At 36.1% G+C, this 144,179-nt stretch overlaps 2 protein-coding genes across 2 annotated transcripts; both read right to left on the reverse strand.

The window, feature by feature from the left end:
• Positions 1-5,678: 5,678 nt before the first annotated feature.
• LOC150109674 (protein Wnt-6-like) lies at positions 5,679-53,019 on the reverse strand. Its single transcript, XM_090402927.1, has 4 exons — positions 52,752-53,019; positions 43,304-43,527; positions 16,610-16,881; positions 5,679-6,140 (listed from the first exon to the last, which is right to left on the reverse strand). The coding sequence occupies exons 1-4, from the start codon at positions 52,847-52,849 to the stop codon at positions 5,679-5,681; spliced, it is 1,056 nt and encodes a 351-aa protein (XP_090259053.1). The 5' UTR covers positions 52,850-53,019.
• A 2,907-nt stretch (positions 53,020-55,926) lies between these two features.
• LOC150109675 (protein Wnt-1-like) lies at positions 55,927-119,339 on the reverse strand. Its single transcript, XM_090402939.1, has 4 exons — positions 119,296-119,339; positions 94,458-94,732; positions 62,543-62,808; positions 55,927-56,574 (listed from the first exon to the last, which is right to left on the reverse strand). The coding sequence occupies exons 1-4, from the start codon at positions 119,337-119,339 to the stop codon at positions 56,083-56,085; spliced, it is 1,077 nt and encodes a 358-aa protein (XP_090259065.1). The 3' UTR covers positions 55,927-56,082.
• Positions 119,340-144,179: the final 24,840 nt, after the last annotated feature.

A 144,179-nucleotide genomic window follows, 5' to 3' on the forward strand; every position in this document is an offset into this window, starting at 1 on the left:
ACCTGAAATTTAGGGGACATATTGCAAAGGTAGTGAAGGTAACACAGGGATTGCTGCAATAATAAGAAGGACACTGACCTGCAGAGATAAAATGGTTATCATTCCGTTGTATAAGACTCTGATCAGACCACACTTAGACTATTGTTCTCAGATCTGGTCCCTAGGATTTGAAGGGATTAATTAACTGTGGAAAGGGTACAAAGACGGATAACAAAGATGGTGTCGGGACTGTACAATGTTAGTTATGAGGATCGGCTGAGGGAGTGTGGACTGCAGAGTTTGGTGGATAGAAGAAGGAGGGGTGATATGATTGAGACTTTTAAACTGTTGAGAGGTGGTTACAGGGTTGATACTGGGGAGTTTTTTTTCGCTTGGTTGAACAGCAGGAAGGAGTCATGACAAGGGGCCATCCCTGGAAGTTACAAAAGGAAACTGTGAGAAAGAGGGTGGGGAGTGGTTTCTTTGCATGGAGGGTGGTTGAACTATGGAATGCATTGCCTGATGGAGTGGTGAGAGTAAGAATGGTCAATGCATTTAAGGAGTGGTATGATAGACTTTGTGTTTTCTAGGAGGGACCTCCCTTGATGAGTCTTGATAGACTTGTGTTTCTTAGAAAGGACCTCCAACGATGAGTCTTTTGACTCCATGGAGGCCTGAATAATAATAATAATAATAATAGTGTTACAGACCTAGAAATTCTATTTCTGGGTATGAAACACTATACTATACACTACTCACATTCATTTCTGGGTCTATAACACTACTGACACTATTTCTCAGATGTTCACAGCTTCCCCTCACCACTACTTGTCTCATAATCTTGTCTAGATTCAAATACTCCCCTTGCAAGCCATCCTGTTCCTTTCTTGTCTGGTCACACATTCACTTCTGCTTCCAGCATCCACCCTTCCCATGCAGTGTCTCCCTATCCACTCACTCCTTTATTTTCCTTTCTGTATTAAATTCCTGTTCTCTCTTTCATTCTCTTCACTCATGTTACTCTTTATTGTTTTACTTCCCCAGATATTTAATTCACTGTAGTCATTATTCTCACTTGCAGCATCAGGCTCTCCATTTGTCTCACACCACAACCATTTAAATGAAGTCCATCACTCTTGTACAGTTCCATCCATCCCTCAAACTCATCCCATATATTTACAAACTGCACTGCTTTCTCCTCGTCCTTGTCATCTAAGCTTATCACTGTCATACCTAGTCAACAAGCTGTCTACTTTTCCTACAATGCCATTATCTTGTACTCTTCTCAACAACCTCCTAACATGTTGTCACCATCTCCTTGTTTCTGACCAAATTAGGTACTCTACCATATCATTTGTCACTGAACATGAGGAGTAAGTGACCAATGGACCAACATGACCAAAAATATAGTGCCTAGATCACTCTGCTCATTCTACCTCTAGGGAAAAAAAAAAAAAAACCTTCTGCACTTTTTCATTCAGAAGACACCTCTAATAATCAAGTCTCTGTAAAGCTACACCACCACTCTCAAATCATCTACAACCTCTTTCACACAGCCATCTTTCATTCCATTCTTCCTCAGTCTTCATGCATACTTACAATTCTCCTCTTTTCACTCCACATACACTTCATCTTAACCAACTCTGCTTTTGAGTCTTGAATTACTTTATCACTCTCATTCATGTTCACTATCTTGCTATAATCACTGCTCCCTTTCTCAATGTCAAGTTCTCTCTTACCATTATTTGCATCCTCCTTCTTGCTGTCTGTCTTGCATGCTGTCTTACCATGAATCACTCACTCACTCTCTCCCTCTCTAATCTGGTTGTTAAGTCTTAGAATCAAGTGGGAGAATTCTAATACTGTGTTTCAAGAAGTAAAATAAACTTGTGCAGAATTTTTTTTTTTTGCTTGGAAATTAGTTTCACTCATTGTTTTCTGGTTTAAAAAATGAACTTATTACTGCTGGAAAAATAGGAAACAAGAACTATTTATTGTGTCTACAGAATTGAGATTTTTGTTTTAATTTTTGAGAAGTATTCTCTTTGCATTTTATTTATTTACTTTTTATTTTATTATTTTATTTATTTATTTAGTTTATTATATATGAGGGCTGTTCAATAAGTAATAAGACTAATTTTACTGTAACGAAACCACTCATCACAATATTAATTTCTGTGGAATAAAGAAATGTTGCTGTCTGTATTAACAAAAGAGGTTGATAGATGGTGTATACAGGCTGATGTCCCAGAGTGTCACGTGACTAAATGCAAGCATGTTTCGGGGCACCTACGAGCCCCGACCAGTCGTCGAAATGGAAGCGTCCTTGGAACAGCGTTATGCGATTAAATTTTGTGTGCGTTTGCAAAAATCGGTATCAGACACTTTTAACATGACACGCGAAACTTTCCAAGATGAAGCAATGTAGAGGGCAAGTGTTTTTCGCTGGCATAAAACTTTTAAGGAAGGAAGGCAAAATGTGGAAGATCTTGAATGTGAAGGAAAACCTTCAACGTTCATCACAGAGACGATCAACACAGCAGTGATTATCATCAAGGAGGATCGCAGAATTACAGTATGCCAGCTGCATGTTGTCCTGAATATTTCTGTGGGAAGTGTTCACTCAATCATGGCTGAACATTTGGGACTGAAACGTGTTTGCACCCGATGGATTCCCAAACTCTTGACACCAGAGCAAATGCAGCATCGAGCGGATGTGTGCATAGAATGGAAAGAAAGACTGGAACAAGAAGGCGACAACTTCTTAAAACGCATCATTACAGCAGATGAAGCTTGGTTGTATCACTATGACCCTACAATGAAACAACAAAGCAGTGAATGGAAGCATCCGTCTTCGCCTACCCCCAAGAAAGCAAACGCTGTAAAATCGGCTAGTAAAGTTATGACCATAATTTTTTTGACTACAAAGGCATTGTTTACCAACACGCTGTAGAACTGGAATACTGTAAACGGCTCATACTATCGGATGTTTTACGGACAATGGTACAGCACGTAAAAAGGAAGCGTCCATTGCTGAAGAATGGCTTCTTATTACACCACGACAATGCAAGGCCACATATTGCTGGTTGTGTAGTGGACGTTTTGCAGAAGAACAACATAGATATCCTACCACATCCTCCATACAGTCCTGATCTTGCACTGTACGATTTCTGGCTGTTTCCTCAGCTCAAGAAACCACTAAGAGGTTGCCATTTCGAAAGCAACAAAGCATGTGTAAAAGCTGTGGAGGCGGTTTTGAAAGAACTCTCAAAAAACGGACTTTCACATGTGTTTAAAAAGTGGATGCAACGTTGGGACAAATGCATCGCGTCTCACAGTAGTTACTTCAAAAAAGACCATGTAAATGATGAATGATTAAATGTAATCTGTTTTCTGTATAAATATACTTTAATAAATATTTTCCAATATTTTCCGATATTTCGGTAATGTCACGTTGCCATCTTCTAAAGGAACTTACAAAAAAAGCACATGCACGTAGGTTGGATACACGCCACAGAATACGGTGGAAGAAAGCTACAGTAATACACCATAGCAAATACAAATTCGAAAGGCTATTTATTGAATCTGCCTCAGCCCTAAGAAATTCTCCAAACCTCAACAAATTTGGTTGTATGCGACTGCCCCAAATTTGGGAGGCTTACATCAGCAGACCTTCAGCCCAACGGCCAAGAGGGCACCATCAGGACTTTTAGGAGAACAATAGCTTCATCTCTTCATTCCCAGTTACTGTGTTTGTAGTGCCTACGTGCACGTGCCTTTTTTTGTAAGTTCCTTTAGAAGATGGCAACGTGACGTTGCCGAAATATCGGAAAATATTTATTAAAGTATAATTTAATTTATATCCTTAACTACGTTGTTCATTTCCTTAATTGTTTTAATAATGTATAAATATAGTCTTATAACTTATTGAACAGCCTACGTGCGTGTGTGTGTGTGTGTGTGTGTGTGTATATATATATACACATCTTTTCTTTTTCTTTTTTTTTTTTTTTTTTGGAGGATTGAAATTCTGCTTTCCTTTAATGAAGAAAAATATTTAAACTGAAAAGAGTTTCAATGACATGTCCAAAAGTATGACACTGCATTATGGCAAGATTTCTAGTGATATGATTATTATTACTACACTCAGTGGACAGAATATTACAGATAAGGGTGATAGGAAGTTAACACTGGCATCTTGGCCCCCATGCAAAGTGAAATGTACCCAAACGAAAAGCAGGCAGTTACTAACAAAAATTGGGTCTTCCCAAGAGTGCATTGCAATCAATGAACATGGGTAAATGTGGCCAATCTTAGTGACTTTGATCATGGACATATTATTGATGAAAGACAGATGGGTCTCTCTCACCCAAGTAATAAGAACCCTAGGGGTTCTCGAGGGCAACCATATCAAGAGTCTATCATGAGTATACCATCAATGGATGTATCAGTGCCCATCAAGCAAGTGGTGGCTGACTGCATGTCATTGATGACTGGGGTCAGTGTAGACTGTTCAGGCTCATACAGACCAATCAGAAGGAAACGGCAGCACAAATCACATCCAGTTTCAGTGTTGGAAATCCAAGCAGCATCAGTGAGTGAACGGTACGACATACCCTGCATACCATTGTCTATGGGAGCCAATACCCTAATTGTGTACCACTGCTGACAGCTCGTCATTGGACATTGCACCTTGCCTGGTGTCAGGACCAACAAAACTGGACCTCTGCAGAGTGGACCAGAGCTGTATGCTCTGATGAAACCTGTTATCAGTTGTACCAAGCTGATTGGAGGGTGCAAGTGTGGTGTCAACAGCATGAGGGCATTTCCCCGTCATGTCAGGTTGACTCTGTTCAAGGAGGCGGTGACTCTGTGATGGTTTGAGGAGCCTTTTCATGTGACACATTAGGTCCCTTAGTGTGTCTGGAGAGGTTCTTAAATGCTGCAAGCTACCAGAATGTGCTGGCTGATCACCTACACACTTTCACTGCCTTCATGCATCCTGCAGCTGATGGTCTGTTTCAGCAGGACATTGCGATGCCCCACCTGGCTGCAACCACCCAAGCATGGCTTGAGGAACACTCATCTGAGTTTGGGATAATCCACTGATCCTCAAGGAACCTGGATTTAAATCTGATCGAATCTCTCTGGGATGCCATGGAACGAGACATCTGATCCATGTATTCAGGACTGACATCTAAGGCTCAGTTGTGGACAATGCTGCAAAAAACATGGCTGGACTTACCTCTGGCATCTGGTGGAGTCAATGCCTCGTAGAGTACAGGTTATTATTCACGCTAGAAGAGGACCGACACACTATTAGTTAGGTATCTCTAATGTTTTGTCCATTGAGTGTACTACTCCAAGCTAAATTCAAAATTTATGATTTTCAAGTTTTTTTCTAAAAAAAAAAAAAGTTTAATTATTCAAAATAAATGAATGAATCTAGAGTAAATGCATGATTACCCTCCCCCCAATATTGCTATAGATATTCAAAGGATTAATAATTTAGTGATGCAATGCTCAAATAAAGCTAAAAGCTACACAAGTGCATAAATTTGATTGAAATGTATATATTTTTGCAATTAATTTATTTTTGATTTTTTTTATTACTAATTCAATAAACTAATAATTTAAGTGTAGTGCTTTTTAGACAAATAATTCAAATGCCAATAAAATGCTATTTCAGACAATGTGTTTCAGACACAGACATTTACTGTTTTGTTTTGAAGGCAGGTTTTACAATTTACATGACAACACCATTCAAAGGTACAATTGCAAGGTATTTCTGATAACCTGCTAATTGTTTTCTGACCCATTCCACAACATAATACTTTACACACTTCACTGTTTTGCATTGATGATTTGCATTCTCGTCCTTTAGTTCCTAAAGAGCCAGTTTTTTTATTGAGTTCACAAAAATTAGGAGAGTTTTCTGTAAACACAATGTCATCTTTGTCGGGCATCTTTTTATATTTTCCTTCAGGAATCACTGTTTTTCCATCATTCATAACACTTAATTTCACAGCCATTTCATATTTCTTTTTAAGCTGGTCCCCAATATCATGGAACTTAGGAAGTTTAAGAGCACAGGACTTGAAAGAGCATGAACCTGACATGCCATGACATTTGCATATCTTTTTTCTAGATTTTTCTACAGCCTGTTAAAAGAAACAAAATATTGTATTTTTTTTAAGTTATTATAGGCCTCCCACCATAAGAACCTAAGTTCAGTGTGAGAAGGAATAAATACCCTAAACTCATTGAAATACCTAATTCTTATGCTCTGCTCAGCTAATTTAATTGTAACACGCCTATCACACTGTGTCTGAGGTCAATGTTCTGTTTGTCAGGCTCCAGAAAACCAGGAGCATCTACAGGAAAGCAACTTCATAACTTTAGCTCAAGACCAACTGGAAAAATAAAATCAAGTGAGCAACTACAGACTAACTATCACAGTGGTCTAACCAACAAACGTATAGGTATTTTTACATGCATACACACTTCACAAACAAACAAGCAATTGACTATTTCAGTAGTGCTAATCACTTATATTAGTAATATTAATAATCCTATCTTCAAACAAATCTATTGACCACTAAAATCTAAAGAAAACATTGATTCAGTGCAAGGACAGAAAAATTAGGATTTTTTTAAAGGAAGAATTAGTTTTCCTTAAAGGAAAAAAGAAGAGGGAAATCACATTTAAAATGTGATCTCTCTCTCTCTCTCCCCTCTCCTTCAAGAGGAGAGGAGAGAGAGACATCTTGAAGAGCACAGATCCTGTGCTCTTCAAGACTGCAAGACTGTTATATTTTGATTTCCATTATTCAAATGAATAATGGAAATCAAAATATAACAGCTGATAATATATTCTCAGGGTAATAGAGGAATAAAAAAATAAGTAATATCTTTATTTACTTAGTTGATGATGTTTCATTGGTTTTATTGATAAAGTCCCATCATCCCATATATATTCAAATTTACAGTATTTCACATGAGAAATAAAAATATATAAGCATCTTGATAGGATCATCATGCCCCCCCCCAGGACAATTTCTACATAGAATGCTTAGAGAAACAAGCACTCATAGATGATGTGTTTGCTATTTGGTCACATGGTCCAGCCACATGACATACATTTATTGTATACTTAAATAGCAACAACCTAAAATTCATTCACAATGAAAAAGAAATCAAATGTCTGCCCTTTCTAGGTACACAGTCACACATGTTCAAAAATGGCTCATTATCCCCCCCCCCCCCCCACCCCCCCCCCCCCCCACCCCCCCCCCCCCCCACCCCCCCCCCCCCCCACCCCCCCCCCCCCCCACCCCCCCCCCCCCCCACCCCCCCCCCCCCCCACCCCCCCCCCCCCCCACCCCCCCCCCCCCCCACCCCCCCCCCCCCCCACCCCCCCCCCCCCCCACCCCCCCCCCCCCCCACCCCCCCCCCCCCCCACCCCCCCCCCCCCCCACCCCCCCCCCCCCCCACCCCCCCCCCCCCCCACCCCCCCCCCCCCCCACCCCCCCCCCCCCCCACCCCCCCCCCCCCCCACCCCCCCCCCCCCCCACCCCCCCCCCCCCCCACCCCCCCCCCCCCCCACCCCCCCCCCCCCCCACCCCCCCCCCCCCCCACCCCCCCCCCCCCCCACCCCCCCCCCCCCCCACCCCCCCCCCCCCCCACCCCCCCCCCCCCCCACCCCCCCCCCCCCCCACCCCCCCCCCCCCCCACCCCCCCCCCCCCCCACCCAAGAGTATAATAAAATTAGTTTAATCCTTTATCCAAGTGCGAGCAAACAAAGTTTGCACCTGAAAGTATCTTCAGGACTGGGGTAAGGTGGTACAGCACCAGGGAAACTCGTTGCAAAGGTGGAGCAAGATACCAACACTCCTATCTTAGTATCTCCTATAATGCAAAACACATCTCCTTGCGGATATGTCTGATGTTATGCATTAAGGGAAGGGCCACTACCCAGACTAGTTTTGACCTTTATTGAGGTCTCTTCAGTGGGAACCAGGCCCAAGTGGAGATACCAGGAAGAAGCATTAGCAGGTCATCTCTACCTATAGGAGTTGCCAAATGGTGTGCCACCCTTTTTTAGTAAATTACTCTGGATTTAGAGAAAGATGTTGAAAGTTTATTTTTACACTTGGTTAGAGTATAATAAAATTAGTTTAATCCTTTATCCAAGTGCGAGTAAACACAGTTTGCGCCTGAAAGTATCTTCAGGACTGGGGTAAAGTGGTACAACACCAGGGCAACTCGTTGCAAAGGTGGAGCAAGATACCAACACTCCTATCTTGGTATCTCCTATAATGCAAAACACATCTCCTTGCAGATATGTCTAATGTTATGCATTAAGGGAAGGGCCTTACCCCAGTCCTGAAGATACTTTCAGGCGCAAACTTTGTTTGCTTGCACTTGGATAAAAAAATCAGGAAAAAAGAAAAAGAGCGATTTGAAAACCGTGACGGATGTTAAAAGGGACGAAAGTGAGGCGAGAGTGGCGGAAAGAAACAAAATTGAGAGAACGAATGAAACTGGAAATGGCGTGATGCAGAAATCGCAAGTGAAAAAAATCGAAAGAATAAATGATAGTGAAAAAAGAATGAATGATGGCGAAAGTTGGATGCATGTTGGACTGAAAGTACTGAAACAAAGAAAGATGAATAAGTAAGTGAGTAAGTAAGATGAATAAATAAGAAAGAGTAAAAGTGAGAAGAATGAGAGGGAAAGTGAGAAGAGGGGGTCGAGAGTCAGAAAGATTTAATGATAGAGAGAATGTGTCGTGAGATTCGGAAAGTGAATTGGATTGGATGAGGCAAGAAATTAAATGGATGTGGAATGAAATTAAGAGAATTCAGGTCAAAACTATTAAAATAAATCATGATGGCATGAAAGAGTTAACGAAAGATGAGCGAGTGGCGTTGTATGGCGACTCCATTATTAAAGGTGTGCTAGAGGATAAAATGCACAAGGTATGTTTTCCAGGCGGTAAAATGAGTAGAGTGATTGAGGCATTGGATATGAGGCGGGAGCGAGCAAAAGGGTTAATAGTATTAATTGGTACAAATGGTTTGAGAGAGAACAAAGAACATGTCAGAATGAATATCAGGAGGCTGCTTGGAAAGATAAAAGAGAATAGTGTGGCAGGAAGGGTAGTCAGTGTGTTGCCTAGGTATGACTGTGGTGAAATAAGGCAGAGAGCAAGGATTATGAATGATATTCTGGCTGAAATGTGTGAGGAGATGGGAGTATAGTTTGTTAATGTGTGGAATGAGTTTGAGGGACAAAGTGAGCTGTATGGGAGCAATGGACTGCATTTGAGTGGTTATGGTGTGAGTCGCTTGGAGAGTGCTGCTGGAAGGTAGAGAAGTGAATAGAGAGATTGAAGAAGTGGATATGAATGGGGAAGTGAGTGGTATGAGTATAGAAAATGAGAGAATGGGTGTGCAAGAGAAGCAGGAAAACGGGGAGTCTCAGGGTGGATGGGGGAACACAGCATGAGAAAGGTGGATGCTCCAAGAGGAGGTGAGAGCATGTGTAGGCAGGAAAGAAATGGGATGATCAGGGATCAAGAGGAAACAGATGGAATTGAAAAGGGTTCTAAAATGAAGAAGCAGAAAGGGAAATGGCCCCAGTCCAGCATAGCGAGATCGCATCGAGTGAGTGGTATCAATGGAACTAGCTGTAGATCCAGAAATGAGCTGTTGTGTTTGTATGCCAATGCTAGAAGTATAAGAAACAAGGCGGATGAAATTATTATTATTATTATTCAGGCCTCCATGGAGTCAAAAGACTCTTGAGGGAAGGTCCCCCCTAAGAAACACAAAGTCTGTCATACCACTCCTAAAACTTATTGACTATTCTCAGAGAACAAAGGCACGGTTAGAACTAGATTTTTTGCTTCAGGAAATTGATAGAATTTTTTGTCAGAGGAAGGCAGCTGTGATTGCATCACTAATGAATGAGTATTGTTAGGTATGATAAAGATTGTGTAAAAAATAGTTAAAATGGACCTCCTGTGATGTGTTTTTGATCCATGAAGACACCTGAGAAAATAAAAAATAATATATGAGTGAATGAATACAGGAATGAGGATACCAGTTCAATGTTGCAAAGTATTAAGTTTAAATATTTGGAAAACAAGATAACATGTAGTGTTTACACTTGATGGGACTATATTGGAGGAGGTGGAGATAATAAGAGATCTTGAGGTGATGGTGGATAAGGATCTAAAAATTTAGTGGACACATTGCCAAAATTGTGAGGACAACACAATGAATTCTGGCAAGGATACAGAGGACTGACTTGTAAAATTATTATTATTATTATTCAGGCCTCTGGAGTCAAAAGACTCGTAGTGGGAGGTCCTTCCTAGGAAACACAATCTATCACGACTCATCAAATGGATGGGTCATTGGAGGTCCCTCCTAGGAAACACAAAGTCTATCATTACCACTCCTTGAACTCATTGACCATTCTCGCTCTCACCACTCCATCAGGCAATGCATTCCACGGTTCAACCACCCTCCACGCAAAGAAACCACTCCTCACCCTCTTGCTCACAGTTTCCTTTCGTAACTTCCAGCGATGGCCTCTTGTCATCACTCCTTCCTGCTGTTCAACCAAGCAAAAGAACTCCCCAGTGTCAACCCTGTAACCACCTCTCAACAGTTTAAAAATCTCAATCATATCACCTCTCCTTCTATCCACTAAACTCTGCAGTCCACATTCCCTCAGCTGATCCTCATAACTATCCTTGTACAGTCCTGAAACCATCTTTGTCATCCGTCTTTGTATCCTTTCCACAGTTAATTTATCCCCTTCAAATCCTGGGGACCAAATCTGAGAACAATAGTCCAAGTGTGGTCTGACCAGAGACTTATACAACGGAATGATAACCCTCTTATCTCTGCAGGTCAGTATCCTTCTCATATTTGCAGCAATCCTCTGTGTTACCTTCACCACCTTTGCAATATGACCCCTAAACTTCAGGTTTCTATCAATCATCAACCGCAGATCTCTTGTCTCCCCTACTTCCTCCAGTATAACTCCTCCCATAGAGTATGTAGCATCCCATTGATGTTTCCCAAACCTCAAGACCTTACATTTTTGCTGCATTAAACTGATACCCCCATTCATTTGCCCATCTATCTAGCTTATTCAAATCCTCTTGCAGTGAAATGGGTGCACTAATTGTGTCTCTTCACCAAAAGATTGTCGGAATAAGTGAGACATGGTTAGATGAGGACGATATCCTGACAGGAATAGAAATGGAAGGGTATGATATGTTTCGTGAGGATAGTAGGGGATAAAAAGGGAGGGGGAGTGCTATTGAAAAGAGAGTTATGTCCATATGGTGTGAGATAGAGGTGAATAGAATCAAATACTTGGTGGAATGTTGTTATAGAACTGGTAATGTGGATGGTGGTGATAGTGAAATGTATAGTCAAATTAGCCAAGCAAATAAGAAAAGGGTGATCATTATGGGTGATTTTAATTATGGCAATATAGACTGGAATGAAGAGATAGCAACTGGAAGTAGAGAAAATGAGTTTTTGAGTGATAACTATCTCAAACAGTATGTAACAGAGGGCACACGAGGATTAAGGGTCTTGGATTTGGTCATCTCATCAAAGAATGTAATTATAAATGAGGTGTCAAATCATCCACCAATTGGTGAAAGTCACCAGGAGGTGATTAGCTGGGTGGTTGTCAGCAGTGCAAGGATCCCTGTGAGAAGAGGGTATATATATGGAACTACAAGGGGGATGATTATGAAGAGCTTAGGAGACAGCTTGCGGGTGTAGCATGGAATGAGGAGTTAGCTGGAAAAGAGATCAATGCAGCTTGGGGGATTTTCAAAAACTATCTAGTAGATGCAATGTCTAAGGGTGAGAAGGTTAAATAAGGTAGGTGTGAGATGGATGAATAAAGAGATTAAGCATGCAATACAGAGAAAAAGGGCATTGTGGAGGCAGCATAAGAGAAGTGGAAGTAACCAATTTCATGAGGTCTACAAAGACCAGGCAAGGAGGGTGACTTGGTTGGTGAGAGCAGTTAAAGAGAGGTATGAACAGCAGTTAGCTAATGAAGCCAAAAAGAATCCTAGGGAGTTCTTTCGATATGTAGCCAGCAAAGGAAAGAATGATTATGGAAGGACAATATTGATTGGAGGAAATGGTATAAAGACAGCTGTTGCAGAATGTGTGGTGGAGATACTTAATGAGCAGTTCATAAAGATCTTTCAATCTTGTGAATATGACTTCATGGAGAGATTGAGAGCAGTTGATGATGGGGAGGAGAGACTGACTGTAAGTGAGCAAGAGGTGTTTGGGGAGGTGAGTAAACTAGATGTAAATAAGGCTGTGGGATGATGATATTATATCACAGCGTATTCTGAAGGAATGTGCCAGAGAGTTGAAACCGGCCCTGACATATTTTTTTAATACGAGTCTTGCACCTGGTCAAGTTCCTAAAGAGTGGAAGGAGGACAAGATTGTGCCACTTCATAAAGGAGGTGATCGAACTAAAGCATCAAACTATAGGCCTATCTTTGTGTCAGGTGTTGTGGTTAAGTTGTTGGAGAAGCTTGTGAGAACTAAGATCCAGAGTTGGGTTGACAACAATGGTATAATCTTTGATGGACAGCATATGGATTTGCTAAAGGGAGGTCATGTTTTAGTAATCTACTTACTTATTACAATAAAGTGACTGCTTCCTTGGACAGAGGAGAAGGATACACAGTAATATACTTAGATTTCACAAAGGCTTTTGATAGAGTACCTCATGATAAGTTGACAGTCAAACTAGAGCAGATGGGGTTGGATATTAGATTAGTGCATTGGATTGGAGACTGGCTATCTGATAGGTATCAACAAGTTGTGTATGGGGGTGCGATATCCCGTCAAAGGAAAGTCACTAGTGGAGTGCCTCGGGGGTCTGTTTTAGGGCCATTACTATTTAACTTGTATATTAATGATATTGGCGAAGATTTGGATGGTTGTTTGCAGATGATGCAAAGTTGGGACGAACCATAAAGAGTAGTGAAGGTATTGTTGCCTTGCAAGAAGACTTGAATAAATTGAGTGATTGGGCAAGCAAATGGGGATGTGATTTCATTGTTGCAAAATTTAAGGTTTTAAAATTTGGAAAACAAAGATGGGATGCAGAATTTATGCTTGGTGAGAATATATTATTGGAGGTAGAGGAAATAAAAGATCTGGGTGATAGTGGATAAGGATCTAAAATTTAGGGGACACATTGCCAAAATTGTGAAGACAACACAAAGACTTCTGGGAATGATGCGGAGGACACTGACGTGTAGAAGTAGGGAGATTCTTGTTCCATTGTATAAGGCTTTGATTAGGCCACACATGGACTATTGTGCCCAGATTTGGTCATCAGGTTTTCAGAAGGATGAAGAGATGCTGGAAAGGGTCCAAAGGCAACTGACTGAGGTAGTTTCTGACCTCTGGAATGTTGAGTATGAGGAAAGATTGAGAAGATGTAATTTGCAGAGTCTGGTGGAGAGAAGGAAGAGGGGGAGATATGATAGAGACCTACAAGTTGGTAAGGGGTCGTTATAAGATCAATGGTGGAGAAGTTCCAGAGAATAGTGGGAGATCAGGGGAGAACCAGAGGTCATCCCTGGAAACTGTATAAAGAGGGTGTGAGTAGGGGAGTGAGAGGCAGGTTTTTTTTGTGCTGAGTTGTGAATGATTGGAATGCCTTTCCTGAGATTGTGGTGTCTGCAAGGAGTTTGAGTGTGTTTAAGACATGGTATGATGAGAGGTGTGTATGATAAAAGGACCTCCCAGATGACTCTTTGACTCCATGAGGTCTTGGGTAATAATAATAATAATAAGCAATGAGATATATTTCTAGATATCCTACCACAACAAACATAATAACATTTAAATGTGCCCAGGCCAAAACATGCTATGTGAGAAGTCAGTGTCAAAAAAACAATCCTAGATTAAATTTACATCATTGTTTAATCAAACAACCAAGATGAAAGGTAGATACAGAACACACCATTAGTTTACCTTGGAACATAAATGGTTGCTGATCCCAAAGCTATTGCAAATACTTTGAGAGAAATCTTTGCCAGCATCTCAGCAACAGTTTCCTATCCTCCTGATTTTTTAATTTTGAAAGAAGAGAAACTGTGGCTAAGCTTTAGTACAAGGGGATTGAACCGTGCAATTGACCATTTGTTAAGGAGGAACTAAAAAGAGCACTTCTCTCTCGTTCTAGTGCAGTTGGCCCTTATGACATCCATTATGAGATGATAAAACACCTCCCATCATCTTCCAAATCTCCTTCTCTTACTATATAATGGAATGTTTATACGGAGGAAAATTTTCTGGACTCTTGGCATAAGTCAGTTGTCATTGCTATCCCAGATCAAGGTAGGGATCTGGCCCAGGCCAACAATTATTGTTCCATTGCCCTGACTAGTTGTCTTTGTAAGGGCTTAGGGGGGAAAAAATGGAAATGCAAGGCTTCTCTGGTACTTAAAAAGCAACAAACTTCTCTCCAACATACAATGCGGCTTTTGTATATCCTCAAATACCACCGATCAACTTTGGACTATTTGGTCCATTTTGAAACATGTATAATAGATGCTTTGCTGAAATGAGAACATGTGGGTTCAGTGTTTTTTGCCATTGAAGAAGCATATGATAGAGCCTGGAGATATGGCATTTTAAAAGACTTATTTAATTTTGGTGTGAGGGTGCACCTTCCTGTTTTTATTAAGAACTTTCTATCCAGTTGTGTCTTCCAAGTCTGAGTGGGAAGCATGCTATCTCAGCCCTATTATCTATAAGAGGGATTACTCCAGGCTCTGTTTTAACCATGTTACTGGTGAGGACGTATATATATGTCCACATTTCCATGGATGCGAAGTGCATATTAAAATTGTAATACCATTGATATTACATTGAAATTTATGATGGATACGAAGGTTTTGAGGATGCGTATTTGATCTTTAATGGCCGATAAGGTGGTTAAGTGTGAACCCTCTTCGCTATTAAAGTGAACTCAATTACTCAACAGCTTCCTCCCACAGTAGCCAATTGCCTTTATTTTGATGACTTTACAATCTGCTGTCACTCCTGCAATATGAGGGTCATTGAAAGACAACTTCCACAAGCAACTGATTGTGTCTATTCATGGGCTCTTTGTCATGGGTTCAGGTTATCTGCAGAAAAAAACTGTTTGTGTACATTTCTGTTGAAACTCACTCTCTACTCTGATCCTGATTTAAGAATGGGACAAACTATTATCCCCATAGTTCCAGAGGCCAAGTTTTTGGGACTCATCTTTGACAAAAAGCTAACTTTCTTTACACACATTCACCATCTTCAGGATAAGTGCATGAAAAAAAAAAAAAAAAAAAAACACTGAATATCCTCTTCACTCTATCCTGTACAGAACAGGATGCTGACTGATGTTCCTTGCTCTGCATTTATCATGTACTTGTATTCTCAAAGCTTAATTATGGGTCTCAGGTTTACTGTTCTACAAGGGAGAGCATGCTCCAGTGGTTGGACCCAATCCATCAGGGTATCTGATTAGCTACCAATGTTTTTCACACATTACCCATTCAAAGTCTTGATGCTGAATGAAATGAATCCCCTCTATCATTCAGATGAAAACATTTATCTCTTAATTATTTCCTAAAAATAAAGTCAGTTCCAGATCATCCTACAAGGACTCTCTTTTCTCTATGTTAGTAGGTCCTGTATCACACGTTAGACTTGCCATCCATCCTTCAGGTATGTGGTTAAAGAGTCTATGGAAGCTATTGATGTGTGTTGAGAACATTACCTGCACCAAATAATACAGCATTCTTCCATAGCAGGTTGCACCCCTCCTTCAAGCTCTCACTTTGTCAACCACAAAAGTCTCACACACCCTCATCTGTGTAGCTTCAATTGTTCAATGCACAGAGAAGCCCACCCCAATTTCATGGCTATATATATTGATGGTTCAATGATACTTCCTGCCAGGAGTATTGCCCCAATGGCAGGGAGCACTGACAAACAAATTGCATTAAGCATTGGCAGTCTAGTCAAGAGAAGAGGAAGTTGTTCTTGCTAGGTTATGCATAGGTCACAGTCTTATTTACTAAGTGATAATGACTCACCTATGTGTGAGAAATGCAACACCCATCTTACCATGAGTCATATTCTGGTGGAATACAAGCACTTCACATGACAAAGAAATGACATTTTTTACTTATCTGGCTGAGCCCTATACACTCAGGCAGATGTTTATCAGACTTGGACAAATTGCATGATGTTTTTAAATTTGAATATATGAAAATTTGAATAAATCAATGTTTTTACAAAACATTGATTTATTCAAAGACATTTGATTATAAATTTGTTTATATGTAGATACTTAACCTTGTACATACATTTTATTTACTCATTTATCTTATTATGACTTTGTACATATATTATTCACTAATTTATCTCCTTATAACTATTTATTTATCTATCAACACCCTGTGTACTGCTGTAACCTGTGTCCAGGCACCCTTGAGGCATTAAACCACAAATCAATCAATATAAAAAATTTAATTCATTTAATAAAATCTCTTTCTACCTACCAGGCGGCCTGCCTTATAGTTGTGTTTGAGAATTTTAGTTTTGATGTCACTGTTTACCTGAAGACTACTTTCCAGAAACTGAGCACACTTTTTTGATCCATAGTCAGTATTGTCCCAACAGCCTCCCCATTTCCAACTTTTGACATTTCCCACAATATTTAAGTCATGTATACAGTGACAGTCAGCAAAATGACCGAGACTGCACTCTTGTATCACTGAATAAGTTATTCCAGCTGCTATTAGACCATTCAGAAAACCAGTTTCCTTGGAATCTAGAGACAAATATTAATTATGTTATAATTAGTATTTATTAAACTGTTTCATATATTATTACTTTCTGAAATGAAAATCACATCTCTAAAATCATTATTTAGGACAAGATAATTTTAGGTACGCTGACCAGAATATTATTCAAACAGAAATTGGAATTATATCATTAATTATTCAAAACCTTTTGTTTTCATGATGCATAAATTTTAGACAAAGAAAGCTAAAACAGGTCAGATCTTACTAAATAGTGGATATTATAGTCATGCAATAGTGATCAAAGAAAGGAAGGAGGTAGCAATAGCATTCAACACCACACATGAAGATAAACTTCAAAATGGGGAAATGGACAAATAGTCCCACAGAAGGTTCTCCTTAGGAGAACCTTCTGTGTGCATGAAATCACAGTGCTGCAGCAAGGACCTGGAAGCTCCTACAACTGAGCAAGCCAAGGTAGTTTGACTAGACGAGCAAGCATCGGCCTTCGATACACAACGCAATGCTCAATTATTGCTGTGCAAGCTTAAGACGTCTTCTGTCTACAAAAATAAAAGCCTAAATGGAATGCTTATAAATGCATGCATTTATTAACAAATAAATATTACTTATTTTTCAATTAATGAGCTTGTGTAGCAAGCATAGAGAATTCACCCCTGGAACCTTTGGAAGCCATGGGAGGAAGACAATTAAGTGGTTTAGCTTAAAAGAAGAGGGTGTGAGGAACCATTTTAGAGAGAGGGTGTTAGAGAGGATTTTGGATGGACTAGAAAGTGTACAAGATTGGTGGAGATATAATTCAAAAGCAATTCTAAGCTGTGCAATTGAGGTGCTTGGTGAAACATCCAGAAAGATTAGAGAGCAGAAGGAGGGTTGGTGGTGGAATAATAATGTACAAGAAACATTGATGGCTAAGAGGAAGACAAAGAAGTGGGACGAGTCAAGAGTGGAAGAGGACAGAGAGAAAAAGCGAGAAGCCAAGAGAGTTATTGCACATCAAGATCTTTATGATCAATTAGAAACAAAGGAAGGATAGAGAAAAATGTATTGATTGGCAAAATGTAGAAATAAGGCATCGAAGGACATCTTACATGTGAGGCAGATCAAAGACTGGAGGATGGGGGATGTGGATATAAGAAACAGATGGAGATTATACTTTGAAGGGCTTTTGAATAAAGAAAACGCAAGGACTCACAGAGAAGACGGGCAGCCTAATGAGGAAATGGTACAGAACATTAGTAGAGTGGAAGTGAAGGAGGCTATAAAGAGGATGAAGAATGGAAAATCGGTGGGCCCTGTCAGGATCCCAGTGGAGGCATAGAAGGCACTGGGGGAAGAAGGAATTGACCTGCTTCGGGACCTGTTAATAAAATTTTGTCAACAGGAAAATATATACCCGAGGAATGGAGGGAAAGTACTCTTGTCCCCCATCTACAAGGGGACAAGAGTACTTTCAAGGGTCAAGGGGATGTACAAGACTAAGATTACAGAGGAATCACTATTCCTCTGTAATTTTAGTCTTGTGTAGGACATCACTATGTCCTACACAATGAAAATCCTGGAAAGGGTTCTTGATGGAACATGAGGAAGGAAGTGAGGATTGCAAAGGAGCAATTTGGCTTCATGCCTGGTCAATCGATGACATGCTATCTTTGGGTTACAGCAGATGATGGAAAAGTTTCAAGAGAAGCAACGATACATCTGGTATTTATTGATCTGGAGAAATCGTAGGATAGAGTGCCAAGGCAAGAAGTCTGAGGGAGAAGAAGGTACCAGAGAAATATGTCAGGTTGGTGCAGGAAATGTACAGAAATGTGAAGGCAAGAGTTCGGACTTGCCTGGGGGAGAGAAAAGGTTTTCAAGTGACAGTTAGCTTGCATCAAGATCAGCATCGAGTCCTTTCCTCTAATATTGTGATGGAGGAGGTGGGAGAAGATGCACCTTGGATTATGTTGTATGCTGATGACATCGTGCTGTGTGCAGAATCAAGAGAAGTGGCAGCTAAACTAGAAAGTTGGAAGAGAGAGGTATGAGACTGAGCTGAAGTAAGACAGTATATGTGTTACAAAGTGGATGGCAGCCAGGAGACAGATCTGAAGCTGGGAGGAAATGTCGTCAGGACAGTCAGTGACTTTAGATACTTAGGTTCAACAGTAAAAGAGGATTGAAAGGCTGAGAAGGAAGTGGGATGGAGGAACTGGAGAGAGAGAGATGGCTGGAGTGCTATGCAATAAGAGGGTGCTGATCAATCTAAAAGGCAAAATCTCGGGACAGTAGTGAGACCAGCTATGATGTATGCTATGGAAACTGGTCCTGAAGAAAAATAACATCAGCAGGATGGAAGTAGCAGAGATGAGAATGCTTAGGTGGATGTGCAGTGTGACCAGAAAGGATTATCTGAGAAATGACTATGTAAAGGGAAAGGTGAAAGTTATGAACTTAGGAGCAAAGATACAGCTGTATGTCCTTTCTAGTTTAGTTTATTTTATATGCTGTTTATTCTTATTACTTCCTTGTTAAACTTATCTCTTATTCCCGTATATAACTTTCAATTTTAAGACATACTATAAATTTCTTTAAATATTTTAAATTTTTAAATATTTCTTTAAATCTCCCCCTTTTTAATAAGCAGTCCTATTGGCCTCTCTATAGTTTAACCACATGTAGGTTACTTAGTGTTTAGGGCTTTGTCCATGTGTGGGACGTGACCATTTACACATCATTCTAAAAGAGTCCACCCGATAAGCATTGACAAAATTTATATTATAACTGCGCCAGCCAATACCGAGGATAGATGGGACTCTTACCCAGGATGGCTCTCTCAGAATGATACACAATAATTAAACTATAATAAATTTTATGATCAGTACTAATTTCTTGCATGCAGTCGTGGCTCACTTTGTTTAATCATACATGTGGGTTCTTCCCACTAAGTTTGTCAATATTTTTATGAGCAGCTGTTTGAATTCATATATTAACAACAGGTCAGGCAGGTACTAAGGAACATGTTTAATAAAATAGAGAAATCATACAAGTAAGCATTATTACTAATTATGCTGAGTTATTCTCAAGTAAGATCCTTGGTTCAATACTAATATACAAAGCATATAAATAAACTTGCATAGACCACCATTATAAGTACCTTAACATTATCTCATTAACATCTAACACTTTTTACACTCACGTGGTCATTGGTTATATCATTCTACACATTTACTATTAATTCCTGCATGGCCTTGTTAGGTAGATAATGCTCAAACAAATGGGCCTGGGCCAAGTTGTAGATAGTTCTTAAAGTTCCATAAAATTAGTCAACTTCACAAACTTTCTTAGGGAAACACACTCTTTCTTATCTGGAAATCACAATACAAAAGTCTACTTTATCTCTGTATTGATACTATGTCTTTCTTCCTGCCTTGTCTGGTCATCAAGGCTTCTTCACTTTGCTCTTCATCTGATCATCTTCGATCAACTATACGGTTAGAATCTCGGTGAGAAAGGGGATATGACTTGGGAGTATAGCCAGAATGGATGCAAGAAATTAGTACTGATCATATGATTATGCATACCTTCCCCCTTTTTTGGTATGCATAAAACAGGACGGTTAAAGGTGACCCTTGAACTCTGGCTCACAGGCTTGGCTACTTTATAATACATGAAATGGGGTTCTTAAATAGAATTAACAGTTTTAATTAATTTCTATATCTGACTCACATGCATTACAGGGTAGGTCTTACATACATTTTTGTACAATTTCTCGCTCTTAATTTTGATTTATATACATAAAGTTATCTTTCTAATCTATTGCCAACATGCCACATTATCTGCCCATGTTTAAATAAAGTTGTGTCCTGAATAATTCGTGTTAAAACATTTAGTTTATTCAGGACACAACAACAGGAGCCAAGGTTAAGATGGTTTGGTCATGTGATGAGGAGGGAGTGTAGGCAGCCAAAGAAGAGATGGAGGGAGATGGTAGAGGAGGACTTGAGGACGAAAAACTTGGATGTGGTTACAGGCCATGACAGGGGGGGGGGGATGTGGGAGACTCACTGCAAACAGCTACCCTACTTAAGTGGGACAAGCTGCAGAAGAAGTTAAAACTACTGGCCTGACTTCTGGTGAAAAAAAAACTACATTAAAACCAGGGCCGCATTTACCATGAGGCACAAGATGGGGGCCTCATTTTAAAACCTTACTCCTCATAAAGAACAATAAAAAAACAGTGTAGTTGCAAAATAAAATACTTATTTTTAAATATTAAATTCATAATATAAAAACTAGAGGCCACTGAAAAATTTGTGAGGCTTCTCGCTTCCATTTGAAATACATTGTTCTTTCCTTAGAATAAAAACTAACAGGAACTCTGTATTCCATAAAATTCATGTATGTAAGCGTACCATTTCTTTGCCTGATGTATATACACGTCCAGCAAACATGGATAACATTCTGTCCACCTGCTGAAAGAACTTGGATAAGAAGTGTAGTTTGACCGTCATGTCCATTAGAAGGTGCGATAATCCTTCACTCTGAAAAGAACACTTAACTACATTACCTGGCATACGTAGTAGCTACGTTCTGTGGCCTACAGCAAGAAACGCAGTTGCCTGACAGTAACTGGAATCTAAGTTATATCAGACTAAATACCTATGAGTTATATTCATTTTGTTGCTTGTTTTTATCGTATAATTATAGTTTTTAATGCCAGCGTAAAATAAGAAATCCTTTCATACTTCTTCACTTCATATTGTATCACTTTGGAAGATTAATGTCTATCAATTTTTTTTGCTAATTATGTTAATCGCCAATACATTTCAAAATTCTCCAAGAACTTGAATGAAGATAATTATTTTTGTCAAATCAATTATTTTATATTTTATAAATTCATGAAAATTCGAATCTAAAAATGAATACAGCCTCCATCTTTTCCAAATTAAGTTTCCTATTTTATTCATAATCTTAGTTTGAAGGTTAGTTATCATACTTAAATCTTGAATCATATCATGTAATGCATAATTTCTATAACGCAATCTGTAGGTTTTTGCATTTCAACTTTCTTGGTTTCTCCCTAATCACTCACTACAAATCAAAATAAACGACAGTTATGAAGTCAACTGTTATGTACATATTTTCGGCTAATTTCGATATTATACAGCAGTTTTGAAGTAGCGATATTTTCCCCTACAGTTTATCTTTTGAAACGTGTAGGTGCATGTTCAAAATGAAATTTTATTTCCAAAATTTTCATAACAGAATTAATTCACCTTTAATGGCTAACTCCCCCTCCCAAAATTATCACCCCACACACACACACAAATACTGCCAGATAACATGTGCGCACTTTCTTTTTGTTTGAATTCGTTATTTTTCCAAAGTAATTGTACTGTTACAGTTTGAAGCAAAAGACAAAGGCGTAGAATCTGATAAAATACCATTGGATATAAATTAAAAACACTCACAATCGGAAACCCCAAGTAATGCAGTTTAACACCATTTGTTGCTCATAAAAAAAAATAATAATTTAAAAAAATCGTTCCTAAAATTCAAATGTGCGACCAATATTACCTTATTTTGCAAGGAAAGGAAGCAAAATGTCATATTTATTTCAATAAATGTTATTTAAAAAATATAAATATTTGACATATTTCCAATGCAAACAAACATTTTGATTATTTTCGCACATGTGAAATTCGTTTTTATTTGGGAAGAGACAATTTGGGTCAATCCAAAAATTATTATTATTATGTAAGGTGCCTCCATGGAATCAAAAGACTAATCGCGGGAGACCCAACATTGACATACTAACTGTTATTCACACAATATGTGTGAATAACACATATTGTGTGAATAACCGCGGTATGACAGCGAAGTGTTTAGAAGGAGGGCCATAATTGCCAATGACTTTATGCGTGGGTTATGCATTGAGAGTGGTGTGGAATTTGTGGATGTGTGGAATGAGTTCGATGGGCGAAAGGACTTATACAGTATAAGATGGATGGGTTACATTTGAATGGAGTTGGTGTACGGAGACTTGAAAGAGTGTTGATGAATGATGTGGAAGTGGATGTACAGACTCAGGGAAACTAGATTTATTAAGAGGGGGGGAGTAGATATGCAGACTTTAGGGGGGGCAGTTAAGTGTATGAATGAGTATATTATGCCCGGGCGAGTACGACGGACAACAAATCAGAATGGGATAATTAGTGTAAGGAATCAAAGTAGGGATGGGACAAATGGGCTTCTGCGATTCATGTACACTAATGCCAGGAGTATTAGGAACAAGAAGGAAGAGTTTTTAGCCATGGTTGGCACTTCCAGGCCACAGGTTGTCGGTATTAGTGAAACAAGGCTGACAGAAGATGATAAAGCTAGTGGGATTGAATGCGATGGGTATAGCGTGTTCAGGAGTGACAGGGTGAATAAAAAGGGAGGAGGAGTGTTATTGATGATAGCTGATGAGCTTCAGCCAAGGAGTATAGAAGTTGAACTGCAGGATGGGGAAAAAAGCACATTTGAGGCTGTTTGTTGTGAGATACAATCTAGCAGAACAAAATATACAATTGGGTGCTGCTATAGACCGGGTGATGGAGTGGATGGTGGGAATAGTATGCATAAGCAAATAGAAGAAATGAATGGAAGGAGGGTAATTATTATGGGTGATTTCAATTGACTGGAAACATTGACTGGAAAGAGGAGAGGGCACATGGGAGGAAGGAATTGGATTTTATGCAGTTATTAAGGGACAACTATCTACGGCAACATGTATTGGAAAATACCAGGGGGCAGAGAGTGCTGGACCTAGTAATTGCAACTGAGAATGTAGCTGTAACGAACATGACCATGTTGCCACCAATTGGTGAGAGTGACCATAAGGTCATGACTTGGGAGGTGGCTAAAGGAGTCGAATTTACAATTAAGACAGGGTATATGTGGAATTACCGGGCTGGTAAGTATGACAAGCTTAGGTGTGTGCTTGGCTCAATGCCATGGCAGGTAAAACTGCAAGGGCTGGATGTTGATAGTGCATGGGAGGTGGTTAAGAACTGTTTGCAGGAGGCAATGGTTGACTGTATACCAAGAGTTCGAATAATAAATCAGGTAGGGGTTAAATGGATGAATAACACTATTAAGCTTGAGCTGCAAAAAAAGAAACAATTGTGGAGGGAATTTAAGGAGAAGGGTGACCATCAGGTGCATGAACAGTATAAAGCTCAGGCCAGGATGGTAACAAGGGTGGTAAGAAAAGCAAAAGCAGATTACGAAAGGAAATTGGCCATGCAGGCTAAAGAGAATCCCAAACAGTTTTTTCAATATGTTGCAAGTAAAAGGAAAAATGCTCATGGTAGAATGATCTTAAAAAATGCTGAGGGTAGGGAGGTAACTGAATCAGTCGATGTTGTAGAATTACTGAGCGAGCACTTTGCAAGAGTATATCATCCAGGTGGTGGCTTTGCGGAAATGGAGGAACCAACAGCTTATACTGGAATTGTGATGAATGAAGTAGAGGTAACTAGTCTATTACAGAACCTCAATGTCAATACATCTGTGGGATTGGATGGTATACCAGCTCGTGTCGTAAGTGAAGCGGCCAAAGAATTGTCAGTGCCCTTGACCATTTTGACCATTTTGTTTAATTTGAGCCTCAGGACTGGGTCAGTCCCAAGGGGGTGGAAAGAGGGGAAAATAGTTCCACTGCACAAAGGTGGTTCCAAGGCTGCTGTTGAAAATTACCGGCCAATCAGCATAACAGGAATCATTATCAAGGTCTTAGAGAAAATAGTCAAGAGGAAAATACAAGATTGGATAGAAGAAAATGGGATACTGTATCGGGGACAGCATGGTTTTGTGAAGGGTAGGTCATGCCTCAGTAACTTGCTCACGTATTATAACACAGTGACGGCTGAACTGGATAAGGGTAATGGGTTTACAGTGATTCTACTGGACCTTGCTAAGGCCTTTGACAGGATACCACATGGAATTCTAATCAGTAAATTGCAGCATATGGGAATGGACATAGGGTTGGTGAGATTGATAGGAGGGTGGTTGACGGAGAGATATCAGAGAGTGGTTTATTCAGGAGTAGAGTCCACAAGACGGCCTGTGACTAGTGGTGTACCACAAGGATCTGTTCTTGGACCACTGCTGTTTAATTTGTTCATAAATGATATAGGAAAGGATCTGAGAGGAACAGTTCATTTGTTTGCGGATGATGCGAAGTTGGGTAGGGCAATAGTGAATGCAGATGACGTCAAAATTTTGCAGGATGATTTGGATAGATTGGAGGTCTGGGCTAGGGAGAATGGATGTCAATTTAATGTGGCAAAATGTAAGGTTATGCATTTTGGGGTGAAAAGATGGGAGGCAGTTTACTGCATTGGTAGAACCGTGCTCCAGGAAATTGATGAGGCACGAGATTTAGGAGTGTTGGTGGATAAGGAATTGAAATTTAGGGGACACATTGCAAAAGTGGCCAAATCAGCTCATCAAATCACTTGGTTGCTGAAGAATACGTTGACAAGCAGAGACAAGCAGGTTATTGTTCCTCTGTATCGAGCCTTGATAAGACCTCATCTCGACTACTGTGCTCAGATTTGGTCACCTAGGTTTCTTCTTGATGGGGAGGAGTGGAGAGGATCCAGAGGCGAGTGATCAAGATGATAGCAGGTCTGTGGAATGAACCGTCTGAGAACAGGTTGAGGATTTGTGGGTTGCAAAAATTGGTTGATAGGCGGAGGAGGGGAGATATGATTGAGACATTCAAATTACTGAAGGGTTTCTATAAAATTAATTCAGAAGATATTTTTGAGAACAGGGCTGGTTGTGGGAGGACTAGGGGACATCCATGGAAACTGGGCAAAAGTGTGGTTAGTAAAGGTGTTAGAGCTGGGTTCTTTACTTTTAGAGTAGTGAATGAGTGGAATGCGCTCCCTGAGTCTGTGGTGGATGCTGTGACAGTGAATGAGTTTAAGGCGAGGTCTGATAGATACTGTATGAATGTCGAATAGTTGTGATGAAAATGATTTGGGGCCTCCCTCGATGAGTAATGACTCCCTGGAGTTGCCCATAATAATAATAAATAATAATAATAATAATACCTGTCATACTTAAACTCATTCACAACCACTTCTGTCAACCCATTCCACCCATTTACAACCCTTCAAGCAAAAAATCTAGTCCTAACACCCTTGTTAACCACACTCTTATACAATCTCCAGGGATGACCCCTCGTTCTCTCCCTTCACTGGTCTTAAAAAGATTATCGGTATCAATCCTATAAAACCCTTTTAATAATTTATATGCCTCTATCATATCTGCTCTCACATGTCTATCAACTAGTTTTTGAAGCATACAGACCTTCAGTTTATCCTCGTAGGAGACATCCCACAGTCCTGCAACAATTTTCGTAACCCGCCTCTGAATCCTCTCCACTATTTCCACATCACTAAGAAATCCAGATGACCAGATCTGTGCACGATAGTCCAAATGAGGTGTTATTAATGCTTTATAAAGTGGGACAATCACTTCCTTATCCCTGCTTGTCAGTGTGTTCCTCAATAACCATGTCATCTGATGTGAAGTTTTGGCAACCTTTACAATATGCCCTGGAAACTTAAGTTCCTTGTCCACAATAACTCCCAAGTTCCTAACCTCATCAACCTCCTGCAGTTCAATTCCATCAATATTGTAGACAGCATGTGATTTCATCCTTCTGAAGTGCATCACCTTGCACTTGGCCACATTAAACTGGCAGCCATTTAGTTTAGCCCAAACCACCAGCCTCTTTAAGTCATCTTGTAAGATATCCACATCATCTGAACTATCGGTCTTCCCACTTTTGCATCATCAGCAAACAAGTGGATATCTCCTTTCAAACTATTCCCAATATCATTGATGTACAAATTAAATAACAGATGACCAAGCACTGAGGCACACCACTAGTCACCTGCCTTCTACTGGACTCTGCTCCACCATAAACCACTCTTTGATATCTATCCATTAGCCACCCTCTAATCCAAATCACTAGTCTCGGATTCATACTCATTTGCTCCAATTTATGGAACAGACTTCCATGTGGAATCTTGTCAAATGCCTTTGTAAAGTCCAAGAAGATCACTGAAAAAGGATATCCTTTATCCAACTCCATTGTTACTTCATTATAGAAAGTGAGCATATTGCTCAGGCAAGATCTACCTTCACAAAACCATGTTTCCCCTTATAAAGTATGATATTGCTGTCCATGCAGTCCTGAATTTTAATTTTTAGCAATTTCTCCAGAACCTTAATCACTACTCCCAATATACTGATTGGTCTATAATTTGCTACCTCAGTCCTGGAGCTTCCCTTATGTAGTGGAATAATTTTTCCCTCTTTCCACTCAATTGGGACTTGACCAGAACTGAGGCTTAAATTAAACAGCCAAGTTAGAGGAGGTGCTAATTCTCTTGCGCATTCCCTTAAAACATGGGCCGATATGCCATCTAACCCAATGGTAGTGTTAGCATTAAGGTTCTATAATATACTAAGCACCTCAAATTCTTCTATCACTAGACTCAGTCAATGACTCGTCCAGCACTTCAATATCACAATCCAGATGGTACACTGATGCAAAATGATCACTAAGCAACTCAACTATTTGATTAGTTTCTGTAATTTCCTTACCCTCGACATTTTTTAACATCCTTCCAAAAATTATTGCTCCTTTTACTTGCCAAATAGCGAAAGAGCTCCTTAGGATTTGTTTTGGACTCATCAGCTAGCTTCCTCTCATAATTAGCTTTGGCCTTCCTTACTATGCAGATTACCCTTCTTGCCTGTATCTTGTACTGCTCATGGGAATGTTCATCACCTCTTTCTTTATATACTTATACTACAACTTTCTCTTTATCTGTAACTCTTGCTTAATAATATTATTCATCCATCTTACTCCTACCTGATTCCTCTTCCTGACTCTGGGAATACAGTCAGATACAGCTTTCATTAAATACTCCTTGATAATCTCCCATGCACCATCAACATCTCTCCCCTTAAAATTCTCATGCCATAGCACTTTTAAAAGCTGACTTCTCAGCTTGTCATAATCACCAAGTATCTAAATTACTTATTGATATGTTCTCCAATGCTATGACCAGATCGAACACACTCAAATCTCTTGTACCTTCCATTACATGCTGTCTCAGGTAGTTATTCCTTACCACTTGTATAAACTCCAATTCTTTCGTTCCTTGAGACCATTCCTTCTCCCAATCTATGTCCCCATAGTTAAAATCGCCCATAATAATTACACGTTCTCCACTCATCTTACTAATTTGCCAATGCATACCATCTACATTCTCCCTTATACCCCTTGGATTATAGCAGCAACCAATTACATAGTTCATCCTGTTGATTTCTATCTCACACCAAACAGCCTCAAATGAACTACCCTGTACATGCCCGTCATCTTCAGGTACTTCTATCGTTTTTGGCTTTAACACTTCGTCTATCATTAGTAAAAACTCCTCCCCTATTCTGTTCTCTCTATCCTTTTTGAAGATATTATATCCCTTACATTTAATCCCTATGACTAAATCATCCTTAGTTAACCAAGTCTCACTAATTCCTATAATTTTTCGTCACGTAGAACTAAGTAAAGACAAAAAATCATCACACTTATTCCGAATACTTCGGGCATTAGTATACATAAACTGCAATACTCCTTTCCCCCGATAATCACACGGTGTGTGAATTAGCCCACTCTGAATACCGCTAAAGTTATGAGTACAATGATTCCCCATATCACAGTTATTGACCTTAGTACTATTTACAGCTAGCTCTACTTTCCTGTCATTATTTCCGACAACCATCTTCGCACCCTCCCCATCTAATAATACTCGTTTTCCTGGTCCAAAACCCCCATATATTCATTAAACAGTAACTTCTGTAAAAGCTTACTCCTGTACTTATTCAAATGCAGGCCATCTTCGGTATATAATTCTTTTCTTCCATAAAATTCCTCCCATATATCCACATATCCCACCCCTCTTTTCCTACACATCCTAGCTAACATTTCATTCATCATCAATGCCCCTCTCATTTCTCGGCTATCATATCTGGGCAACACACTGACAATTCGAACACTCTTAAATCTAGCAATCTGTAACATCTCCCTTAAATCACTTGCCACACGATTTACGGTGTTTCCCAAATCATTTCATCTACATTATCACCTCTCTTTGCAGCTCTAATTACACACCCTACCGTACCTCCCCGCCAACATTCTTTAACGACATCTCCGGTATTTATTTTACGAATCATTGAATCGCCTATTATTATTTTCTTAACCTTACCCATCACCTTAACCTTCGTCTGTCTATCAATTTCATCCTTTCCATTATCTTATCCAACACCACAACCTCACTTTGTGCCGTTTGCGGTGAGCTCCAGAGCGCCCTAAATCTCTCTAAAATCTCATTACCACACTTTCCTTCTTCCTCATCACAGAATCATCACATTTACATGTTTTCACATATCATTTCTTCAATTAGTTTACATTTCCCACATATCCTCCTTAACTTCATACCACATGTTTTTCTGGACTCCTGAAGTATACATTAAACAAACATAGCATTTAACATTGTTTCTGAACACCATATCCTTGAGTACTGGTGGACGAGAAAAAAGAGATGCACTAACAGTTACTCCATTTATCAAATTTTGTTTACATTCGCTACAGTCCTTTGCACTGCTAGATGTTGACTCCGTAATTCCTTGTGCACAATCAGTCTCATCAACATCTAAAATAGCATCCTTAGGCCTGGAGGTCATCTTCTTTTTATCATCAAGGTTTTTCTTTTTGCTAGACGTTGGCTCTGTAATTCTTTGTGCACAATCAGTCTTACCTACATCTAAAATAGCATCCCTAGACCTGGAGGTCCTCTTCTTTTTACCATCAAGGTTTTTCTTTTTGTTTACCTTCTTTCTCTTCCTAATAGTACCACACTTGTTCTCTTGCAAGTTTCCCTCACAAGTGCACATAACTACAATAATCTGTTAATGGCAGGAGGGGATAATTGCATTTTAACAGATAGAATGCTGATGAAACCTCATCAGCATTCTGCCTTTTTATTAGGTCAAAGGGATTTTGAGTATATTTGCGAACATGTACATATTCAACATAACTTAGCCAGTTTTGTTGTAAAAAGTGCTGCATTCGAAGAAATATTAGCGGCATAATAATAAAATAGCAAAATTCATAATGCTTCAGAATAACTTGATAATTTTGATACCAAAACAAGATGAGACACATCTGTAAAAAAAAAAAAAAAAAAATCAGCTAACGCCTGTTTGTTCCTGTATAGGGAGTAGGCAGGGCCGTTTACCCTATCTAACTTTTGGAGACTGAGTGGGCAATTCAATCTCCACTGGTAGCCAATCAGAGAGAGAGCTGGCCCAAGGCTATCACTGATTCATCGATACGCAGTGAAGAAGGCGGCAAGCTAGTGCCGCCATCTCGTGGTCCCTAACCCTAACACAATATTTTTAATGTCTGAAAATAGTGTGGGTTCGACGGTCGATTTTCTTGAGTTTACGGGACGAAAAACCCGAGTTTCCTGGAGAAAAAGCCCGTTAGCCCGTGCCAGAGATCGACTAACTCGGGAACCGGTCGAAAAATGGCTTAGAAAAATTTCCTCTAGTCGGCGACTAGATTTGAACCACCAAATCCTTTCTTTGTGCGGTCAAGCGCTGTAGAGTGCAAACGCCACTTCTACAGAGCTACACAGGCTCTTCTTTTTTTTTTAAATCAGCTAACGCCTATTTGTTCTCGTATAGGGAGTAGGCGGAGCCATTTACCCTATCTAACTTTTGGAGACTGAGTGGGCAATTCAATCTCCACTCTGTTGAAATCTATTATTATTATTAGAGTCCTTTTAATTATGAACTCTATAAAGATATACTTAATAAATTTGTATTTTTGTGTTTTTAAATAAATAAACTAGTTTCATTTTGTCACAGATGGTTTTCCTAGACTACCTGGACTTTTAGACTTGTTCTTATCAATATTGTAAAAACTCGACTGTAGCTTAAATATTCCAAAGCACATTACATCGATTTTTTTACGTAGGTCAAGTCCCATAAGAATGTTGTAAAAAATAACCTTGTTTGTCTCTGTGTATTTTGTATTAGATATTTTTGTAAATAGCCCTTTGGAAATTAACTGCATACAGTATATTTCTTTAATAAGAATATGTTAGAGTGTTAAAAATAAAGGCAATGTTATTTGCCGGAGCTGTATGTAATAGATCTACATGGCGGCATTAGAAAGGTTGTCTATTAAATTTTGTGTATGAGAAAGGCTTACAAGCTCTGCATGTAAACACCTCCGAAGTCAGTCAGAAAGGTTCAAACAACTTTCCGATGGTCGGCAATTTAAATCAAAAGAAAGCACAGAAGAGAACAAAGAGCGCTCCGAACTGGAAACTTAATATGAAAGAATCATGCCGAATTCTTCGGGGTTACAAACTTCGTGCGAGGTCTCAGAGAAGGCATAATAAAAGGGGACAGAGTCAAGCATATAGGACTTCCCGGATCCAGAAGTCGCTAGAGAGAGAGAGAGAGAAAGAGGGTGGGGGGGCTTCCCGTTTCCAGACGTTGCCAGAGAGGAGCTTCCCGGTTCCAGTCTTAAGAGAAGGCTTCGAGTTGCCAAAAGGAGATGTTCCAATCGCCAGAGAAAAGATTTCAGGCCAGAGAGGAATCCTGGTTGACATTTGGCAGCAATTTGAGTTAGTGGAGGCAGCAGAAAAAGGAGGCAGTGGTGCAAGCATTTTTGGCAAGCCCAAGCAGAGGAGAAAAGGCAAGACAAATTACCCGAAGCACCTTCGATCTGAAGTTTTTCTTTTCACCGTGGGAGAATAACTTTTTGTTGGAGCTGTATATGAGTACCGCAGGGCGCAGTTCACTGTCTGCTATTTTCCCAATGGGATATTTCTGAAGCCAGATTTCCTGAAGGAAGCTCAAGATCTCAGATGAGAGAATTGCCTTAGAATTTTTTGTGCAAGACCTTTGACTGAATGTGCGATACAGAGATTTTGTAAGTTATATACCTTTGTACAATTCCTCTTATAATGTGTTTTAGTTGGACAATTAAGATTTAGATTAACAGTAACAAGAAGTGTCATTAAGAGAATCTATTGACATATTTGAAGTTGATATACAGTTTGTAAAAGTAACTTAATAGAGAGTTAGCTAAGCCCTTTGCAACTATACTAGAAGTTTAATAAGTGGAAATTGTAAGCAGAGTAAATAAGTTTTTGAGTTAAAGAAAGTTTTTGCGATCATTTTGAAACACGTTCCAGAGACAACAGAGGTTTTTTTGTGTGCTGCTGCTATTTGTATTGATTAGTTGGGTAAGAGCAGTTTCTATATCACATAAATAGAGCATTTGAATTTGAAGTTTATTATTATTTATAAATTAAATTGATTTTTCAGTTCATTTTTTTGTGCATCAAGATTCTAGTCATTTTAGGGTAAAATGTCTAGTAAAAAAGTGGACGTTAGCGAGCATAGCAAGTTATCGTTACTGTTCATTGCTCTACGTTTTAACTAAAACTGGAATTATTATGCTTATTACTGCAACTTAAAAAAATCAAAGCTGGAGTTGAATAAATCTTGTAATAAATAAATGTTGTAATTCCATAAATATGATGATTTTTGCTATAATTTTTATTACCGTAAATTCAAAATTTTTATTTTTAGTGAGAATATCTGAACTTTACAGTTCATGATGTTTCAATTTTTACCTTGATTAGCAAGCTTAATTTGATTGCATTTAAATTCCTTTTTTTTAATATTAAAAAAAATTATCCTTATACTAAATTATTACCATACCTTTTAATATTTTTTTGGTATTCAGAATTTTTGTAGCAACTATGATGCTTGTAGGAAGTACCTTTACCCAAGGTAAAATACTTTCTACATCTATCTCTCATCCTCAGATTTTTATTTAATAAGGTTAAAACACCTTATGGTAACTTGTTCTGGTAAAATACTTATAAGCTCTGTATTACTAAAATCTTGGTATTTCTAGCCTGGCTCCCACTGATGAGACCTCAATAAAGGTCGAAACCGGTCTGGGTAGTGGCCCCCTGCCTTTAATGCATAGCATCATATATCTCCTCAAGAAGATGTGCTTTGCATTAAGGGTAAATATTAAGAATAGTGATCAGAGCTTATCCACCTTTACCATGAGTTGCCTTGACTTGCACTACGTGTGGAGTCACCTAGACTTGCAATACTTGCAGGCGCAAACTTGACTTACTTGTCTGTTTGCTTACTTGGGAAATGGAGTAAAACCAGGTTTAAAATAGCTTGGTATCTTTAACAACTATGATGCTTGTCAACGAAGCTTGTGAAACAAAATCAACGTTCTCAAAATCAATAATCAATACTGCAATTGAAATCTTTCACAGAAAGATTTTAATTACATCTTTCTTTGAATTAATCATGAGAATATTTAAAAGTGTAAATAATATATATATTTAGAATTACATTAAAATATTTTAAACTATTTATAAAATTTAATATTAAATATAAAGTATCGTAGAAGTTGCATAATTATTTATAATCCATCGATATAAGTTAGTCATTTATTTATATAAAATAACTTACAAGGTTGCTAGTTTAATATTACCAAGATTTTTTAATATTAATATTTATTGTATACATGTGAAATTTGTTTATATTTTTGGGAAGAGACACAATAAATTGTGCACCAAAAAGGGCCAAATATTGTAGAACAGTTAAAGGAAATTCCAAAAAACGGTAATTAAACTGATAGTTTAGTTACCGTTATTTGGCTAGTACTTGTAAAGCAGTATACTGTATACAAATGTATATACCTAATTATATGATTAAAGTAGTTGTCGCAGTCAGTAAGAATATATTATTCAATTAATTATTATTCTTATTTTACTGTTACTCTTTTATTTTAACAAAACCAAGATACTGCTGTATCTATTTTTGTATTTTTTAAGCTTTTAACGTAATTGTTTATTTTATTTATACCTTTATTTTGGATTTAATAAATATTTATTTCGCTTTTGGTAGATTAATACACATAATGATGCCAAGAAAATTTGAATCCGGAGCCTAGTAAAAGAAAACGACTTAGAGAAAATGAAAAACATCTAAATAGTCAAAAGGGGGCAATTTTGTCTCTCTTACGTTCTGAAAATGAAGAATTTCGTAAAACTGAAGTTGACTAAACACAGTTCTCGGAATGAAAACGAAACATTGGTATCATTATCAGGAGGAGATGAAAGTGAAAATGAAGTACATCAAATTGATGTAGAAAACATAGAAAGAGAGAAAGGAGTAAATGAAACATATCAAGAGGATTCTGAAGAAAATTTTCAATCGGAGTCTGTACTTACCAGCAAGCTATCTCTTATCCTACCGATATAGCAGTGTGGCCACTTACTATTAATGAACAGTTTATCGAGCATATTTTAATAAATATGCCTCAGAATGTTGGTAAAATCGAAAATTTAAAAAAAGAATACACAGAACGCAATAGAATATATGTCCGAAATGTAAATATATCACATTTTTACTGTAAAAAGGCGAATGGAACAAAGGAGAAACGAGAGTGGCTAATTTTTTCAGAAACCAGCAAAGCAATTTACTGCTTTGTAAATTGTTTTCTAAGTCAAATAATAGCTTAATGAAGGGTTTTAATGACTGGGGAAATATAACACGAACCTTATGTGATCACGAGCATTCTACTGAGCATATACGAGCGATGTACACATATCGCAAAAGAAAATTAAGTTCTGTAAATAGTCGAATTGATTCTGAATTGATCAAACAAATACAATCTGAAGAAAATTATTGGATAGGTGTTAAATAGAATAAATGCTACCATTAAGTTACTGAGTAAACTAGGGCTAGCATTTAGAGGAAATACAAATGATTTTTTTCTGATTCTTGCGGAAATTATTTATCGTGTTTACATTATTTAAGTGAATTTGATGATTTTTTAAAACATCACATGAAAATGTACCCCAACTGTGGTTCTGGCAGATCAAATTATCTTTCTTACCATACTTGTGATGAATTCATAGCGTTAATAGCTAAAAAAAACAAGAAAAATATTAATATCAGAAATTAAGGAAGCTGCTTATTTTGCAATAATACTCGATTCAACGCCAGACATTGCCCATAATGACCAAGTAGCTATGATATATAGGTATGTTGCCGCAAATTCTGACATTAGAGAAACATTTATCGGGTTCATCAGAATTACACAACATAATTCCTTATATTTAGAAGAGGTAGTATTAAAAAAAAATTAGAAGAATTATCTTTGGATATAAAAATGGATATAAAAGTTTGGATATAAAAGTGCAGAGGGCAAAGCTATGATAACGCTGCCAATACGAAAGGTATCTATACAGGTTTACAAGCTAGGCTGAAAAAACGTAGTCCCTCTGCACATGTCTACCGTGTTCTAGTCATTCCTTAAATTTGATTGGCAACTATGCCGCGGAATCTTATCCAGAAACAGTGCAATATTTTTGTTTTATCAAAATGTATATAATTACTTTTCATCTTCAACAAGAAGATGGGTATACTCCTTAAACATTAAAAAAAAAAATCTTTAACAGTTAAAAGACTAAGTGAAACGAGGTGGTCCACAAGTGCTGACGCTATGTTGGCTTTGAAAACGCATTACTTGAACTATCCATTTCTCCTCATGAAAAACCTATTTCTAAATCAGAGAGCTCATCATTGGCTGAACATTTTGACAAACCAGGAACAGCAATTTTAACAGTTATATGGGACAAAATTTTACAACGAATAAATGCTACTAGTAAATCTCTACAAGATCCCGATATGGATTTGTTTTTAGCTAATAATTTGTTACACACTTTAGTTGGTTTTATTTTAGATATAAGAAATAGTTTTGCTGCTGTAAATGAAGAAGCGAATTTATTAACAGATGAGACATAATTTAAAGATGAAAAGAAAAGAGTTAAAAAATGCAAAAAAAACGAGTGACGAAGTTTCACATGAGATTATATTAATAATGAGATTATATTAATAATGAGATTATATTACATGGGAAAGAAATTTTCGCTGTGAACATTGTGATAAGCTAATTTTGGAAATTAATGAAAGAATAAAAAGCTATTTCGACATATTAGATCAGCTAAAAAAAAAATCAGCTAACGCCTTTTTATTCCCGTATACGGGGAGTAGGCGAGGCCATTGAGCCCTATCTAACTTTTGGAGACTGAGTGGGCAGTTCAATCTCCACTGGTACCAATCAGAGATAGATGGCCCAAGGCTATTACTAATTAAGCAGTACACAGTGAAGATAGACGGCTCAAATGTGCCGCCATCCCGTGGTCCCTAACCCTAACACAATATATTTAATGTCTGAAATAATGTGAGTTCTACGGTCGATTTTCTTGAGTTTACAGGACGAAAAACCCGCTTGCCCGTGCCAGAGATCGACTAACTCGGGAACCGGTCGAAAAAAGGCTTAGAAAAATATCCTCTAGTCGCCGACTAGACTCGAAACCAAGTCTTCCTCCGTGCGGCCAAGCGCCTTGGTGTGCAAACGCCATCCATTGAGCTACGCAGGCTTGTTTGACATTTTTTGAAGGAAGCTATAGATCAAGACAAGTACAAGACTAGTATTGATAAAATTTTACAAACTTATGGGACTGATATTGATCCAGAAAAATTTACTTATGAAGTTAAGCAATTTATAATAATGATAAAGGAAGAAAATTCTTCAATTATAAATATGTACAAATTTATAAACGATGGGTTAAGATCTACTTTTCCGAACGTAGAAACAATTTAAAAAATATTTTTGACGATGCCTATTTCAAATGCAAGTGCTGAACGTTCATTTTCAGTGTTGAAACGAATAAAAATTTTTTTAAGAAGCAACTTGCACCAAAATAAAACAAGTGACCTGTCGTTATTATGCATTGAATCAGATGTAATGGACTCGATTAATTATGATGACATTGTAGATATATTTGCTAAAAACCAAAGCTAGAAAAAAAAATTTAGTTATTAATTTTTTTATTTAAATTTGAACTGATTTATTTTTATACTTTTTTAAAATGTAAATATATGTATACCAATGTTGCATTGTGTTGTTAAAATGAGTTATTATGGAAATGTTGACTTTTATTTTCAATAAAGTAAAAAAATGATTATTTTTGAGGGACTCATAATGATGTTGCGCCTCGGGCCTCCAAAAGTATAAATGCGGCCCTGATCAAAACTAGAGTCCTGTTGTTATCTATTTGGTTACAAATCATTATGATATATACAAGTATATATTAAGCTAGGGAGCAACATGCTCTCCTATAAATGTGAACAGAACAGTGTAGATAGTGGCTAATAAGAGATGAATTTATTGTTTAGAGTCCTCAAGTAAAGGTTTGCTGGAAAACTTGAACTTAAGTGGACTGAATGTGTGACATCTGCTTCAGCCGACAGCTGAAGATGTAGACTGCCCTGACTGTTGCCTAGCCAAGAAATTAGCGTCAACACTCAGGAATTGGTTATTTCCTATCCTATATAAAGAACACACAACACTTCATAAACAATTTTCTTATATATATAGAGAAACCTGTGGAATATTCATAACTATAAATTCACACATATGCAAAAGTAATTAATTACTATGCATACGTGTGAATTTATAGTTATTTCATAAACAAAATTAAAACCATAAAGTTTTAATTTTATTTCTGAATTTGCCGAGATGATTTATTAGATAAATCATCTCGGCAAAGATGATTTATTAATCGGTTTTGATTTCTGCACTTTTCACAAATGTTCCAATCAGTAACATAATTCTTTACAGAACAAATTTCCGCCGTAATATCGGCCACGTATACTACATTCCAGTTCCTTCGTGTGGCAAAATAATTTTTACCTACAAAAAAAGAAGATACATCCATGGGCTCACCACTATCCCTTCAGTTGCAATATTTTATATGGAAACTTTTGAGCAATGTGCTCCAGAGATTTTCCTTTACTTTAAAACCTGCAGTTTGGCTTAGATACATTGACGATGTTTTTGTTATCTAGCCACACTCCACCCAACTTTAAACACCTTCTTCAGCCACCTGAACAAAACATGAACGCATACAATTTACTATTGAAATTGAAAATCAAAACTCACTTCCTTTCCTGGATACACTGCTCAGGCGTCTTCAATCATGCAGTCTATCCTTCACTGTCTACCGCAAGCTTACGCATGCCAGCCAATATATACATGCTAACTCTTATCACCACCAATCACATTAACACCCTCAAAAACAGAGCTCTAACAATTTACTCTAATGAACTAGCTCTCAAACAAGAATTACAAATTATTAGCAATACGTTTATAAATAATGACTGTAGTAAAAATACCATCAATAAAGTTCTTCATAAAATTTCATCAAAACATGCACATAATATAATATAGATTACAGTAAAAAACCATGGCTATTCCAATTAAAGGGTTATCAGATAAAATACTAAGTAGAATTCTATACCACTGTAATCTTCATGCTGCTTTAAAACAACATATAATTTGGATGGTACACATTCAGCTCACTTAAGTTCTTCAAGTTTTCTAGCAAACCCTTATAATTTCAGCTCTTATTGGCTACCATCTATACTATTTGTGTCAGAGCTTGCTGCTCTCTAGCTTTATATCTCTCTTAATGATTTATATAATTATTATTATTATTATGTAACACCACCAGAGAGTCCAAGGGCTCAGAGAGGTAGGGCATCTACTCTACAACTCTCCATCTCCATCACTCTCAACTAGTATTGGTGAATCTCCGTTTCCATCACTAGTATTTTCACAGACAATCGCAAACATTCATGCCCACGGCGGGATTCCAACCGCAGCTTTTTGGCTGGAGAGTGGATAAGCTAACCACTGGGCCAACCAGGTAGGCAAATAATCAAATAGATAATAATAGTAACAGGACCTTAGCTTTGATGTAAGTCTTTTCGCCAGAGGTCAGGCCAGTAGTTTTAACAGTTGACCAAATTACTGTACCTTTAGCATACCATGTAGATTGTAACATACCCTGTTTCTTTGAATTGTATATACGAGTATGTTTATACTCCAGATGATGATCTTGATATGAAGGTGAAAAACGTCGAGTGATTATTTTGGTTTATATTAAACTGAGGTTTTACTAAAACATGGTAGGGGTTTCCATAATTTTGAATAATAGATACAAAATTTACACAGTACAGTATATGAGAGTTCTGATTCAATTCAATAATCTCTAAATCATAAGTTTATGTAAAAATAATTACAGAATATGAAAGAGTAGGGACAAACAAATGAATAAATCCAAAACTTTATATAAAATGTCAATTTATAAATAGTGATAACATTAGATCATTTTTAGTTAAAATTCTAAATTTCTCTGCAACTACCTGGTGCTGGTGTTCTGTAGCAAGTGCATGTGTTCAATTATTACATCAAACTGCATGGAGTCAGAAAATCGTTATGAGATGTCCATGTAACCAACAACATATTTATAATATCGACCCTTAAAATCCTTATCCCTTCCAGCATTTAGAAGGCATTCTGGTAATGTGTTCCACTTACAATTCTCAACAAAAAAATCTAGTCCTTGTACTTTCTTCACCACACAACTTTCAGGGATGGCCTCTTGTTCTTCACCTTGCACCTTCCACTTTTGATGCTCCTCTCTGTATGAATCTCCCGAAACATCTTACAAAAAAAAAAAAATTAGCTAACACCTTTTTATTCCCATATAGGGAGTAGGCGAGGCCGTTTAGCCCTATCTAACTTTTTGGAGACAGAGTGGGCAGTTCAATCTCCACTGGCAGCCAATCAGAAATAGCTGGCCCAAGGCTATCACTAATTAAGCGGCATGCAGTGAAGAGAGACGGCTCAACAAGTGCCGCCATCTCGTGGTCCCTAACACAGTATATTTTCTTCATACCCACCTAACCAATTTACATTCCTTTAACTTCTATTTCTCCATAACTAATCTTAAAAAGTTCTAATGCCATTTTGGTGTCTGTTCTCTCTGGATCATCTCTAATGTTTCCACATCACAGTGAAAACCAGTTCACCAAATCTTTGCAAAAAAAAAAAAAGTTAAATATCCTTGTTACGGTTGCTTAATGAAAATCTAGCAGTAAAAAAGGTTCAAAGAGTAAAGTGGGCTAAATATTATCTCCACTAGCTCAGGTTTTTCATCCCGTAAACTCAACCAACTCGACTGTAGAACCTACACTATTTCAGACAATAATTATTGTATTGGGATTAGGGACCATGAGATGATGGCGCCAGCCAGTCTTTCCTTCATTGGATGCCGTTTATTATTATTTTACTTATTATTGTACAGGTGATCCATGTGATCGGAAGACTTATGTGAAATCCATCATGCACACACTAGTCATCATTCACACGATAATTATCATACCTCTCATCCACTGATGAAGTATCCAAAACCACCTCTGGCAATCTGTTCTACCCTTTCACTATCCTCCAAAAAAATATTTAGTCCTAACACAGTGTAGGTTCTACAGTTGAGTTGGTTGAGTTTGCGGGATGAAAATCCTGGGCTAGTGGAGATAAGGCCTCCACTGGTGAACCCCTTGCTATTGTACTGAAAAAAATCTTCAGTGTAGATTCTATAAAACCCCTTTAATAACTTATATATGCTTCTGTTGATTCCTCTTTTTCGCCTATCAGTTAATTTTTCAAGCTACAGACCGTCAATCTGTTCTCATAGGGAGCATTCAACAGACATGCTACCTATCTTTGTCACTCACCTCTGGGTTCTCTCCACAGCTTCATTCCCAATCTTGGAGTCCAGATCTGTGCATAGTATTCTGATTGTGGCCTTATTAAAGCCTTATACAGTGGAACAATAACCTGTCTCAGGCCATGTAACAACCATCAACAACCATGCAATCTAATGTGTTATTTTGACAACCTTCGCAATATGCCCTCTAAGCTTCAACTTATTGACCGCAGTCACATCGAGTCCCTGATCAGTTTCCTGTAGTTCAGTTCCATTAGTATAGTACACCGCTTCTAATATCTTCCCAAACTGCATCACCTTACATTTGGCAACATTAAAGTGGCAGTCATTTACCATTGCCCATACTGCTAGTCTGTTTAAGTTTTCATGCAGGATCTCTGCATCACGTTTATTTACCTCCCACTTTAGCATTGTCAGCAAACAACTGAATATTTTCATCATATCATTTCCTATATCATTGATGTACAAATTAAAACCACGGAGGACCAATTACTGAGCCCTGTGGTACATCACAAGCCACCTGCTTTCTCCTGGACTCACTAACTCTATAAACCACTCTTTAATATATGTTTATTGGCCACCCTCTAATCCAAATCACTAGATTCAACTTAGAGAATAATTCATCAAGAAGGTACAAGCAATGATTGCCGAAAATGAACCAATGGGAAATCAAAATGGAAAACATCTGTAATGTTGGAAAAGAGGTATTAGGCTAGACAACAGGAAATTTTAAGTTGGACAAGGAAACGTTGGTAAAACGACGAGGTGTATTAGGAAAGAAAAAATGGTCAAGCAAAAGTGGGACAGAGTAGGTGATGAGAATAGCAGAAGAGAAAAGAGAGCAGTAGCAATATCTTGAACTGAAGCTTAAGCTAACCCGTATGAAAGCCTGGATAATGAAGGTGTCAAAAACTGTCCTCAGGATGAGGAGCAGAAAAGTAAAGAAATACCAAGCCAGGATGATTAAGTAAAAGGACGGTAGTGTTCTGTATGAAGAAAATGATTGGTTAGATGGAAAGAGTATTTTAAGAAATTAATGAATGAAATAAATTGGGATATACGAAAGGATGGAGTTCTGGTCATGGGGCCAATTCCTGTGGAAGTGGAGGAAGCACTTTCCAGCAGGCAAACGGAAGTGGAGGAAGCACTGAGAAAGATGAAACACAGAAAGATAATTGGATCTGATAACATCTCTGTAGAAGTATGGAAGTCTCTAGGTGAATTAGGAGTGACTCTATTAACGGATGCCTTTAACAGAATCATTAAAACTAAGAAAATGCCAGAGGAATGAAGAGAGAGTATACTGGTTCCAGTATATCAGGACGAAGTTGATATCCAGTCTTGTAGCATAAACAGAGGAATGAGTCACATTATGAAGGTTTGGGGAAATGTAATCGAGAAGAGATTGCGAAACTTAGTGTCAATTAGCAAAGAGCAATTTGTGCTTATGCCCGATCGGGGATTAATTGACGTCATTTGTGCTCTAAGACAGCTAACAGAAAGGTACCGGGAGAGTCGCACAGAACTTTTTCTGGTGCTTCATTGATTTTGTCAAGACCTTTGATAGAGTCTAAAGAAAAGAGATATGGAGAAGCATGAGGAAGAAAATGATTCCAGAGAAATATGCACATCTTGTACAAGACCTGTACGATTTTAATAAAAACAAGGATGAGATGTGGAGCAGCAACCACTAAGGCATTCCCAGCAATATCGAGGGTTCATCAAGGGTCAGCTTTGAGCCCCTTCCTATTTGTTATGCTCATGGATGTGTGAAAAAGACAGGCAAGAACTGAATCATCTTGTACGATGATGTAGTGATTTACACAGAATCTGAGCACGAAGCTAAGGAAAGACTTGGAACAATGGAGGAAAGCTTGGAAGACAGTTGAGGATTCGTTTTGAGGATCGGTAGAAATAAAAGAGTGCATGTGTTATAGTGAAGCAGCAGGAAGTATAACGTTGCAGAACACAGGCAAGTTGCAAGTGTCTAGATTTGCATACCTAGGATCATGTGTCCCGAGTTATAGATATTCTGGACTTAATCCAGTCAGGGTGGATGAACTGGGAAAAAGTTTCAGGCATCTTTTGTGATACAAAAGTGTCTAGCAAATTAAAAGAAAAGATCTGCAAAATGGTAGTAAAACCTGCACTGGTGTATAGCAGTGAAACCTGGCAGATGACTACGACATGCGAGAAGATAATGAACTTAGTTGAAATGAGAATGCTGAGATTTGCAAGTGGTGTGACAAGAGTGAACAACTAAAAATTACTGATCTGGGGGAATGAAAGTAACTCAATTGTGTGGGAAGATTAGGGAATCAAGGCTGAGGTAGTTTGGTCATGCTATGCAGCAAAACAAAATCAATGTGGGAAGGAGAGTGCTGGAGATGAAGCCACAAGGGAAAAGAAGTAAGGGGAGACCTAAACAACTATGGCTGGGCAGCTTGGACAGAAATGAGTGGATGAAGTTGATCCACTGCAGCGACCCTACTAGAGTGGGAAGGAAGTTTAAGAAGTATATATAATTTTAATGATAAAGGAAATACAAAAAAAAAGTTATGCCTAATACCTTTAAACAGTGAAGAAATACATATGAAAGTGTTATTACCTTTGGCTAGAATCTTCTTGAGGGACCATCTTGGAACTCTGCTGCATTCCCATCTTTCATTGCGAAACTGTAGCTGACACTCCCTCAAGCCTTGCAATGCCCCTATCTCAATAGCTTTGGCTACCATTGGCTCATGTTTGCAGATGTAAGTCTGATTGCCATGGAGACGGCGGACTTTCTTACACACTTTATTTGGATCAAGAATCAGCTGACGGCCAACAGACCTGAAAGTGGAACTGGTTTAATTATTTTAAGTTAGATCATAAGGTGTTCCTATTCTGTGTTTCCCAGCATACATGAAATGAAATTAACAAAGCTTATGTCAACAAGAGGCTTATCTTGTTAATGGTAATGACGTACTTTTTTTTTTAAAAAAAAAATCTTAATCTGGTACGCCTATTCACTGAGATACAGCTTATTTTCTACAGCTGTAACTAGTGCGTTCATTAGTACCGTACTCTTCATCAAACCAAATTCTTATGCAAGCGTAGTTATCCTGAGTGATGTGTTTAACGCCCTACGTCATAGAACCACATCCTTGCAGATATGAGAACCACTCACACTGAGATTTTCCAATATCTTAGATATCTCCAATTCATCTGCCTGTCACATCGATTTATATATCTATAACAAATTAAAATAAATAAATCTGCTAAAGCCTCTGAATCCTCTCATATTCATTAAATTAATATTATTATGAATACAATCTTAATTTAATGAATTTTAGAGGATTAAACGGCGTTAGCAGATTTAGTTATTTTATTTGGCTCCTCCAAAGACAGACTTAAGTTCCAGTCTAGTTGCTAACTGGAGGAACATTTTCCTAAGCCTTTCTTCCACCGGTTCTAGAGTTAGTCGATCTTTGGCATGGATATGCATGCAGGTTTTTTCTCCCGGTTTTTCGTCCCGTAAACTCACGAAAATCGACACATAGAACAGACTATTTCAGACAAGAATATATCCTATTAGGATTAGGTACCAAGAGATGGTATCACTTTTCTACCAGTGTCTTCATCGGTTGCTGCCGCTTATAATAGTAATAGTCGAACCAATTATCTTTGATTGGTTACCGGTAAAGATTGAACTTCCCATTCAGTCTTCAAAAGCTAGATTGGGTTAAAAAACCTTGCATGCTCCCTACAAAGGAATAAAAGGCGATAGCTGATTTTTTTAAATTAAATAAATAAAATGCAGAGCTCGAAGTGACAGGCAGATATTATTATGAATACAACAGGGCCTGTGTAGCTCAGTGGAAGTATTGTTTGCATTCCACTTGGCTATATCAGACAATAAATATATAGTCTTAGGATTAGGGACAACGAGCGGGTAGCACTTGTCAGCCAGCTCTCTTCACTGAATGGCGTGTATAATGTATAATTAGTGAGAGACATGGGCTAGCTATCTCTGATTGAATACTGGTAGAGATTGGACATCCCCCTTAGTCTCCAAAAGTTAGAAGAACTAAAAGGCCTTGCCTTTTCCCATAAGAGAATTAAAGGTGTTAGCAGATTTTTTTAATTTTAGTTATACAGTATTCTGTATTCCCAGAATATAAGAAATGAAATTATCAAAGCTTATATCACTACACAAGAGCCATATCTTATTAATGGTAAAGACATACTATTTTCAAATCTTATAAGAAACAGAGGATTAATGCATGAAAATCGAAATAACGTATTTCAATTAACATGCCAATTAAGATTAATGGCCTTTTGTTTACATTATTAAAAAAATAAAATCAGCTAACACCTTTTATTCCGTTATAGGGAGGTGAGGCCTTTTAACTCTATCTAACTGTTGGAGACTGAGTGAGCAACTCAATCACCACCAGTAGTCAATCAGAGATAGTTGGCCCATGTCTATCAATAATTATACGCAGCACTGACGAAGAGATGGACAAAAAGTGCTGCCATCTCTTGGTACCTAACCCTAACAGGATATGTTACTGTCAGAAATAATGTGGGTTCTACGGTCGATTTTCTTGAATTTATAGGACGAAAAACCCGAGTTTTGGGGAGGAAAAAAACCCATATTTTTATTATGTACTTAGTTTATTTCTTAAACTGCAGCATAGGGAAACTCCGCACTGAGGATAAGACCATAACAAGCATTGTTATGGTCTTATCCTCAATTACGTTGAAGTTAAATTACGTTGAAAACAGTTAGTAAAGCATCCTTTTATTCCCTTATAGATAGTTGGCGAGATTATTTAGCCCTATCTAATCTTTGGAGACTAAGCAGTGCAATTTCCACTGGTAGCCAATCAGAGATAGCTGGCTCACCACGACTATCACTAATTTTACGAGGGATCCTTGGACTTGCCCATCAGGTTCCTCTAATAGGATATATTTTTATTGTCTGGAGTAGTGAGTTCTAAGGTCGATTTTCTAGGGTATATGGGACGAACAATCCGAGTTTCTGGGAGAAAAACCGCTTTCCATATCAGAGATCAACTAGGAAACAGATTGAAGATGGGCTTAGAAAAAGTTCCTCTTTTCGGTGACTAGAACTGAACTTAGGTCTTTCTTCGGGAGGCCTGGTACAGTGGATGCAAGCGTCCCTTTCACTGAGCTATATACATAGGCCTTACGAGAAGTAAAGCATTTTTGTTTTTGTTTTATTTTATTAGTGTATAAAATCTTATTTTTTTATTAATTATATATTTTTGTACTTTTATATATTTTACATTATCTGCAAATCTTTTCTACAGAGCCGACACGGAACTTTTATCGTCACTTTAGGCCTCCATAGGCTGAGAGTTAGCCCTAGACGAGGAAATTCATTTCCCACCGAAAGCAATCACGAGTATCCATTCCCAAGAGCCACTAATCCGCAGCCTGCTAACTGAATCGCAGATATGCTAACCACTCGTCCAATCAGGCCGTCAGGAAACCAAACGATTTTTGGAACTGTGTGCTCCGTGTGTTATATCTGTGGAGAGAAGAAAGATATTTATTGACCAGAAGGTCGAATCCCAGATTGTTGGAATGGAACTCCTATTCTATCAATTTATAACAAGTAAAGAAATCGATGCAGATAATCATAAAAAAACGGAACATTTTACAATGCAATTCTTGTGTAGTAATACCAGTCTTTATGAAAACGGTTGAAGATGAACGTCCATAATCCAATAAATAAAAATGATACTACGTGTTGTTTCGAATCCCATCTAGGCCGCAAATAAACTTTATAAGGGCGTTTCAGCTGAAGACGAGTTTCCAATCTCATACCGAAATAGATGGTTCCTTCCCTCTTAGAAAGAAAGAAACTCGAATTTTTCATCCTAAAAGAAAAAAAAATGGGAAGGTAACCAAATAGAAAGTACACAAACGTGCAAATGAGATACTGGCGTTATAGCTTTAGTTGCTTGGGACATAATACCAACTAAACCAGAGAGCAACTGAACAGAACAGTTTTTTTTGCAGAGAATTTTGGATTAAAATGATCCAAATGAGATGATTAATAGTGCTTTTAATTTCATAAATTCCTTAGTTAACCAAATTCCAAGAAGCTAGGTAAGAATTATTATTATCATTGCAAATACTGCCAAAAAATTGGAATTACAATGGAACAAACTCTTCCATCAACCAGTCTTGAATATAGGATTTCTCCAAAAACGAAAATTATTATATTACAGCGTGCTTACAACAAAATTACTACATCAAGAGAGCAAAGCTCATCATCTCCACTTCCTCATACCCCAGCACATGAAACAAAAGAGGCAAAATCATACTAAGTTCAGTCGGAAACAAGGCATATTCCAAAAGGCATATTTGTTATGTCGTTGTTTTCTTAAATATTTACCTCTGTTGTTCTCCTTGTGCCTACTGAGATCTGGCTTCTAAACTGACTTTCTGGGGCTGTTTCTCTCTTCGAGCTCTGACGAAATTTATTTCTTTATGCTGCGCGTCATCTTTGGTGGTCAAACTGCAACCTTTGAACTTTCGTTCGCACGATGATACACGACTTTATACAAGGCATATTTTAACATTGATGTTTTTGGCAAATTAAGATTCCATCTATTTTAGACAACAACCTTAAACATAGTACAATTTAATATTTATTTCCTCCTTCGATTTCATTTTAATTTAAGATTCAACCTCTTATTTTATATTTTAATTCCTTTTTTTAGCAAGGTTAATATCTGCGTCTTCACATATTATGTCTGCTTTGTCAAGGCTACAAGTGTGCTTTTGCTTGATATTGTTCTCTTGTTAAATCTTGAATGGAGCAGGTCTATTCTTGATAGAGCCATTATTCAAGATCTAACAATATCCTTGGAAAGCCTTACAACCTGTCATTTCTGCAAAGAGCCAGAAACACTTTACCACATAATGATATATATATTGTAGCAAAGAGAAAGAAATTTGGAGTGCTTGAACAATGGCAGCCACAGATCCCAATCATAAATGAAAACATATTCTGACTGAATGAGAAGTAAAGTTGAGTACAGACAATTATCATTATTTGATGATCGTAAGCTATTTGGATTTGCAGGTGTGACTCAGTATATTAAATAAATAGACGGCGCGTGTGGGGGTGGGAGGGGATCATATAATCAGCTGTCAAACAAGTTTAGAAATTAAGTAAACATTTATTTAAAAATAATAAAATATTCATAATTAAACAATGGTTTGTTAAATAGAATAAAACTTGATGTTATTAATAATATACGCTCGAAAAATAACTAAAAACGGAATGCAACGAAGTTCGTATATATTATATTTATGATTTGTAATTGTCAACTGATAGTCCTTGTGGAAATGGTGGTTGCTTCAATAGCGCTGGGCTACTCGAAAAAAAGACCGTTATAGGTTCCAGTCTAGTTACCGATTAGAGAAACCTTTTCTAGAGCTTGCTTCAGGTAGTTCTCGAGTTACATGCTAGTTGAATTAGAGTTTTTACCTGCTTTTCAAAAATGAAAAAAAAAAAAAAAAATCCACCACTGGACTGACACCATTACAGACGATAAAATAATATTAGTTTAGGGCCAGAGATGGCAGTAGTTGTTCGTATTCTCTCTCTCGAAAATCTTGTTTCATTGTTAGCTTAAGCTTTCCATCAGTGAAAGGCTAAAGGATGAAAACTACCCCGAAAATCAGTTTAGGACTAAAGGAACTACGCCTAGAAATTTTGGGGAATAAAAGGCGTTAGAATATTTCTTTTATTTATTCATATTCATTTTAGGTATCATTCACAAAATGCATAAGCGTGAACCCTCATTAGATTCGTTTTATATCCTTATGCACGTTGTTCCACGACTTTGGCTGAATAAATTTGAATGAATTCATCAATTGGAATTCCTACAAAAATTTGTCGACATACACACACACACACACACACACACACACACACACTGGATTAGTTTTTCATTAGGAATACCCCCCCCCCCCACACACACACCGATTTACATATTCGAAGCGATAACGAAGTACCATGTGATATCAACATCACGTGGGGGCTATAAATGGGCATACTTATCTTCTGTATGTAATTAGTAAATATTTGCTAGTAATGAGGAAACGTAGAGACGTAAGTCAATTTGACGCGGGGCAGATAGTTGAAGCCCAGAGCAAGTGCCAGTATTTCGGAATTAACCACATTTGTTGGTTGCTATCATATTAATATATCAGGACTGGATTAACCATGAACAGACATCCAACAGAAGGACTCACATTGGTCAGCCACAAGTGGTTGATCCCAGTTGAACCTGAGCATCTGGTATCTCAGCAACAGTCATACGGCTCACTCACCAGTACAATAGCGGGCAGTTCGACCCATTTCCACATGCACCATTTGCCGTACCTTGCTTCGTTTGGGATTCCACATCGCAAACAAAGCCTCGTAGTCCATGGAACGTCGGCAATGGACCCTCGACAGATGGAAGAAGGTCGTCTGGAGTGACGAGTCCTGTTCCCTGCTGCATGATGCTGATGGCCGGGTTCGCATTTGGCGTAGACAATACGTTGATTCCAAGGTTGGGGGTACAATAGGCTGGTGGAGGTGGTGTTATGACCTGCGGAGAGTTTTTTTTTTTTTTTTTTTAGCAGACTGTTAGTCGACTATCTCCATCCATATCTGCAGAAGGTCTACCCGACCACAGTGCAATCTTTCAACAGGACAACGCACCTGGTCAGCAGGCTCGTACAACTACTGAGTGGTTAGAGGAACATGACAACGAATTTGCCACATTGTCTTGGCCCCCAAACTCCCCTGATGTAACCCAATTGAACATGTGTGGGATATGCTAGAACGAGGTGTGAGGACTGCTCATCCTCCTCCATGGAATGAGCGTGAACTGACGGAGTTGCTGCAGAAGACATGGGTGGAGTTACTCATAGAGGATGTTCGACACCTTGTGAAATCTGTTCTTAGGCGCCTGCGTGCCGTGATTACACAGAGAAGTGGACCAACGCGTTATTCCTAATGCAAAACTAACTCACTGCATATGTATATCATGATTAAATAAATTTAATGACTAGAAGCCGAGAGATATCAAAATAGAAGAAATGCTATTTATAATTTGAGCACACGACTAGTTTCGGTTTCTTTGAAAACTTCATCGGGTGCAGAACATGAAAAGAGAAATACCAAAATATCCATTAACAAGCGGCAGTTATGAATTAACTTGCAAACGTATTGATGACATTTGAGGGCGTTCTGGATGCCTTAGTAATGTTGGACTCGTTCACGCGGGCATGATCTTGTCTACGCCGAAGTTGGGTAGCTGAAGAGTGACAATCAGCTATGACAAATTTTTTATTTTGATTCAAGACTGATCAATGAAAGTGTTTTCGTTGTAACTGGCCCATATCTCATTGGGAAAAGGATTTGATAATCTAATAATAATTCCATTTTGGTTTGGTATAATATAATGAAATGTAGTGTTTAGCATCACTTCAACATTTGTCAGATTATTTCCATCGGATTACTTAGTAAATCATTACAAATTACATTCGGTATAGATGTCAAAAATAGCTAAAGGTTCAATTTTCAATCGGTACCAAACAACAGTATAGCAAACAGTGACTTCATTCTGTATAATGAAGTCACACAACAAGAATGCGACTGCGACAAGCACCTTTTTATAATTTCGCAATAATCTCCTTACTTCTTTATATACAGCGCAGTTCAAGAAATTCTGTAGAGGTAAGCAATCGGATCAGTGTATTTAAAAGTTAAAGTCCCCCCAAAAGATGCATAATAGCAGCTATTAGTCTTATTCTGGTTTGACACTGCCATGAAGTCTCAGGACTCACCGCCCGATACCATTCTCTGAACTACACAGTCCACGCACACATACATATGTATTGTAAAAAAAAAAAAAAATAACAAATCATATGCAACATAGTCGGGTTTCAGGCATCCTTAAGGACCACTGAACTTCAGTAAATTTGTACCTCCATCCCCGATCGAAATCGGAATCGAAACGATTTGACATATTTTAATACAGATCCTGAATAACAACTTTTATGAAATTCCATCCGCCCATTCAAAGCAGAATTATTAACAGCAATTTGAACAATTTTATCAGATGAAACCAAATGAAAACTCATGGGCATCATCTGGTGTGCATACTTAATTCTAAATTTTGTTACATCCCTCCCAGCTAGTGTGGAGTATGTTAATTACAATATCTAAATTTCGCACGCTCCAGCCCCTTATGTCTGTACAAATGATCAGATTAAAAAAATCGAGGGACTTCGGATGATAAGGAATGCCATTTTATACATAAAATGGTATTCCTTGTTACATGAAATTGTTCTAAATAAATAAATATAGTTCAACATATTTCTTAATTTTTTTAACATATTTAAGATTACAAAACCACATTTCAATAAAATACATCGAGTCCTCTTGAGTATGAATGGTCAGACAAAATGAATTTAATAGGCGCTTAAGCATTTATGAAATGCACCTAACAAGGGGAATTAGACCGAATACCATAATTATGAAAAAATTTCATGTTGTATATTCCATTAATGATTTAGAAGAGAATTTGAGAAAACGCTAGGAAAAATAGGTAAGGAATAAACTTAATTGGTAAAGAATAAGTTGAGGTAATCTCAAATAGATATTACCTCTTGACAACTCCTATTTCCAAATTAAATCCAGAATTTTATTTTAATTGTCAAGAAATTACTGAACCACTGTTTTAAGTTTTAATGATTTCTAAAAACATTTAAGGAACCACAGGAAAACTGTATGTCGAATCTTATGGAAATGGAATGTTATATAGAGCGATAAACAGCCGAAAATTTGCCTTTACTCTTTAAGGGTTTATACCAAGATGGTTTGGTATTAAATCAAATGAAAAGCAGGGTTAAGTGCTATCTATGCTGTTATTTATAATCAACAGAGACCACACACACACACATTATTAAGGAAAGAGATAGTAAGCATAACTGATACTAAGAATGTCCGATAATTATTATTATTATTATTATTATTATTATTATTATTGTTAGCGGACACATCCAAGGAGTCCTTGGACTCTACTCCGCTATGCGCTGGCTCCCCTGCTACTTAATTCTCCCACTATACAACTACAACTCCGTTACCGCCCATCGCCACCAACAACAGTATTTTTTTTTGTCTAAATTTAGTGTGTTCTGATAGCAGATTTTCCTGTACGCGGAGAAGAACGTAACGTTATTATTATTAATAATAAAATATACATAATCAAAGCTAATCTAAGATGATATATCCACTTAAACAAAAATAGAGAAAAAAAATTAGTAAAATGAGTATTTGAGGGAAAGAGACTAGGCTGTCAATCCCACCAAGACATAGGGTGGGACTGACAGCCTGGAGCGCTTTAGATTATCGAAATGCAAAATCAAATTGGGGAACGAAACAACTGAAGTGTTATAGGAAATTAGTTATGAAATATCGTGTTGAACTATCATGTGTGGTGATGATAAAATGATAATAGTGATGATACTTATTTTTTCTGAATATCCAATATTCCACAAATATGACACAAGTAGTTCGCAAAATATCTGGATCGATTAAAAAAAAAAACTTGCTTGAAAAGTTGTTAACAAATGATATAATAAAAGGCAAAATATCTATGAAAACAAACTCCTGTGTGTGATTACGTGATTATTGGAATTAGTCAAATCATACAACATAAAACAGAAAATTGTCTCGATATATTCTGCTGATTAATTTCTCATAGCATTCCGTGCTCACTTAAATGTTTAAATACCTTATGTTACCTGAAATAAAAACTTCAAATATTAGTATATAAAAGTCTGAATTAACCACTTTAAATAGTGTACGTTTTGTATAAAAAATTCTGATTTTCTGCAGTAACTGTCTTAAATCGTGAAGGATCCGTCATCGGTTGCCAGAGGAAATTCAGTACAAGCAATGCTTTTACTTAAAGAATATTTAAATAATTTTTAATTTTTTTTTAATTTACTAAAAAGTAAATTATTCTTACCATCCATGACAGGTTTCCAAAATATACAAGAACGTCAGTGCTATACAAAGAACTGTAATATCCATTTCTGTGATTTTTTGTCTGCAGTGAGAAATCATTTTCGTCTGCCAAATGTTTCGTATTTTATCCACTAGATGTTCTGATATTCACAATTAAATTCTCTTTAACTAACTACAATATAATTTAGCAATCTTAATTATATTAATTCACTAATAATAATGCACACAAAAATATTAGGCAGTACGACTCACGTGCATTCATAGTTACAACCTTATTTCACGAGTGTATCCAGCTTAGTCATTGGATTACTTGTAGACTTTCACATGTACCAGCTATTTTATAGACATTAATATAGCAATTTGGCCGATAGGAGGAATTACAGTGGTTGCATTATTAATCGAGTTGTTATGCTTGTGTATGACGCTCATTGTTGTCGAGACTACATGTCCTTTTTTTGGGGAATATGAATGCCGGTTATGGAACAGAAGTCGACAGGATGGCAGGCTCCAAGGAAGGTAACAGACACTTGGCTCAAGTGTTGCTTGTTGTCACAGTAACTGTGGTTGGAAAGCGTTATGAAAGTCGAGTGAGAGAGACGTAACTTTAGAATGTAAACAAACGTTGCTTGTAACTGAATCCTTATGGAGGCATTTTTCTTTGTTTTAAAATGATCCTTCCCGGAAGCGGGATGCTAATGATAGTTTTTAGAGGTCACCTATTTGAGTCTTGATTGTGTTTAAGGTCAATCTGTTTTTTTTTTTTTTCAAGTTATTTTTATGAAATATATTTTTTGCTTAAAAGAAAGCAAACCTTGAGACCAGACCTATTTTTAGCGTTTCAAATGTAGCTATTTTTGCAAGTTTTCTATCCTTTTGCGGATTTGTTTATTTATGCTGACGCATCGTCAGAAAACGTAACAAAAATTATAATTTAAATGCAAAAAAATACTACTTTTGCGTTTAATGTTTTCATTTGCATATTTGCAAATTACTTTAGCTGGTTTATAGGAAACAAAGGTCAAATGAATGTTTGTTCGGGGAAATTAATGTTTTACAATGACAGAGTTATGCTACACTTCAGTTTTATATCATCTGAAATCTTACGAAAACTGTAGGTTTTGTTCTCAAAAGCGAAACATTAATTTTGTAGTGGGCATTAGATGAAAAAACACGATTTCATAAACATCAAACGACGATTCTTAATTACTGTGAAATTCTTCCTTTCTTTAAGTCGTTTCCCTATGTGTCTTATTCATTATACTTTATTACATAATCATTATGTACAGTAGCGAACAAATTATCCGAACACTCACATTTTAAAGAAAAGTTTTAATTACGCATGAAAATAAGTGTAAAAATTAAACTCAACTTCACCTAATAATTTATGTGCTCCTCTATTCCTAATAAGTTGATTAATTCGCTTAGGCATTCTACGTTGGACTTTCTTATTTCTGCATTTCGAAACCATACTTTTATAATGGATTGTATTATGTTATCTTTTGTATCACAATTGAATTTTCCAAGTCTCTTTTTCACTATGGCCCACAAATTTTCTATTGAATCAATGTCAGGAGAGTTACCTGCCCACTGAAGTATTGAGAAACTTTCAGGTTTTTTTTTTTTTTTTTTTTGAAGTGTGACATGGGGTGAGATCCTGTTGGAAGATAAGTTCTTTGTCTTTCTGGATCTGCGGGACCATTCTTTTCTTGAATATTTTTATGTACTGGTCACTTTTCATCATACTGTCAACAGGCACAAGTCATCCTGGACTGCTGTCTGTAAAAAACAGAACATCTTTTTAGTTGAGTATTTAGGAACTTGTTGAAGGTAGGAGGGAGAAGTCTTCTCAGCCACTGATTTGCGAACATAGGGTACTCGCTCTCCTTGGACAAAAAAATGGCTCTCATCTGAGAATATGACCTTCTTCCACTTCTCAACAGTCCAATATTTGTACACTTTTGCCCGCTGGAGCCTCTTTTTCTGCATAGCCTCTATGCAAAAAAAAAAAGAGTAAGTGTGAGTACTTACGATCTTGAGCAAGTGTAATTTTCCTTTTTCGTCCACATTTTCCTTTTCTGTCAGGAGAAAAGGTATGTCTCCCTAAACCTCTTTAAAATCGCATTAACAGTATCCAAGCCAACACCACACTCATTGGAAATTTGTCTTAGATGTGTGCTGAGAAAGAGTAGATATTTTTGAACTCTTTCTTGAAGGCGTATATGGATGGGATGTATTCATGACTATAATCCCTGTGTTCATGGGGCCGGTTTGCCTGTTCTGGGGAACGAAAAACTCGAGTTTCCGGTTGTAAAAATCCCTACCTCCGTATGAGACCGGCTAACTTATCTTTCGACGAAAGATACCAGATAAAGTTCATCACGTCACTGACGGAAATCGAACCCAGGTCTTCCCAACCATAGGGCTTCATCTATACTGACTGAACTATGGAGGCTGTGATAATTCTAGATATACCCACCCTGAGATAGTGTTCCACTATCTCAGGGTGGGTACATCTAGAATTATTTCAAGTCACGAAACATTTTTTTAGAAAAAAAAAAGCTTCCTGACGTGAAAAAAAATCAAATATTTCAGATTAGATACATTAAAATAGTAATTTAACGCATCTTAAAAAATTATTTTAAAAAACTGCGAAAAACAAATAGAATCCAATTACATTAATGTCCATAATTATAGAAATTGCTGAAATAAAGTATTTTAAGGCAAAACTTTATGTATTTAGGATTCTATTTTTAATTTGCGACATGAAAAAGAAGATAATATTTGAAGTTTCGTGTCAGAAGAGGTTCAAACAAAGCACAACATTTAAGGATTTAAAGACGAAATTAAAATGCATGTAGCTGTTTGTAACGTTGCGCATTTTAAAAATAGACGAATATCTTCTTTTGCATTACACTGAATAATTCTAATCACAATAACTATGAAATTGTAATTAGGAATAAGAACTTTAAAATAAGTACTCGACAATTTATTAGACAGTAGAATAAATACACACCAGGGGTTTATACAGGGGAACTAGTGGTCCATTACACAATAAATTATCACCAGCAGCTTAAACACCTCAAATATACATAATAAAAACGAATCACCAGTCAATAGAGAGGGACATTTGCGCTCACTACCCCCTCCCGTACAGTCAGAAGTTTCTCGCCTGTAGCGAACATTCGTGTGGACGGTATTTGTGGAATGAGGTAGAATATTCTGGGAGTCTCACCGTCCGAGATGGGAAGTGGAATGCTGAACGATCTCACTGACTCGGTGACCTTAGCGAAAGGTCACGACTTGGAATTGACCCACTGCACGGTTGGTGCACGTCATAGACAAGTGTTGACGATTCTGCGGCTCTTGCACACCTTACACTCCACTTGACAGCACCAGTGGAAAGTGCAATTGCAGCGCTCCTCCTCGTCCCTGATCTGCGTGTGATAGCCACGCCCGCAACACATGATTTCGCATCCATCGGTTCCTATTGACGAATGGTTGCACGGACGTCCTCGAGTCCCCGACACTCCCGCTTTGGCATTGGAGGAGCAAAAGTCAGGGGAGGACTCGAAGTAAACTAGATCCATCTTCCCCGGAGGCTTGTGATTCGGATCTGCAGGTTTCAGTCGGAATCGCTGCTTGCGTTTTGCCCTGCGGAAGTTGCCTTGATTGCTCACCAGAACTTTAGACGCTCCGTCGAAGCGGTCCTTCATGTTATAACCGACATCGCGGAAATATGGCAGTCTCATCCAACACGTTTTTACGGAGCAGCTTCCCGACATCCCATGGCATTTGCACTCCCTTCTCATTTCGGTAGCGATGTGCTGCAAGAAGAAATACAAAAGGACAGCATTAGTATTCGAGAGCAACAGCCTAACATGATGCTTAATATTAATAATAATACAATAAGTTTTATGAGAATGTTATCATGTCATGAAAGCATGTTAATCAATTTTAAGGCTTCAATTAAACCTTAAATACTTTTAAGTATCAATAATGTATTACTTTTAAACGCAAGTTTTTATCATTGATAATACAACTTATTGAAAACAAAAGTATCCATAACATGACTTCCACATAAAACTCCGTATACAGGGTCAGCTCGGCGATTAGAAAGTATTCTAAGACGTTGTCAATTTGCTGTGAAAATCCTGATGCACCGAGTGAATAAAGCCTTCGCTTTCACTCGTCAGATTGAGGGTTCGAATACCACTGTGGCATAGATGTTTGTGAGAGCGAGGATAGATAATTTTTATAGCTTGGTATGATTCATCTTTCTAACCGAAAGCCTATCCACCATTAAAAAAATGTCATAACAAGTTCAACGTCGTTTTGTCAGTGAGACTGAAAAAAAAAAAAACTTTAGAAAAGTAAAACCATGACGATTGATTATGAAGTTGATCCCTTCGAATTTCTGATTGTAGCTATATTCGCACGCTTATTCGAGCTAATAAAAAGCAACAAGGAAATCCTATTGATGTTCGTTGGAATTTTTGTTTAACTTATTCGAGTGTTTTCAAAATAAACAATAACAAATAATAAATACATGAATAATAACTTGAATCACATAATTTACAGTGCAACACAGTATGCGTTACTTGTAGTGCATTTCCGACTTTTATTCTTCCCACCTAGTTAATTATTTTTTTTTATTTCAGATAACATTCAGCAGGGATCCGAAACTTAATCCCGAAACTATTAGTGCATGACTCGTGTCATTAATCGCGACTTTTAAGCATATAAATTACATAAAAATGACATAGTTTTCACACAACAAAATAAGAGAAAAATCACTGTTTCATCAGTTTTAAACATTTACACGAAAATAAGTCATTTGCGTTAAAGTGTTTAATACTAATAAAATAAAATGTTGGTTTTGCTGCTGAAAATGTGACTTCACTAACAATTTTCATTCTACTTAAACTCATGAATCCCAACAGCACGCGATATAAAATGAGAAAGCTAATTAGAACACCGCTATATGCGCTTTTTTTATTTTTTATTTTTTTTTTTTTTTGTATTATAATCCCCAATATTTGAAAATTCTAAATACGGGAAGCAATAAATTTTTCTAAAATATGTACTAATAAGCTACGATGTTGCGATAATTATTTGTAAACGCATTTAAAAGAAACGAAAAATGTTCCGAAGATAAGGATAATGTTGCTACAGAAAATTGGAGATGAGATACTGACTTATAATAATTTTCTTAGAGGGATTTAAACATTTTTTTCTTTATTCTGTAACATTTTGTTCGAATTCTTTGCTTTTTAACATTACCCAGTGCAGAAACTCTTCGTGATATTTGCCCACCTGGCGCGGAATAGAAACTGAAATGAAAATTGCTGGTTTCTTAGGACGCCTAAAATTGCCAAATCTTGAATATCACCTCAGTGTACGAACATGCCAGTAGCTGGGTTTTATCTATTACAATACTGTTGCGGAGCATCTTCATTTACCGATACGCCTGGAAAGTGGTGTGGCCTGAATCTATTGGAGATGCGTCAACCTCCTTGTCAAATTCATATATGAAAGTTTCAGAGATAGCACACGCAATGAGTTGATGTTTTTTCCATTCGTCGGATTTCTAGGGAAGTGGGAAAGTTTCCTGCAAAGGAAGCAAAACGCCAATAAATACACTGGTATCATTTCTTTGCTTCATTGCTACTACTAATTGCATGATGATACACAGCCGTGAGTCCCCTTTTACGGGGAGGTACGGCACCATCTAACCCCCCCACACACACACATTTTATCCTGGCTCCAGAACTGGCATAGCTGACGAATCAGACCTATGGCTGGGTCAGTATTGCTGACTGTAATCAGTGTGTGTTCATTGGACCAGTTTGCCTGCTTGCGGATGAAAAACCCCAGATAAACTGGTGGAAAAAACCCTGCTGTCCACGTCCAAGACCGGCTAACTTGGCTATGGCTGAGGAAGATCCTTAAGCTCCTCGCATCATCATCGGGAATCGAACCTAGGACACTCCTTCGCCAGGCATATGGTTGCGAAGCGCATAGCCACTAGGCTAACCGTGCGGACTGCTAATTCTAAATAACTAGCCTTTTTCTCGCTTATTGTTCCATTGATTTGAAGTTTAGCCTAAGTAAGACAGATTCCACTCTCACTATTTTCGATATAGATGAGCGTAGTTATGACTGTCCGTTGTTTAGAGATATAAGAGCTTGTCTGATTTTCAATGCTTTCAGAGTCATAATAATTCTGAACAAAATAAATACATAAAACTCCTACCCCTTTTATTGACCAAACAGGTGAGTAGCCAGTCTTCCCTTCTTCAAGTCTTCACCGATAGCAGACCCAAGCTATGAATGAATCAAAGTGTTTCAGGAGAGAAAACATATGACAGACAATTGCTGTCATCTGGTGGTCCTAAACGGTAACACTTGTACACGTATATCAACGATTTTCCCGGTACCTTTGGTTCCAGAGCTTTGTCAGACCAACAGAGATTGCGTAATAAGAATTCATTACCATCTCGAACTACTAATTATACCTGTCCCACACCACGGACTGCTAGAAACTTAATATTCAATGTAATTTAACTGCGAATTAAGTGATTAAATGAAATATATTAGCATAAATAATGCTGTACAAGCTGATATGCAACTGTGCTTATGCCTCACACCACCACTACTGTGAAATGGCCCTTGCTTAGGAGCCCTAGCTAGGGTTAAATGTAAGCAAAATATGTTAAGAATCGATCAAAATTAAGGGACCGCATATCAAGTGCAGATGTAAGTAATTAAGGGAGCGTGTTAGACACAATGGCATCTTTAATAGTGGGAATTCTACTGTCAATTTTTCGATATGGAGTTAAAACCCCTAGTTTCCGGACGAGAAACACTAGATGGACATTCCAAAGATCAACTAACTCAATAACCAAGCAAAAAACAGAGGCTGGCACATAGAGGCGGTGGAGGAAATGAGCATTAGTTCACCCTCAATAAATTAGAGCAAGAATAAATAAATAAATATATAAGAAACATTATATAATGTGAATTGTTCTATGTTCTATTCAGTATCTCTTAATTAGAATAAAGTAAACATGTTATTATAATTATTTACATTGATTCATCTATCGAAATTGCAGAAAACAAGTCGTGAGAGTTAATAAAACAAGGAATGTTATAATGGGAAGTCTGGTTCAGTCACTCGCAATACACATGGATACCGTTTATAATTTAATATACCACATGAGAGGCGTTAGCTACAATACAGCCATACACTCAACAATGCGGCGTGAGGGCGTCTCTAGTACTAAAGCTTTTTGCTTCCTTACCTCTGGGTAAGGAAGTATATCATATACAATCACAAACAACCTACTCATAGTGGGATTCGAACACACAGCCTGGTGACTGAAGAGCGGATAAGCTGACCACTCGGCCAACGAGGCCAGCAAAGAAACAACTCCCCTCCCCAGTAATAACCAAATCTGATGCTTGCCTATTAAAATGACCTTCTCTCTCTCTCTCTCTCTCTCTCTCTCTCTCTCTCTCTCTCTCTCTCTCTCTCTCTCTAACAAGCACGCACGCACGCACGCACACACACGCACGCGCGCACACACACACACACACACACACACACACAGTGTTTTATGGAGTATCTTTTTTTTTTTTTTTGCACCAATAGACCTGACAGAAAATGCTACAGCCTTCTCTCACTTCGCTTTCTTTTTCTTTTCTTTTGTTTTTATTCAAATATGAGATTATTTATCATATAATTTTTTTTTCAAATCGTTCATATAATGTTTAAACCGTTCATTATTTATTCTTTTATTGTTCGCATTAACTAGCGCCGAGTTTGTTTGTTTTTTTCTTGGCGGCGGGGGGGGAGTGACATTTTGGAATACAGCACAAGAAATTGTGCTGCATTCCAAACATTTTATACATTTATGGACTCTATATTGTGTGGATTTTTCTATCACTAGACTTCAGAACTTTTCAAAATCACTTAAAAGTACAAAATGATCTTTTACACACAAATACATTTCTCGATTCTACTGCATGTTGAATAAATCCGATTGCAATACAACGCACTTTACAACTTTACTATTAACGATTCAATATTAATGAGGTATTTGTTATAAATTGCTGAATATTACGAGAGTGGTCTGAAAAGTTCTCGGCCTCGACCATGGATGGCAACAGTATCGGCAAGATTTTTTTTTTTCTAAGTTGGTACATCTGTCATAAGCATCCATGTGAAATCGCAAGTCATTCTATCAAGTAGTTTGTCTTATACAGCTGTCGGAAACCAAAGTGTTGTGTGTATCCCTTGAAATGGATAAAATGGAGTATCGTTCGGTTATAAAATTCTTTGTAAAAGAAGGTTTAACGTCAAAAGAAATTCATTCGAAGTTCAGAAACGTTTATGGACACTCTTCTCCTTCGTTTTCGACAATTAAGAAATGGGCTACCGAGTTTAAAAGTGGCCGTACCAGCCTTGAAGATGATCCACGTGAAGGACGTCCAAAAAGTGTAACGATACCAGAAATCATTGATTAAGTGCACGATATGGTACTGGATAACTGGAGAGTCAAAGTGATTGAAACTGCTGAGACTATAGGCATTTCAAAAGAACATGTAGGATAGATTTTGCATGAAGAATTACAAATGAAAAAGCTTTGCGCAAGATGAGTGCTGCGCTTTCTGACAGCAGATCAAAAATACACTCGCATGAAAATCTCTGAACAGTGCTTGGAACGTTTTAACAAGAATGAAACTGATTTTGTGTCGATTTATCTATGGATGAGACTTGGATTCACCAGTACACACCAGAATCCAAACAGCAGTCAAAATGGTGTACAGAAGCCAGTTGTTCAGTACCAAAGAGACAAAGTCATGGCATCGGTGTTTTGGGATGCTAAAGGCATTTTCTTTATTAATTATCTTGAAAAGGGCAAAACAATAACTGGGGAATATTATTCCGATCTTTTAACCAGACTAGATGAAAAAATTATTCAGAAAAGATCCGGTTTGCAGAAGAAAAAAATCATTTTTCATCAGAACAATGCACCTGCCCACAAAGGTGTTTTGGCAATGGGAAAATTTAGAGACCTACACTATAAATTGTTGGAACATCCACCCTCTTCCCGCAGACTTGGCTCCCTCTGACATCTTTCTCTTCCCAAAACTAAAACTCTTCCTCGCTGGTCAGCATTTTTCTTCGAATCAAGAGGTGATTGCAGCTGTAGAGAGGTATTTCGCAGATCTTATCGAGAACCACTACAGGGATAAGCATCGGTGGAATAAATGTATTAGTCTTAAGGGAGATTATGTTGAAAAATAAAAATAATTTTGAAATTATAAATTTCAAAATTATTTTTTCATTGTTAGGCCGAGAACTTTTCAGACTACCCTCGTAATTAATGGCTTCTGAAGAAAATCTAAAATGAATCGAAAGATTTAAAAATTAACTAAGAATGCTTTAAGGAATCTTAAGAATGTATAAAATGCAATTAATTATATAGAACAAGCTAAGTTTCAAGATACATATCGTTCTAATTTTTAATTTGCAGTGCACAAAGGTAATTGAAGAAAACACGAGGGATGGGGGGGGGGGCCAAAGTGTCGATTCTGATTTGTCCTACTATGATCTGTACAAATTCACGATCTTTAACATCAAAACATTAACGTCATACTATGTTTTCGTTTAAAGACATTGAATATATATTGACTGGGCAATATATATATATATCCAATCATGGACGATCTTGAAGAGAAAGAAGGGAGGGGAGAAAGAGAACGACTTGATAACAAGAGCATACTCACAACTCTTCCGGCCTCGTTGTTGTGGAGATTCATGACGTAGCGAAGATCTCTTCCTCTTTCGGCTGAATCTACGAACATCCGGGTAAACTTGTAACCGAAATCAATGTTGTCGCTGCAACCTCCCCATTCCCATTCTGGACCACTAGCGCCTCGTTGTCGGTAATCACACGTGCAAGACTGAATGTTTCCTTCGCTACACGCGCGAGCAACTGCGTGGGCTACTCCGGCGCTTGTAATAGCATACACAAACGCCGTCTCTCGACAACCTGAAGAAGTAGAGAAATAAATAAAAATATATATTATTTAAAAAAGTGTTGGTCAAATTGTGAAAAAACAATGAAAAAATTATGAAGGAGCACATCTACGAATAAAAAAATAACAGCTGGCTTGAAAAATATATCGTTTTTCATATTCCCGAGGTTTTGTTCGAAAGATTTTACTTAATACAAACATATTTTGAATGGAACTTCAGATTAAAAAAAAGTAATTAAAAATAATTTACAGTATTATAGAAACCCTTATATCTTACAACAGAAACTCTTAATCTGACAGTTCACTTACTGACTTCAATGCCTGTGCCAAATTTCTTAACACTCCTTTGCTCACTGTCACGCCACAAGCGCACTAAATAATAATAATAATAATAATAATAATAGAGAGCATATTGAAAAGGTGTCCAAGATAGCTCACAGGATTACTCGGTTATTGAAGAACACACCAGCATGTAGAGATAAAGAAGTTATTATTCCTCTTTATAAGGCGTTGATACTTCCACATATACATTACTGTGCTCAGATGTGGTCGCCTGGATTCCTTGAAGATGAGGAAGTGGTAGAAAAGATTCAGAGGAGAATGACCAAGTTGGTCAGTGGAGTAAGGCAGCGCTTCTCAAACTGTGGACCGCGACCCCCTTGGGGGTCGTTAGTTTTGTTGAGGGGGACCGTGAAATAATGAAAACAAATTTAAAATGTTTTAAGACTAAATATTTCACCTGATATTGACTTTTTGTGTAGCAGTATTGAAACACATCCATCACATTAAATTGTTATTAAACTTCTTTTATGTTTTTAATTCTTATTTTGTTTATTACTAATCGTTTTACGTTTCATGTGCTTGTACTGCAAATGTACAATAACAATATATCTATCTATATAAAAAATATAAGATAACGTGCCATGTCAAATGTGTATGTAAGATGCTAAAAATGTAATATTTGCATTTGATTTTTGCAATATTCGCTGTGTATGTTTTGTATTGAATATAAATACAATAAATATTATAATAATATATGTCTGTGTTACGATTTTTTTTCGATGGGGGCCGTGAAATATTTTAATTTTTCCAAAGGGGCCTTTACATCCATAAGTTTGGAAGCACTGGAGTAAGGAATGCTCCCTATATTGATAGATTAAGAGTTTGTAGATTGCAGAGGTTGGTTGATAGGCGGAAATGATGGGATATGAAAGACACATTTAAGTTACTAAAAGGTTTTTATAAGACTGATGAGGGGGGGGGGAAATAATTTAGCAGTGGGATAGTGATGGAAGGACAAGAGGTCACCCTGGAAGCTGGGTAAGAGCGTGATTAGCAAGGGTGTGAGAACTAGATTTTTTGCTTGGAAGGTGGTGAATGAGTGGAATGCGTTGCCAGACTCAGTTGTGAGTGCTTCGTTTGTCAATGAGTTCAAGAAGAGGTATGACAGATATTGTGTGGAGAGTTTGGGTCTCAATCGATGAGTCTTCTGACTCCATAGAGATGCTCCTTTAATAATAACAATATCAGTGGTGTACGTATAAGCAAGTTCTTTAAAGATAAATATATTAGCCTCTCAACAAAAATCAGAATCGTGAAAGCAATGGTGTTCCCTGTGGTGCTGTATGGATGTGAAAGTTGGACCCTGAGGAAGAGTGAAAGAAGGAAGATAGATGCATTTGAATTATGGGTTTGGAGACGTTTACTATGAATACCATGGACTGCAAAACAAACCAATAAATCAGTGATAGACAAAATAAAGCCAGATTTCTCCCTTGAAGCTATGATCATCAAGCAAAAACTGTCATACTTCGGACATATTATGCGAGCAAATGACAGTCTTGAGAAGATGATGATGCTTGCTAAAGTTGATGGAAGCAGGAGAAGAAGAAGACCAAGAATTAGATGGGTGGGTGGAGTTAAAGAAGCAACTGGAGTGCGCTTGGAGGTTCTGAAAGACATGGTCAGGGACAGATCGGAATGGAGAGTGTATGTTCGTGGAGTCGCCAGGAGTCGAAAACGACTCGATGGATCATAACACAACACACGTATAAGGATACGAAACTATCTGTACCCACTATTTTAAGATGCATTCCTCATTGCCGAAATATCAACACATCAGCATGCCAGAATGGAGCTTAAATTTCTGAAATTTCTTCGTTTCGACATAATAATAATAATAATAATAATAATAATAATAATAATAATAATAATAATAATAATAATAATAATAATAATAATAATAATAATTATTATTATTATTATTATTATTATTATTATTATTATTATTATTATTATTATTATTATTATTATTATTATTATTCGGTTTGGGGGGAAATAAAATGGAATTCGAGTATTCTGGTAATATAATCAATAAAAAAATCAAAGTATTTATTTTATAGACTTTCGATATAGATTTAAAGATCGGACGGATTGTTGTTGTCGGTGATGGGATTTTTTTATTCACACCATCAAAACGCAGCCAAAACATATTATTCACAACAACAAATTATTATTATTATTATTATTATTATTATTATTATTATTATTATTATTATTATTCATGCTGTGTCAAGCAGTCGAGTTAAATTCAAGTTACGTTGGTACCGGGAAATTTCTTTACCATTTATGAATATTGGTGCCTTTGTAACCCTTAGAAACAGGATTTGCTTTTAGAGTGCTAGGCAGCTTGAAGAAAGACCGTTATAGGTTCAATTCCAGTCCCTCTCCAACTATAATCGAACTTCTTCCAAGCCTTTCTTTGGCTGGTTCCCAAGACAGTCGATTTTTGGCACGAACGAGCAGAGTTTTACTTTTAGCGAACTGATTTTAACTCCGCATATAAAAAATCGACAGTAGACTATTTCAGACAATAATATAAGTGGTAGCGTTTAGGCCCACGAGATAACCATTGTACTCTCTATCAGCGAAGGCTAAAGAATGAAGCATGGCTGCCCAGCTCTCATCAAAAAGTTAGGACTATGGGCTCTTCCCCTTACTCCCCTCTGAGGAATAAAAGGTAAAAAAATCGAATGTAAATGTAAGTGACATTCACTGAAAATTCATATCAAAACTTCGGCGTTATCGGCAATCGCTTTTAGTACAGACCATATATAATTTAAAAAAAAAAATCTCCAACACCTTTTGATTTTCTAATAGGGGTATTTCAGAATTTTGAGTAATTGCACTCCTCCCTAGTGTAGTAACAGTAAAAGAAACAAATATAATAGTTCAGCGATGTCCATCCAATTCACTTTTGTTCCCGATGACAAACACAAGTTTTGAAATGTTATTTTGAAGGCTTCTAAACGTAAATCGCTTTCAATGTCCATAATTACACCTGGTAGGATAATAATGTTTTAACCAATAAAGATTTTTTTAACAAAGCACAGAATGACATCATTTTTATAACTTTCTATTCAGTCCAACCCAACTCAGTCAAGTAAAGACTGAGTTGGGTTGGACTGATTGGATTGGAACGGCCAAGGTAACTAAAATTATGCGACCAATGTCTTGTATCTGAACCGTCTAATTCACCGTCAACTGAAATACGTTTATACACATTTCTCGCGGATGGCATTCGAACAGTCATATGATAGAGTACCAAATTAAGACGAGAGAATATTAAGTCTGCGTAAACCAAAATTAACAAATGTCTCCTTAAATTAGCAGAGTAGAATTTCGTACTGCGTGAAATGGTGAGTCTAAACAAAATCAGAAGTACCTGATGATAACTTACCTGCGCATTACGATTTGTCCAATCGGAGAAATTCGGAGTATTAGAATTCAAACTTATTCAAAAGACTTATTGTATAGTTACTTTATTTATTTTAATTGCTATTCCTTCAATGAATATTTTATGAATTACCTCCCTCTGTAGAAAACAGATTAAAAACCTATACACAAAAATGCAAGATTGCTCAATAAATCTATGAATTCTTTTTACTTCACGCACATTCCAACAGCAAACGTTATATAAATACCAATAACATCTTTAATTTATTTTGGAGATGAAATTACACGCTAGTCGTCTGCTAGTTGTTTACAATAAGCAGTGAACGTCGCAATACTTAATAAGCATTAAAACGTAAAAAAACGAATTTAGATAAGGTAAGGACTTTTGTTTAAATTAATGCTATTTCTTATTGAGATTATTAAGCTTATTTTGAGTAGCCCTTTATAATTGGCGTAATTGTTGTAAAAGACTTTAAAGATGTTATTTGTATTTATATAACGTTTTTACTAATGTTATTCTGTTTATTAAAATGATGCTGCTTTTATTTTAAGAACATTAATAACATTTTATAATGTTATTAATGCCATTAAAGTGTGATAATATTTGTCTACTATAATTTGCAACACGTTCGAACAGTTATTTAATTCTTTATAGTCATCTACCCCATAAATTCCACACTTTTATATCCATCTCGGTAGGCACATTTCCATCAAAATTCCACAACTTTTTTTTTAAAGGCGAAATTCTTGTTTTCCTGCTTCTCCGGAAAGCACATATTTTGATAGCTAATTTTATGACCCTTGACACCATGGGGCAAGAAAGAGAGATCGCGTGTATCAACCAGTAGCCTTCATTTAGCTTAGCTCACCTGTGACGCTCTCTAGAGCGGAACTAAGACGCACCCAAAGGCTGTCGAACGATGTGTGCCACCCGAGATAGGGAAAAAGAGTAGAATCAAGGTTACAGTTAAATGTATGAGGTGTGGCCGAGCAGATTTTAGAGGAAGTAGCGATGCTATCAATCAATTATCTATATGGCCCAATGTAATTGTCCATGTAATGACTGGTAATTACAGTTCACTTCGCTAACTAAGTGAGAGCTACGCCAGATTTCCCGGGAGACAAAGTACCCCACAGCTACAAAAATATGGCGTCAGTCTAGTCTGGAATGTTGACGGGATTTAATGAACTCGTCATCCTCTTTCCTTTTTTGCTTCTAAAAAATATCCTGCGACTCGTTTTTGTCCTGTGAATACAGGTTTTGCTGTAAACATTTACTCAAAAAAAGAAATTTCAGGAGATATAAATCTAGTAACGATAAGGATAATCAAATATTTGAGGCTTTCAGGTCATATGCTGCAAATGGACGATTGATTTCGACAAGGCTCATTTATTTACGATTGCAACAGTAAGCTTTCCGACGTTTCGCGATTCTTGAATGTTATTGGGATATATATATATATATAACAATTATAAAATACAGGGATAAAAAATACTCTACCACTTTTTTCTTCTTTTTTTTTTTTTTTTTTTTTTGGCGCGGGTAGATAGCGTATTCCCTCTTCACCCACCAATCCTTTCGAATCTCACTTTTGATAGATGTCTTTAGGTGATAGAAAACGTTTATCGCCAGCTCTAAGTCAATTTCACTGCTTACTGTCGGCCTGAAGTTGCTTGAAAAAAGTTCCATGTTTGCCTTCAACGCAGGCTTTCTGGATTATCTTAGCCAGTTCATAGTATTAATGTACTTAAGGCTTACAGCTTCCGTAGGTGGATTCACATAAATAAAGTACCAAATTTGATATGTCCGTTCATACAGAAGATACCTCAAATGGCATAAATAACAAATCAAAGAGACACTTTGAACCATACGCTCATTTCAGGTATTTAATTTCTGAAATTTTTAGATAATTCAAATAAAAAAATAATGCCGTGAAATAAATTCATCTGCAGAACTTGTTCTACATATAATTTTGGTATATTATATAATATGATTTATATAAATATATATTTATATAATATAATAATATATGTAATATGATATTATATTTTTTTAACTTTTTATCCCAGCTGACCTGCTACCTTTATTTGCCTACTAACTTGAGAAAGAAAATGTATGGCCATTTAGAGCCTGATCGCGTTTATTATCCGACTGGAGAAGACATTTTATGCTTATATGTAGGAAAATGTATATTTGTCGGATCCGCAGATGGTGTTAAATTTCTTGGTTTTGTTTGAATACTTCAGGATATTTATTAATAGAAAAGGGGACAACATTCATTTGAACTCTGCTTGAAAGTTCTTTTTTTTGGGGGGGGGGAGTACAAAGTCATAAAGAAACAGGTTCTGGTGGAGCATACTAGGAGTACTTGTACTGTGTATGCCAGATTTTCCTTGTGCCAATGCAGCACGACATCGATATAACATCTACGCACTCGAACAATGTTGCCCTGAAAACAGTCACTTGACACTTCGAGCAGTGCTTAGTCTCTCTCATTGGTTGGAAACGTCTTAGATGTTCCAAAATGCTTTTGTACCTCTTCCAAGTTACAATAGTCCTTTCTTGAATTGAAAAAAAGAAAAAGAAAAAACATGTGATAAATAATTCTTTCGTAAACCAAGGTTAGTGAGCTACCAACAAGGTCCAATTTCTAACATCAGCAGTTTCTCGATGTCTTTAGCCAAAAGAATATGAATTTATCAATGCTTAGCAACAGCTAAACATTGATAAATTTGTATCGTTTTTGGCATTGTCAATGTGGATATCAAATTAAAGGAAGACAATTCACAGTATATATATATATAAATATAATTGAAAAACGAATTTGGTGACATTTAATACGATTTTTAGGGATCTGAAAAACTGTCGGTTATTATCTGGGGAAAAAAAAAAAAATAAAAAGAGATCCTGAGTTCCGACAGGTTTCAAAATTAGGACTGCGAGTTAGGTAGTGATTTATGCCTACAATAAGGTTACCAAGTTTCACGAAAATACTGAATAGACAAAAATCGATGGCAAAGATCGAAGATTTCGATCGATTTTTGTCTTTGAACGAAAGATTGAAGACTCTTTTGATCGAATTGATAAAAGATTTCTCCCCGCCAAAAAAATAAAAACAAAAATATTCTGTTTAAGTTGAAGCAAAGGGAAAACCCTCTATAAAAATTTCCCAAATGATGGACGTTTGATAAGAAGAGGGCCTTGTTTGAAGATTTTATCAATTACAGGAAAAACCGTCTATAAAAATTCCCCAGAAGAGGACCTCCTTTTAACATTTTATCCAATAATGCAGAAAAATAAACATGGTTGCTGTTCAGGAAAGAATTACATAAAGAATGTTCTGATAATGCATTTGTTAATTTTTGTGAACGTTTTTTTTTGTCTTCCCTGGGTACTAAATCTCAATAACCATTTTTTGATTATGTACTTAGAGGTTTCTTTTAATTTTTAAGCGTTTTAATAGTTGGGCATGTGACACGTTCTTTCGTTACACTACAAACAAAATGCGGTATTGCTACATCCATCGCGCATGTCCTCTGTGTGTGTAGGAAAAAAAAAATTTTTCGCAGTTTTTCCTTTTAAATCACCCACTGGATTTTGGCGAATTCATGTAGGCGAACTTTGTTAAAATGTGAACTTAGGAGTTCAGTCTAATCTAGACTGTAGAATGATTTTTTTTTTTTTTTCGTAATGGTCCATTTTTGACTTTATTCATACGTGGCTAAAATTAATAAAATTAATAAAACATGAATACTGTCCCAGGGATCAGGAAAGTGAAACTGTGGAGGGGAGAGGAAGCATAACAATATATCTATAATGATGTCTCGTAAAAAAAAAAAGGGGGGAGAAGTGGCCAAAAATAGTAAACAAGTATGGAAATGATCAAGGCAATAATAAAAAGTTGTATTTGACAATAGCATAGTAAAATCATTATTTTCATTACAACTGAATAATCTATAGACTGTAGACGATTTATTCGCATTCTTAACATAATGTTGCATCGTTTGGAAAAATTCTTCGACAGAACGGTGAGAAATATTATTTCTCATCATTCTGTTTCCGAAGCTTAACAAATAGTTTCATCTTCTCAAGCCTCCAACTGATAACTTAGTTGATATTGCTTCTTGATTGGCATTGCCCGACTCGATCATTGAATTGCCGAGGAGAATCGACTGTCATTTTCTCATTACGACAATAAAAACGAGGGAGGGCTAACGTTTCCTTACCCATAGATTGCACTTAATCCCTTTGCATCGCCACAATCGGTACGTAAGTGAATTGAAATTGAGCGCGCCAATTGGCAACATTATTGAACAAGTTTCTCAAGAAATGAAGCGAACTGCTTGAACAAATAAGGAAACGTCAATCATTTCAAATACCCGCGCCCAATGCATCCCCATTAATCTCGTATTTGTGTGGTAACATTCCTATCGATTCTTTGGCAGATGTAGCTCTTTAACATTTGCTGAACCGACAGAGTCAAAAGGATAAAAATTTGAATGCTACCGCATTCCAAGCTATTATTGATAACGGCTTGGAATGCGGTAGTAAAGACGAATTAAATTTGCTTTGATTGGGTTTCAGCGACTGCGTTCATAACGAAATCACTAGACGTTCTACGTCGGTCCTCAGTATGTCAGAGAAAGTAGCTCAGTCGGTCTAACTTTAGTATATAGTAAGAGCTGAACAGAAAACTCTTTGACAACATACATTAATGACATGGCAAACCAAAAACGATAAGGAATCAAGGAAATTCTCAGTTGGTTTTCTGTCTTGTTGTGAAGCAAACTTACTTAGAAGTTTGGAATTCAAATCCAATGAGAAGTAGTCGTTGAGGGAAAAATACAGAAGAATCACTGGTCGAGCTTGGAAGTCGAAATAATATCGGGAAATATACAATAAAAGTTCGTTCTGAACTCTGATATATGTAGTAAGTTCAACTCACACTGGTGCACCTATTTATACGTTTAAATGACAACAAAAACATTCAGGCATAAACTGATCTTATTTTGAAACTACACTACATTTATTATTCGAACTCCTCTTCATACTCATCTAATGACAAGAAGAAATTAATATTTATCTTGTTATAATTCTCAAGTAATAAAAAAAAGATTGAATTTCTTTTATATAACAATACGAAGAAAGGTACCATTCTTCATCAGAAATCGTTACTGCACTGTTCATTGCTGTGACAGTGTCCTGCTACTACAGGCAAACCGAACCCGAAGAATATAGACGCTTATTATTATTATTACTATTACTATTATTACGGACAACTCCAGGGAGTCATTAGACTCATCGAGGGAGGCCCCAAATCATATTCATCACAACTATTTGACATTCATACAGTATCTATCATACCTCGCCTCAAACTCATTCACTGTCACAGCATCCACCACAGACTCAGGGAGCGCATTCCACTCATTCACCACTCTAAAAGTAAAGAACCCAGCTCTAACACCCTTACTAACCACACTTTTGCCCAGTTTCCATGGATGTCCCCTAGTCCTCCCACAACCAGCCCTGTTCTCAAAAATATCTTTTGAATTAATTTTATAGAAACCCTTCAGTAATTTGAATGTCTCAATCATATCTCCCCTCCTCCGCCTATCAACCAATTCTTGCAACCCACAAATCCTCAACCTGTTCTCATACGGTTCATTCCACAGACCTGCTATCATCTTGGTCACTCGCCTCTGGATCCTCTCCACCTCCTCCCCATCAAGAAGAAACCTAGGTGACCAAATCTGAGCACAGTAGTCTAGATGGGGTCTTATCAAGGCTCGATACAGAGGAATAATAACCTGCTTGTCTCTGCTTGTCAACGTATTCTTCAGCAACCAAGTGATTTGATGAGCTGATTTGGCCACTTTTGCAATGTGTCCCCTAAATTTCAATTTCTTATCCACCAACACTCTTAAATCTCGTGCCTCATCAATCTCCTGGAGCACGGTTGCACCACTGCAGTAAACTGCTGCCAATCTTTTCACCCCAAAATGCATAACCTTACATTTTGCCACATTAAATTGACATCCATTCTCCTTAGCCCAGACCTCCAATCTATCCAAATCATCCTGCAAAATTTTGACGTCATCTGCATTCACTATTGCCCTACCCAACTTCGCATCATCCGCAAACAAATGAAATGTTCCTCTCAGATCCTTTCCTATATCATTTATGAACGAATTAAACAGCAGTGGTCCAAGAACAGATCCTTGTGGCACACCACTAGTCACAGGCCGTTTTGTGGACTCTACTCCTGAGTAAACCACTCTCTGATATCTCTCCATCAACCACCCTCCTATCCATCTCACCAACCCTATGTCCATTCCCATATGCTGCAATTTACTGATTAGAATTCCATGTGGTATCCTGTCAAAGGCCTTAGCAAGGTCCAGCAGAATCACTGTAAACCCATTACCCTCATCCAGTTCAGCCGTCACTGTGTTATAATACGTGAGCAAGTTACTTAGGCATGACCTACCCTTCACAAAACCATGCTGTCCCCGATACAGTGTCCCATTTTCTTCTATCCAATCTTGTATTTTCCTCTTGACTATTTTCTCTAAGACCTTGATAATGATTCCTGTTATGCTGATTGGCGGGTAATTTTCAACAGCAGCCTTGGAACCACCTTTGTGCAGTAGAACTATTTTCCCCTCTTTCCACCCCCTTGAGACTGACCCAGTCCTGAGGCTCAAATTAAACAAAATGGTCAACGGCACTGACAATTCTTTGGCCGCTTCACTTACGACACGAGCTGGTATACCATTCAATCCCACAGATGTATTGACATTGAGGTTCTGTAATTGACTAGTTACCTCTACTTCATTCATCACAATTCCAGTATAAGCTGTTGGTTCTTCCATTCCTGCAAAGTCACCACCTGGATGATATACTCTTGCAAAGTGCTCGCTCAGTAATTCCACAATATCGACTGATTCGGTTACCTCCCTACCCTCAGCATTTTTTAAGATCATTCTACCATGAGCATTTTTCCTTTTACTTGCAATATATTGAAGAAACTGTTTGGGATTCTCTTTAGCCTGCGTGGCCAATTTCCTTTCGTAATCTGCTTTTGCTTTTCTTACCACCCTTGTTACCATCCTGGCCTGAGCTTTATACTGTTCCTGCGCCTGATGGCCACCCTTCTCCTTAAATTCCCTCCACAATTGTTTCTTTTTTTGCAGCTCAAGCTTAATAGTGTTATTCATCCATTTAACCCCTACTTGATTTATTATTCGGACTCTTGGTATACAGTCAACCATTGCCTCCTGCAAACAGTTCTTAACCACCTCCCATGCACTATCAACATCCAGCCCTTGCAGTTTTACATGCCATGGCATTGAGCCAAGCACACACCTAAGCTTGTCATACTTACCAGTCTGGTAATTCCACATGTACCCTGTCTTAATTGTAATTTCGACTCCTTTAGCCACCTCCCAAGTCATGACCTTATGGTCACTCTCACCAATTGGTGGCAACATGGTCATGTTCGTTACAGCCACATTCTCGGTTGCAATTACTAGGTCCAGCACTCTCTGCCCTCTGGTATTTTCCACTACATGTTGCTGTAGAAAGTTCTCCCTTAATAACCGCATAAAATCCAATTCCTTCCTCCCATGTGCTCTTTCCAGTCAATGTTACCATAATTGAAATCACCCATAATAATTACCCTCCTTCCACTCATTTCTTCTATTTGCTTATGCATACTATCCCCACCATGCACTCCATCACCCGGTCTATAGCAGCACCCAATTGTATATTTTGTTCTGCTAGATTCTATCTCACACCAAACAGCCTCAAATGTGCTTTTTTCCCCATCATGCAGTTCAACTTCTATACTCCTTGGCTGAAGCTCATCAGCTATCATCAATAACACTCCTCCCCGCTTTTTATTCACCCTGTCACTCCTGAACACGCTATACCCATCGCATTCAATCCCACTAGCTTTATCATCTTCTGTCAGCCATGTTTCACTAATACCGACAACCTGTGGCCTGGAAGTGCCAACCATGGCCAAAAACTCTTCCTTCTTGTTCCTAATACACCTGGCATTAGTGTACATGAATCGCAGAAGCCCATTTGTCCCATCCCTACTTTGATGCCTTATACTAACTATCCCATTCTGATTTGTTGTCCGTCGCACTCGCTCGGGCATAATATACTCATTCATACACTTAACTTCCCCCTAAAGTCTGCATATCTACTCCCCCCCTTAATAAATCTAGTTTCCCTGAGTCTGTACATCCACTTCCACATCATTCATCAACACTCTTTCAAGTCTCCGTACACCAACTCCATTCAAATGCAACCCATCCATCTTATATAAGTCCTTTCGCCCATCGAACTCATTCCACACATCCACAAATTCCACACCACTCTCCATGCATAACCCACGCATAAAGTCATTGGCAATTATGGCCCTCCTTCTAAACACTTCGCTGTCATACCGCGGTAAGATACTCACCATCCTAACTCTCTCACTCTTCTCTTTTGCTACCTCAAACAACTCCCTCACATCCTCTATTATTTCCATTTTGTCCTCTTTCAAATCATTCGTTCCTGCCACGATTATCATCTCTTTCACCCTTTGTTTTTGCAGTCGAATAGATTCGCTGACGTCCTTTATGTTCGCACCCGGCTGGTACGACTCCGTTAAACTCTCACTTATTACGCCTCTTAATAGCGAATCCCCATACAGCACTCACTCCTTCATTTTATTGACGTTTACGAACATTCTATTATTTGCCGTCACAGACTTCCGCCGGTTATTTGTCGGTACGTTCAACACACATTTTTCCATACGCTCCAGTTGCCTTTTAGCTCTGTGTATCGCACCATTCAAATGGGCAATTTCGCTACTCGCATTTATCTCACCATTTTCATTATCGATCAAATCATCCATTCTTTCTGTGTTTTTACCTTCATTTACATTTTCGGCGACGCTCTCACACCTATCTGGCACTACCACGCAATTCTCTAGCACACCGCCATTTTCTACATTCTGACTATCTTTAACGATATCACTCTCGACACACGAAACACGCTTGAAGTCCTCATTCTCTTTACACTTTCTACACATATTAACTCCACTATCACTTTCTAACCAGACTCCCACCGCTCTTCGCAAGGCATACACATCACAGACAGCACATTGCATAAATTCGTTTACATCAAAACTCTTAAACAAACATGCCGACCTGGCCGCCATTTTTTTCTTTATCGGTGCCATGTGTACGCTATCTTTTCTTAAAAATAATAATTAAATAACAGAAAACACGCAAAAATTGCACAGACACACCAAGAAACAAAAAGCAAACAATACTACTTAAAATTCTAGTAAAATATCTAATGTTAACACAAAATACTACTAATCTTTTCAGGAGCTCTCGACAAGCCGACGATCTAATCAGTGCGACACCAAGCGACGCATAGATAATATACTCTCATAGCTTAATTTCTTCGGCCATAATTCCAAAACAATCTATAAATACTTGGAACTTTGACTGATCCCGGTTGATTTTCATTACACTGGTGTGAAGAACATTGTGATTTGTCCGAAGAGCATTGGAAGCGACGAGTTACGCTATACCCATAATATCATATGGGTCAATGTGGGAGTTATGGAAGAGCGAGGAACGCACACTGTGCACGAGTGTATCATCCCAATTATAAAATTTGGTGGCGGAGGTCTAATGGCATGGAATTGCTTTTCCTGGTATCAATTCAGACCTTTGATTGCAGTGGCTGGAAAGGTAAATACTTAGGGATATGAACTGCTGGATAATGCGGTGCTTCCTATATGGTGAGAGTTTTGCCGCGATGCAGTTTGAGGAAAGGGTGGGAAACATGACTACTTGTTCCTGTACTGTTCTTGATGCACTGGTCTAGTTCATATCCGAGGTTCCGGTTCATAATAGTAATTTATTGATACAGTAATTATTAAAGAAATGAAAATGTTATTTTTTCTCTAATATTAGTATACAAACTACTTCTCACCAGGCTTTAGTTAACGAAATAAAAAATATAGTATGCTGCAAATAATTAAATTTGTTTAATATTATATCGCCATTAAACTGCTTATTGGAGGCTGAGGTGGCTTAAAAAGTTATAAAAATTAAAAAATTATTAAATTAATTAAAGATGGGGAAAAAACCTTATCCACTTACGGCACCAACGTACTAGAGGCTTACAACCTTTCGTGTATGAGAAGCACATAAAAATAATAAAAAAAAACTAAACGAAATTATTATATTTAAATTATGTAGAACTAGTTGGCCACTAGTTCTGTATAATGGCTTGTTGGTTGGAGAGCTTGGTCGCTCTCTAACCCAAGCCATGAGTCTGAATTGAATTCTAGCATGTTTCTGGTCTTTTAGTGGGGGATGAATTTCATTCCCTGGCTGGAAAAATATAAGCTCGAATCCTGTCTGTTATGTGGCAGTCTCATATAGAGGTGGAAGGATATATTCCCTTTAGGCAAATCGGCTTTTCCAATCGCAAAACAGGCAAACTCAGACTCAGTGGCAACTCGCACATAAGCACTGCAACGCTGCAGCACCGCCAAGGAAAAAATGAAAAAATTAGATTTTGTTTGTGTTTATAAATAATAACAATGCTTACGACATTATATAAATGCAATACAACATGTTAAAGGTTACGGCTTATGTTTTGGCATTGATTGAAAAGTTAATAATTGGAACTGTTCGATTAACGCTTTAGATTACGAAACAAATGCACTGCGATCTAACCCAGTGTCAGGATTATCATGTTCAGCCAATTGCAGCTCGACTCGCCGATATTCGTTTGCGCTTGTGATTGCACATTACAAGTGATTCCAACACTGCTCGTTTGGGCAGTGTATCTTATGCTTGCGCGAGTTATTTCTGTGAGATACGAAACTTTTATTATTGGTGTTTGTTCGTGGTGAGGGTGAAATATTTATAATAAAGCAATTTTTTAATATGTAAATTTATTTATTAATAAATTGGTTACTGATTAGGAAAAAAAAGATTTTTTAAAATTTTATTTTGTATATGCAGCACGCCCACTTAAAATTTTCACCGACCGCCACTGCTCAGACCCTGTCTAAACACACGTTAATTGAAATAATACCCTATCATCATAATAGCCGCAGTTGCTTTGGCCATCTTAGGAGCTCCGTAAGCCAAACGAAACCAAACTCTTCCAGCAAGAAAATTATGCAATCTGTGGATGAATTATTGTGTCTCTAGGTATGACATAAAAGATGAGATCAACTCTGGCCATTAAGAACTAATATTTCAGCTTCAACATTTTCTGTACTTTATTAAAGTAACATGCAGAGACGTAAATCACAACTCGCAAATTACTGCAATGCAGGAGAAACGCTTAGATGGGCACAATGGAGGGTCTAAAGGATCCAAAAATTCTTAGGGCTCATCAAATGCCTATTGCGAAAATGAGAGGGCTTGATAGTAGTTATGCCACTGCTTATACATAGTTCAATCGTTTGTAAAAATACTGTGATGATTAGCATTTGATTTAACCATTATGTGAAACGATTATTATTATAGACTGTTTACTGTATACAGGTAGTAATAAGTTTTCGATAAAATCATAATAATCGAGAGAGTACTTCTAATTTGCTGCATTTCGAAATTTCACTTTACGAACTGTGTGAATTATAATGAAAGAATAATATATGAAATCATGAAAGACTAAACTTTTGTTATCTGTCGCAAAAGACTCTCTGGCTTGTCCGAAAATAAATTTGCTAATTAGAGTGACGTCACTAAACAAACTTCACATTTTAATTACATATTTAATCAGAGGAGACTCATGAATATCAAAATAAATTTAAAGAAGGAAGTCGTTAATATTAATAAAGTGACTTTCTTCAACAAAAAAAACAAATTTACTTAAAAAAATTTAAATAAAAAATAATAATAATTGGATCAATTGAATTTACTTTAAGGCTGTTCTCCAAAAACAATCCATATTAAATGTGGACAGTAAAATTAAAGCAATACTAAATATCTGTTAGTTTTATCAAGTGGGCAAAGAATATTTGCGCCTTTGAAAATCTTAAAAGCTGCAAAAGTGTTTGTGAGTTTATGAAATGAACAAATCAAAAGCAATAATAAAAGGAAAATCTATAGCCGCTTGAGCCGAACTGCTTTTAAGTAGCGCAATTAATGCAACGCTTTGTAACTTCATACCCTCTCGATTACTTTGAAAATTATTAGAAAATTAAAAATGTTGAAAACTGTTTGGAAATTATCATATACCAAGTAGAAAAATATTGTTTTCCTAGTTGTTATATAAAGAAAATTGGTATTTATTAAAGCTAAATTAGTAAACTAAAAGTTTATTATTATTATTATTATTATTATTAAATGTGAATAGACAGGCTTCACAATGTCTATCGAGTCTGTGTTCTCAAAGCGGGCGACTCATTTCTAGGCTCTTCCCGAATTAATTACTACATTTCGTTGCTAATTCAAAGAGGTTACATTAGAACCTTTCAAATATTTACATAGCAGGAAAGTGTCCTGCCAAAATTTGTGAATCAAAATTTGATTTTAATTTTATCCTTGGCCTGCAATATAACAACAGAATTCAAATATCAAGTAAGACAATTTTAGTTCCTTGATTTACATACATGATGATAGATGGCGCCACAACCGAAGGAAGTTGTGGGGAAATTGTAATATTGGTTCTTTATTTTCAGTAGCGTTACTTTTATTTTTATTTATTCATTTTACGTGACTAATAAACGGTTATAAACCTGCACTTCAATAGTACAGTAAGAGATTATTTTGATTATTTTTCTATTTTTTATTAATATATTTTTACAGTTATCACTCATGAGTTTCAGTCCTTATCTTTTTCATCTATAATTATTTCCCGTGTGTACAAACTTAGTGCAAACAGTTTCGAAGATCAACCTTCTCGGTAAATTTGCGTTATTTCTCTAAATACTGTCCGGCGTGTCTGTAAATGTACAAAAATATTATATATCAGTAAAAATATTTGAAATTTCCATTAAAGTTTTTTTTTTTTTTGTGAATTTGTAAGTTTGGGTATTTGTGTGGTCTTGTAGTCTACTGTTAAACTGCCAGAAGAAAGGCCGTTATTGCTTCGTTTTTTTTTTTTTTTTTTTTTTTTCCCCAGCTGATTTGCGAGTTATCCGATCTCTAGCAAATGATTTTTTCCCCCCTTCCGGGAAAACTCTGTTTTTTCACCCGCATCGCTAGGAAAACTGACCTTAGCACTATTTCACAAAATATGAGTGTTACGGATTAGGATCACGAGATGGCAGTAACTGTCTGCCTCTCTCTCTCTCTCTCTCTCTCTCTCTCTCTCTCTCTCTCTCTCTCTCTCTCTCTCTCTCTCTCTCTCTTTATCTCGGTGCCAGAATATCATGAAATGACCATGAACTTAGCTGTTAGTGCCGGCTCAGGGTAGAGAGCGGCTGCCTCCTAATATCCAAAAGTTAGTTAAGGCTTAAGGAGTTAGATCCATTCTCTTTGGAGAATAAAAAGACATAACAGGATTTATTTATTTATGTAATATACTTCAGTAAAGCATTTTCAAGATTCCTCCGCCAAAACAACTTTTGAATTATATTTGAAGTCAGAATTTATGACGTGTAGCAATATATGATGCTTAAAATAAGGTGGCGTGGTAGTAGTGATGTATTTTTTTCTTTTACACTATAATTCAAAAAAAAAAGAAAAAAAAGCGGCATCAATGTATGACCATAAACAAACAAACAACAAAAAAAAACAAAAACAAAAAACTTTGATCTGTTGAGAGTATGGTGAAAAGAATTAATTAATTTTTTTGAATAAAATGCCTTCAAAATATACGCAGCATTAATGGAAAAATATATATCGATCGTTTTGGTTTAATATATCAGCTTCAATTTTATGTCAACATAAAAATTCAGGGCATGGAATATGTCGAAGGTTCTTACGTGCAGCATTAAAAAAAAAATCGGTAAAATATTATTGCCTACGCACGGTCCAACAATTAGATTTTTTAAATAAAAAAGCAGATAAACGAATCAGAAAGAAAAACAAACTGTTTTTACATAATTATCATGCCATTTCTTAACGTAATTTGCTAAACTGTGATATAACACCTGTTTTTTTTTTTTTTTTTTTTTTTTTTCTTAGGCGTGAAATGCACGGGTGGTTGGTTTCGTGTCTCGACACCATCTAGTGGATAAAGATCAGTAAGTATAATAAGTGCAAACAGAAGAAGCCAATGAATACAGAACAGTACTTATTCTCCTGCTGTCAATTTGAAGATTTTAACATAACTGTCAGCATGATACACTTCGATATACAAAATTAATCACTTTTGAAACAAAATGTTTGCAGACTTTCCCAACGTATAATCAACACTATTAGACAACACTCTCACTCTCTCGCACTGCTAGTCTCTGACCTTACAAGTGTCTACGAAAGTAGAAGTATCAGTTGTCTGTTTACATGTTTAAGGGAAACAATGCCCTACAGATGACGATAAAGAGACCATTGCTGAGACATGTCAACTAGCGACGCCTGAGCAGTTAAATAACGGGTTACGGGTTCCAGTATTACAATGACTTCTCTCACTCACATGCTCTATTAGCTTCGCAATATGCGTGTAATTTGAAAGATTTGGGAAATAAAATCCTTCGGACGTAATTTTGAGTAAAACAAGGGAATGATGATCTTCTTGGTTAGATTTCTTCGCAAAGGATTTTAAAAAATAGACTCAAGTGTCAATCGCTTAAAGCGGAAACTTAAAAGGAAAGTGCGTTTACGGACACTTACAAAGAGTCAGTTTATAATCCCCAGCGATTGTTATTGTTACAAAGTTTTGAATTATGATGACGGCTTACCTAATATTTCGTTCTTTGAACAACGCCATTGACTGTGTTTTTATTTATTTATTTTTCAATGCTAAGCATCATGAGTCCTGTAATTCCGTGATTGTACCATGTTAGATTTATGAAAAATAAAAAAGAAGTATTTTCCATTTAAAAATTATAAATAACCTCCTGGTGTTCACGCTGGATGATTTCGTTCTGATCGTAATCAGACATTTTTCAAGCTATTTTACATTAGGATAAGGATCTCAAAAGTACAACCTGCAAATGAGGGAAAAATGAATTATAATTATACAAACTAAGTGGATGTAAGATTCACTACTCAACAGACTACAGTTGTTATGTTAAAGTTACGTCACACTTGTTTGTCATCTGAAATGAAGTTTTTCAATATGCACAGAGATCTGCAACTGTACGTGTTCTTACAGGAAAATATTTTCTGAGTCCTCATACAGTAGGTCAGTTAATAGCGACAAATATTTATTAGGAGGACGTGGATTCGAATCTCATCTAGAACAAAAACTTCATTAAATACTTTTCTACTGAAGGTGAAAGGTGAGTTAGCTGATCTTATACGGAGGTAGAAGGGTTTTCTCCAGGAAACTCTGGGGAAAACCCAAATCAGTCAGAGAACACACGCATTTAACAGACACGTATATTATCACTAGACAATAGATAGTTTAGTATGGATGGTGAATTATGTAGTGCGCTATATAATATGCTATATAGCTTCATCTTCCATTACGCACTATGTTACTATTCGCGTTACTCTCCACCATCTACTCTGTAGATGGTGGACAGTAACGCGAGTGAGCGAGTTGATCGTTTACACTACACTACATTTGACTACTCTATGGAATCCAACTCAATAGACTCAATGAGTCCGACTCCATATACGTGTACATGTATACATGTACATGTAATAATTATTAATAAGCAACCTTTGAAATGTTACTAGGAAATGAGAATATTTTAAAATCTAGAAAACTTAAAAATATATGACAAATAAAACTTTAGACAAGGCTCAGGAGTTATATGAATTACATTAACTGCACATTTAACTCAAGATCCGTTTGAATATTGGTTTTAACATGAAACAAGTGTTGTTGATTCTATCGGGAAACAAAGAAATGAAATTGAATTTTTAAATAAAAAAATAAGAAAAGAGAAAAAACAAAAGTTTTTTTCTGTTAAATTAACAGTCTTGTTGGAGTCAGTCTGGGGTTAAAAAAACTAATAATAAAATCGCTCCACTAGGAGAGATGAAAGTATATTTGTAGTGAAAGTAACAAACCACTTCAATTACACCAGAGAAATGCTTATTCTTCAAGTATCGTATTTCAGAATTTCTTTTTTTCGGTAGTAGTGCCTACTATAAATGTAACTAAACGGTGTACATATCTTAGCTATATTTACAGTGTAGTTTAACTACAACTATTTGCAAAAACCTGAAACTTAAAATTTTCCAACATTTCAACAACTTGTAATCTAATAAATAAATTAGCATCACAATCATATCTGAAATTCGGTGGAAATGAAAAACCCGTGGATCATAGGGTGCACAGCGATAATCTTTAAAATCGACACTCTCCAGAAAAATTCACCATATACTTGAAGTAATCCTTACGTTTTGTTGCGAAACATACCTAACGAGGGCGTATTTTTGGATTTGTAGTACATTTCCAAGAAGAGTTGAAAGATTACACAATGATCACAAGTATAGTAATCCTGTGGGTTCAGTAGGGAAGAAGTTCCGGGAACGGAAGTGGACTCATGTACAAAGACGGGATCTCATCATTTGAGTCAAGTAACGTGAGTCATCGGTATATCCATCTGAGTCATTAATGTCATCAGATAGAGAAACGACATCAACGGTCTTGAGTTATTTCCTAAATTTCTTAGAATATGCAATTTTAAGAACTGTCTCAGATGGTGGGTTTTTTCAAACTATAGACACAGGAGTTGGGAGTGTGGGAAGAGATTTTAAACTATTTTCCCACATTCCACACACTTTCCCACACTGACTTTATAAAGTGAATGACTTCCAAACTACTTGGCCATGTGTTTCGCTGAATTGAAGCTTCGTATTCTCTTTTTCCTAGAAATTAAAGCCTCCCTTTGCAGCATTACACAAATACAAATGCTTACGATGTGAACCATTTAATGAGTGGTTATGTCACAACAAAGAGCTGTGCTATGACAAAGTGTGCCTTATTGCACAAAAGAAAAAGAATACGAAAACGGAAAAGAAAAGTAAAGTTAAAAAAATTCCTCGGTAAATTGATGTGACTCTATTACATCTTGGATTTTAGGTTGATTTACGGTAATTGCCAATGCGGGAACGATTACGAAAACCTGAAACTTAGCTAGTGCTGTTTTGGCTATGGATTTTGATAAAATTCAGCATGGGAAGTTTTTACTAATATTTTTGTTTAAATGGAGACCAAGTTTAATATCTAAATGGTGCCGAATGATGTGAAAGCATACAGTACTGAGGCAAAGAATTTGATGTATAAGTGAAAGTATGCAGTTGCTGGAGTTATTTCAATGTCGACATTCAATGGGTCACAAGCCTCTGAATGAATACATTTCCTGTTTAAACGCAGCTAGTAGGGTTGTGGTGTGAACTTAGTGTTGAAGCTTTTGGTGAAAACGAACTTCAATGTTATCTTCAATACATATCATCATTATTGTTACCAAGTGGCGCACCCAGAAGGGGAGCCACTTGGACCCCCCTCTGGGTGCGCAAGGGGTCCTGGCACCCCCAACGAAAAAGGAAAAAAAAAAACACTAGAAAAATTTCTAGAAATCTTTTCCTAATTAAAATTAATTTTTTTTAAATTTATGTTGTGTCGTGTGTTCTATTTCTATAGTACTTATGAATCAGCGATCATTGAGATGCTCAGTCATAGGCTGTATGCGATGCGTAGTGTGTATTTTCAAATCGTCTACTCAACTCGTCCTCCCCAAGATTAAATCCTGAGTGCGCTACTGGATTCACTTAACATTATTAGATGATGTGATTATTTTACTAAGCAATGAGATAGCCATCTTAATTTTGTTGTTTTTTATAAGGATTTATTCTGCACAGTCAATTTATTGAAGACTGCCACGGTCTGTTCACCTCAAACCAATTTTCTGTCATATTATCGAATGGAGCAAACACATCACTCGCACTCAAAAACCCATAAACTTGTCCCAAACATCTTGTGAAAAAGCCAGGTGGTAGTGTTAGAGCAACATCGATCGCCTATTGAACGATCGTCTGGTTTCTTTCTCACTCTGTCTGGATTATTCCTGGTCGATGCCACACGCTCAGCGAGAGGACAATAAGCAACCTGGTTTAATTAATATATTAAAACAAGTTACGCTTTCTCCTTTGCTGTTAAAATACAAGCGTAGTTATACAACTAACAGCCTTTTTTGATATTCAAGATGGGCACGAGATTATAAAATAAAAGAAAGATTTATTTCACTTTCGAATCATGATTGTAAGAAAGAAAGTTTAAATAAATGAAACAAATAAATCTGTTTTTTTCTGGTTTGGATATGCTTTGCTGCTTCGCAATGTAGTTTTCTCAACAATGGGAGATGCACCCATTTTGATCTTTTCACATCCAGGATCTACGTGATCCTGGATGTGAAAAGATCGTGATTTTTTTTTTTAAATGCAACATGGAAACATTTTTCAGCATTAACCAATGTTTGCAATAATAATGAAAAAAAATTAGGGTTGAAACTGTTGGCATCAAAATATTGGACATTTTAATTACCAATGAATCAATGAATAGTAAAGTAAAAACTTAAAGCTTACACACACACACACACACACACACACACACACACACACACACACACACACACACACACACACACACACACACACACACACACACACACACACACACACACACACACACACACAAATAATAGCGACGATTTCTTGTGGAATTTTTTTTTTTTTTTTCAGATGAGAGCAGAATTTATTTAGGTGATTAACCAATCACTTAAGTAATCCACGTTTTTTTAAGGGGACTGCTGCTAACACAACGTATCTGATTGTATTGCAAATCTAGTTCATTACATCATCTTCTGAGTGGTACATCGTTCAGCAAATGGTACAACATACATTGTTGAAAAAGAAATCTTCCAGTTCTTTTAGACACTTCAGTATAAATAACATGATTGTAAATATAAGCTCTAGGAGTGGCAGCGAAGTAAAGGACAGAGGAGACGTATTAGGGGTTCTAAAAATTAGACATTACCCAACGCTGGAAGAGGCCAGGGACCGGATAACAGAGCGAAAAGAGAAGGTTGGCCCATGTCAGAGAGCAAAGATAGAGCCCTCGTTTATATATGTATTTATTTAATCCCGTATAATTTTAGACACACACACAAATGCATTTTTTTTTAAATATTTACGAAATGAAATTCCTAGATAACTGAGCAGCCCTGACCTGCGAAGCGGTTTTTACTGATGTGTATGAGAGTGAAGATCTTGATTCTCAGGATGCGGAAAATTATTATTTTTCAGTCGGAATATTCGCTGTTCTCTCCAAACCACTTTGATGAAAATGGACTACTTCAAGAGAGGAATGACAGTAACCGGAGAAGCTATAGATCGTTAATACACTGGTCAAGTTATCTGCTAAGGTGTATATTGGTAATGGTATATGTTGCAGTTTAAATAATGCTTATCCTTCCATATTAAAAATAAGTATTTTTGCTTTTAGAAAAAAATCCCGTTTCACGAGGTGTTTATACGGCTTTAGGTGAAACAGTTGTAAGCAAAGAAATGTGCCTGAGGAATTGCAGCTACCACTAAAATCCGTTTCCACAAACCTCTGTTCCCAAATTCACGAAGAGGCTTTGCATGCTAAAGTGCCTGTTTCACTGCCTCCACTAAGTTGTGTTTACAATGCATTAAAGTGGATTGGCTATCATTTATCTGAGTTTGTTTCCCTAATAGACAAACAGATTGTACTAGGGTGAGGATTGGATCTGAGGATCTATACGTTGTTACTTTCATGAAACAGTATATGAAGAATGTTCAAGACATGTAGAAGAGGAGTTATATCAATAATTTTTATTCGAATTGTTTCAAAACAGGAGCCGAATAAATTTAGCCCCTATTTTGAATTTACGTACTTGGAGAATTACAATTTCGATCTCTGACAGATCCAAAATATTGAACATAAGACAGCTGTATCTGAATACGTATATTAGATGAGAACGGTTTTTATTTATTCGTATGGGGTTCACCCCCGTTCCTCATCCGTCCCTTAGGACTGGTTGGGCCCTCCTAATGATGGACTAAGTATGTATTTTATGACTGTAGATCAATGTGTGTTCACCGGCCGGTTTGCCTCTTCTGGACAAAAAACGGGAGTTTCCGGGTGAAAAAAAACCTCTATCTTCGTATGAGACTGGCTTAATCACCTTTAGTTGAAAGAGATCAAATAAAGGTTCTTCACATCATGGACGGAAATCGAACCCAGGTATTTCCGACCAAATGGCTTCGTCTATACCGACTGAGCTACGTAGGCTTTGATGAAACTGTAAGATAATATGTTAGCTTACTTCAGACTTCAGCGCCACCGAATTTCTCGAAAGGAATCAAGGAACTAGAAATAACTGCCAAATAGTCCACATGAGCTTTGGATTACGGTGGATGCCAAGATTGAAGTGTGTACTATATATATATATATATATATACATAACTTGTAGTCATGACTAATTTCACTGTTCAAGAAACTATTAATACCTAATCTATCAATATTACTCTCTATCGTAAACCGTATTCTCATGTATGCATTAAACACAGCTATCGATATCCAATTATTCATTAAGACACAGTTCCTAGACAAATCTCAATTGTAAATATATGTCGTCCTGGAATGATCAGAGCACATGATAATGGTTTTAATGGAACTTCTTTCTCTCTCTCTCTCTCCTCCCCATCATCTGAACTCAATCGATAATGAGCATCGTCCAATGGGGTGAAACGAGATGCTCTTGAACTACTGCCATCCAACCTGTTGAAGCAAGTAAATGTAAGTGTGCATTCTGGCTTATTTACCTGGTTTGCTGGATAAGAACCAGAATTCTTTCTTTTTTATCACCGCATCTCCGTGTGAGACTGGCTAACTTGCCTACTGTTGAAAAAGGCCCTTGTAAAAGCTTTAGATGGGATTCGAACGCTCTTTCTAATCAAAGCGAAAATGTAGTGGACCTCGAGACTGCCAAAGGAAGTGCACCAAACTCAGGGAATTACAAGAATTTGTTGTATCCACCTGGGGCAGGACATACGTAAAGTGCTTCCTAAACCTCGTGTAGCAAATGTTCTCGCGTATCGAGGCTGTTCTGAAGGACACAGAAAATGCAAATGGTTGACCAAGACGCTCTGAATCCAAAATTAAAATAGCTAATCAAGTGATCATTCAGTGTAAAGTTCCAAATAAATGATGATCAATATATGATGATTAATGATGATCAACTTCCTTTTAGATTCTATATGAAACATTTAATATATGATTTTACTTTTTTTAATTTACTTTAATTAATTGATCGATGTTTACAATCTTTTCAAAAACGATCGCGACGCCATATAAGTTATTAATTCCACTCTTAACATTACACAGAACTTCAAAAAAAAAAAAAAAAAAAAAAAACGCTTACAACTAAATACCGCGGTTTATGAAGTATGGTACTAGCACAATACTACTTCATGAGTTTTAAAGACGTGTACAATCAGATTATTGGAAAAGACAGTAAACCGCATAATCCAACTCACTCGATAGGTGTGCTTTTGACTTATCGACTACGCCATGGTAGATATTTAAAAGAAAACTTCTTTGATTATAGAAAGGACTGGATGATGTTTAAAATTATCGTCAAAGACCCTGACAGATGTCAGTATATTATGTCTGTCAATCACATGCTTTCTCGATTGGTTTGTTCTGGTCTGTAGGAGGAAAAATTCAGGTTTTCCATATATCGCCATAAAAACAAAGCCAAAATATCGCAGGTTGTTAGAAATAACAAGTGAAGCTAAGCGAAACATACTGAGATACACAGGAAGGAAGAAATTTTATTTTGAAGAAGTTTGTCTAGATGCTGTACTTCTGATAGTAAACCAGGTCAGTACATTGTATGTATGCACTTCTATGTTGACCTAACCTTTTTTACATCTAGGTTTACATTTATTACACGATGAGCGGAGTTTGAACGAAAACTGAAAGATTTTCTTGCCGAACTATTTCTTAAAAAATAGGAAACTGATTTTTTTCCATTTACGAGCATACAAAAAAATAAATATATAAATATATAATAATAATAATAAAACCTCAGACAGCGAATCAGCGAGAGGCCAAAAATAAATAGCCTACCAATTAGATTGTAGACTTAAATAGTAATAAATAACCAAGTAAAGTGTTATCCTGAGATAACATTTTGACAAAATCAACCCATTTTTATCCACCACTTTTTTTTATGGATTTCGTAAAATGCGTAAGAACTACTATTGTCGTTTTTTTCCGTCCGTCAGTATCCGATTTATTCAAGATTTCTGGCTAGACGAATTTTACTGAAATTTGGTATTTGGAATCCTAACAACAATTTGTCGAGCCACTTCGATTTATCTTTCGATCCGACCATTCGCAGTGACAAAAAGAGACCAAAGGTGGCAAAATCATATGTTGCAATAAACCCGTTCTTAGGATGTGCACGAGATATGCAACAAGTTCGAGTTTGGTTTCAATGGGAGCATGTGGCAAAATTTAATAAGGACGATTTGAACAGCGTCGTTAATAATTCTTTGCCGACTGAGTGAAATTTAATGAAATTTGGATTTAAAATCTCAATGTAAATTAGTCGGCAAGTTGTTTCAGATTTTATCTTTGGAGTACTTTACGATTTACATGATAGCTTTCTTGCGAAAATAAGAAATGGCAAAAATAATGATTGGTCCAATCGCACTGTACGTATGGTGCGATGCATAAATTTAGCGCAGGAAGTTTTTATTGTTAAACTAGTCTAGGTGAAGAAGTACTGCTTCACGAAAGATTTTTCCCCATGAAACTTTTATTGGCAAAACAATTCAACATAATAATAGTATTACTTCTCTCTTTTTTTTTTGCTAAAATTCAGCCGTTCTTATTGGCAAAAACAATTTGGTGGAATTTAATGCATTTTGATATTCAGAATTGGTGTTTAATGAAAGTCTGCGAAGCTATTGCGCATGGGCGGAATTAAAACTAGGAGTCCTGTTATAGAGGCTAGACATGGCTTATTATAGGGCATATTGCCGACAAGGAGTAGTCGGCAATATGCAGATCTTTTACAAACATCCATTACATGGCGGAACTCATCGCCATCGGCGACGATGATCACTTAGTCGATCTTATATCAAGATGGACGATTTTTTATCCCCCAGAAACTCGGGATTTTAATCCAGAAAAACTCGGTTCAACATATTGGTTAGCCTTAGTTGATTCTGCCGTAATTCCAAAAAAAAAAAAAAAAAAAAAAAAAAAAGACCTTCGGCCGCAAAGAGAGACTATCCCATTCTGTCATCATAGTTCTTCTTTGGCCTTCGACATAGAATTTCGTTAGCATAACGGTTTCTCGTTGCTTTGCATTCACGTTAATTCCGTCTATTTATTTATTTATTTTTAACCGAAGGCAAGCCCTTATTGTTTTATTTAAGACACTTTCATGGAGAAGTGCATATTGCCGACTGCACAATAGGTTAAAAAAAAAAAACAATAAACGAAAGAACTGCTTGTGTGTTGGGAGGGGGGGGGTTATAAGGTACGATTAGTTTAGTTTAGATTGTTCAACGCATCATTGAACACAGTACTGCTGCTAATAAAAGCACTGAAATTTATCACTTACTTTATAATAATCAATCAATCACTGTGTCGGTTTTCTCCATTTTGCGATCTCTAATTACACTTAATAGGAAACATAGTACCTCGTTAATTACCGAACTCTTCCTTCCAGTGTGTTCTAGTTTACCACAGAAAAAGGGAGAGGTGTTCATAGAACGGAATTTTAACCCCCACTATTCACGGGTCAGGAGACCCGAGTTCTACCCAGCTATTATTAACGCTCGTTTGTGGTAACCGTTCAATCTAAGAATACAGATGGGTGCACAGACGAACATTTCGAGCCCCGCTCCTCGGGATGCAGCGAAAGTGAAGGTGACCAGTTTGATTAAAGCCGTACTCCAGGCGAGCAGGAAATAACTGTCTTATGTCGAGTAATTTAGATTGCTACGGCGAGCACCTCGGGTCAGAAGGTGAAAGCTATTATACAGCCACCCTCTCGAAACGTGCTTCATTTGCGTAAGCTCGCACTGCCAACCATTAATAGTCCGGAAACGTGAATTTCTGATCCAGGAGTCTCACTTGAAAAATGAATGGTGGGCGTGTCATCTGACCGTCAAAAATAACTACTACACCATGACTCACCATCTTGGCTAGCTGCATCGGATCCTGATATATGCGTCGATCTTCTACGTTATGGGATTCCCTTCCCTCTACCCCCACCCTTAAATATCGCTGTAATGTTAACTTTTGCAAACAGTCGCTCCTCTAAATGAAGAAGACGCAGAATATCTGCTGTCTGCGATGCATTCGTGAACAATAAATAGTTCACGATTATGATTGTTAAAAAAGAAAAAATAATAAATAAGTAGTGTCTTGTAGAGCGTGACAGTGGCAATTTTGAAAGAGTGTATTTCGATATAAATTAGGAAATCAAAAACGAAATGTTAGGAAGCGATGATAAAGGTATGACACAAGAATGGGCAAAGCCCAGCCTGTCTTTGTCTTTCTACTCATTTAGTGATTCGGTCAGACTAGCTGATATGCGTATCAATTTAGAAAATTTTTGTTTTGTAGCATGTTTTAATTCTATCATTTTTAAAAAAATTAACCCTTAATTCGTATATTGCTGTATTTCCAAGTTACCATTTATTTAATTAAAATTTTGATTCTAATTTCTTGTAAAGCATGACAGGTTAAAAAACACAAGTACTCATCTGTTATTATATATTAAAAAGTCCTATTGAGGAACAGTGGCATGAATTTAAATATTAAACACACACACACACACGCATTTCCTTGGTATCAAGAATCCGAGCACTTTTAAAAAGCAACAAAACTGGTTGTAAACTCACTTCTGCCGATATTTATGACTTGATTTGTCTTTAACACTACTTATTCTCAAATTGCTTATAAAATATTTATTATAGAAAATATTCAAAATATTTATTGCTTTGTGCGCACAATTAATTTTGTCCATGAGAAAATGAGTAATTGTAATACACCCAAATATTGCCGATTTATCTGGATTGCGCAATATATTTTCCTTTTTCTTTGCATTAACAATAATTACTAAAGTAACACTCCACAGTGCGATGCTTCGCTTTACGATGATCCGTTCATACGACCCTTCTGAATTACAACCAATGTCTATTATACGACACTGCATTCACTTACGACGCATTTAGAGCAAGACTCTCCCGTATCAACCGATGCGCGGTGAGTATCTAACGAAATAAATGTTTTGTTTACGTTATTTACGCAGATATAATATGACTGCTTAAAAATGTCATTAAATCACTACATCTATATACAGGGGGAGGGGGGGGGATGATGAAGCAGTGATTCGCTATGCAACGGTGGCCAATAAAAAGTACACTAAGTGGGTATTTACACTTTTTCTAAAAACATTTCATTCCTAAATTTTACTTACAATTTTCTAATTTATTTTATATCAAACACATAAATGTTTTCAGTTGGAGTCAGGAGAACTAGTTTTCCTGAATATTATAAAAAAATGCTAAGGGATATTTATGGGAAACTCAACCGACGAAATTTCTCCCCCATTTTGAGGGAATAATCCGAAACAAGGCCGATAGGAAGTATCTCAAATTATACAAATTAATGTGCAATCATAGAAACACCTCCCCAAAGAAAATGATGCAATCTTTCGGTATCATTTAATAGAGATTATGAATCTTCATGCCCTCTTGCCGTTTTGGAGATGCCTAATGACAGTTTTGTAGCAGCTTAACACCACTTTCCTTTTTTCTTCAGCTACTTTCAAACATCTGCGAGAGAAGTACTAAAACGACATGAGATCATCATTTCCTCGTTACTGTGAAGCTAGCAGTTAATAGTATTGCTGTCTGGTAACATCGTCTTCTTGCGATGTCTCAAATGCGGGCAATTTATATAAATACGCGAGTGCGGTTTTGTAATGAAACCGGAATAAAATCCCAAAACGCATATAATTTTCAGACATTATTTCTTTATTGTATATTCCAGATTAAATTAACTTGGTATGAAATTCCTTATTTAATCCCAAAGTCAATATAAATAGCAGCAAAATATCGGTAAAAGTCACTTATTATGGAGTGTTTTAGGCGAAACATGTGTTCACTATGTTGATTACTATTCTCACAAACAGAGATTTCCTCTCATATAGCAGTGAATGAACTACATAAACATTTGGTAGGCAAAATATGTGTACTTATATACTTATGAACCAAAATATTATGATCGCCCCAGTAGTATGTTAGGCCTCCTTTCGCGGAGTCTTGGCATTGACTCCACAAGGCCACTAAAGGTGTCCTGCGGTATTCTGGACAAACTAGTCCCGAAGGTAACTGGCTTCATTCCTTCGCTCAGTCGCTGACCTTCGGGGTGTTATGCTGCTTCCCATATGATCCCAAAAATGTTCTATTGGATTGAAATTAGGAGAATTAAGCAGCCAGGGGAGCACACGAAATTCTTGGATATGCTTTTTGAATTATGCTTGCACAATGTGAGCATTATCACAAGGGGTGTTGTCTTGCTGGAAGAGTCCAAATCCATTGGGCCACATTGTTACCATGTAGGGCAATACCTAGTCCGAAAGAATTTCTAAGTAAGAATCAATGATCAACGTGTGTTCCACTGGGTTCAGAGGATCCAGCGATGTCCATGAGAACAATCCTGATACCAGGAGATGGAAAGTGCAGCTACTGGCCTGTTTCTGGCCAACAATAAACAGGATGGGTGGTCATATTGTTTTAGCTTATGAGTGGGTGTGTGAAAAAAAAAAAAAATATATATATATATATATATATATATATATATATATATATATATATATATATATAGAAGGTCCATTCAGGTTCCGTCTACTCCATTCAGATGGAAAATTATCTTTCTATTAATGCCTTTTTTTATCAGAAGATCGGCATCAGGTCTATGGAAAATTTTTCAGCGCCTTCCAATCTTTTTAACGAATATTTTTTTCGTGCTTTTTTTTTTTCAACGTTAATCAACACCAAAGTGTATTGCTGAATTTTAAGTAACTTGCAGTTCTCATCAAAATCACATCAAAAGGTGATGCAGTTGTCATCACGATAAATGTGAGTCCAATAGCAGACGAAGGTAACGGGGGGGGTGTGAAAAACACCAGTTTTCCTCCTAGAAACTCACGTTCTTCATCCTGGAAAGTAGATAGACCGGACAGAGAATACATGCAATAAACAGACATAATAATAATACATTGGTCGTTTCATAAACTTAGTTACCATAATTCCAAACTAAACCCTTGAACTCCTGCGTAGAATAAGCCATCAAGAATAAGCGTATCACGGTAATGAAATTCGTCTGAGGAACTTTCATGATTACGCATGGGCCTGCCCCCAATTTTAATTCAAACCTTCAAGATATGCATCATTTGGGTTGTTTAGTATTGGAACATTTTGCATACAGTTCGGACTTTCCCTGTATGATATGTAATCAGCAACTAGAGGAATTCTTCAAGCAAGGCCTTCTCCAGCTAAATCCATCCAGGAATTTAAAAATGTAAAAAGCGCTGCTAGACAGAGAAGAAGAGGACCTTCTTATAAAGTGCTGCTACCATCTGTTTTAATTTAGCAGTGTTTAAAAACTCCTATTTGAATTAATACATTAACGGGTGTTGTCGACGATTTTAAAAATAGAACCTCTCGTATATCGTGTAATTACCAATGACTGTGGATAATCTTGACTTACCTTTCTGTATAATTTTTCCGAACACGGATTTCCCTCTCAGAAAGTCAATGGTCGGACAGTTCCACCTGTAATTACGGAATTGGAATTTGCACTCAGCTATGGACATACGGATCCCTTTAGCGATCGCTGCCAGAGATCCCGGATTTTCTCGAAGTAGTTTCTTCTGTTTTCGACGCAGATGAACGTAGATATCTGGGTTTCGATTATTGGGAATGTCGTTACTTCTTGCCGTTTGTAGAACGAGGTTATGAGGGTAGGCGGAATGGGCGATACTCCTGCAGAGAAAGAAAATTTGAAAAATGAAAAGATAAACAAAGCAGAAGGGGGAATACCGTTCGGATATACAAGCACTCGTCATCGATCAACAGGTTTCAAACCTACTTTATTTATTATTAATAATAAATAATTCTTGCTGATATCCATTAATATGTATGTGTTTGTATTAATGTTAACTGTTATCAAGGTTATTGGTTATTAATATTGATAAATATTAACATAATAAATAATAAATAATTAGATAAATAGATAATAAATAATTTGGTTATTTGTTATCATTATTACTAAAAATTATTAAATTAGTATTGTACATTATTTATTTATAATGCATGTATTATAATTATTTATTTATAAATTATATTGATTACTAAATGGAAACTTCTGTATGGTGTAATCCAATGACTTTCTCACGATATTTTTACACAGGAAGATTCAACTTATCACCAACCGCAGCAATGTTTGCTTTGATTTTTTTTGCACCCATCGATAGAATACATTTTTCTGTGTGGAATTATCAATGACTAATACAGTGAGCCGTTGTACTAGGCATTTGTAGCTGAAGTTGCTGAAGGAATTGTACAATCTTATTAAAAAATCATATTCTTGTAAGACAAGTTCTTGCTTCCTCAGTAATTAACTTCCTGTTTTATACATGAAAAATTTTATCTACTTTATCCAAAAGATAAAGTAGATAAAGCAGTCAACAAATAACTGGTAGAAATTAATTGAACAATGAGACCTATATTAGCATCTTACTTGCTTCTTTTCTTCCTTCACAGCCTCACTCTTCATTGCTGTGCAGTTGTACCGAAACTGGAAGAGGACCTAAAACATTATTGAAATAATCATATTCCCAATTTGGTAACGACTTACGGAGGTATCTGCAGAAAAACTACATTTCTCTCCCTCTTCCACCAACGAACATCCCTTTGTTTTATTCAGTCCGATTGCATGGAAGGTGATTATTATTATTATTACTATACAAACACCTCTTAGGATTAAGACTCCTCGACGCAATGGTAAAATGCATTCGAACAGAATTAATATTTACCATACCTCATTTTAAATAGGTCCAATGCTTGTGCACTCCCACTCCATTCCGCTAAATGCTCTACTCATCAACCACTCACTTATGCACCACAACTTATACAACTTCAATGAATGATCACTTGTCTCTATTCCCCTTTATCCTTCAACCCATTGAAAAATATCCTAGGTATCTATTTGACAAGCTCCTCTTAGCAATTTATGTCTCAATGATATCGCCTCTCCTCTGCCTATTTACCAGATTCTGCAATTTACATCCACTCAGCCTCTCTTCATAGTATTCCACAAATTCTACTGCTTTTGTTATCCGCCTCTGAACTTTTTCCAGAGCTTGCTTCTCACCTAGAAACATTGACCAAATCGGTGCGCAGTAGTCTATATGTGGTCTAATTAAAACCTTGTACAGTGGAGTGACCGCATTCTTATCGTCTTTTTATCCTTGTTCACAAAAACGTATATCTTTGAGGCTCTTAAAATGTCAGAACTTACAAATGGAGTCGAAATCAGTTGAACGATTTAACCTTGCGAGGATAGGAATCCCTCTTCATGTTCGAATGGGCTAAAATTTGTGCGGTGCTGTTATCAACCTAAAGAGCAATTATGTTCAAATTTGATCGAAACTAACTGCATAATGCGAATTTATACGTATCTTTGGAGAAGGATGAAAATAAGGCGAACAATTACGCTTTGTTCGTTTTTTTGAAATTCTAATTCTTTCTGTCATTGGGATCAACACTTCAAATTTAATAAGATTTCCTGTTAAATAATCTGTTGAATAAAAGTGACGTATCAATTATACTCACCATAAAATCGGAATTTACATCGTATCAAAGTTTCGTCCTAATGATTCTTGACATAAGGGCGCTCATCATGTTCCTTGCTACAGTATTTTAGTGTTTAAGCGAATCCCACTTACGAAAAGTTGTACATTAGTATTAACACCGTGGGTGCTAGTGGTAAATAATTCAGAAACACTTCTCTAGAGATTCAACCATTTTTCAAGCCACTTGAATCCTTCACATAACCATGGCAGGAATGAAATTCATTTACTATCTAAAGACATTTATAAACGCCAATTTGAACCCACAACATGCTGGTTGAAAAGTAAATACATCGTGTATAATTCACAAACCTCCCAATGCTGGGTACCAACAGAAATTGTCAGTCTGTTCTTCCACCTCCTGGTTTTCCCTTTCAGTCGTTCCGACCGTAGGTGACTTTGTAGGCATCGCCAACAAAGTATTCCTGCTGAGAATTTTACAGGGTAGTTCACCATTACTTTCCCCAATCCCCCAATTTTATCCAGGCTTGGGACCGGCATATGGCTGGGAAGTATTCAAGACTGTAATCCACGTGTGTGTTCACGGGACTAGTTTGCCTGTTCTGAGGAACAAAAAAATCAGAGTTTCCGGGTGAAAAAAACCTCCTACCGCCGTATGAGACCAGCTAACTCACCTTTAGCCGAAAGAGACTAGACAAAGGTTCTTCACGTCACTGACCGGAATCAAACCCAGGTCTTTCCAAAGGGCTTCATCTATACCGACTAAGCTATATACCGTCTCTTGCAAGAAACTCAAAATAATCAAGTCACGAAAATGACTGTTGATATATATATATAAGGCCTACAAAGGTCATTGAAAGCCTTCAATGGCCTTTGTTGCTTGTGCCTCAACTATTTTAATCATTCCAATTGCATAATAAACACTAAAAATTAAATAAAAATAAAGAATATAAAAAACAAACAAACAATTTTTTTCTATTACTGACTGCTCACAAAAATGTAGTCTCTCCTTTCCCTCCACTCAAAACCATTATGTAATTTATGGATGTCATCATCTTTATCACTTCATTTATCTATTGTAGTCTTTGTCTTCCTCTCACGCTTATCCATCTTATGACAACTATACTAATATTAGTTTAACCCATCTAATATCCTTTCATCTAATTACATAACTTGTCTTGCAGGATTATCTCTTTATATTATTATTAATAAATATGAATTTAAAAATAAAATAAAACACAACACAAGTGTGTTTAAAAATTAAAAAAAAAAAATACACTGTAAACACAAATAATAAACGAACAAGGATAATAATTACCAATGAAGCTATAATTATCTTTGTGTGTTTATTTCTGATGTTGTTATTTTTAAATATTTATTCTTATTATTATTAGTGTCACTTTCAAGCGATCAGATTAAAATCGCCATCCTTATGAACAAGAGAAATATTTTAGGTACCTAACCTTTCAGTTGATGTTTTATTATACATTGAAAAACTTATTATGAAGCCATGAAAGTAAAGATACCCTTTGTATGGCAAATACGCCCCATTTATTAGTGGATTTTTTTCAGACACGAAAAAATTCATTGAAAGTGATGATTTTACGTGACAAAAATTCCACAGCTATGCACTCTCCCGGATCTTCCTCCGAAACTGCGGTCTGAACAATAATGAAGAACTATTATTGTGTCACAGAGAATTTTTTGTTCGAAAGTTTGATTGATGTCAAGCCACATGAGTAACACCCTAACCACTTAAGTTCTGTGACACAGACGTATGTCTAGACATCGCAAAGGTGGTTTTATTTTCCTACAACTGACAAGTGTTGTTATATTTTGCTGCAGGGTGGCCATTATAGGCAGCGAGGTGTGAGAATGTTATATAAACCTGACATCAGACAGCACCCTTACCTTGTCACCAAATTTTGTAATATTCCAACGATTAGGTACGAATAAACTGAAGAATTTAATATTTATTGCGTTCTTGGAGTGCTATAGTATCACTAAGTTCTTTAATATAAAGTGTATAAATATTTAAGAATAAAGTATAAATGAGATTTATAAAATATGAATCACTATTATTAATAGTACACTTTACGAAATATTCAGCAATGTCTTCAACCATGTGAATGAAGCCTTCAACCAGGCTTATAAATCAGCCACCTGGTGTACAAAAATAAACTTACCTTTATTATTTAAATTATTTAAATTATTGTGTATTAGACCAAGTTAAACTCAGCAGTAATGTAAATATAAATGAAGTATTTAAAAAAAATGTATGAATATAATTTATTATTTTTAATATGCTTATATTTCTTGTACGATATCTGCATTTATAAATATATAAATGAAATAATATATCTTTGTACATGTACATATGTTACAGTATCGCGTACACATTCATCGCAAATAGCCCTTTGAACTGAAGGAAACAAACTTAAAGCAACAAACATTCCGTCCTTGGAACCATTAGTGATAGACCCTAATTTGCAAATTAAATTAGTAAGTCGCAGTTTCCGCAACGCATGTTTTCTGACAATGAACAACCTCATACCAGAACCTTCAACAGAAACAATTTGGAACAAGGTACAAATAAAGTACTCGTACAGACATAAAAATGAAAATAGTCGAATATAACCTTTTTTATGGCATTTTTCAACACCGATCATTCCAAAGCGAATAGTTTGCAAGGCGGTAAGTTTAAAGAAGAGTTACTTTCATGTTCTACATCTAAATATTCAAGGACACGAAAAATATTACATACTTTATGGCATGAGGATACTGAGAAGGATGGGGAACACAGGAAGATCAGATATTTACATTTTAAGATAAGATTAGATGTTGCAATAGCCGTTCATTTCTAAATATTTTCTTCAGAATAGTAATTAACAGGGATAATTTTGCTAGCTGGCGAGTAGCTATAACCAAACAAAACAGAATATTTTTATATAACATAAAAAATAATAAATAAATAAAACACTCCGCCACTATTTATCATTTTGTGGAACAACTGTTGACTTATCGGGACATATTAAAAAAATTGGGTCTTGGTCGAGTAAGTTTTTTGCGTGGCAAGTAGGATTTTACTTAATTTGTAGTGCTATGTTAATTACTACCTAATTCGGTACGTGTTTAGTTCGATTCGCTTCACTTTTCATTTGTAGTGTGTTTGTTAAATTACATTTAGGACTGCCTAGTATAATTTCTCCTATATACAGTATATAATCAAAATATTATAGAAATAATCGGTCCTTTCTGTTTATTTGCAATGATTTCATATTTCAAATTGTATCCTTAATACTATTTTTGAAAATAACCGTCATAACCGCCATTTGAAAATAATTGACCGTGTATGGGCCTCCCTTCGAAAGCCCATACATGGACAGCCTCCAAAATATATACGATATTTTGCAATCATATTATAAGTGGATGATTCTGCACGTACTCAGCAGCTTTTTGTTATAGCTGCTGAGAACGTGCAGAATCATCCACTTATGATTTTCAAAATATATTGCGTTGTGGTTATAATTTATAAAATTCTAAAATTTCTAGGAAAATGTCCCACTCTTTTGTGACGCAAAGCTATTCTGCAAGATATCCTCCTTCCCGTCACTATTACATTTCCTGCATCACCAGAAAAGGGTGACATGATTCAAAGTTTTGTGATTGAATATTTTTTTATTATTTATTATTTTGGCGTGCAGTTTGTTTTAGGCAGTTCTTCGCGTTTGCTGATGTTCATGTTTAGTAATGAAACTGCTTAATAAAGGTAATGTATGAGTCTAACTTCTTAAGTTGTTTTTTTAATGTGTTCACATCCCTTGTAGTTAATTTTTCTTTTACGTCTGCTAAACAGTGTATGCCTAATTTTCATGGAGTTGTCTATTATATTAGAATGTTGTTGTTGGTATGTGCCATCCAGTCGTTTTCGACTCTTGGTGATCCTGTGAAACGCTCTCCATTCCACTCTGCCTCTTGTCCTTCCTATCAGTAATTATAAGTTCAAGTTGGTAAGTTTTTTCGGTTGTCTATCCAACTCTTTTGTAGTCTTCCTCTTTTTCTCATTCCCTCGATCTTCCCCGACATAACTCATCATCGCATTATATGACCAAAGTACATCAACTTCTGTTTAGCGATCATCGCCTACAAGGAGTCTTTATATTCTCTAAAATCTTCTTATTGGGCATTTTTACAGTCCATGGGACTTAATAGTCTCTCCACATCTATAATTCAAACGAATCAATTCGCTTTCTGTCTTTCTTCTTAATAATAAAGCTTTTACATCCATACATCACTACTGGAAATACCATTGCTTTTGACAATTTTAACTTTGACAGTGGCCCTACTCACATCTCTATCTCTCTCTTATTTTTTGTCAGGTTTAACATCGTTTGTTTTTCCAAGACTATCCTTCTTTTAATTTCATCTTCACATTTACCATTATTTCTGATTCTGGACCTCAGTAAATCATAACTTTCAACGATTTCTCTTTTATCTCTATCTATTATAAATTCATTTAAATTGCCAGAAGCTATCACTTTTGTTGTTTTGCTGATATTTTAATTAAGCCACGCTTTGTTACTTTCCATCTTAATCAATAGAATCAACCACTCTAGATCTTCCTTAGTTTCTGCTGTGATAGTTGTATCATCTGCATATCTTAAATTATTAATTTTCTGCCACCAATCTTAATTCCAGCTGAATCTTTATTTTAGTGACAACTATATTAGATAATTGTTACTAAACACCAACTCGACAATCTGAGGCGCTCCATCAGATTAGTTAAGTCACTAAATCACCAAATTAACTATCTGATATAAGGCATATTAGTGACTTAACTATTCTAATATAAAGAGGGAGCCTCTAGCTCAGTCAATATCAACTGCCCTCTTTAGTCAAAACCTGGGTTCGAATTCTTCTATGACACGGAAGGAATCTTGATATGGATTTTTCAATCTTTCAATAGAAAGGAATTTGACATCATCATCATCAGCAGCAGCAGTATTGAGAAAGGTGCAAGCAGAGTTCATCTATTAATCTAAGGACAGATTGACCACTTAAATTTAATTAGGAAGCATGTTCGCAAAACAGACGTTTTATGAGAGGATAGCAGGAAAAGACTCAGAGGAAGACCAAGTTATTGGTGGATTGATGTACTTAAGGACGTACAAGTTTTTTACGTCCTTAAGTACATCAATCCAGTAATAATGTAAACTTATTCATGCAATACATACTATCGTAGCGCACTTTATATGCACCTTAAGGAAATAATGATGAAATAGACTCGAACTCTCACAAGCAGTCTTTGAAACGAAGTAACGATATGTCAGTCTGGTTGGCAGAATGGATACCGCTCTCCAAGCAACTGCTATGTGTTCCAATCCTACTGTGAACAGGGATACTTAGAAATGTTTTTAGGCCCTAGGTATGCTTCATATCCAGTTGTGGGACTACTACCCTGTTTATTGGAAGCCTGAATTGGCATTAAAATTCTGTGGTTTCTTGAACTAAGTTCCCTAATGATCTAACTATTAGCCGCTCACGGTACAAATATCTATATTTACACACTTTTGTGGATGAGTTTCACATTTAGAAAAACATTCAAGCATCTTTCTTGCATTCAGGTTCGATTTTTTTATATGTATAAATGATAAATCATTTTACAGATTAAAAATAAATACCTATTTAAATAATATACTCAATAAAAGTTATTATTTTAGATCATACTGTTTATTTATCATTTAAAATTTATATTAAATTATGAGTATTATATTAGATTAAAATCGTTTAATTATTGGTGTAGCTTCAATGTAGAGGTATGCATTTTTTATAATCTGACGCGGTTGGCGTGACATGTTACATCTGTAGCATACATCATAGGAGTGATTAGGGACATTTGTGACATCCCTGATCTCTTTCATTGGAGAGACAGCTGTGCAGATGAAATTCCCGATTGCTGTTCATGTAGATGAACGCAATTATATTGAAGAATGTGAGCTTTGACAACATGAAAATAAAAATCAAGCAAAAGTTCTTCTTTTTGCATCCCCCTTCATCCTTATATTCTTACAATTTAAATTATTATTATTTGACACCTCCAGGGAGTTCAAAGACTCATCGAGGGAAAGTGTGCCAACAGCATCGAACGACTGGTTCCCTTCCAACTACTAACCGCGCTCAAACTTACTTAACTGAAGCATTAGTAGCAGAGGCTCTACCAATCGACCAACTTCCTAGTAATACTCACGTTCGGATACAGAATATAAATTAAACCAATATTAACAAAGAATTCTGAATCTATGCCCTGTTCTTGACTCAATTATTTGTACAATTTGCACCATGTCCTGAACAATATCCTATCTAAGTTAAGGGGATAATAAATCCCTCATTAATTTAAAGCCAGAAACGAAACTCGGAGATCGAAATCTAAGAGTTTCATGGCGAAGAACTATCGGCGAGTCCATGCGTAAGTCAACACCTGGATAGTACAACACTAGGGCAACTCGTATCAAGGGTGGAGCAAACTCCGTCACTATCCTTAATATTTTCTCATAATGTAAAACGCAGCTCTTAGGCGATGTATTACTGTTTTACATTATGAGGAGAGGTCACTACCCAGACCGGTTTCGACCTTTATTGAGGTCTCATCAATGAGTAGGTAGACGTAGAATACCAAGGTTTAAGTGAACCGAACTTACTTATACCCCTCCTAACGAATTGCCAGACCGGTGTACCCATATATTATTATTACTACGATAAAGAGCCAAGAGGCTATTATAGCCTCTTGGCTTTATCGTAATATCCTATCTATTTAGGAAGACTTATTTTCTTTTATGAGTAATTAGGTTAAAATATTAAAAAAACAATCGGTGCTTGAAATAGTTTGAAATAAGGATAACTGAAATTTTATGGAGAAGGCTACAGCTTGCAGTGGATGGAAAGAGGCTGTTGAAAAAGTAGAATAAATTTCTCAAGGTTAATATCACATTATCTGTTCTCTAAATAATTTATTGATATGTGCTCTATGGAACTTTAACTATAGCTTACCTTGATAAATATTAATAATCTTTCACAGACTTTGACTTATTTTGACTTTTACTTGTGTTGTCCTTGTATGAAGCAAAGAAAACGAAGTCATATTCTCGTTAAGAAACGGTTATTTCTTGTTACTTGTGATTTCTGGCAATTGCCACAAGGTCTGGTGTGTATCAACGAGGTCAGCCCCACGCTTGCTACCACTTAAAGGGTGTTCTCCGAGTCTAATAACCACTTGTAAGTATCAAGCAGCTCACTTGTCAAAAAAACGGCACCCTGACCTTGCTAATGTTCTTTTATTTCCTTGTCTAAGTGGAATGTCTACAATAGTGGTCTAGAATAATGTAGCTGTCATTGAAGGGAGTAATGACAGTTGCATTATTCTAGTAGACCAAAATGGAAAAAAAATTCTAAATTATTTCGACGAAATAACTGATAATTTTCGCGAGATGGTGTAGTGCAAAATTTTATAGAAATGGTTCACAGAGCCTTTTATATCAGAGTCAACTGTAGTGGAGTCTTCCAAATTCTCTGAAACCTTAAGGGCAATTGTGCTTTTCAGAAGTGATATTATATGAAGTATTTAAAACATGTTCTCAAGTTGTAGTATAAAGGATTAATAGACAAATCTGATATAGACCACTGCAGATTTTCTCCATCAATTGATAAATGAATATTTTCTGGAATTATCTTATATAGTCTAAGATAGGGTATTAATAATTATTCCGCTGATTGCTACACAATAATAGCGAACCTCCGGATACCTCAACTCTTTTGGTAGGGATGTGATAAAAACAACAACTTCCAAACGCATTTGAATATTTGCTAAAGAGTTATTCTCAAATGATATTACAGTTAACTCCGGGTTATCTATTATTCAAACAAATCTACTCGTAGTGAATTGCTTACAAAAGATATCACACACTGAGGTTTGAAAAATATACGCACATATTGTGAGATTTCGCATCACAAAAAAAAAATAATTAAAAAATGATGCCTTTAAAATAAAAAAATCAGATGAAAAATGCAGTTGTCAATAAAAGGTTGCATTTCAACGAAAAAGTTATTTCGACTAATGTAATTAAGCTGTATATAAAATGCAATTTATTTATTTATTTTTATTATTTTTTTTTGTAATAATGAATGCATTTGTATTCATTATTGCAAATGCTCTCTGAAAGAATATTTTCAGATGTAAGCAAATTTAGCGTAAAATTTAGTGTTATGTAGAGGTCGCTGTTTTATTTATATGTATATTAATTAAGTAATCTCTCTGAGTGAGTGTTATCGTTTGTAACTTGCAGTTATTAAGAAAAGTTTTCACTTTGTCGTAGTTAGTAATTTTCCATTATTTTCCTTTTTAACGATATTTATAACTGTATACATAGGTTTGTTTATTAATGATGCTACACTGTACAAAAAAAAAAAATTACGCGTTAGCATTTTATGATTTTACAAATATCTCCTGAGTTACGACTTCTAGGCTTAAACTGCAAGTCGGTCTGCAGAAACTGATATTGGACAAAATAAATGAAATATAAAATAATACTTGTATTATTTTATATTTCTCAGTTGCTATTATGATGTGTTTGAAACTACGTGCAGTATTCGTAGGCTCTAATTCAAGTACTTGAAGACTCGATTATATAATTATTATTATTTTCGAGAATTGCTATCTTATATATACGTGTATATATATGTATGTGTGTATAAAGCGAGCACTAATAAATTACGCATTAAATACCCAACTGCCTGCACTAGTGATTCGCAATCATTTCTGTGGCATATTGGGATTCCATTATGCTTATTTTAAGGAGACGCGAGATTTTTTTCTGAATATCGAATATAATTATACCTAAACATGTTGTAAAAAGGAATATAATGTAAACGATGAAACGTGAATTTATTCCACTACATATACTTGTCACCGCACCACTGCATCATTCTTAAATCACCATCAATGGAGGGTTATTATTTTGACGTCATATGCTAGAAGGAGAAAAAGGAGGATGCCCATAAAATATTTAATTTTATAGGCATCCTGGTAACAGAATCCTGGTAACAGAATAATTATGAGTTACATAATTTTAAGGACCATTTTAACATTTCCTTAATATTAATTTAATTTAATATAAATTTTTAATATTTTAAGGAAGTACTTCTCTCAGGGAATACTCCATCCAAGTAATTTTTTCTAACAAATTCCAAGTTCGACAAATGTTTTTAATGAAAGGTTTCACTGCAAGAGAATGGAATATTTGTAGGACCTCTGTCAAACTGCTACTAAGGAGAAACTGAACTATACATTTTCATGATCATGTTTGAGGAATATGAATTTCGGTGCTTTTCGAAATCGAGAAGTTAATTTATAAAATAAATATAAAAGTAGAATTATACTATTATATTTCTATACTCATTGCCACACACTGATATATTAAGAAGTTTGCCCTGTGATGCTGTAGGTGTAGCAGTCTACAGGAAACAGGTAACAATAATAAACGATAATAGAACGAAGGCCAGTGTGTGTGTGTGTGTGAGAGAGAGAGAGAGAGAGAGAGAGAAGATAAGATAGAAGTAATTAAGAATAATTTCACATGTACTAATTACTTGGCGATATCCTTTTTATCTGAGTTTTTTTTTCTTAATTATGTATCCTTATATTTTCTGTATGCATTTCCTGGATCATAGGTGGCATTGATAAAACCAATAGAGAGGTTAATATAGTTAGTTAGACTTCATAATTTTTAATAAGTAATTTAGTTAAGGATAATCAGTAATCTATTGATGCAGTGAAAATTCGATTCAGTGAAACTAGTATTCTACTTTAAATAGTACCAAATTATTTTTGGTACATACATTTTAAAGCAATTTTTTTCGTCAACTAATTACCTTCTAGCGAGTTTAGTATATTCGCATATTTGAAACTAATTCTAATATCTCCCATTTATTATTGGGGCGTTATCAGCATAACTGAGGGAGATTGTAAAGTTGCAGTTAAGCAACTTTGCTATCCCTTAAATGAAGTTTATCACTTTTTATCTTAAAAATTAATAAATTAATCCAAAATTATTGATCTTATTATGGCTTCTACAAGGATTCTCAGAACTCATGGCGTGAGGACATCTAACATTTACAAACTCTCAAACTCTTTATTAAAATTTATTTTTTTGTCTGTTAATCGCATGTATTCTCTGACACTTTTGTCTGTTTTGCGGGATGGAAATACCTCCTACTTTTCTATTAAACCAGTAAACTCGCATTCTGTTGATGGGAAAACAAATCTGTTATAAAGTTTCCTGACAAGTTTTTGTACCAAAGGGCACATGTTGGGTTGTTCTTTCTGTCTGGAGATATTAAGTTTACGAGTATTTTACAGAAATTTTAAGAATTACGCTCCGAGAGAATGTTATATAAAATAGTAAACACATTTGTAATTTGGTTTGTTTTTTAGATTCCATCATCGCATAGTTAAAGCATAAATAAAAAATATAAATAACGCTTAATTAATTGGATTATCCGTATATAGAATTAAAATCGCTATTTATTTATACTGTCATTAATTTGCCAATCCGTTGAAAATTGCATTTTCTTGTGTACATCTGTGTAATCAGAAATGATATTCTCGGTATTTTTCAACCATTCTTTAAAAACTTGCGTTTTCCAAACTTTCTTTTTCTAAAGCGCATTTGTAATGCAGTACAAATATATGATTTTCTTATTGATATTCAAATATCGATTTAGACAAGTGGATACCGTGTTTGCCTAGAAAATTGCAGCATGAGTCGGGTTAAGTATGCTAGAGGGTATGCATGGTTGACGTTTTGATTCGCTGTTTTTTTATTTTATTTATTTAGTTTTTGCGTACTGCATCCTTGAAATGTTTTTAAAATGAGTATACAGATGATTCTTAATGATCTCATTCGTCTCACTGATCTCATTACTTATTCGTAATTCACAACTTTTGTAAAACAAGAAGAAGAAGAAGAAAAAAACAACGAACTTGAAGTGTTTTCGCCACAACGATGAAGAGATTTATTTTCTGTTGTGATAAACGGATGACTAATTACAAAAAAACACACAAGCTGACAGCGTTGTGTGGAAAAAAATATGGTATAGTTCAGATGTGAAAACCGTATTTTAGTTTGTCTAATTGGTTTCAGTTTGATAAAGAATTAATTCATCATGATATATAACGATCCGTACTACTAGAATATTCCATAAACCAAAGAATTTTTAATGACTAGTGCGCATAGCTAAATAAAATTATTTGATTAATAGAAGTTTAGCCATCATAAGGTGCCTCACTTTGATATCCTCTTCGTAAAGTGAACATTAACGTTACATCGTTAGAAACTTTTAATATAATTCTAGTAATACTTCTAAACCATATTTTCAAAGATAACCATTGTCAGCTTTGGCATAATGGAGCGAAAACGGAAGCACAAAGTAATATAATTGGCATATTATAAGCATAACATAAATTATAAACATAAAATCTTACAATGAAGTCTTGATGCATCATTGTAAGCATTCTGGTTGTCTGCGTTCACTGTACTGATTCATAAAACATTATCCGAGAGTCCTGCGCATCATACTTGTATATAGCTTGGTGAGGTATGGGAAGAAAGAAAAATCTTTTGTCTTATTGCGATATAATTATTCAAGAGAGAGAGAGAGAGAGAGAAAGAAACGCTGACTTTACTAGGTGAAAGTTGCTTTCTATTATCCATTGTGAGACCACCACTATCACCCTGTTTATTGGAGGCTTGAAATGGATTGTAAAAGAATTAATTGTAAAAGTCTTATATTTGGTTCTTTGGAGGAGCAAAGAAACCGAACTGTCTAATCTTACCATTCCCAGTACTAAATGGTCTATAACTTTATTAACGTTTCCTGGATGAAAAAAAAAAAAAAAATAAAATAAAATAAATCCAAATACACACATTTATCATTCTTAAATAGCCATTGTTTAACGTCCTCATTTAATTGCTCAATCTTCTTCTGCTTATTATTATTATTTCAACATTCAACCGAGAGACATTGATCTATCTAGGGAGTCACCGGTATAAAGTATCTCATTTATGCTCACGCGTAGACCTACACATTTTACCGTGTAGGCATTCAAAACCGAAATCCTACGAAATAGGTTGGTTACTCCTTATTCCTGGAGGTGTCCCATGATTGCATCAGGGGACACCTGAAGCGTGCGTTTGGGCCAGTTTGATTGTTCTGGGAGACGAAAAACCCGAGTTTCCAGGTGAATACCCCCCCCCCCACCTCCCTATGAGACCGGCTTACTCACCTTTCGTCGAAAGAGACCAGATAAATGTTCCTCACGTCACTGACGGGAATCGAACCCAGGTCTTTCCAACCAAAGGGCTTCGCCTATACTGACTGAGCTACGGAGGCTCATATAAAGTATAAGAATTTACAAAATTCATACTGGGAATTGAAGTAAGCATAATACTAGAAAAATGTGTTTATAATTGGTTTTATGTTTTCGATTGGAAAGCCAAAGTATTCGCGAGATACTGAACCTCAAGATAAGGGATGCGCTGTACAACCCGTTCTGCCAACATATCGTCCTGTATACGTCATAAATGATCATTCAAATCTTTTCAAGTTTTTCGTAACCATTTTATTCAAGCTTCGCAATTTAAACAATAGCAGTTATCTTGTGCTGCTCAACAGATGCACACTCCTCTATCTTTCCATCATGTGTCCGCATTGGCGAATCGATTGTTAGATACTACAGCAACATCTCCTGGCCTACCAGTGAAACAAATCTTTGTTGAGATTCTGATTATCTCTTCATGAAGTCGTTCCAGTTTTCTGCCTGTGGGCGATTTTATTTTTTATTTTTTAATCAGTCTCTTGGCTACATGTAGCATCCAATGCATAAAACAAAAAACAAATTTACTTTAAAAAAATTATCATTAACAAGGAATTTACAATTGTTGAAAAGTTTTGTACACCTCCAGTTTAAAAATCAGGAATTAGTTCTCATTGTTCATAATAGAACAGCTTTGTTCTATATCAAAAAAGCGTAATACAGCAATATTGCATTTGCTTGTTACGAGATATGTTTTAAGATCCATTTTTGTAAAGTATGGATGAATGTGTGAAATAAAATTTATTAGTAAGGAATGAAAAGCGCAACAAATGCAATAAATATGGAGCATTCGTAGCACAGTTGGAAGAAAACCACAACATACATCATCTGGTTGGAAAATAGATGGATTCTATTCTTGTCATGACGTATTCAGGAATCTCTATAAGGACTTTTTCTTCATCATCAATTTTCTGATGATTAACTATCCTCAAGAGGCTTTTTCAACTGAAGGCAAATTATTTCTTTCTCTCTCAAGCGTCCGATGCTATTTAGTTGGAAAGGAAAAAAAAAGATTAAAAATATCTTATGATGCTATTTAGTTGGAAAGACTCAAGTTTAATCCTCGAGGATGCTAATTCATGCGTAGAGGAATTAGCCGGTCTCATAAAGAGTTGGAAAAGTTTTTTTTTTCGAAGAACAGGAAAAGCAGCCAGAAAAACACGGGCCATTCACAGACATAGTACATTGGTCTCATAGCCTTAGAATTGGCGATAATTCAAAAACAACATCTCTCTCATTCTCTCTCTCTCAGAAACTCGGAATATCAGAAAATTCATTTGCATCATTAAGGTGGAGGGGAGTTGATGTGTAATATTGACAGAGTGGCTTTTAAACCACTTCTCCATTTTATCATCAAATGAAATGGTCTAATATCTGAAAGAAAATATTTTTAAAAGTAATAAAATGGCATTCCAACACATTTATTTGGCATTTCTGACAGTATGTAGCACAATCTGGAGAGCTTTTAGTCGATCGCTTTTCATACCGGAAAAATCAACACATTTTATTTCTTGAAATATATATATATATTTCAATAAATAAATAATGAAATTTAAAAAATAAAAAATGATTATTTTTAGTTATGTATTTACACAGTAAAAGTAAGTTTTTTTAAATTACTTTTTGAATAAAAAAAGATACCATGCCAAAATTAGTCTCTACGGAGACTAATTTTGAAACAAATGAATTCCAAGTGAACCATAGGCCAAATAAAAACAAATTATTAATTATAATAATGCGCGCAGAAAGTAATCTTTTGATAGCAATTTCCAATTAACTGCATTCCGACAAGTTCATTTAAAAACCACACCACAGAAGACATGGTCACCAGATGTCCTTCGCCCGAGACAATTACCAGCATGCATGTGTGTGTGTATTTGTGTAACATCCATAACTATTATATTAATGTAGTCTGTAGAGTGCAATGAACTTCTTATGCTGCATATTTCTTATGTATTTATATATGTATGCATGGTGTAACATTGTTTGATATATGTGCCTTAACACGTTCATTGCCAATCACGCGATATCGCGCGATGCGAGTTCTCACCAGACGGCCGATCACGCGTTATCGCGTGGACGTCGCTAACTAAATTGAAAAATAAAAAAAATTTGGCCGCTACACGAAATTCCAATTTTCAGCTTGGCAATGAAAGTGTTAAGCTTCTTTATAAGTTGGTACAGTATCTGGATTACATAATATTTCCATCAAAATTCAAATTAGATTTCCTTGTCGCCCTGCATAATTACTTTATTTCGCTAACATATTATTATTATTATTATTATTCCTGACACCTCCAAGGAGTCCGAAGACTCATCGCGGGAGGACACCTACAACTGTCTCAACCACTACACCGAACCACTACTACGAATCATTTCCATCAACGCCATCTACCGCCCACCACCACCACAACTGATATTCTATGTCTGTAAATTGCGTGTGTTCTGAAACATATACCATCCATATGTAGTAGTTTTATTCTATGGGTTGATATTAATTTGCTAATCTACTCAAATTACACTTTACGTTTGCATCTTGTAATCGTGTAAGAAATGAATGATTCCTGTTTGTTTTTCTGTGATTTCCACGTTTTTTTTTTTTATTTTTAACTCTTATGTATAACCTTATCTGTGCTTGGTTGTGTTTATTTGTTGATAAGTCTACATTGCCTAGACAAGTACGAAAGAGAAAAATTTTACAAACTTCGCTTAAAATGTAGTGCATAGAATACACGAAGGAAATTGGTACAAAGAAGACCTAGTGGCAATCCATGTGTTATTTTGGTAATCGAATTATTGGCTATATCAGTGATTAATGATAATTAGAAAGTTCACATATGCGTAATGAAGACTTTTATAGTTTTATAAATTTATTAATATAAATTTAGTTGACACGTGTTTGAGCAAAAACATGGTAAATTGTTGTTATAAATTAATGTGAAATTACATAGGAATAAGTTGGGATTTTTATCCTGTTTTTTCAATTAAATACTGTAATTCTGTAGATGTTCTTTACAGTCTTTTAAATGTTCTGTTATTTGCAACCTTCATAACTGATGTCACTTCGATTCAATTTTTGGCTAGTTTGGCATTTTGATCTATCATATCATTTTACATAGATTGAGATTAATATATGTTGTCGATACATGAAAAGCTGTTCTCTATTGTTGATTTTATTTCTTACTATTAGCATAGCAGAAGCAGAGTGTTAATGATAACATTTTTCTCGTGTAGTGCTCTGGTTAGCATGCATCGATTAACTTATTTTGAATAGCAGTTTATAATGAGTTGTGAATTACTAGCAATATACTATACTATACTGGGAAATGTCTTGCAAAACATTTATTCGGTAAAGACAGTCACATAAGATTTTAAAAGGTTCTGATTATTATTATTTTTTAATGTGAATCCCACCCACGAAAGGCTAGTAGCCGATAGTAGATTAGTATTAGTATCGTGAGTAATCTGAAACCCTACTCTGAGACCAAATACCCCTTTCAAGCTCCCAATAAACGGATTGGTGGTCTCACACCGGGCGATGAAATTCATCTCTCACCTAAAGACAATCACATATATCTATGTCCACGGTGGGAATTAAATCCTCAATCTGATGAGCGGAAAGCGAATACGCCAGTCACTCGGCCAATCAGACCAGCAACTGCTGTTTAAATTCGTGTATTGGACTCTGGAATTATGCCGTGAAGATTAGGTCAGCATTTATCACATTAGCAGCTGTTTGGTTTACAATATGTTTCAGTGTTCGGCTTTAGATGAGATAGTTGGGCAATAAATTTCGACCTTGAGATTAAATTAATAAATCTCAAAAAAAAATCTTTGAAAGATCTAGTATTCCATCTATGCAGTGCATTTTTCTAGGTTTAATTAATATAAATGCTAATTTAATTAATGTTATTATGCGTTTAAAACTTAATTGTTATCCATCACTAGAAAAAAATAGCTGTTAAAATGATGTACTCCCTTCATTTCTTTCAAAGCAGCGGGACATCATCTCTCTCTCTCTCTCTCTCTCTCTCTCTCTCTCTCTCTCTCTCTCTCTCTCTCTCTCTCTCCCCTATTAAACAGTAGTAAAGCATCTCAAACTTAAAGAAGAAGAAAAAAATACGAAAGTAGCCAAGGAAATAATCTGCGATAAGCTAACAAGGAAATAGCCAGCAATCGACCATTTCCTTGTTACTACTAAAGGATGAATTTACTTGAAAAACTAGTGACAGACATGAATGGCACTGTGACCATTCTTCGAGATCACCACTCAATGAACTGTGCTTGATCTCTGTCATCTCGCTGCTGCAGAAGTAGGGGAAGTGACATGTAGTACGTAGGATACAAGCGACAATTGATTAGACTGTATTTAAAGTATAACATGGGATCTACAAGTTGTAACACTAATGGTGAAACTGAAGAATGGAGAGGAAGGGAAGCGACTACACTGACCTCTTCTTCTATCTCTTATTTGAAATAAAGCATTTTATGCCTTATTTCGATCTTGACAAAAATATTAAGAGAAACAACAAATACTAATACTAATTTATAGCCATTCGTCTATAAATAGTTATGTCGTATACAAAGATGCAGTTGAACACACTAGCATGGACACCTTCGTTTATTTTTTCTCATTTAAAATAGTATTTATTAATTATTACTATTAAAATATAATTGTATATAAACAGTGTATCGTAAAATTTAGATACATTCTTTGAATGTCGACATAACCACATTATCTTAAGCTCTTAGATCTTAGCACTTTTATTAAAATCCTGGCACTATTAATAATGCTAAATTATATTCATTGATACATTATTAAAAAATAAGTGGGCTAACTCATAAATTCTGCATGTACTGAAGTGGATCTTAAGTGTTCCTACATCAATACATATGTGATTTTTATCTCAATGTGATTTTATTTAATACGTTTCCTGATCCCTACATAAACCACACAAATTTTTCTGAGGATGAACCTAAGCCTGAATAGATAGATGATCCCAGATTTGTCCTTAAGTCAAGGAAAATATTACTTAATTATTATCAACAGGCCTCCATGGAGTCAAGAGATTCATCGTGGGAGGTCCCACTCTCATATGCACAGCTCATCGTACCTCAACTTAAATGCATTCACAGTCTCCTTGCACTCACCATACTCTCAGGCAATTCATTCCAATAACCCACCACTCTTCATGAAAAAAAATCTACTCCTCAAACCCCTTGCTCACTCTCACCTTATACAGCTTCCAGGGATGGCCTCTCGTTCTCCCCCTGTCTCCAGATATTCTATGAAAAATCTCATCCGTGCTAATATGGTAATTACCCCTTATCAACTTATACGTCTCGCTCATGTCTCTCATCTTCCTTCTATCCATTAGGCTCCGTAATTTGCATTCTCTCAATTTGTCCTCATATGCCAGAAACCAGAATCCAACTTAGTCAATCGTCTTTGAACCATCTCAAATATCTCATCATCTTTTTGAAACCCTGGCGACCAGATCTGTGCACAATAATCCATATGCGGCCTGATCAAAGTCTTGTACAATAGAATCAAAACATTATTACTTCTACATTCAGTGTTCTCCGCATCATATCCATAATCCGCTGTGTCGTCTTCACAATTTTAGCAAAATGTGAACGAAATTTCAAGTCACTTACCACCATAATCCTCAAATCCTTCATCTCCTTTACCTCCTCCAAAATATCCCCACCAATCCTGTACTCTGCATCCCATCTTTGCTTCCCAGATTTTAAAACCTTACACTTTGTAACATTAAACTGACATCACCCCACACACTTGCCCACATTTTAAACAGTATTTTAATTTAATATTTTAATTTATTTTACCCACTTGTGTTTATTCCCCACAAGATAACTCTCCGTAAAGATAAGTAGAGAAAGTAAAATAGAAATAGGAAGATACATAATCAAATATGCACATTCTAAAAACGCACAGGTGTGGAATTTATTTCAAAACAGGCTTTCTCAAACCAGAAATCGCATGTGTATATTTATTTAGGAACCAGAGAAAAATAATCATCACATAAAGGTAGTTCTGTAATCTAAGATGAAGTGTCCGTGTTCTGTTTTAAGATGGGATTGTATTTCTGGAACAATAAGCACTCGACTAAGGTAAATATTAAAAATGCAGTAAGCGGGGGGAAGGAATTAAAAGTGACGGAGATAAAACAAGAAGTATTCGGGAAAATGGTTTCTAAAAGACGAGGTGAAGATGATTAATGTTTCCCTGTGATTTAATACAACGAATAACTAAAAGAAATTTTATACTTGAAACGGTGTAGTTGTTTACAGTAATGGCAAACAAAGAGAAATGCAAATAAGGAAACGGGAAAAATTTACTACATAGGATGTTGTCTTGCAAACAGAAGAAATATCATAGAACTGTATACCATTGCAGTTAAAACACTTTTTATCTTCAAATACTAGGAAGTGTTTTGCAAATTCAATTTGAGGATTAATTAGCGGCCCGAGGAAAATCATATCAGATCTATGCTAAAAAAAATCTTTTCAAAATAATTCCTTATCTAAGAAGCTACAAAATTTCCTTTAAAAAGTTAGTAGATATCCGTGTAATGTGTTTTATTTTTGCGAGATTGTCATAATTTCATGTTTCCATCGAAATGATCACACCTATTTGGAAACGTGTTTGATGGCTGCTGTTGGTTTGCTTTGGCGATATGTGTTGCAATGAATCGTCTTTTCTCCTCCAAATGTTTTAATTCGAAATTCCTGTCTTTTATTTAGAGTTAGATTGAAAACCGACAATACAGCGTACGCAAATAACAAGAATGTGACATTCAAAGTTAAATGAAGCCCAAATTACAAATTGTGCTGTCCTCTCTTGCTGTTTTCTCAAGTTTCACATATTAAATTATATTCACTGTATATATTTCTCTGTTATTTTAGGTCTATGTCGATGATCCATCCTACAGCTAGTAATATGCGATATATAGGAAATATTTTAACTCCTTATTCTAATTAAATTATCTCTATATATAGTAATAGAATTATTTACTATTCTGCTCTTTTTGTTTCTATAAAAAATCTCAAATTAGGACTTTGACTCATAAGGCTTAGTTTTTGCTCAGAAAACTCTCCCATAAATAAATGCACCAGGAGTATTCTTCTAGCAAATATTTCTTCTGTCATTATTTGTTTCAGCATTTTTGCCCATGAGGAAATGCTAAGTGTGCAATGAAAGACCGAGCCTAATGTATATTTAGAACTTCTATTCTTTAAATTATATTTTCGTTCATATCTTAATGACTCTTATCACACTGCCATTATCAGCTCTCAGTTTACTTCCTATTTATTCAAGATATCCATTCAAACTTATTAAGAATTAAATTGTGGCTTACTTGATGTTTTCTTTTGTAAAAATCAGTTAAATGATACTTTTTACGTCTCTCTCTCTCTCTGAAGCACTTGCTCGTGCACAAAGTATAAGGACTTTTCATTTGAAAGTGAGTCAGTTTCATACGACAGTAGCAGGGATTTTTTTCCTTGAAACTCGAGTTCTTCATTCTGAAAAGCAAGCAAATCAGTCCGAAGAATACACGCAAATAACACACATAATAAACTGGCCTCGTAACATTAGTTGCTTCTGCCGTAATCCCAAACAATCTCTCTCTCTCTCTCTCTCTCTCTCAGGAAGATGTCAGGCTTTCCAAAAGATATGCGAGCGATGCATAATAAATTCCACTATATTCTGATTTCTTAATCTGTTGTGCATCGAAGAGAAAACTGGATATTAGAATGTTTAAAACTTATTTGCATTTTAGGTTTACTTTAGGTATAGGTAATAAAGTATCAACCGTAAGACGCACACTTTGTATCTAACTCACGATATTTGTTTCCATAATCCTTATATTTCGTTTGTAAAACAAATATACACAAAGAAATCCTAACTTTGTGATCTTGTCCCACTAGAGGTCACTTTAGTGCTGCAATATTTGCACAACAAATGCTGAGAAAAATTTTCTTAGAGAAAAGATTGCTTCCTTAAATTAATTTAAGCTGTTTTACTCTTTGGTGAGAACAGTAATAATTTATTGATTAAAAACAGCAAACTAGAGCCAGATGAAATTCTTAATGTAAAAGCATTAAAAACATTCCTTTATTCATTATTGCTTTGGTTATGTGTTCATAAATAGAGCCTCTGCGGCTAAACAGATTTTGACGATATTTAGTTTTAAAATCGTTATTAAAATTGCTCAGGATAGTCAATTTTCGACTTCATACTGTTTGGAATTTGGAGTTTAATCAGATTAAATTAATTAGGCAAAATGCATTTTATTTGATCCACAAACAAACAACAACAAAAAGACTTTTTTTCCCTGTCTATCAGTTTATATTTTATTCCATTAATTGGTCTTTGCATTGATTTCTGTATAAATTTTATTTATCGTTTTGTTTTATTTAGCATGTTAAATAACGTAACTTTTATTGAATAGATTATTTTATTTATTTAAAAGTATAATAATAATAATAATTTAATTTTGATTTTCTTTAGACATATTGCGATCCAAATCTGTATAAAATACTGTAATTTTTTTTGTTATGAGCATAATCATTCTCATGATTTGGCTAGTAAGAAAATTTTATCATCCGAATAAACTAATCAATTACGATTAATTTTAAGATTGCCATTTATCGTAGAAATACTACTGTATCCGAAGTACCTTATTAAGAATTAAAATTCTTCTATTGAAAGTTTTATTAATCAAGTGTCGCCTCTAGCATTAATCATATTAGTTCATTCCTATTTCGAAGTGCATGTTTGAAGAGTCTTGGGTTACACAGAATCAGTATTCATTCCTACAGACCCCCTTTCTTTATATATATATATATATATTTTTTTTTTTCTTAACTACATTTTTGACATGTTTAGATTGATAGCGGAGAGAACGGTTGGATGGCTACAGTATTTGTACGTCATGTGCAAAAAGGGTGATTTAGCTGAAAAAAAGGGATTTATTTAGCTCAAAACACTATTTGGTCTAGAAGGGATCCTTACTAAAATAAAAACCAGGCTTCAATTTTGATCCGTTGAACACTTCGATTTATCACTTTTACATAGACTGAACTTTACAGTTTACATATGCTTCCCGTTATACAAAACGTAGTTGTCGATGGATAGGCAGGGCTTAGATTATCCGACAGTCCTGCTCTAAAACATGAAACTTTTCTCAAACGATTTTTGCCTCCAATAAGCAGGGCAAGACAGTGGTCTCACATCCTCCTCATTGGAGGCAATCAAACTCGTTAAAATCGTCTACCAGCTAAAGGCATTCACAAATACTCATGCGACATTGGAAATATGCAGCAAGACAAGAGAATGTACACGATCAGTAATGGATAGCTATTTACGAATAACCGAATTCGCATATAGTGAGTGATCTTCATTTTTAGTATTTGAATATTGCTACATAAATTCCAAAGCAAGTAAATAACGATAATAACAGCAGATAAAATTCTGAAAGCTTTTAATTTGGTTTAACATGCTGAAAACAGATTATTACGCTGTACCAGTAAAGTTTTGCAAGATATTTATCGCTTCAAGTGTCTTATGTGGAATTTTAAAAGTACTAATTAGAAGGCATTGGTAACTTTTTTTCGGGTATTTTCCCTGTGATTTATAGTGGAACGCACATATTTTGCAAGTGAGTGAATTTTAATGGAATGGTTGTGCAACGTAATTTGATATTGGAATTAAATAAGATAATCGAGGTTTAAAGTTTAACAAAAGCTTCGATAAAAGCCACCTTCAAATGGCCCATGTATTTCCTCTGTGGAGCAATCTTTCCTATCTTGTTTTTATTGGAATTTTAATCCTTTTTACTCCTCGTTTTTTTCCCTATTAAAATCAAATTTGAAGAAAAAGAAATGAAACTAAATCGAGCCTGTGGAGAAAAGAGAATTTTTACAATTATTGGCCATCTCTGAGTTTAAAGTACAAACATCTTAACCATTTATTAGGAAATTCTTATTTCAATCTTATCCTCCTTGAATGTGACTTGCTTTTTGGGTGTTTACTGTTTCGCGTCATCTTGACACGCACTGTTCGCTTAACATTCGACTATGTGCTACCATACTGGGTATAGCCTGGTTGGCAAGTAACTACCGTTATTAACCAGCTCATTTGCTTTGGCAACTACGTTTTGTGTCTCCCCTCCCATTAGCGCCTATTTAGAAGTGTTTACTACACCCAACAACTCGCCCACGCTAAGCGAACCATTACAATAGAGAGAGCAAATAAAAAAAATGGAAACTGTAGCACCACTCACCACCATCTTGATCCTCGCACACGAGACTGCTTAGCACCCCACATTTCCGGAAGTAGGATGAACAGAAGCAGGAGAAAGAGGGAGTTGCTAATTACAGTCGGGTCCATCAGGGCTGTTTGGAAATCTGTAAAAACACCGGTAAATGATACGGCTGGAATGCTTGCCTTGATGCCAAGCACGTGCTCACCACACACCTCCGTCTCCGACTACATAGGTAACTCAGCTAATCCTGTCGAGGATAAACGCGTATTAGCCCTCATCGTTGAGGAAGAGAATGACATAATTCATGCTCCGATCGTAGTCTGCAAAACAGAAACACACAAGTGTCGAGACTGCGGAGCCGTCAGAAGAAAGCGTCACAAGTTCACGAAACTAAAATAGACAGGCTGACTGCAGTAGCGCTTTTTCTCGTGCCGAGCATTAAGTGACGGAAACACCAGCCGACAATCATTTATAAGAGAGTTGTGAGAGGTGCGAGCACGAGCGGCGAAGGGAGGAAATAGCGGCTTTGGAGGCGGGTCGGGTGTGAGGTAATTGTTCGAGTCTTTTTCTTCCATTTTCTCCCCTTTTCCTTTCCCCCCCATTCTCTTCGCGGAGTCTCGAGGACCACCCTCTCTCTCTCTCTCTCTCCGTTCCCGCTGATGCTGCTCTGATGGTGGCGGAAACCCCCTGGCGGCAGACGCCACCACATATTCTCACGGTAGTCAGGCGTTAAGGTGTAACATCTCGCTCAGTTGACGATGATCGGTCGTCTTTTACGGCCATCAATTGCGGCTGATACCAGCGAAAAGCATCGTTTCGCAGACCAATCACCGTCCAGCATAAGGAAGGTGTGTAAGAAAACGGGGTCACGTGTTTCACACCGTAAAGCCGTACTAATGACGATGGGGAACTTCGACAGGTAGATGTTAGCAGTGATAGGGCGATAAAAGTCGGACTGGTCACACCTACTGTCCTCGCATTAGACGCTTTACAACCCCCCACGTAGGTAACAAATGACAGCAACAAATATGCTTCGCAAATACACGATCCCGGAGTCAACACCACAGGCGCAACGAGACAGTTTCCAGAAGGGGATGGGGAGGGGGAGATGACTGGAGGTCTCTTGAAAACGGTCCGTCATGTACATAAAGAACTGTAATAATACAGGCATTGAATTATTCCAATACAAAAGTTCCCTGGCGAAATAATAGCTGCCACCCACTTCGTTTTCGAGGGTCTATGTCGATGTGAAGTGACTGCACGTTCCACGAAACACCACTTATTGTGATGTTTCTGGATGTTCTCATGGCTAATCTTCTTTTGCTTTTTGTTGTTCATGTAAATAGTTTCTGTATATGCAGTGTAAGTGATAAAAATCACTTACAATTCATATCACTTACTGTAAGTATTTTCTTCACATTCATCACCTTTAAGGGATTTCTATCCCTAAATATAAATATTTCGCTTTAATTGGATTTTTTCTCAAGCTTTTTTCCTCGCATCAAAAGGGTGTTGCGGGTACACCGTACCAGTAATATATAACAGTTCTTCCATGAATTATTGACGCTATTTTTCGAATCCATTCCTTCTTGGGAGAGCCATCACAAAATACTTCGTTCTTCCCCCCTCCCCCACACATACCAATTTATGGGCAAGGCAAATCCCACTTTGAAATATTTATTTTGTTATGTGAGGATAATGTAGGAAAATATCGTTTCAGAGTTTCCTTCCCATTTCTACATTCTTCAGCATATATACACAAAGGTATATCGATAAAAAAAAAGCTCCTGGAGAAACGTTTTTCTTCGATAAAATGTCCTAGCGTATCTCGTGATGTCCAAGAAGAGTAGTGGTTGGATGTGATGTGGTTTATAATCTAAGTTTTGTGGAAAATTCGAATTGAAAGATCATTTGGTGGTGATACAGTGAGCCAAGTAAGAATTTTTGAGTGATTCCATCTCCAATATGAGAACGCGATACAAGGCCCCGCCATTAAATGACATTAGTATTTGAAGTCTCTGTGATGAATAGCACGACTGATTATCTTTGCAAAAACGGACATCCAAAATGAGGATTTGTTGACAATGTTCCCGCACACCCAGTCTGATTTATGGCGCAATTTTTGACCAAGTATACTGCCCCAAAAATATATTCTCTCCTCGTGACCGCCGGACATGGCTCGATGTGATTTGCTTTTTTTTATTTGGCTTAAGAAAACCATGAATGGCAAGGATGTTGTGTACTGTCGCAGTTAAATTGTCATGAGGAACATGAAGAAATACAAAAAGTGTTAAAAGGCAGAATAAGTGCGTGGATAGAAGTACTTCATTTAAAATCTCCAGATTCCGTAAGTAATTTTCAGTTTGTGTACCTGATAAAAATTCTGAACCTACTAGTCAAGGCGTCTGTTTGACTATGGGAATGCACTTGTGCACAAGATGAATTAATTGTACTTGCCACTCGCTCCAATTTGCAAGAATGCTTTTCAGAAACAAAAAATTGCAACCAGATTAAGCATTTACGATATTCTACTATACCACTAATTGCGAGGACTTAACTGTATTACGCCTGGATTTCAAGAACTAAATATTATTTTCATGTGTCCCTTACCCACGAAAGCTTGTAAACCTATAGTACATTAGTACTTAGGCGGGGGAAAAGCGAGTTTTTTAACAATTTTAATTTATTTTTTTACAAAATCCCGAAATCCTACTCTAGAGACCAAAATTGGAACCTGATCAAGCCGTTTCAAGCTTTCAAGAGGCTGGGCATGGTCTTACATCGGGTGATGAAATTCATCTCCCACCTAAAGATAACCACAAACATCCATATCCACTGCGAGATTTGAACCCACGGCCTGTTGGTTGGTACGTTAATCACTTGACCAACCTGGTTGGCGACTTATAGGTGATCTGTAGGCCATTTCATTCACAGTTTAAGGGACCAAACAGATTAAAGCCATAAAATTTCTTTTAAAATTTAACCTTATTGCTAGGAACTGATTATTAAGAGGATTCAAGAGTATTCTGTCTATTACAGTTTATTCTCAATCAAACCTGTTTGTCTGTTGACGGATGTAAAACTGGATCTCCCTGAAGAAAGTACCTTACCTCACTGATGATCACGGAATTCAAATCCGAATTTCCATGTGCTTTACCAGCCTTGACGCTGCTACCACCACCATCACCACCACAGAGTCGTCGGAATTAAAAGGCACAAATATTAATGCTTTACATACTCGTTCATTGCCGAAAAGTTATTATGACGTTCGTGTTCTTCCCTAGTTACTCTAGTTATATATGCCCTGAGAAGAATATTGTAATATGTATAGTAATTATTTTCATTGACTCCATCAAAAACCAATTATATTGTGGTTATAAATAGGCCAGCAGCAATATCAGCCATAAGTAGCCAAGCGACTAAAATGCTGTTTGTTATTGGAGAAATATCTCCGACACAAAATGGATTTCTTCTGCAATAGCCAATGCATGTGTTGATTGATCGTGTTACATGTTGAAATGGACGATTCAAGGCGGATACACAGCTGGATGTCCAACAATTCATGTCTTGAGTGTTGTCGATACACACAGGCCTACTACATGGTGAAGATAAATGTCCGCTTGGGGAACGTCCAAGGCAATTAGTATCGCTCTTATTACACTGCCATATCGATAGGGTGGCTAGATAAAAATGACACGAAACGTTTCCTGTTAAAAGCACGCGACACGGTCTGCCACTTAAGCAGATTCTCTTCTGCGCCTGTTACACCTCCATCCGGAGTGCACTGCGCAAGTATCCAACGCCCACTCTTGGTGACCCTGACAACAGTTTAAGTACAGACATATCGCGGTGATCCTTGTTTATGACACATACACATTCACATTGCATGATCTTTCCAGAAAGCTTTCTCTTGCACAACAGGATAAAGAATAACGAGATTTTAAAACCAAACTTCATTTCATTGTATTCTCTAAGTAGCCGTATCTTCTATTCTGTCCATATCTTTTTTGCACCTCACATAACATTTCCACAACTTGATTGTTTTACTTTTATATTAATGTTTTAATTCTTAAGAAGTATTTTGTAACCATACTGTACGCGCAGAAATAATCCATTAGATTACCGAGATGAAGTATCTAAATGTCACTCCTTCAAATAATTATATTGATTAATTATTTGAAGTACAGTACACAACCATACATAACGGGCTATGTATGTTTGTGTACTGTTATTTGTTGTGTTGAGAAGGAAAAAAAACACAGTAGAAATGTTGTTATTTTTAGTTTTTTCTTTTTATACGGATGATCGTTATTTATCAAGCGAGAATAAGTCTTCAGTAAACTGCGTTGCAATTTTTTTCGTTTCTTTTCTACGCTTTTGATCCATCCCTCCCTTTGGACGTTTTGTGAATGCCTTTGGGTGTCGGTTGAATTTCATCGCTTGGTGTAGGACTAATTACCTACTTACTAGACTGATGCAGCTGCCTTGAAAAAGTTCCATGTTTGTTGTCTAAATCAACCAGATAATCCAAAAACTTTAGATTATCTGGTCCTTAGTCCCTCCAAAGGTATACGTAGTTGTGATTTACAAGCTTTCCAGGGGTGGAAAAACATCCATCATATTTCACAGATGTATCGCCGCTAAAAAAATTCTAAATGTATTAGCCAGTTTTATTATTATCAGCATCATCATTAGTACCTGTATAATAATTTATTATTATTATTATTCCGGGATCTAAGCTGGTTGTGAATCATACACATGATTCAGTGCTCCTATTAACAATTTTTACTTAAAATATTTTAAGGTATCAAGCTAAATATTTAGAGCAAAAGGTACTATAATATCCTAAGTCTGGAAATATCGATATTCGATGCAATAGTCTTTTTACATCTTTATTTGTGAGTAATATTGAGGACTTCCTCAAAATTTCATATTTATTCAAACGTTTATATTAATACATAAATGTATATACAGTATTATTTCCCAAATGAAGTAGACTCAAATCTTTTAGTCCTAATGTTTATTTGGAAATTGCCAGCGGTACTTCACCTCATCAACACTGATAATTTCTTTCATTTTGAAATAACGTGAGTTCTGTGGTTCTTTATTCTTGTTTACAGGGTTAAGAACTCGGTGTCTGCAGGGGGGGGGGGGGGATACCACTTGATTATGCCAAGTTCGAGATCGGAAATCCATCGAAAACAGTGGTTCTCAACCTTTTTCCACTTGTATATCCCTTTTAAACCCATTTCTATAAATTGTACCCTTTGTTTTTAAAATAGCTGTTTTTCAATACTGACACTTTTGTTCAGTGCCTATCTTAATGTAAATAGTGGAAATGAGGTAATGAGTTGGGAAACGAAAATTACTACACTAAAAGTACAAACCACGGATTTAAATTTACAATATTCGTAACACAGAAATAAGTATAGCTTCATGTTAAATATTGATGAAATGATCAAGTATTTAACAAACTTTTGATTTATTATTAATAATATGTATTTGTGTTATCTAAAAAGTCTGTAATAATTGGTATACAGATCACTAGCCGATTGAAACATTGTTGGTGAGATCATTGAGCTTGCTTTGATGCACTTAGTTTCTTGAAATCAGGCTCAAAAGATGCAAGATAGTCTTGAATCCGGACTTGCATTAAGCTTGTTGGGTACTCATTTTTTATGAAGGTGTAAGAAAAAGCTCTCTCCACTAGTTTAGTATTAATAAATGGCTAGAGGTTTTGAAGTGTCTCCATTAGCGGTGATTCAAACTTAACATTTATTGTTCCATAACTAAAGTTTTGCATTTTGTTTACTTTACTTGTTTTTCCGCCATTACTGATTATTTTTCGTGTACCCCTGAACGGCCCAGCACCTACCCCCGGGGGTACGCGTACCACCAGTTGGGAACCGATACTCTAATTATAGATTCCTCTAGTAGGCAACTAGAATTTAACATACAACGATTTTCATTCTGGATGTCTCGTGTTATGGAAGCGTCACCACAAAGCAACGTTACACCATAGATAATAATTTATATAATTAATTGTATTACATGTAGGTATTTTTCTTCTGCACATTTTCCAGTTTGTTAAACCACCAAATCTGGATACAGCTTCATCTTACAATACCTAAAAGCAATTTTAGAGTTTGTGTTTGAATCCACTTTGCTACTAGGAACCCTGCATTTCGGAATGAGGAACTTTACTGATATCACTGTCACTGTTATCCTTGGTTTCAGTTTCCCAGGATGATTTGGATTTTACAATAGCATGAAAAAAGAAGGGTTCTTTTGAAATTGCAGGAGCGCATATGAAAACGAATTGGTTCGGAATGAATTTGCCCTGTCTAGAAGGAATTTACTGATATGTGTATGTTCTACTCGTCACATATAACTTTACGTTGCCACATAAGCCAAAAAGATATATCTCTAAAGAGTTGATTACACTTGTCAATACCACGTGAACAGCTTACTGACTTCAGTAACTATGGACGGGCATATATATATATATATATATATCTCCTTTTCCGATCAGATGAGAATGGGTCTGACAGTATTTGGGAAATGCCTTACGTTCGAGTGTTCATTTTAATTGCAGAGATATAATGATAAGGAGTTGCCTCTCCCGTACGAATTCGGACCTTTGGTTGTAGTTCCTGGAAGCATGAACGCTGACCGATCTGCAACACTTCCGGTTCTGGATAATGCGGTGCTTCCTACATTAACGGTAGTTTTACAGAAAAGATCGTCCCTTTCTACGCAGCAGTTCGTCATATCATACAATAGTTTACAACATAGTTTGAGCAAAATGAAGTGAAAAAACTTGACTGTCTTGCATAGAGCTCCAGTCCATTAGACAAAATGTAGCCCACCCGATATCCCAAAGTTCCATTTCGTCCGGCGTTGGGAGAAAATAGAACGTGAGCTGCGGATCAGCTCCATATGTCCAACAGCATATTGGTAGTCCTGTTAGGAAGAATTGTCCGAAATATTCATACTATCAAAAGCCATTAGAAAAATGCCTAGAAGAAAAGTGCTCACACTATCGAGATGTGAAAAATATAGTACTGTCCCAGTACTTATTCAGTATGTAAAAAGTTATTATATCAGTAGAGTGAGAAGTGGGAAGAATAATATATTTTTTCTAATAAAGAACAAAATGCAAATATTGTATTCTGTCTAGTTCTAGCTAATCTTTGATTGTGTACTTCTTTGAAAGATAAAATCATTTAAATTTTCATTTTACTTTTTCCAAAAAAGATAATTTGATAAATTTCTTCCCACGAAACTTATGATAAGTGCACGTGTCTTGCGACTTCGGTTGAAATCTTGTCTAGATCAAAATATTCCTTCACATCCTATACATGTCAGGAATATTTAAGAAGCTTTTTTTTTAGATAAAGGCACGTTATCTGATCTCATACGTTATGAAAACATTTTTTTTTCCCCTCTTGAAAATGTTTTTGTTCTCGCAGAAAGAGACAACACACACGAACTTGACAAACATAATAAAATCACTTCATAATCTTAGTAGCATGTGTCATAACCTTAACAAATAAGATCTAATTGAAACCCAACAAGGAATAACTAGAAAAATTTCAGCTGTTAAATAAAATTATGCTGGATTTCCTCCATTTTCTCAGCTAGTTGTATAAACAAAGTTTAAACAAAAACTGTATGAAGTTATCTTATTATGGGCATTGTCTTACATCTTTCTGAAAGTCAACATGCTAAAAATACACTTTCAGAAATCGGTAGGTTTTTCTGGTTGATTTGCATGTTTTAAGAATTAATGACCAGTATATTCAGACAAATAGTATATTCAGAAAATTTTTTTATTTCAGTTTACTAAGTATAGCTGACTCTGGTCTGTTTTGCCAAGATTAGCTGAACAAATATAAAGTTCACTGAATGTTATACTGTGTAATCGGAACAATTTTATATCATTCAAAAATAAGTGATCCGTTAATAATATTTTCTAGCCTTCAAACAAAAATTATTGATATCATATCGAGATCTTAAAATTGCATGACATACAGGTTGCTTTTACTCCCACTAAACAGAGTTCCAACTATATTTCGATCACCCAAGCCACGCTAACCCATCGCTGATGAAGGTACATTTACAAGATATTGTACGTGCGGCATTTGTTTTGTAATTTAGACAGACCACTCAGGAGAAATCAGAATGGGTGAACATAAAAAAAAAAATAAATAAAATAAAAAAAAAGATGCAGAACTAAAGAAAAGCACAATGCCAGATACAATAGCTGAAATGATTCTGACCCACGCATTACAATGGAACCAAGACTTAATAAATGACATGTGGATGCCGCCATCAACCAGTTCAATTTATCAGATGTACTCGTGTGACATCTTGAACACCTACACCAATTTGTATATCTGTGAATTCTATGATTCGGAAATTCAAATGTGCTTTCCGCTATTCAGGTAATATTACACCTATAAATAAAACTGCTCTATTAGATGTAAAATCTCGAATTGTTTCATACACTTTGTAGTATACTTCTTCAGGAGCGTTAACAAATTAAGATATCAAAAAACGATATGATTACCGTTATTTTAAAGAAATCAGCCGTTAAATGGGTTAACAATAAACGCTTGATAAAATCGTATTCAAGAGGAGGTACTATTATGGTTTAAGGCAGTGGTTCTTAAACCTGTGAGGTAGAGCCCCCCCCCCCCCTTTCCTGGGGCTGCTGTGAACGCTGTAAGCGTTATAATACTACTAATATAATAAAAGCAAAAAATTCCGTATTTAATCTAGCATCCTTATTTATATTGTATGTTTGACAGCACTGTTCAGAATGTTGTGCGTCTGGCAATACTGTTCAAATTTATTCGCTTCTTATTTTTTAGAATTTTTACATTGAAAATTAAGTAATTGGGCTAGTTTTTGGTCTGAATTTTCTACATTGGAAGTAATTAATTTGGGCTATTTTTAGCAGAATCCACTACTTTTATAAGCTTTATCTGCTACTTTTCCTAATGCCCATCTGACAACCATGGTTTGCAGTTTACATCTAGTCCGTGGTATCGTGCGCGCACTTTGTTGATATTGTGTTGTAGTGTAGCCCATTACAATGCGTGAAAAAAGAAACTGTCGTCAATATTCAAGTGAATATTGAAAATATGGAGTTATTCCGTCTATAACTAATGAGCAGTTACCAATGTGCTTAATATGTGAAAAAAACTTTCTCAAACAAAGGAATGAAGCCTTCAAGAATGATTGAGCATTTAAGACAAAGCATCCAAATAAAGCCAAAAAAGAATGTGGAGTACTTTCACGAATTAAAGACCAAATTTAAAAATCGTCCTGGACTTAATCGCAAGACGAGATGTTCTGCAGTTCTCAAGTCTACAAATAATAGATGATGATTTAATATTAGATACAGATTTCGATTGTTATTGTTTCCGTCTTCTGACATTGAAAGAAGACTTGATGATCAGATTCAAAGATTTTGATGAGTAATGGGGTATTAAAATACTCCATTACGTCATAAATCCATTTCTTTCTGATGCCACTTCTATTCATCCAAATTTGTGTGAAGAATTTATTGGCTTAAAAATGATTTTGAAGCTCAAGTACAATTTCAGCAGTGTGGGTATGAAAAATACCCACACTGGTATTTTTCATACCCATGCAAAATGCCAAACATGCAATGCAAATATCCTCAGCTTTGGCAAGAAATAAAATTACTGCTCATTGCTTTTCCTTCTTTATACTTGGTCTAGAAAGGATTCAGCATCATGTTGCAACTGTTAGCTAAAATAGATTACAAATAAGTGAAAGCGGAAATTTGAGACTTCGTATTGAAAAATTAGCAGGATCTCATCATGCTCAGGGTAGCTATTAATGATTGGCTTATTGAATAAAGTAAGTTTAGATCTTTTTTGAATAAAAATTAATTTGTATCAAAGTCATTAATTTTTAATTAACTATCAGTTCAAATATGTTGATGGTAATTTAGGTTTGCATAATAATATACGAGTATTATAATTATCTTATTGAGTCATTAACCTAATGTAACAAGGAGTAGGAGGCGCTAGGCCTTACAAATAGTGGAAAGAGGGCACCAGGCAAAAAAAAAAAAAAAAGGTTAAGAACCACTGCTTTAAGGCATAATATGTATCACATCCGAGATCTGCGTGCTTGGGATTTTTGATGAATGAATCCAGACTTGATGGAAGATTATTCCTGTTTTCATTAGGTAACATTTCTGCAGCTTCTTTCAATTTCCTAACAAAATTATTCTGGTCAGTAGGCGTATCTGTTTGCTACCTGAATACTTGATGCTTTTCATTTGTTGTACGGAAAGCTAGTCCAGATTTTTTGTTATTTGTTATTGTTGTTTTCTTTTCTTATCCTTTCCACATGTCTTTTAGACATACTGATCTCTAAGGAAATCAGTAACTTATGCAACTTTAAGTAAGATAAACAAGACGATCGTCTTGCTTATCTTACTTAGCATAAGTTGCGGGAGCAGGATTTTACGGATACCAACTTTTTTTAAGAGGACGGAGAGTTTCCGGGAATACAAAAATCCCGAGATGTTACATAGAAATGTGAAGACTACTTTTATTTCTTATTGTCTAAATATATTTGAAATTATATTTGTTACAATCGTTGTAAGGAAGGATTACTGCTGCTTAGTTCCTGTTTTATATACATATAATGCACATTATTATCTTTATAAAGCAGGCATGTCAAACTCGTTTACCTCCAAGGGCCAAATTAAGAATTATACATCAAGCCGCGGGCCGCAACAGAAAAAAAATCTCGAAATAAAGAGGAAACAGATTTTTCAATATTAATATTAGAGTATATAAATACAAAATACAACCATGTTACAAAAATACATATAAAATATAAAGTTTATATATTTAATTAAAATTATGCATATCATTTTTTTAAGAAACTTGGCAGCATTTTTCATTAACGAAATCTTCAAAATTTGGTTGAATTTGTTGAGCCGTAGTTATTTTCAATATTGCTTGCACATGCTGGCTGTTAATCTTGATCTTTCCGCAGTTTTATTATTCTTTAAAGTTGAAAATAGTTGTTCGCATAAATGTATTACCGAACATACAGTAGATAAAATACGCCTAATTGCACGTAACACATTGGGGTATCGATCGACTGATAAATAATTATAGCACTTTGGAATTCCAACATCCATATATTTTTGTTTCAATACGAAATCACACTGAATTTCGATTAATTCGAACTGTAAATTGTCATCAACAGTTTCAACATCAATCGATAGAGGGAGAAGTAAATAGGTTAAACGGATTTTCATATTTCTTAAAATCTAAAAATCTTCTTTCAAATTTTCTTATAACTTAATTTGATTGGCATATTCTGAAATTTTCAATTTCGGCGATTTTTGTAATAATGATTGACAACATTCAAAATGGGATAAATTTTCTTTTTGAATTTGTTTTTGCCAAAGTAATAATTTCTGTTTGAAATTGTTAATATTGTCAAATAACATAGTAACTACTTGATGTTTGCCTTCTAGCTTAAGATTAAGTTGACTAAGCTGACTTGTAATGTCAACTGAAAAACCCTGGTCCTTTATCCATTGATCATTTTTTGATATTTCACATTCATAATTTTTTTATTCTAAAATAATGGTAATTTCGTCCACCAAATCGAAGAATCGCTTTAAAACTTTGACTGGAAAGCCATCTAATTTCTGTATAATAAGGTAGATCGCTATATCATTTTCTAGATCTTCTAGAAAGTTACTCAATTGGCGATGTTTAAGCCCACGTGCACAAATATAATTTACAATTTTACTGACATTTTTTAGGACATGTCCAATATTTAAAACTTTGGAGCATAGTGTTTGTGGATGAGTAATGCAATGAAAATGTTGAAAATTATTATTGCCTTGTTCTTTGCATTTTTCTTCTAAATTTGTAACAACTCCTTTAACAACCCCAGTCATGACAGGAGCAACATCAGTTTATAAGACAAACTAGATTTTTTAACGGTAAATTGTATTCATTCAAAACTTCCATAAAGGCGTCAAAAATATCAACTCCAGTGGTTGTATCGTGCATAGGAATCATTTCTAGAAGTTCTTCACTTACTTTTAAGTTCATATCACATCCACGAATAAAAACAGCCAGCTGAGCGATACCCCGTACATCTGTACTTTCGTCAATTGCAAGAGAATAGGTCTGAAATGTTGGAATTATTGATTTTAGTTGATTCCTTAAGTTCCCGGCTATATCATCAATTCCGCTAACAATGGTATTTCGAGATTAGCTTATATTTTTAAATTTCTTTAATTGATCAGGACACAACACTTCAACTGCTTTAATAATACATTCGCGAATAAATTCCCCTTTAGTGAATGATTTCGACTTGCAATTGAATGTGATAACAAATAACTGTTGTAAGGAAGGATTACTGCTGCTTAGTTCCTGTTTTATATACATATAATGCGCATTATTATCTTTATAAAGCAGGCATGTCAAACTCGTTTACCTCCAAGGGCCAAATTAAGAATTATACATCAAGCCGCGGGCCGCAACAGAAAAAAAAATCTCGAAATAAAGAGGAAACAGATTTTTCAGTATTAATATTAGAGTATATAAATACAAAATACAACCATGTTACAAAAATACATATAAAATATAAAGTTTATATATTTAATTAAAATCATGCATATCATTTTTTTAAGAAACTTGGCAGCGTTTTTCATTAACGAAATCTTCAAAATTTGGTTGAATTTGTTGAGCCGTAGTTATTTTCAATATTGCTTGCACATGCTGGCTGTTAATGGTTTTTACAGTAGCTCTATTATATTAATCGTTTTTTACTCATACTGACTGCAGGTTTCGACATTATTTTTATAAATTCTTTATTAATAATAAACAAAACACTACACTTTTTTACGACTTGAAAATTGCTAACGGCTAGCCTCCGATTGCTGTGGTCAGTAGATGTAGCCGCGTACGTAGACTTGCTCGTTAAAATTCGGTAAAATTCGAATATTTATGCAGTGGTGTAACAAGATTTTTTGAAATGACAAATATAACATTATTTACTTTAGAAATTGTAGAGTAGTTTGGCGAATAAAATAATCTTAAGTGGAAATGTTAATTTTTTAAATATGTTTATTTAATTCGGTGTTGTCGAAAGTTAAATAATCATATTGGTTACAAACTTTGGCGGGCCGCATGTTACTTGTCGGCGGGCCTCATGCGGCCCGCGTGTTTGACATGCCTGTTATAAAGGCATAACAGTTCCTCTTTAATATGATTTTACCTGCTTTTTTGTTAAGCCATTTAAGCGTTAGCTTTTCTCCAACTCTTGTTTGGCTGGATAGATTCTAAGAAAATTTGGGATTTTAGAATATTTGCACGAAATTATCTATGTAATTCAATTTATGTTTCGAATTTTTATTAATAATTCAATGCTAGCTGGACAGTGTTGAATAAAATTGATATTTAGGTATCTTTTAAAATTTGTTGAGTCATTTTCCCAAATTGGTGACTACAAATGGTTATAGTCTAACCATTTGTCCGACCATTTGTACTCGCTAAATTAGGCAAAATAAAATTTGTCTTTTTTTTTTTTTAAAGCAGCCGAACCATGTACCATTTATGCCATATATGTGTTAAGATACAATATGTAAACTTATACGTAATCAGTTTTATATTTATGATATTAATCAAACTTCACATTTATTTTAATTAAACAAATTGCACCGAAGTGTGAATTTTTAAAGAATGCAGAATTAGTTAATTTTTCTTGCAAAAAAAAAAATGTTTCCAAGAAAGATTATATAATAAAAATATAATAAAATAAAAATTTTGTATTTAAATTCTTGATATTTGAAAGTCGGGACAAAGGTGGCTTTATCAGTAATATTAGGCTTTCTTTCTCTTTACTGAGTTAAAAGAGGTCATTTTAGGCACAGATGATGGCGAGTAAGTCTGCGTCATATGAAATCTTACCATCTCTCTTTTTTTTTTCAGCTAAATAGACTTATCCTAGAATACACGCGGTTAATAGACATGCTACATTGACCTCATAGCCTTATCTATCCCAATATGTATCCCCATATCTATTCCAAGCCTTTAAGGCCCACAACCTTCCAAGCATGCTTGGATTTCGTAACCAAAGTATGAGGATAGGATAGGATGGTCATCCCTATATTCTTGGCTCTATCCCTGTGTGTTCACGGGGTCGGTTTGCCTGCTTGCGGGATGAAAAACCCCAGATAAACTTGCGGGAAAAACTCTGCTGTCCACGCCCAAGATCGGCTAACTTGGCTATGGCTGAGGAAGATCCTTCAGCTCCTCACGTCTCCGACGGGAATCGAACCTAGGACACTCCTTCCTCAGGCATATGGTTGCGAAGCGCAAAGCCACTAGGCTAACCGCGCGGACCATAGCCTTAGTTACTTCTGCCATAATATATAATCTTCTCTACACTTTCAATGGTGCAGCACAGTGTCTCTTAAGCATGTTGAGGCTGTGTAACCCTGCATAAAAATATTTCTTTTTCGCAGAATCCCTAGAAAATGTTCATAAAAATTATTGGAAAGGATTTTTATTAAAATGAATAAAAATTAAAATGAATAAAAAATAATTTTAATCAAGAAAAATTTCTTGATTAAAAATGTTTAAATCAAGAAAACATACGATTCATAATATTGCAAACAATAAAGTAACAACTGTTTTAGAAATGTCTGTTTAATAAAAATTAGTATTTTCTTCATTGATTAAAGGCTTTTTCAGAATCTACGTCTAGTAGAAGTTATAAACATCTGTATGCTCTTGGGAGTCCCTACAAGTTTTCGTGGAGCTTAGAGCTCCTCGGAACACAGTTTAAGAAACACTGGTGTAGCGAACAGGGGAAGAAAGGGAGGTTTGCCAGAGTACCACGCTACTAGGGGAGAAAGATTTAGCTGTCAGAAATTACGTTGTTATTCACTTTTTTATTATTGTTTTCTATTCTGCATGTATTCCAACATAAACACTCCAGTGTGAAAAGGTTTCATCTAAACCTTCGAAACTCCCTCAACGACTTAAAAAAGTCGTATGATATAATTAAGCAGTTATAGCTAAGGCGAGCAAAATGAAACTTATTTAATAGTTTTTATTACGATCGTAATAGGAATTTCCAAGCCCCCCCCCCCCTCTTGTCTTGTTACTTCCTGTGTTGTGTTGAAGAAGTATATTAACTTTTCAGGCCGACGTTCATCCGCCCACTATCACGGCATCTTCACTACGATCTAGTAACTGACCTCTTATCGATGTATTTAGCAGTTCAGTTAGTAGATCACCTCTCTGATGATGTCAGGAACAGTGTGGACTAACGTTGGATAAAAGGTCATATACATCTTAAACACCAGACTGGCAATGGATGCAGAAGCTCGGAATAAACTCCTTTTAATTTTGTTCATTTTTATTTCTTTTTATATTTTCGATGATTTAATAACATACATACCCACGAATTATTGTTACTGCATATGCATAGTAATAATCTCTCGAGATGATGATTTATGTTTTTTTTTTTTTTTTAATGCGCAAGGACAGCAAAGATCATGCTGCGCCATATCAAAGGTTATAGCAGTGTACAAGGTAAGACAATCACAAACATCCATATTCGCAGCGGGATTCGAAAGCGCGACCTGTTGGTTGGAGAGCGAGTACGCTAACCACTCAACCAACCAATCTCTCTCCTCAGTCTTATAATATTGAGATCGTTAGTCAGATTGATCAACTACTGCTGTCAAGAAGAAGAAAAAAGCTAACCAAACGTTTACGACGATCCCATCCACGAAAATTCAGAAACCAATAGCTCATTAGCACACTGTATGGGCCAAGTTTTAGACAGACCCTGAACTCTATTCTCTAGAGATCAAATAGTCTTTTTTATTACCACTTCAGATCTCCATTTATGCAATAGAGTTATAGTCTCATATTGAGAGTGGTGAAAATCATTTGGTTCAAAGTATACTTAACAGTATTAGGATTTCGTAGGAATAAATTTTTACAGAATTTAATAAAACTACGTGTCTAATGCTAAAATTATTCTAATTTAATCAGAAATTGAAATATGCTGACAAATTTTAGTAAATGTTGCTAATTTCATCAAAATTCTTTCAGCCAGAGTCTATTATATATTTACAGATAGAGTAACGCCAATAACTGCTACCTTTATTACAAAACTCATCTGAAATTAAACTTTCTAGCAACTCCCTCTCTCAACTAAACAATAAATGCCGAAAATTATCAGTTGGAGTTTAATAATTTTAATAAATAGTTAATAAGTGTTACGATTCTTGGTCCACAGCATTAATATGATATTGTAGAACAAGAGCTCATTGATTAAAATGATTAAGTCTTTTATTTACAGAAATACAACTATGTACTGTGGCTAAATTTAAGTCAACTCAATACAATAAGCTTGTCTCTGTTCTCTATTAATAGCACTCAAAAACTTAGAATGTTTTGAGTACATTCAAGGCACTCATTATGTTACAGTGAAAAAGCATTTCGTCGATCTAGTTTAGATCTTACGTATAGAAAATCTGAATAACAGTGTCTTCCACTTCAACCTTCATGGATAAAACGAAGCCTACATATTCACGAAAAAGTTATGTGCAAACATTTATTTGTTGTAACATGGGTATATGAAGAGCCTATAAAAATTCAAATTAATTTTTTATTTTCAATACAAATTAGACCTTGTTCGTGCAACATGGTCATCTTCGAAAAACGGTACTTCTTTTTGATGCATGGCTTCGAATTCGAGTTATTTAGAATTAACGACAAGATAGTCATTGCCATGAAGCAATATATTATGTGTGTCAGCTGCGTATGTTCATCAGTTCGTTTTGCGAAAGTAAAGTCATACAACGCACGTAGAGATGTTAGCAATAAATTTGGAGATCATCTCCTTTTTTATTCTACCCAACGAGTGCTAACATCGCAGAAAGCTTGACTTCTCCCACTGATGAAATCATTAACTCTGGAGGTAAGATTTTATTCTTGAAATGAAATGGAATTGAAGTGCATTGTAAACTTAAAAGACATTTCGCTAAGTACAGCGAGGCAAGTAATGATATGTGCTTGAGTTTTTATATGGTTCACAGAGGTCAAATCAACTGTGAGAAGCTCTTGCAACTTCTTTGTGAAACAGCGAACAGCGATTATAATCCGCGGAGAATTAGCACGAATCACCTCCCCAAATTTCCTGAGATTAATTTTCGTTTCCACAAACCTGCAAGAAAATGCATAGATGCAAATGTGAATGAAAGGGCACAAAATGTTCTTAGATGACCACGTAATTTTTTTCCTTGAGTGTTTCTTAATATTTAGTTACTCAAATTTTTTTTTTTTTTCAAAATATCTCACTAGTGGCTAATTTTAAATCAAATATTGATGCTATCTTTCCTGTACCAATGTGGAATTCATGTGATATTCGACTTCTAGCTTTCTGTTAGTAATGACTTTTGGGAACGGTCAAGAAGTAGGATAAGCATAGAAAATGATTTATTTAGCTATTTGTTTTAATGCTGTAGAAATTATCATAACTACTTTCTACGAAAGTTGCTCCTTGTGCACTTCCAGCAACTTCCGGCACAAAATAACCCTTACATTTTCCCCACCTCCTTGAATGGCAATTAACACTCCTCGAAGGTGCCAGAAATGATCTTTCACTGGAACTCTATTAATCATTTCCGGCCACGAATGGGTATGACAAATAAAGTGTTACAGAGAATGTGTCTTGTTTGAATTTTGCCTCAAAGGGTAAATAGCATCTCACAGCGAGAAACTGTTAATGAGAGAGGACTCGTTTATCGCAATTATGTATATCACTGATACCAATTAATGAAGTAAGTGATGCATTCGAGAGCTACCTGAGTTACAGTATTAGTTCCTTCCCTCCTGCAAATTACACCCACTTGGGCGCATTTCCCAAACAGACGTTAGCCATTTGACCTAACATTTATACTTAACCTCTCAAAACATGACAAGTTAGCTTGCTGTTTGGGTGACTTTTCCTCCCACTTTAAGTTGCAGTTAGTAGCGTGTTTGACTAGTTTGACGGGCATTCTGCTTCGATGGCAACGAAAAAAAAGAACGTCGGGGGGTCACTTCCCCAGGAGGACGGCAATAATGATGTTAAGTGTCCGCTGACTGCCGGACGGTGGGCTAAAGAGAAGACTTGTAACCGTAGGCACTCCAAGAACCCATTGGGATGTCTGTCCACAGCCTCCCATCATCATCAACAACACGAGACCCGTTTGCTAGTCCGTCACTAAACGCATTCAGACCCTCCGTTAACAACGGAGAGGTGAAGACTACCTTTGACCTCCCCGCCCGACAATGTATCACCACCCCTGCTGCTATCACGCTAACCTATTTTCGTTGGCATCAGGCTGCATCTTGTGCGAGACTAATGGAGGAGAGATGACCCTGAATATTTCTCAAATACGTGTGTGTGTGTGCGTGTGTGTGTGTGTGTGTGTGTGTGTGTGTGTGTGTGTGTTCCTTCCTCTGCCATCTGGTTTTGCCAAGCTGAAAAAAACAGATGTCACTTAACTAATCATATCTTCTAGTCCTATGCTTTGATAACTCTTTATTGCTTGAAAATGTAAACCGAACCTTAATCAACTAGTTCACTGTGGAGAGTTTATTATAATACGAGTTAACTGCTCTTATTACAAGACTCATTGGGACAAAAATTCCACCTGCTGTAATTTCTGTTTTGTTCAATATTATTAATTCCGCCATTTTCATGTGACAGCTGTATCGAACAGAACACAGCTTACCAAATTAAATTTAATAATAAAAAGCACTCCTTGAAGGTAGCAAACCTAAACACGGCCTTTTTTGGCCGTGTTTACGTTTATTAGACAGGAAGTTGCAGAGTAGGCGCCTTACTCTTCCTTTATACATGTTGCATTATTCAAATAATATTTCAAATTTAGAAATTTAGTAGTTTCTTATTCCTCCGGGAATTTCAGCACAATCGGACCGACCAGAGATAGAAATCATAATACCACGAACATCCTCACCTTACAGTCGCATCATCCTTCACCCAGTTTCAGTCACTGTTCCTCGACTGGCTTATTTCCTTAAAAGTAAACGGTATTCTCTGAAAGTATTATCACATGTTAAATAAAAATAAATAAATAAATGAAAAGCAGAGTACTAAGAAAGCGGTTGATTGCGAGACTATTTAAACAATGTTATTTCTTTAATTGTTGATATAATACTTTATGAAATTTCATACACAAAAAACGGTAACACCAAACGTTATTATAATATAGTAATAAAAATAATATCACCCAAGTAGCTTTTTAGAATTGTAGATAGATAGTCCCACAGTTTTTACTTTTTTTTTTGAGCCTACAAGTAATATGTCCTCTTAACGTTTCTATCAATTGAGACGTGAAATTAATCCCAGGTTTTATGAATCTAGGATCGTGGTTTGGAGAATCACACTTTCAATAGCTTTTATGTTCTGATTGTTTAAATCCTCAGATTTGTTTCGTAAATGGAGCTTAAACATTCTTATTGAAGCCTCCTCGATGCTTTCATAATTATGTGTCACTCTGGCTGGTGGGATTAAAAAAAAATTATATTTCAGATATAAGCGTTTGATATTTATCACTGAAACATTTTAATTTCGGTTGAATCAGATAAATTTTCGGCGCACTTTGCAAAAATACGATTAAAAATGAGATAGTCGGTTTTGCATGCTATGTAACAATTCCCTCCAGCTGGACGATTTTATTGCAATTTGGGTATCTGATTCCGGGATGAAATCATGATACAGTTATATACATTATAGACGAAAACAAATAAACTCCCTTAAAGTGATTGAAGTCCAAAAGAACTTTGTTGTTTTATCTATGTTACTGTATAAGAAAGATAATGCGAAACGATTTTTTATGATTGTTTCGCATTATATTCTTACTTATAAGTATTACTGCTGAAACCTTTTATACTGTTTGTTACCATGGCATCCACATACTCGGCAATGTTGTTTTAAGAAAACTGGTTAAAGAACTAATTCTACTTTTAAGGCTGTGTATTGTCTATAAGACTACAACAGATTATTTATAAAAAAACACATTTTTTCTACAACATTAAATACATATAGACAAATATTAAGTTTAATAACAGTTTATAATTTATCTCTGGTAAAACATAATAATAGTTAGATTGAGTAATTCAATTTAGACATGAAATCGTTTCAAAAAGAAAGCATAGTAATTTATCATAAGACAATCACAAGCAAGAATGTGTATTTTATTTCATAAGAGTATTCTTGAAAAATACTAATTCCTTATCATAGCAGTTGAGTTTTCAGCTGTTTTTAAAAGCGTTTCGTAAAATACTACACTCTTTCGTTTCCCCAGGCATGTTATTTCTCCGCTCAGTATTTTATTGAAATTTGCCATTTGGAATGGTTACTAATATCTTTTCGAAGAGTCTCGATTTTGGTTTCTAAAAGATAATTTTAGCCACTAAAATGATCCATGAAAGCCAGAAATAAATGCCAGTCTAAGAAGAGAAAGCTGATATGTCATGTATACATAGGACAAAAGATCAGTTTTCTCTTCTTAGACTGGCAATTACTTCTAGCTTTTCTGGTGGTACAAAACATCACATCTGTTCCTTCCTCAGCCTCAATTTTCAGACAAGTAAAAACGAATAAATAAAAAAAAAATATACACGTAGTTAGATTTTCGTTTGATGTCTCAAATACTATAATTCTGCATTTCTGACTTCAGAAGCGATCATCTCTGGACTGTAAACACCACACGTTCTTCATTCTTTCGATTTCGTGCATACTTTTAGTGTACACTAAAAATGTCTATTGAAGAGCTTATTAAATAAGGCAGCATTTTTTATTTGTTCTTTCAACGTTTGTTAAAATACCAGTTAACTAGTCATCACTATCCATTCGATGCACCTACAAACCCCCAAATGACACTCTATATTCACCGGTATTTCTTAAATATTACGTCTTTAAGAAATACGCTATGTTGACAAAAGTGTCTGTACACCTTACGTGCCAATTTCGGATCCTACGACATGCAAATATTCATGGAATGATAATGAAAGGTGGGATGTGCTGCATGTTTTACACTGTACTCGATGTCAAGACGCCAGCTGAACTGACAGACGTGAAATGATAGTTGGTGTCACATCAGTAGTCTTTCTGTCTGTGATATTGCTACCCGTCTCAGTATACCGAAATCCACCGTTGTTTATGTCATTCATAGATGGAAAGTTGATGACGGGAGGCCACCGACACTCACTGACGGAGATCGACGAACTCTGTCTCGGAATGTTCGAGCATACTGCACGTAATCAGCAGCGGACCTCACAGTCAACCTGGAAAATGTTGCAGGGACATCTGTCAATACTAGAACTGTTTACAGAGAGCTGCATGCCTTAGGTTACCTGCAGAGCTGCTGCAAACAAGCCACATTATTACCCCCCCCCCCTCAACGCCAAACGACGTTTGAATTAGTGTCTTTCACCGTTCCTGGACCATATATGATTGGAAAATGAGTGACGAATCTCGCTTCCAAATGTTTCACTCTGATGGTCGTGTTTGGATATGGAGATTACCCGAGGAATGGTTCCGAATGGACTGCATCATTCCAGCTGTTAAGTTTGGTGAAGGCTCCTTAATGGTATTGAGATGTTTCATTTGGTGGGGCCTGGTCGGTTGGTGGCCGTGCCCAAAACCATGACGTTTGATGGCTACCTGGAGTCTTGCATGTTTCAGCATGACTATGCTCCATGCCATACTGCACTGCGTGTCCGAGACTGGTTTCCACAAAACAACGTTTAAGTATTGGACTGGCCGGTTCAGGGTCCAGACCTCAACTCCATTAGGACGCCAAATTCTCCAGACCACAGCGGCCCTCATCAGCATGAGCAATCAGGGTAGCTTCGCGCGAGGAATGGAAGAATATTTCTGTTGCGGCGTATCAGAAACTGGTTGAAAGCATTCCTCGAAAGGTAATTGCTGTCATTCAGACCAAAGGCGGTACACTCGGTACTAGAAATGTAATTGAAACATATTTTTCTGACCACGACTAAGTGTCCAAATACTTTTGTCAACATAGCATATTTCTTAGAAGGTTTCACCTTGACAACATTTATCACCTTGATAATGTTGGCTAAGTAATATTGCTCCCACTTTGGGAAAGCGCCACCGACACCCCCTTTTAAAATACTAAATTCTTTTCCACAAAGGGAAATTAGTTCTGTTGATTAAATAGCGCTTTCTCTCTCTCTCTCTCTCTCTCTCTCTCAGCAGAGAGAAATTAGTCTGTGGTTGGCCGAGTGGATGGACAGATTAACCTAACTGCAACAGAAATGGCTGTGCATCATTTCTGTTGCAGTTAGGTTATGTAAAACATGAGGTGCTTTGGTAAGTATCTGCTTCCTGAGGTTTCCACCTGCTTGAGGCAAATCAAAGACCGCGGAGATCATCTGTCATCCCTGTACTTCTAAAATACATAGAAGTGACATGTGAATTAGCACTACGTGTTAAGACCACTTCATCGAGTGGAAGAAAGCAAGGTCACTACACAAATCTCACTTCTAGACACAGAGTGTACTCTTGGAAGGTGCTCAATTTCTACAAAACTCCCGATAACTGCAACAGAACTGACGGTGCGGCCCTATACCATTTTTGGTACAAGCTTTATCTTCCTGTGAGCAGTAATCACAAAAGATCGCCACAAAGAGCGTCAGTCACCTCCAGAAATGTGGCTGTACTTACTATTGAGGTCATTTCGTTTACTCTCTGTTAGCTGAGTGTGTATCTTTGCAGTGTCCTGATAATACTAGTTGAGTTAGCGAAACGTCGGCATGTAAATATTTAATTTAGTTAATAAGTTATTTATTTTCACTCCATTCTCACGTTTTTTCCGTAAAAATTCGACACGAGTGAATAATTGTTAGACTGAAGTCAAATTAAATAGAGAATAATAGGGTTGGTGAACACACCAGCTGGAAAGATACTCCAGCTGTATCAGTATATTAGTTTTTTTATGTTGTTTTCTTAATTTTTTTAAGTATTTATAGAATTTATATTTTTTCTGTGTCTTTTTCAGCTTTTTATCACAAAATTAAACACGAAACTGGTAATTATGTTTGATGCCTTCAAAATTTAACAGTAAAAATCAGAATTCGCAAATGATTTCTTTAAACTTCTAAAACCTCAGTTCATAGTTGATATATCGTTGCAAGGTAAATAATTATATTATTTTTATAGTTATACATTACAATTCTTGAACCTTACATTTCTGCTAAAATTTAAATGATATATCGTTGCAAGGTAAATAATTATATTATTTTTATAGTTATACATTACAATTCTTGAACCTTACATTTCTGCTAAAATTTAAATTTCGCCTGTAACGTAATAAATTATTCCCTACTTGAGTGAATAATCTACTGATTATTTCTCACCAGTTCTATTCAAACGAAATTTGTTGAAAATTATAACGAAAGAGAAAATCCTTTTTCCTAACAGAATTGTTATTCATGTACAGCGCTGCTTATGTACTATTGTTTCAGAAAGCTCGATTCCTCAAGCATAACATCCTTCATTTGCTTGATGTAAAATAGTGTTTATTTTTTTGTTTTCTTTTGATAATCATGTCCTTCAAACACTGCTGTCTAAATTACTGCACAGCTTGTTCCCAAAATCTAAAAAAAAAAAGTACCTATTTTTATTATTTTTTCGGTATTCATTTTATCATTGTATAAATTTTCTTGTTGGATTATACTTTATTCACAAGCTGCTCAAAACATGCGAAAGAGAAATCCAAGCCAAAAATAGGCTAAAGCAATGTTATCCAATCGATAATTGTAGATATCTGTAACTAGCGAAGCCTTTTTAAAGTTTCGTAAAGAAAACTCTCTGCTATCACTACAAAAAACATTCCAAATTAAAATTTATGGCAAGACAGAGTTATGCATAGATTATTTATTATTATTATTATTATTATCATTATTATTATTATTATTATTATTATTCCATTTTCATTGCCACTATAGTCAGCAGTAAAGACACCCTTTGATTGATTCTTTCTCGGTTCAAAAGGAACATTTATAAGGAATTTTCAGCAAAAGGTGAATTAACAAGTTTCACATGTAGGTAACAAAGTTCCTCTGCCACTCCAAGAATCTCTAGTTTTCATTCCTCATTACATTCACAATCAAAGCATAGATGTCATTATACGTGCTTCGACAGCACAAGTTTTTATTTATTTATTTTTATATTGACTCAACACTAGGTGACAAGACCAATAACACAATGTTTCAAAGAACAGATGTAGATGGAATGAAAAGATGAGGCATTGACTCGATATGTTTGGAGTTGTGCTGGGTGCAGCTGTTGATCAGCGGCTGCTCTAGTTCGTACATGATTAGAAGAAAGTGGAAGAATGGTAGTGTTCAGTTCAGAGGAGTTGCATTGGTGTAATCATCAACAGTCAAAGGTCCAGTCTTTTTCGTAACTGAATATCACCAAAATCAAACAGAAATAATCTTTGAGACAAACATTGGCAAATTTTTTATTCGTTATCTTGCCAAAGACAAGCTGCATTTTACTGCAGTTCAGTATTTTAAAATATGCTAATAAACAGTATTTAAAAAAAACGGTTTACTTTTTATTTTTTGCCAGGTTCTCCGAAAAGCCTAAAAGTTAAGTCATAACATGGATAAACCACGTCCTCTTTCAAAAGTAAACTTTACGAAATGGCCCATGTTCTAAATGTTAGCCACCACTATGCGAAAATTATTGAAATGGACAGTTTGGTGCTTTCATGGGATAATGCAATTTATTGAATTTCTCCATAGTACGCTTGT

Source organism: Typopeltis vanoorti, chromosome 2 (assembly GCF_054136105.1).
Source record: "Typopeltis vanoorti isolate ZY-2024b chromosome 2, IOZ_Tvanoo_1.0, whole genome shotgun sequence".
Taxonomy (NCBI): domain Eukaryota; kingdom Metazoa; phylum Arthropoda; class Arachnida; order Uropygi; family Thelyphonidae; genus Typopeltis; species Typopeltis vanoorti.

Excerpts from the sequence above, each read along its gene's own strand:
- LOC150109674 (XM_090402927.1), bottom strand. The coding sequence starts at position 52,849 with ATGATTTCTCACTGCAGACAAAAAATCACAGAAATGGATATTACAGTT. Across the intron at positions 16,882-43,303 it reads CAAGAAGATTCTAGCCAAAG|ATTCCAAGGAAACTGGTTTT; the intron begins GTAATAACACTT and ends ATTTGTCTCTAG. Across the intron at positions 6,141-16,609 it reads ACTATAAGGCAGGCCGCCTG|GCTGTAGAAAAATCTAGAAA; the intron begins GTAGGTAGAAAG and ends TTCTTTTAACAG.
- LOC150109675 (XM_090402939.1), bottom strand. The coding sequence starts at position 119,339 with ATGTGGGGTGCTAAGCAGTCTCGTGTGCGAGGATCAAGATGGTG. Across the intron at positions 62,809-94,457 it reads CGGAAAAATTATACAGAAAG|GTTGTCGAGAGACGGCGTTT; the intron begins GTAAGTCAAGAT and ends CTACTTCTTCAG. Across the intron at positions 56,575-62,542 it reads ACAACGAGGCCGGAAGAGTT|CACATCGCTACCGAAATGAG; the intron begins GTGAGTATGCTC and ends TTCTTCTTGCAG.